The sequence below is a fragment of the Sphaerodactylus townsendi genome, linkage group LG14 (assembly GCF_021028975.2).
Source record: "Sphaerodactylus townsendi isolate TG3544 linkage group LG14, MPM_Stown_v2.3, whole genome shotgun sequence".
NCBI classification, from domain to species: Eukaryota; Metazoa; Chordata; class Lepidosauria; order Squamata; family Sphaerodactylidae; genus Sphaerodactylus; species Sphaerodactylus townsendi.
The window spans coordinates 33,565,801-33,708,072 of record NC_059438.1 but is presented as its reverse complement, the minus strand read 5'-3'; the positions used below and the strand labels follow the sequence as shown (position 1 = coordinate 33,708,072).

Here is a 142,272-nt window from a genome sequence, read left to right as displayed (position 1 = left end):
CTTGATAGAACTGAGTGCCAGCATTTACTGTTACACAGATCCACTCTGCTTTCCCATGGCAGATTTAAGCAGCCAAGTGGGGGCAAGGTTTGTACAGACCATTTGGTATGTTCCACATCTCTAGACTGAACAAGCTGAAAGGTCTCTCATACAACTGGAGAAATCAGGACCCTGGGACCATCAGATCCTGTCACTGCTAACATGGCGTCTAAGTCATAATGGTTGCAAAAAATTTTATTTGGTAAGTGCTTAGAAAAATAATCACAATGGATTGCAGAGCACTCTTCCTCCTCCGCCGGCCAGAACTCCAAAGACCTCCATGCGTTTGGAACAAGGCAAAATATTGATGTTTCAACATGTGCGAAACTCCCATGTGTTACCAAAAGACAAAATGAACTAGTTGTGCACTTTGTCAATTGAACTTGAGTGCTGTGTGTGAATATCAAAGAACACTGGCAAGGAATTTTTGGCAACTTTTTAGTGTGTCAGTGGAAAATTTTCCAGTGTCTGGAGAAAGAGTTTCACTGCTCTGCATAGTTGCTTGTCTCTCTTGTGTTTTCTGGAAGGCAACATAGCACATAATGATGACCCATCCAGGAGCCTTCTGCTTTCACTATCCTGTACTTCTCACATGTTAGGCAAAGAAAAATAACCACTGGAGTTCTCTCACCCTTGAATTTTTGAGTTTGTTCTCTGCCACGAAAACGCATTTAGTACTTAGCCACACATACAGAGGAAATAAAATGCCACTTAAGCTTCAGAGAGTCTCACGGCACCTGTTGTCAAGGGCCAGTCTTGAATGCTGGGTAATCTCACCCCACCTAGCTGATCCCTGTGAATGCTGCACAGTCCACCAAGAGAGCAAAAGTGATCAATTTGCTTCACATCACAGTAGGTATCTTGAAACACCTAGAGTGGCAAGATGTGAAGTATGTCAATTTCACCCATCTCCCAAGCTATTCCTTCATCCTCAAGCTCAGAAAATGTCAGGAAAATTACTGCGTGTACGCTCTGTTGCGGCCTGTAAATGCCTCTGGATTCACAGTGATAATCCCGGTGCTATTAATGCGCCTTCTTGAAGCCCCTCCTTCCACCCACTAATTTCCTTCCTTGCCCCCGCACGGGGGGTCTCCCTACTGCTAGGCCACTGCAAACCTAGGTAGATTTTTACAGATGTTGTGATTTCCCAGTGAATGCTCAGACTCACGAATGAATGCTCAGACTGTTAATTTTGTAGAAATGCTCATCGCTCCTCCTCCAGGGGAAAAAATTGGTTCGTGAACCTCTGCGGGAATACTAATGACGATATTATACCTGCCTACACATCTCCATCCTGGCAAGGGTGGCGGGGGGCAGTGGCGTAGCGCCAATGGGGAAATCTGCCCCAGGTGCGCCCCCGCCAGGTCATGTGGTGCCCACACAGATGGTGCTGCCGGTGGCAGCCCTGCCACTTCCTCTGGCTTCCCTCAGCCAGCCCTTGCCTGAAAGGCCTGGGGCTCCGTCGGGCGGAGGGGAATGGCGGCGGTGGCCTGCCTGGTGCTGCCGGCTCTCGCACTGCAGGAGCGACAGCGCCGAGCAGGGAAACTCCCTCTGCCCCACAGAGAAGGCAGCCTCCTGCTCCATGGGTCAGAGGGGGGATGGCGGCAGCACTGAGCAGGGAAACCCCCTCTGTTCAGCTGACCCACTTTGACCTCGGAGTGAATTGAGACTGCTGAATTTGCTGAAATTGAATCATCCCCTTAGTGACGGGTCTCCTCTGCCTGTCCAGGGCCATCTTTGCCCTTTTATAAGAAAAATAACCACTGGGGTTCTTTCACCCTCAAGTTTTTGAGTTTGTTCTCTGCCACGGAAACGCATTTAGTACTTAGCCACACAAACAAGAGAACTAAAATGTCAACTAAGCTTCAGAGAGTCTCACGGCACCTGTTGTCAAGGGCCAGTCTTGGGCACTAGGCCACTGCAAACCAACGTAGACTTTTATAGACAATTTAATTATTTCCCAATAATGATGAACCTCATGAATGAATGGTCAATCTTTTCATCTGGCTGGAATGCTCTTCAGTGCTCTTCTGGGTTCACAAACCCTTGCGGAAAGACCAAATTAGTGGTTTGGTTGCTGATGGCATCAAAGGTGCTTACGTGTCTCTACTGTCCCAGCAAAGAGGGCAGGGGGTCCTGACGAAACGTTCCACTGTGCTCTCTTTCAGTGTTGTCGGTTTCCCGATTGGGGATGTTAGGAGGATCCATGTAAGGCCGGAAGCGATCGTTGTTATTCCGATTTGCTTCCACCAGCCACTCAGTAAGCCCATTCAGAAGAGTTCTGTAGGTCTACACTGTGTGGTTGCAATGGTGGCAGAAAAGTATTCCTTCTTTGACGCCATCACCACTGTACAACTGGTTTTATTTGAGCTTGAGCCCATGCCTTCCCAATCCTCCTTCGCTATTGCTCCATCCATCTCCCTGTCTTTTCAATTGTCAGCAGCCCCTCAAAACACCAAGAGGCCATCTAGACTCTTCAATCTCAGAAAGGATGCACCACCACAGAAACGACCCTGCTCTTGCCATCTAATCAGATATTCAAGTGAACAGAATTCAGACTTAACCACACCCTTTAAGAATGCAGCCCTTAGATCAGAACCATCACACCGTCCCACCGTCTTTCCTTTTCTCTCTGAACTCCTCCAGGCGAAGCAGCCACTTCTTCCAATACTGAGAACACAGCCCAGAGTCTATGTAGTGAGCGTGGGCAGGAGAGCCATCTTTGTAGGCAACCACGAGGAGTCCACAGTCAACCTGAGATTGAGAGGAAGTCAAATCATTCAGTATCAGACATGCAATTTCTGTGGACTTCTCCTTATACAAGGGAAAAACCCACCAAGTGGACAAGATGGGCCTGGAGAAGCTGGGTAGGGTCTTGTTCAAGTTTGTACGCTCAAATTTATTCTTCGCCTTGTCCTACCAGGGTTGTAAAGCGTTGGATGTAGGAATGTCTAATGCACAAAAGAACCGAGAAGAAGACCCAGTAGGGGGCAGGCAAATGATCAGCTAGAGGGGGCTATAAAATTAGTGATCCCTCCAACCATTTGTGTCACTTCTTGTCTGTCCTTAGTCTGATACTGTCAGGTCTAATATCCTGCCTCTTCTCGGAAGTTAGTAACACAGACTCTTCCTAGCTAGCAAGATAGCAGCATGTTCTCTCTCCCTCCTTCCTATCCCAAATGGACTTCCTAATGAACCTTTGCCCTTTCAGTGTGTGGGCCATTCAAATCAGGGACTAATTCAGCATTCCATGGGACAAAAAAGAGAGACTCAGTTCCAGGGGAGGATGGAAAGTATCAGATTCAAATGCAATTTTTGCCATAAGATGAGTGAAGTTACTGACCTGGAAGTCATAATTAGCATCATGATTAATGGCTCCTACGTATGCTGCAATCTGCAATGGATTGTCAAAGGTATTCCGAAGAAGTGGCTTTGGTTTCCCTGAAGTCTTCCAGTCGATGACACATAATGTCCCCCTGTTTCAATGCAATATAAAAACATAATTCAATTTTTGGTTCGCGACATGATCAGCTACTGATTGGGCGGCGGGTCTTGTCTGAAATCTCACTGGGGCAACTGTAGGATGAGCCCATGTTCTCCTCTGCACCCGCAAATAAGTGTCCTTGCCATGCTAAGCCCCAGAGGCAGAGGTCTCACTGCTTCTCAGAGGCCTCCGAAGCTAGTTTCAAGTCCCTAGTTCTGGAGATTTCCTCCCATCACTATAAGAAGTTCTCCCATGAGTATAAGTATCACTTGAGAGGCTGTTAAAGTATCCCACTCCATCCACTCTTAATCCTGTAACTAGCAAATGTCACTTCACTTGCCATTTTGACATTGGCAGTATGTCAACCTGTCCCATCCCAGGTTGGTGTGTGGGGCGGAGAGGGTGGATGGGGGAGGGGTGGTTTGTGCCAGGCGTGCGTCATCTTGGAGAGGGCGGATAGAGGAATAGGGAGGGTGTTGCACTTTCAGTGCACGATTCCTGCCAATACACAACAGGGCAGAAGAGTATGATTTATAGTACAATCCTAAAAAGAGTTACTACAGTCTTAAGCCCACTGATTTCAACAGGCAGACTGAAATAACTCTGCACAGGATTGCACTATTAGAAACCCGCAACTATATTTTGTCCCCAGTTTCTATTTTAAATCCTCCCCCACCCCCAGGAAACAAATGACAATTATTCACTCACAGGGAGAAAAGTAAAAGGATGTATTTGCAGGCACCTTCTCATTACAGGTTAAACCCACTCTCTGCTCCTATGAATGAACTCCCAGAAACCAGGGAGGAGGAGCCCAGCCTGTTTCTACCCGTACTGTGTGGTACGTAGAGTATACTGGTAGAGTATCAAAAAAATTGGAAACAAAGATCACATTATTGTCGAAGGCTTTCATGGCCAGAATCAACTGGCTGTTGTGTGGGTTTTCCAGCTGTGTGGCTATGGTCCTAACATTTCATCTGCAAATACGGTGGGCATCTTCAAGACACATTAACATGTCTGTGAAGATGGCAGCCACAGACACGCGCAAAACGTTAGGATCAGAACTACCTGGCACAGCCCAGAAAACCTGGAACAGCCAACAAACATCACAATTAACTGAAAACACAACCTTAGACAAGCAGCTCTCAGATTCAGCTCATCAGTGAAATGGGAGCAAGGAGGAGCTCACACACAGGGGTTGGGAGGTCCTGAGTTTCTCAGTCTGCTCTGTCTGGGTTTTCAGTACAAGCCATGCTGTAAATCTAAAGACAGTTTTAAATGTTTAAGGCATGGTCCAGCCAAATAAGTGCTTTTGACTCTGGGATTTTATGGGGAAGGCCAATCCTGCCACTTAGCCTGAACTGGACTCCAAAATGTTGAACTGTGGCTGGACCATGTCCGTTGCATTGCTAAAAATGAGTTTCTCACCTGTACTCTGCCACACAGTCCACTAGACCTTGATACTGAAGGGCTTCATGTTGTATTGCGCTTTCAATGGCTCTCACTCCAGAGACATCTTGGAGCACATGCTGTACACTAGCAAGGTAGCCAGAGCTGCTGCTGTAGTCTTCCTGCTCTTTCACAGGCTGTTCCTCAGCTAATAATAATGCTTCCAGGGCTGCATGGAAGAGCTTACCTTGTTGAAAAATCTCTGCAAAATAAGAAAAAAACTTACTACCTTCAGTAGGTATTTCAATTCAAGATTTTCAACACACAGCGAGGGGCCAGGTCACACACCAATACCTTCAAGATTTGCTGCTCATGCAGAAATTCTTGTTGTATTTTAATTTGGGACATTAAAAAGTGGGGCTGTTGTAAATCAGTGTTGTAAAATACTTCGCACTAATACCCTGTTGGTTAGCAGTAAATCACTTTACAAAAGATGACACCTTTCCAATCGCTCTGCTTTTGTGCCTTTAATAAGTGTTCTGGCATACAATCAATTAATTTGGTTGCTTACGTTTAGTGTATTCTGCAAAGCCCTCTTGTCCGAGTTCCAGAATCATTTGCTGTTTCCATCTCTCTAGGAAAAAGGCCTGATCTAGTGGCATGGTCTGCTGCAGAACAGTTGTCACGCTGGCCATCTTGCCTTTTTGCAAATCAATCTGCAGAGGTGGTGTTTGAGAAGGTTTCCTGAGCAGAGAGTTCTTTGCAGGATTCATGAGAGGAACGTATGATTCAGCCTCGTTCCCTACGTGCTTATGTTTACTGATTGGTCCATAGAGCATATTGTCTTCTTCAAACAATGAGTCTGGTGTTGGAGAACTACCTTTGAGGGATGTGAGATGGCGGACCAAATTCCCATACTTTTCTTGGTCCACACATTCATATTCACTGGTTTTCTTCCTCACATAAGGACAAGAAGAGGTGGTAAGAAATCTGCATAGGAGTTGTTCTTTATTCAATAGTCCAGCTAAAAACAGGGTTAACTTGCAACATTTTTGGTTTAAAAAGAGAGGCAGTCCCATATTGCTAGGCAGCAGTTACATATGGTTTCCTTTTGTTTGGAGAAAAAAAACTTCTACAGTTCCACAATTGCCGATTGTAAAAACTACAACACAAATAAATGATTGGGTTATCTTCAATGCACTATCATCACACATTTTAGACAGAGAAAAGGAGCTTTCGAGCTGCTATTTAAAAGGAACCATAACTTGGATGGGCTGGTTCCAATGAGCATCATGTTCACTTACATAGAACGTTAAACCAGAGCCATATGGGGGTCAAATGGCGCCCGGAGACGAACCCCCCCTTACCTGAGACGGTAGCGGTCTCAGGCAGCCTGGCGGGGCGGTGCCAAGGGGTGCCCAGCAGGCCTGCGGAACCTACCCCACCTCCGGGCTGGCACCTTCTTAGAGCAGGCTGTGATGGAGGTGGGGTGGTCTGGCAGCAGCCTGCTGTGGCCCGACTGGGCACTCCTCAACCTCACTTCCATCGCTCCGAGAAGGGGTCAGCTCGGAGGTGGGGTGGGTGGCAGCCTCCCCATGCAGGTGCTCGGTCTCCAGCCAGCCAGAGGCCAAGCAGCTTGCTCGCAGGTCAGGCTCTAGGAAGCGGGTGGTGGAGCACTCCATCCGCCACCGCGCCTCTTCCTGGAGCCTTTCCCTTAATCCACCACCCCTTCGCACGAATTGAGTACAAGGGACATAGATCTGTCTCCACAGTTTTACACTCACAACAACATCGAGAGGTAGTCTAAGCCCTCAGGGAGATGAACCCCAGGGCCCCCAGGTCACGCTCTGGCGGGGTGGATCGGCCCTCCAGACTCTCAAAGCCGGCACCACGAGTCCAGGGGCGCTTACTCGAGAGGAGCCCAACCGTGACAGCAGCCCCGCCCACACAAGCGTCCCATTCGTTTGCTCCACGTGACACATTCCAGGGCAAACCGTCTCGTGGCTATCTGGACTCGGGGCAGTTTCCTGCGACCACAGGTGTCAAACTCGCGCCCCTCCAGATGTTATGGACTACAGTTCCCATCATCCCCTGCCAGCATGACCACCCCAGCCTATAAGATGATGGCAGGGGATGATGGGAACTGTAGTCCATAACATCTGGAGGGCCGCGAGTTCAACTTCGCCCCAAAGAAAGATGAAGTGCCCGACCTCTACCGCTTCCGGCACCTGAGGGGAAGGTCACTTCGTGCTCATTCTCATTCTCTCATTCTCAGCTCCCCACCTGCTTTATATTTATTTTATTTTAACGGCCACCTCTTTCCCGAGGGTTTTGTTCAGTTCGAATTCCTCTTCGACAACGCTGTCCGTCCACCCGCTTAGTCCCAATAAAAGGTTTCGCCCCCCCCGACCGTTGCGGTTCCCCTAGGCCCGGGCTGGGCGCCTGCAGCTTCTTACAGGCTCCACGCGTGCGGCGAGGCAGAAACTAAGGCGGCTGTGAAGAAATAATCTCATAAGGAAAAGAAATGCCCTTCTAGGAATCCCCGAGCCCTGCTCTATTATCCGCGGCGTCCGTTGGAGCGACGGTTGGGGCGCGAGAGGAGGCGGGACAAAGGAGAGGTGGGCGGAGCCTACGCGGGGGTCCGGCCTGATTTGAGAGGGCGGCGCGAGGAAGCGGGGCGGTTTCGCGGTGAGGGGAAGCGGCAGGTTGCGGACGAGGGCCGACCGAACGGGTCGCGAGCAAACCAGCGGGCACCGTCATGGCTCTTCCGGCAGAGGAGGCGACGACGAGAGAGGGCAAGGTAAGAGCCAGGTCGCTCCTGCGCGCATTCGCTTTCAGGCGCGTTCACACGTTACGAACCCGGGTCTGCTCCTCAGGACACGTGTCAGCCAAGGACGACATTCAGCGCTCGTGAGTCGAATCCCCCTTCGCCAGGTACTGACAGTTATGAGTCTTCAGACATGACTTCTTGGACGGACTCGACGCCTTCCCCGAGAAGAAGACTTCGCGGAGGCGGCGGAATGGCTCCCTAATGCCTTGCTGGGGCAGGAACTTGGTGTTCAGACGGTCGTGGCTATATTATGCCAAGATCGCTTGCAGAAGAGGGACTCCTCGTCCTCTGTTATAAAATAGTTATCCCCTTTGCTTTTTCTGCCCATTTTTTCCCCTACCCCTTTCTCTTATCTACTGTGAGACTTGCATATACTTCCCTTCCACCTTCCCCTTTTGGGCTCTGGGCAGTTTCCAGTCCTTTGTAAAACAATGCAATAAAAGCAAATAAAGCTCCCCATTTAAAATCCAACTTTTCCGTTGCAGTTTTGAGGTCTAATCCGGGCTGAGGGCGCTGCCCTCATAATAAATTTGGTGACCAGTTTGGAGGGGGTATTTAGGTGGGGAAGTAGTCATAGGGGAAAGTAAATTGAAACAGTGGGAAAGCTCTTTACGTTTTCTCACACAGAGGAGGAATCATTTGAAACAGCAGAAGTTGATTTCCGAAAAGTAGTAAAGCTACGAGAAGGAGCTGCTCCTAGTGACAAGCTGGTGAAGAAAGTGTTGTCGAAGGCTTTCGCAACTGGCTGTTGTGGGTTTCTGGCCTGTGGTCTGGTGGTTTTAGCAGGTGAAACGTGAGGAGCTAAAACCACCAGACTGTGGCCACGCAACCCGAAAACCCCACAATATCCAGTTGAGAGGAACAGTCATAAAATGAAGATTAAAAAACACCCTGTGTGTGATATTTTGCTTGGGCTGGGTTGTGATCCTGCAATTGTTTAACACAGACACAGCTTATCATTGTTGTTTTCAAACATCTTGAAGAGGAACCCATTTTTAAATGTACTGTAGCTTTTTGGACTTGCTCATCAAGTAATTCTACACTAATTTTTCCTTCCTATTAGTAACTGTGTGATTCCCAGTTTACACTGAATGAAGGTTGTAGTTTAACTCTCAGTGTTTAACTGTATGTCAAGTCATAGGCTATGTTTTATGGCCGAACAGTCAAATCTGCTCTGTATGCAAAAACTGCAGCTGACTGCACTTATCCTGTTTGCAAGTGCTTGGCTGTAGTCCGTGTTTACGTGTGTGTATAAATGTATGAAGTGGCTAGCACTCTCTTGGTCACAGTGCATTGTCACAGAGGGAGGCAAGGCAGGAAATTTCATATGTTTACACCTGAAGGCCTGCCCTGGAGAGAATGAAGTGTTGGGTTGGGTAGTGGCTCACTGTCCTGAGCAAGAGATAGTGGGGTTGACTGTTCCACTGATTTTTTATTTCTTCTCCTCACCCCACCTACTAAGAGATTAGAGTAGAGGTATATAAAGTTCTTTCATTTCTGTCGTGTTCTGTGCCAGCCCCATGAGAGAGTCCGGGCTGAAAGAATGATCAGCACCTCCTATGCCAGTGATGGCGAACCTATGGCATGGGAGTGCTGCAGAGAGGGTGGCATCTCTGGAAAGACCCTCTCTGTGGGCCTGCATGCATCACAGAGTTCGATTGCCATGTGAGGCGGAAAATCACCCCCACACACACACCCACACACCTAGGCTGGCCTGGGCCACTGAGCACGATGTGCATGCACTGTAGTGAGCAGGGAGGACTCAGCTGGTGAGTTTGGTGCCTGTGCTCCAGGTGGTTGCTGCCCAAGGGGGGGGGGGCACAGAGGAGGCAGAGATGCTAGAGAGGCACAGAGCGGCGCGCGCGGGACTTGCTGGAGGCTAGAGCAGGCTGGCCCCTGCTCGAGCGGGTGGGGAAGAGGAAGAGGGAGCCAACTGATTTTTTCTAAACGAAAACCTCAACATTCATGTTAAATTGTCGGGTTGGCACTTTCCGATAAATAAGTGAGGTTTGGGTTGCAATTTGGGCAATCGGTCTCAAAAAGGTTCACCATCACTGTCCTATGCTCAGGCCCAGCCATCCACAGTTCAGTAGTGAGAGATGATAGCCATAGACTGTTCTTCTGGCCTCCTAAACCAAGCCTGCCAGGAACCAGTGAAGCAGAGCAGAATTTTGCTGAGCCCTTGCCAGCCATTGTTCAGGCCCAGGAGGTGATGGGGGAAGTCCATCTTGCCGGTTTCTTCACATGCTTGTTCTCAGACCGTTGGCTGGCCAGCCTATTCTCAAGTTCCAGAAAAACAAAGGCAAAAGGACCTGGTGGAACCCTCATTTTCTGCTTCGTTGCTGTCAGGCTGAGCCTCTGAAAAAATGAGCTGGAACACAGGATAAAAGAGGCCTCGGAGGAAACATGGCAGGTCCTTTTGCCTTTGTTTTTATGGCACTTGAGAGTAGGCTGGCCCAAAGCATCCCCTCCCAGCTCACCCTGTTCTTCCTGGTTTTGTGGCCCAAAGAGGTGCGGCATGCTTTTACATTTCTTCCTGTCTCCCTACCTCTCCAGCTCAAAACTTCCTCCTTAAGATTTTGCTTTTAATGTTTTTTTTAAAAAGGATTGAGATGGGGAGGAGTCCCCTTGTCAAGCCATGGTGTAGAATGTGCCTTCAAAAAACAGGAAAGACTAATATCAAATTGGCCCAGCTGTTTTTCTTGAACTCAGAACCGATGGGTAACATTTTCCTTACTATCAATTGCTGTCAGTGACATTCGCAGTCGTATTTTAGTGAAGAATAAAGATTCTGTGGCCCAAATGCAGTCACTGAAGAGCCCTTTTGAAACTAAAGTAGTTGAGTGTTTTCTGTGTTGTTGTAAAATGTAGATGTGTGCTTGCATGATCCATGACTCATTAAGAGGTACAAAAATTACATAATAGGACCTTTTTTTCAGTAGGGTCAACTGCCCTGTTACCTGCACAGAAAAGCCCTCTTGACTAATTGCTGGTTTTTCTGCAAGAATGGCGATACATTTCCTAGGTTCTGCAAAACTTCAAAGGCTATGATTTGATAGTTTTGTCTTCTGAGCAGGGTCTTCAGACTGAGCACTGTTCAGATGATAGTTGGCATTCCTATATAGAGGCTGGGGGGTTCTCAATGGGGTTTTTCACATCTGAATGAATGAACTCTTATTGATTGGTCAGCTGTTGGATTTCTAAGGCTCATATCCAAATAAAAGTTACTGAAGCATAGCTGAAACAATTCACTAAAAGCAATAGTGAACATTTCTTCCTTTGGGAGAGGGAAGAACAGGAAGCAAGTTCTGGAAGAAAAGTCTGGGGGGACTAGAAAAGGAAGAATAAATTGTTCTGTCATCTTTCTGGGAATGAGTGAACGAAAATAATTGCAAAAACTTCTGAGGAGCTGTTGCAAAACTAGTGATGTCATATCTTCTTGGGAAAACTATCAAAGTCTTCTGACAAAATGCTGCTGGATAAGAACATCATAGAATATATGAAAGTACTGATGCTAACAGTAATTTAAAGTCCTGCTGGAAACATTCAGTTCATTGCTTCTAAGGTAACGCCCTAGCCTAGATCATGCCGAAATTAAATTCAATAATCAAATTCTATTCCAATCTTGAGGTTCTATTAAATGCTTCTTGCTCCAGAAGAGTGACAGGTCTTGATGGAATGGAATACAGAGCAGAGCCCTTCAAGATATGATGGGATTGAGCAGAAGCTCCTCTGCACCAGCTGTTGGATCTGACTGGCCATGCAAGAGCAAACTTCAAATTAGTTCACCCACCCAATCTTGTATCTTTCCCTATAGGTCCTCCGTCTTACCTTGATGACCGAATGATTGTAATATAGAAAGGCATTTACTAGAGTTCGGATGGATAATTTACAGTTGGCAGTAATGGAGGGCTGCAACAAGAAGATCCCATTTGATGATCAAGTGTGCTCTTGTGATCACAAATCCATTGAAGATTTGGCTCATTTTATGTTTCAGTGTCCAAGATTTGTAACTTTCCTGGAGAAGTATATTAGTATAATTGGGGGTTTTTTTATGTTGTTCACTATGGCTGTGCTGAAGCAATAAAGTAAAGTGAAGGGGGGTGGGGGAAGAGTGGCAGAAATTCATATTACCAGTGTGGATACACAGGAAATTTGGGGCAACATGTCTTTAGAAGGTTAGTACAGTTGACAATTACGAAGCAATCCAGTAAAATCAACAAGGGTGCATTCTGTTTCTTCTCTTCCATCAGATATTGCCAGGGTAATTAAGACCATTTGGGACCCAAACCTGCCTTAAGTTTCAAATGAAATGACACTTAGGTGATGTCTCATCATGACATTTAGGTAATCTGACATCACATGGAGTTTTGTAACCATCGCATGCTCACATAACCTTGCCTAAGAAAGAACTATTAGCCACTGGCTGACAGTTGTTCAGATTGTCTGGAATTGGATCAAGGTCCCAGTGCCTCCTACAAAAAATGATTTGCATCATGCCCCTTTAAAAATAATTTACAGACTCCTGGACCTACCTGACCAGTTGTGAGAGGAGAAGAAAGCCCCTCTTGCTTCTCAGCAATAGTTACTATGCTTGACTTTTTCTGGAAGGATTCAGTTAGGACTTGTGCCGTTTTCCAGCAGCCACACTTGATGTGAGTCCAACATTCCTGCAATACAATTATTTTCATTAGGCTTCCAACCCCACTATTATCTTTTTGGGAAACTTGTTGCAAAGAAAGCTTGGAAAATGACTTTCAGGAGAGCATTAATCCTTTACATAACCATTTGATCACAGTAGATGAAACTTAGAGTAAATTCTCAGCCAAAAAATCTAGTTTGGACACTGTTGATAGATTTAAAGGTCTAAGACTTTGCAGTGAGGTGATTGCTTTCATATGGAGAATAATCTGACCGTGCAGTGTGTTAAACTATTTCAGGTCCCAGCTGTGTTTCCTACTGTGATAGTTCTGCATTGTGGCCAGGAGCTAGGGTACGAGATAAAGATGCAGTTAGGATCTTTATGGATAAAGATGCTGTTACTGAACAAGCAGATAAGCTCACAGCAAACAGTTTTCTGTAGCAACCTTCCGCCAGCTAATGTCTCAGCAAGTATGAATCCCTCCCTGAACAGCGGGAGTAGGCGTGCTTCCTACAGACTGAGGCTGGAGTTCAAAAACAATAGATAGATGTTCCTTATGCAAGCACTTTAACATGCTTAATTTCAAACTTCCTGCAGGATTTTTCCTAGTTTGTGGAACAGACTATTATCTCAGAGGAAACAACTCCCTTTTGTTTAGCAGCCCTTTCCCCACAGACGGCAGTTCATTTTGTTTTGACAGCAGTATGCTTGGCCAGTGTAGATTGTGTAACAGTTGTGTAGTCAATGAATGTACTAATTAGTGCTGATGTGGTATGTATTCCGCTATCATGTGACTTCTGGAACTCAGCTGGGTGGGTGATGGGTCTCCAGAGTTCCCGTTTGAATGTTTAGTCAGGAAGAAGCTGGCAAAGTGCAGATGGAACTTTTTAGCATGTTTGCAAAGGAGGCAAGTCAGATTGTTGGAATTCTTGCTGCTTTGCTAGAGGTGGGTCGATGTCACAGACCTGCAGAGAGAGTTTACCTTAAATGCTGCTAAACACTCCTTTGGTGCTGATGTACCTTAAGTAAATGTACTGCATTAATGAATTGAAAATGCATGGGATAGAAAATGTTAACAGAGAGAAATTTTTCTCTCTTTCTCACAATACTAAAACCAGGGGGCATCCATTGAAAATGCTGGGGGGAAGAATTAGGACTAATAAAAGGAAACATTTCTTCATACAACGTGTGATTGGAATATGCTGCCACAGATTGTGGTGATGGCCACTAACCTGGATAGCTTTAAAAGGGGCTTGGACAGATTTATGGAGGAGAAGTCGATCTATGGCTACCTATCTTGATCCTCCTTGATCTCAGATTGCAAATGCCTTAGCAGACCAGGTGCTTGGGAGCAGCAGCAGAAGGCCATTGCTTTCACGTCCTACTTGTGAGCTCCCAAAGGCATCTGGTGGGCCACTGTGAGTAGCAGAGTGCTGGACTAGATGGACCCTGGTCTGATTCAGCAGGCTCTTTCTTATGTTCATTACTTGTGAGGTTTCTTGTTAAGCACGGCCAGCATGCTTACATCAAAGAAGCCTCTGTTTCTCAAACTGTGTAGTATTTCTTGCATGGCTTTACTTTGGGACGTTTCATACATAATCAGAGTCTAGATTCCTCTCATTTTTATGCAGCTGCAGCCTCATCTGACAAGATCCTGCTTTGCGTTGTTTAGGAGCCTCTAATTTAATAGTGAACCACTGGAAAATAATGTTCTCCATGTGCCCCCAGTGGGAGACTGACTGATCTTAACAAGATGTTATCCCTTCTCATTGTCTTTTTTCTACTGCAGTGTGTTATTGGGTTAGGATTCAGACGTAAAATTCTGTGTTATAGGAGAAGTGGTTAGTCCTGGAGAGAAAGGGCAGTGCTTATTTGGAACTTTTTTGAAGTCTTTTTGGTTGGGACATGGTGTTGCCACAACTAATTACTGTCACCAAATGATTAAAAATAGATTTATCAGGCAGATAGGTCTGCTTCAGGTATGCGTACAGTGCACTTGGTTTCTCTAAAGCTAATGGCTGGCAGCTAAATGTGGACACAATATGGACACAATCAAAACACTCATTTTGAGGTCTGCAAGGAAATGTAGAAGTTTCACATTTAACATTAGATTGGCCTGTTATGGAAGTCTTCCCTTAATGTTGCAACTGATGAAAGCGCATGTGTGAACACTACTGCAGACACACTTAACGTTATGTTTCTCACTGGTAAGGTCCTTGAAACTGGTTGGTGGATCCACCAGCTTGTATCCAAGCCAGGCAGAATATATCATTGTGGGATGGTTTAAACAGCTCTTTGCTGACTAACAGCCCAATTCAGAGTGGGGATCTGAAGCAAGTCTTCAAGGTGGTGTGGCCCTATGCCAGCAGAAATGCCTTCCCCTCTGGGGAGTGTTGTGGAGGCATGGCCAGGGATGGACCAGACGTTTAATTGGCTTCCATCCTGATTTTGTCTCTATGTGGCTGCCTAGGGCATGGACGTGCGCCACCCGTTTGGGTGGCATAAGCCCATTGAGCCCAATGGAGGGTTTTTCAGTGGCAGGGTGGGGGTTGTATTTTGCCTCCCCAGGTTGCCGCAGTGGTGGTGACTGTGGCCGCTGAGGGTTCTGGATTGAGCTGTAAGGGTTTGGGGTCAGCTTTCCCATTGGTGTGAAATTGCTTTGGTCTTCAGCTTGCATGTTGTTATCCCAGTGCAATGTCTTCTTCAAACTAAACAAAATGTGCTACTTGTCTAAGTAATCTGGTTTCAATTTCGCCATCTACTGCTGAGTTCTTGTCTTGTTCAAAATTCTTGAGGTGGGGAAAAAAATTGAGATGGAGGCTATTCCTATGACACCCACATTTGGTGGTAGGTGGGTTAACATAGTAATTAAAGCAATCTTCTACAGCAGGTGTCCGCAGTCTATGGCACTAAAGACAAATATGGTTTTTTTTAAATAACGTAAGGATCTAATTTTAAGGTACATTGGTAGAGTAGATGGGATGCTAGAATAGCCAGTGTGTGGAGAGAATGGCAGACAAAGATTTTGATTGGTCTAAATGTATAGAAAGGGAGATCATAGAGGGGAGCAGTTGCCAGTAATCCAAGAGCACAAAAACAATCACACAGGGTTCTCTTGTTTGTTGATTTTTGCCATTCACAAAAAAGTAAGTTTAACCTTCAAATAAACATCATTCCGTTTGTCTAATCAAGAAAGAATGTTTGTAGACTTTTTCAGTGTGTCCAAACAGTGTTCAAAATTTAGTCCATCTGCTGTACAAGGAAACATATTAAGCAAAAAAAGTCCTTGGAACATTACCGCTTAAATCAAGCCAGCAATACCCCAATGAATTATGTTTTTGCAATCAGCTTTTTCTTTAGCATTGAAGCTTGTAGAGAACAAAGAACTTCAAGACAAAACAAATTTGCAAACCTCTACTGCAATGTCATAACCTAATTCCCAGCCCTGCTTGCGAATAAAATTAGACAATTCAGTAGGCACAATATTTGTAATTAAGCTATACAGCTTGGAAAGAAAATATTTTTGATGCTACCTTATTAGATTTTCAAAGTCATTCAGTTGCTTCAGGTAATCATCTTACAAGAAAGGTTCTCATCTGCATGTAATCACCAATTCTTCTCACAGTATCAAATTAATTCTATCCCTTTGAGATATCAAGTTCTGATAACAGTCTAAATTAGCTTTCCCATGGAGCAAAAAACTGAAACTTTTGATATCTATCAAAGTCTCTTCCTGCTGTTGACAGGGGGAAATGTCAGATAATTTCTAATTATACTTACTCCAAATTAATAACAAATTTTTGATTACTGTACTGTCATTTTTTAAATAAACGCCCTTCCTTGTTCCTTTATCTGCTCAAAGCAAAGTTGAACGGCATTTTAACAGCTGAATTACTCATTCTAATGACTTGCTGCCCATATTTAACCACTGACAAATCCCCATTAATTCAGCAGCATTGTGATGAGCTTCAATATTAGTAACAGCCAAACCTCTTAATGACCATTTTGATTGATCTACAGCCCAAGTTACTTGGGATTTTTTTAAATTTCCAAATAAATTCATTAAACATTCCTGCCTGCCTTATTTATTTCTCTATTTATTTATCAGATTTAATATACCGCCCCATCCCCAAAGGGCTCTAGTCTTGCTACTAATGACATTATATTAATTAGTAAATACATTATTAAATAGTAATGCAACTGTTACTGAATGGTCAACATTTAGATTGTATCCCAGAGTTATTGAAAAGGTGTGGAGTATCAACTCGAGATGAGCTTGACCCTTAAACTTTGTTAAGAACATTGTAATAGCATCTGTACAAAGCATCGATTTGTAATCAGTTTTGCCAGACTTTAATCCAGTAGTCTTATCTGATTCTGTTACAGCTCTAGTCAAGAACTTTTTGATAAGGGGCATCCTTGTTTCACCTCCCCGTTAATACAAATTGCGGCTGACAAGAGGTATAACAACAACCGATCTGAAGATCCACCAGACAATAAGAGGTATAACAGAATCAGAGAATGTTAGCTCATGTTCTAAACTTATTACCAACAAGAGCTCCTAAGCATTCTAATAAGATGGAATGCTCCACTGAATCAAACATTTTTTTGGAGTCTTCCATTTTTCAGAGACCATCTTTAATTTTTCTTTAGCAGCAGTGGTATTGGTATTGGTACTGTAATTTATATACCGCCCGCAGTGGTTAAGAGCAGATGTACTCTAATCTGGAGGAACCGAGTTTGATTCCCCGCTCTGCCACCTGAGCTGTGGAGGTTTATCTGGGGAATTCAGATTAGCCTGTACGCTCCAACACATGCCAGCTGGGTGACCTTGGACTAGTCACAGTTCTTCTGAGCTCTCTCAGCCCACCTACCTCATAGGGTGTTTGTTGTGAGTGGGGAAGGGAAAGGAGTTTGTAAGCCCCTTAGAGTCTCCTATTGGAGAGAAAGTGGGGATATAAATCTAACTTCTTTATTTTCATGATGAATCAAATTAATGAGCTTCCTGATGTTTATCATAGATGGACATCCATGAATAACCTTTGTTTGATGAGGACTAATATACTTGTAATGCTGAGTTCTAATCTATTTGCCAGGAGAATTTCCTCAATGTCCATTGGTACATTACTTCTCTCGCCCTTGATTACACTGATCATTGTCTTTCCTTTCATTTTCTAATTCAGTTACTGTACTGTTTGGCTTTTTAACTATTGTGCTGGTTTTAATGCATCTTCTATAATGGCATCAAGTCTTCATAAAAAAGGTGGGTGGTAAATCAAGTAAATAAACACACCTTATGATGTTGCTTGGAAGGTCAGTATAGCCTTAAAACTGCTGCCTTATCCATTGAGTTTCAAAACCAAGGATGACTTTAAGGTCATGCTTCTTCAACTTCTCTTTTAGATGAGGTCTGTATCTGTGGACCTAAATATTGATCCTTCATTGCAAATTGACATTCCTGATGCTCTCAGTGAAAAAGAAAAAGTGAAGTTCACAGTCCATACAAAGGTAAGATTTGGGAAGGGGCACCATATTTACATTGCTGTCTTTGTAGAAGTTCTCCTGTCTAAGACCACAGAATTCTAGACTTCAGTAGTTCTGCATAGGACTGTACTCTGTGTGGCCTAGATACAAGATTGCAAGAAATTGCACCCAAACTATTTCCCTATATTGACTGAAGCTTTCTATCTCATAGCCTCTACCTGAAAGGTTCTCAAGGTGACTTATAGAAGTTACGCAGTTGTATCATTTATATTTTAAAATTTATAAAATTGGAAAACAGTTACACAGAAACCAGCTAAAAGGCAATTTAGCTACCTAGCCAAAATTAAACTGAAATAGGAGAATCTGCCATTTATTTATATCCTGTTCCTTGACCAGAAAACTGCTTTAGGGGTAACTAAGAAATATCAGCAAAATTAAAATAAAACTTAACAATGCATTTGTATAAGAACATTTCTTTGATATTTTGCTATTGGCCTTCTAAAACTACGCCAATGTTTGTTTGGGTGTATAAATACAAATGAAAAAGCTATTCATGTGTCCTTTTGCAGGTTGTAAAGGGGTAACCACGTTAGACTGTTGAACCAAATTGAAACAGTTTTCCAGTGACACCTTAAAGACAAAGCACACTTATATCAATAGAGAGCCAGCAGTGGATTCTAATCTGGTGAACTGAATTTGATTCCCTGCTCCTTCAAATGAAGCCTGCTGGATGACCTTGGGCCAATCACAGTTCTCCCCAAACTCCCTCAGTTCCACCTACCCCACAAGGTGTCTGTCGTAGGGAGGGGAAGGCAGTTGCAAGCTTTGAGACTCCTTAAAGGTACAGAAAAAGAAGGGTATAAAAACCAGCTCTTCTTAACTTTTGTCACAGCCCACTACTTCAGACATGTGACGGGAAGGCCATACTGGGAATTCCTCTTACTCAGAAGGTTACAGAAGTAAAGGGGAGGAGTTGAGGCAGAGGGGCTTAGTGTCATAAATCAGTCAGCCATGAATCAGTGGAATTAACAGCCACACATAATGACTGAGAGAGGGGTCAGAGGTTCAAAGATAAGCCAAGTGATGAAGTAGGCCAGGTAAATCACCTAATTGACGGAAAGTAATCTAAAGTTTGACTGAACATTAACTGATACCAATTGATATTAAGAATATCTAATTAAAATTTCTATGAAGCGGGTCCTGTAGGGATGCTAGTAACTGTCATGAGTAAAGAAATACAAGTTTCTGTTTCAGCCAGGATGACAGGTAGTGTTTAATTTCTCAAGTTCTGATTCAGTATTTTCATGTTGTACAAAAAAGCCGTCTGTAGGAGTATGCAGCAGTGACTTTCAGATCTGTAATAGTACATATGGTGAGACTGAAATGTTCCCCCGCTGGTTTCTGTGTGTTCTGTTTTGTTACGTCAGATTTCTCTACATTGATTCTCCCATGCAGAAACTAATAAATCTTTGTCCCATTCAGAAAGTGGAAGGCAAATAATACATATATTAAATTGGATGATGTGCAAGTGGGTGAGCCTCCAGGATTGCATAGCTGATACTGAATCCCTTAACAGTATTTCTTGAGCATGTATGGTAACAAGTTGGATCTAGGTCTTTTGCGATGTGGGTTTGTGTGTCTGCTGGGTGGTCAGTAGTTGTTAGAGAAAAGCTGTTTTAAGTTGAGGTGAAAACAAGGAAAATTCTGCTACCCAAAGACTTTGAAAACCTAGAACTCTTTAATATGCTGTTTCATTTCTCAGAGTGTGCTCACTGTTGACAACACATTTCCATGAAACCACCAAACATCCCTGAAAATGTTGTTGTTTGTTTACAGGAATTTAAAGCATCTAATCCTGTAGGTTGCCTTAGGTAAATCTTTCTGTGATAACCATTTTCGCCTTATGTGTTATTCCACTCTTGGTGCAAGAAATAGTGTTTGTCAGTGTTACCCAAATTTTCCTGTTCAATATTTTCTACCATTGTGACCCCTTTTTTCTAGTGTGAGATGTCAGATCGTAGACAGCTTTGTTGCCTTAGCTTTATTTACGTTTGCTTGCATTGATTTCCTGTTTTTCAGGCCTAGCCCTGCTGCATTATTTTGTTTAACAGATGTCTTTGCTATTTGAACTGTTGTACATATTTTGTAATCTTCCTTGAGACTCTGTAAGAAGCCCGGTCTATAAAAATGAAGTGAATAAGTTCCAAGTCCTATGTGAAAGATTCAAGAGGTGTCTGGGGGAGGGGGTCCCTTCCTCAAACCTTTCTCCTTCCCTCCCTCTAAACCAGTCCCAAGGCTTGCTTCTCACTTCCTTCCTTTGCCTGCAACCTCGAGAAAACCAAGCCTTTCTGTCCGTTGCTCCCTATTTCCTGTAGCAAGAACTGTTCATGCTTAGTTCCTGATCACGTCTGTGTCTCAGAGGATCTAAGCTTGCTTGCTTCCCCTCTATCCTGCTTTGTTTTCTGGACGTGCCTTACATCTAGTGGCTGAACTGCTGCCTGGATTTGTACATGGCTCCCTTCCCAGCAACCCTTTTTGGAACCTAACTTTTGAGTCCACTTTGGTCATCAGAAATCTGCATACTCAAAAGCCAGCCCAGATGACATCCCTTCACAGGAAATAAGTAATCTCTTCCTCTGCTCTCCTTTCTGTCATTTCATTTTTCTGTCTTTCCTCTTCTTAAACCTTCCCATTTAAGATGAATGGTGTGTAGGTTTGGATATTTGTAGATTTCTTAGTATTTTGCTGCCGTAAACATTTTTTAATTTCACATGCTTGCACATTTGGACTCTGCTAAATCCTTGTTTATCAGGATAACCTTCCTGTCTCTGTTTCAGACTACATTACCAGGTTTTCAAGGCACAGAATTCTCGGTTACAAGACTGCATGAAGATTTTGAGTGGCTACATGACATACTTTCTGAAACTGACGAGTATGCAGGACTGATTGTAAGTACCCACCCACCCACCCCCTCATTGGACCAATCTCTGTTTATATGGATCAGTTCCTTGCAGTGTAGCCTACCTCACAGGGTTGTTGTGAGGCTTAAATGGAGAAAAAGGAAAGTAAAAGCAGCACGTTAAGCTGCTCGGAAGACAGGTGGGATAAAATTGTAATAAGTGAAAATCTTAGTTTGCTAGAACTTTTAATTGTTTATAGTCCGTAGCTTTTCATATTTTCAAAGATTTTTATACATTGGTGACTAACTAGTCAAAATACATGTATAATAATGCCTGGCTGGAGTTAGGTGAGAAGATATGACTTCTTTACCTCATATGAAGCCTCTTGCGTGAGTGGAAGGTTGGGCCCCAGCATGCTCTCCCTCCTGTGTTGAGGGGATTTGGCCACGGACTGTGAAGGCAATGGCAATCTCTTGGTATTTTTAATTTCCTTGCTATTTTGTCTCATTAATATTTTAATGTAAATGTGTGGAGCTGCATATGTGTCAGTTGTTACTATTAACGTACAGTGACACATCCCTTATACTCTTACCCCACACTGCTTGCCCCAGGCCTGATGTCAAGGGAAGTTAAATAACCATCCTTCACTTCTCAGGATGCTGAAGGCCCCGCTGATTCCGCAAAGGAATAAACCTGCTGTTCCGAACTCTGCCTGAATAAACTGATCTCCTTATCTAAGTTTTGTAGAGACTGTTGCAGAGGCCTCTTTCTGGATAACATTCTAGCTCAGGGGTGGGCAACTGTGGCCCTCCAGATGTTCATGGACTACAATTCCCATCAGCCCCTGCCAGAATAGCCAATTGGCCATGCTGGCAGGGGCTGATGGGAATTGTAGTCCACGAACATCTGGAGGGCCATAGTTGCCCACCCCTGTTCTAGCTAATAACAAAAATCTCTTCGTCCCAAGATACCCCCACCTCCTGTGAAACCTGACTTTGATGGCCCTCGAGAGAAGATGCATAAACTTGGGGAAGGAGAGCTGTCCATGACGAAAGAGGAATTTGCCAAAATGAAGCAAGAGCTGGAAGCGTAAGTGTGACTTCTTAGTTACCTTCACTTTGTGCAAACATCTTGCCTTGCAGGTGTGCTCCTAGGATCAAAAACCATTACATTTCAGAGGAGCATTAAGATGCTTGTGACTTTACTCCTGTCTGACAATTTCCTTTTGCAGTTTTAAGCACTAGCAACGTTTTACAGGTGTCCATGCTGTATGTGCTTACAACCTAGTCTCCACGTCCCATATTAAAGCCTTTCAACCTCAGTCCTTTCATCTGATAGCTTTTGTTCAATGGTGTGTGAGTCTTGAACAAGATGCGTTCTGTTTCCTAATTCTGACAGTGAAGCTCTTAACAAATATTAAGTTAGCTGCTGAATGCATTCTTGCACACATTTCAATGAAAAGTAAAACCAGCAGAGGTTGATCTTGCATACCTGCACCCTCATAAATCTTACACTCTTTTAATATAAATTCAGCCAAGTGAATTCACGCTTACTCAGAAATATGAAATTTTCTGCCACTTGCTGACTTGTTTCATACTGTCCATTTGCTGGCTTAATGGCCGTAATAAAACTGACTGACTTCATGCTGTCCATCTGTAGAAGAAGAGTTTGGATTTATACCCCACCTTTCTCTCCTGTAAGGAGACTCAAGGTGGCTTACAAGTTCCTTTCCCTTTCTCCCCCCCTTTCCCTTTCTCCCCCCCCTCCCCCTTGTGAGATAGTTGGGGCTGAGAGAGTTCTGAGAGAACTGTGACTAGCCCAAGGTCACCCAGCAGGAATGTAGGAGTGCGGAAACACATCTGATTCACCAGATCAGCCTCTGCTACTCAGGTGAAGTAGTGGGGAATCAAACCCAGTTCTCCAGATTAGAATCCATCTTCTCTTAACCACTACACCATGCCAGCTCTCTGCCCATCTTGTATTCTTTATATTTCCTCTACCTCTCAGTTGTGTACCTTTCCATCTGCCCCCTTTACCACCTATACCCATGGTGGCAAACCTATGGCACTCCAGATGTTCATGGACTACAAGTCCCATCAGCCCCTGCCAGCATACACACACCTGTGTCTCACTGTTAACAGCTGCCACTGTCTTCAGTTCAGGTAAAATAGGGGTCAGTGTGCCATCATGTTCTAAGCTTCAATATTGCTGGTGGCAGAAGAGGATTTGGTCTGGCTGCCTGAAGAATGTATTTGCTATTTTATGTGGCCTAGCAGTAATGGGGAGGGGTGTCTCATGTGTGAGATAAAGGAATATTATTAATCTGACTTAGCTCTGCTCTTTATAAACTGACGACTTTCAGCTCCTGTTATTTTTTTAAAAAACCAGGAATTCACTCAATTGCCTGTGCTTTCTCAGGGAGATGACAAACTTCACTTTGGGTCTAAAATAAGTGTGTATATAATGCTCTTTTATTATATGAGAGGAAAAATGGTAGTTCATTAACAATATAACAATCCCTACATGTTTTGCACGTTGCTTCTTTAAGGGATCCAAGACTTATTAAAAATACCATGAATAAAATCATTTTAACCCCTGCATGCAGTATTAAAAACATTTAAAACTGGGAATGAGAAAGAAAACGGGACTGCGTTTCAAAAGAAAAGTGCCTGTTCGTGCCTGAGTCTTTGAAAGTATATTAATTATTTATTTAGAGTATTTCTCTGCTGCCATTCCAATCAAATAGGGTCCCCAAAGCGGGAAACATTTAAAACACCATTTAGCATTTCTGTATCAAATATTTAAACAATTAAACGAAAACATGAACATACAACACAACCAGGGAGGAGAGCCAGTAAATCACCGAGAATACACCATACAAACAAATATCTTCACCTGCTGACTGAAGACAGCAAGAGAGGGAGCAGGACATTCAGAGCCGGGCAGTTCCAAAGTTCTGGTGCCACAACCAAAAGCCGCTCTTTCTCAGATGGGTTCATGTGAGAGAAAGCAATCCTTCAGACTGGGCATGGTGAAAGGTATTCAACACAACTGGATAAATCAGTACTTTGGAACCATGCAGTCCTGTAACTGCTAATGTAGAGTCCAAATCCGAAGGAAAGAATTGCCCACAAAATACTTTGCAAAATAACTGTAGCAGGCAGTAGAGCAGTCTATCGTTTCCTTTCAGCTAGATGTCATTCAGCCCCTGATGATTTCAGCAGGTCGGCTGTGCAGATGCTGTGTTTGCAGAGGAACTGTGACCCTTGCCCCTTTTGTTTTCGTTAAAATGGACTCTAGTTCTTGAGAATATACTTGTGTGATATTTATGAGGCTTTAAAACTACAAATGCCCTGACCTGAATAACTCCTGGCCACCCTGATCTCCTCAGATCTCAGAAGCTCAACAGAGTTGGCCCTGACTAGTATTTGGATGGGAGACCACTAAGGAATACCAGAGTCAGGAGGCAGGCAAGGCCAAACCACCTCTGAACGTCTCTTGCCTGGAAAACTCTACAGGGTCGCCATGTTAGCTGTGACTGGGCAGCAACTCCCCCCCCCCCCCAACCCCTACATGTATCCTTACAATATTTTCAGTTCCCACATGTTGCTTTCCTTTTGCCTCTTTAGTTTTGACTACTTTTGTATCCTTTAGTACTCTTCACTGCCTTCAGAAAACATTGTTAGGCCTTCAAATCTCGAAGTGTTCCTGCTGAACTGGGAAACACTGGCTACAGTTAGATGGTTGGGTGCTAGTCGTTTGTTCTTAAAAGGGGAATGCCAGATCTAGTCTTATCTTGTCTTGCATTATGGATGCTGCATTATTAGCAGCACCAGCTGTTTGGCATTTGAATGCCTGACAATGCTTATACTCACCAATGTAGGTTATATGTGTGCATCTAATGGATTGAGGGTTAGGGTTTGCTTAAGCCAGGGGTCTGCAACCTGCGGCTCTCCAGATGTTCACAGACTACAATTCCCATCAGCCCCTGCCAGCATGGCCAATTGGGCCATGTTGGCAGGGACTGATGGGAATTGTAGTTCATGAACATCTGGAGAGCCGCAGGTTGCAGACCCCTGGCTTAAGCGATGGCTTACTGACTGACTGAGGTGTACGCAACGTGGAGTACACTGAATTTGACTCTGCTTTTTTCTTCTAGCGAATACCTCGCAGTCTTCAAGAAAACAGTATCATCGCATGAAATCTTCCTTCAGCGAATTGCTTCTCACCCTGTCCTCCGCCAGGATCACAATTTCCATGTCTTTCTCGAGTATGACCATGATGTAAGTCATTATTTTGGGGTGTTAGCAGCAAGAGTCTAGTAAACTAAAATCAACCAACGCATTGTTAGTTAAACTGGCACCAGCTAGACGTGGTGACCCTCCTAGAGCTTTTTTAGCCTGCCTCCTTCTGTTGCTGCTTCAAAGTGCGAGAACTGACAAACCTGCCTATTCTCGGGCTGCATTTGGCTTTGTGAGTTGCAAGTTGTGCAAGCCTGCAACAAGCTTTTCAGGAAACTGAGGTGGGTGTGGCCACAACAGGGAGTCTCGTGCTCTTCAAGTGTCTGGTCTTGTGGCGGAGTGAATAAGGGAAATGTGCATAGCCCACTTCAGCAACTTTATTTTAGTCTTTTAAAAGAATTCCTTGTGCTTTATTTGCTTGTTTAGAATCCATGGCTTTGCTTTTCTCCCCATCAGAAACCCATGGCAGCTTATAATTTTACCCTCCCTACAACAGCCACAAGAGGTAGGTTAGGCTGGGACAGTGCAACTGGCCCAAGGCCACTCAATGACCTTCTATGGTGCAAGCAGGGATTTGAATCTTGGTCTTCCCGATCCTAATCTGGGACTCTAGCCCAGGGGTGTCCAACTCTGGTGCCCCAGATGTTAATAGACTACGATTACCATCAGCCAATTGGCCACGCTGGCAGGGACTGGTGGGAATCATAGTCCATGAACATCTGGGGCACCAGAGTTGGATATCCCTGCTCTAACCCCTCTACCACAGTGACAGTCCTCATGCTAGGTTGTCAACCTAGTGACAAAAGCCTCAGTTCAGAAGGTGAAACATGAGGACAGAGGTCTAGGTTTTCTTAGCATGGCAGCTTCGTGTTTGACTATTGGAATCCTCACTACTTGAAGAATTTTGTATGTGATTGCCAATACTTGAATTGAGGAGGAGGAGGTTGCATTTATACCCCGCTTTTCTCAAATATTAGGAGTCTCAAGGCGACTCACAAACTCCTTTCTCTCTTCTTCCCTTGTGAGGCTGGTGAGGCTGAGAGAGTTCTGCGAGAACTGTGATTAGCCCATATTACCAGCAGACTTCATGTGTAGCAGCAGGGAAACAAATCCAGTTCACCAGATAAGAGTCCACCGTCCATATGGAAGAGTAGGGAATTAAACCTGGTTCTCCAGATTAGAATCTGGCACTGTTAATCACTGGACCAAGGTGATTCAATTGAACCCAGTATCAAATGAGCAGCCAGTGGAGAGTCTGCAGAAAGAGGGCAATATGCATGCTTCATCTCACTCCTGCAGATTGCAGTGCCATGGAATTTTGGTCCACTTGCATTGCAGTAGTCCAAGCTCAGTGTTACTGGGACATGGATCCCTGTGGCCAGATCAGCTGTATCAAGGTAAGGGGCTGTCTTAAAGGCTAGGCTGAGCTGGTAGAAAGTGTTTTTTGCAGCTGTATTAACTTCTGCAGTAAGGCTGATCCAGTATAATTCTTAAATGAGTTGACAAGAGTCTGCTGAATTTATCTCTGCTCAATATTTTGCTTCCTGAGGCTGAAATGAAGGGACCAGACCAAACAGATAACAATTTCTCATTTTGCTGTGTTTACTGGAGCATTCCTGGGATATAGAAAAGTGCATTAAATGTGGGCTGGATTTAAAAAGGTGATAAGGGAAGAACTATATGGCTTTAATAGCCAAAAGTGGGTCGTCGTTGCCCCGTTCCATTTGTTCTTCTAGTAGCTTCACAGCCAGGTGTCTTGCCTGGAAGTTTCAGGTCTTGGAAAAACAACAGTATTTTCTCTATGTCAGCATAGTAATTTCAGAACAGGAAGCTATAATTTTGCCAATTTTATCATTTGTCTTAGCTAAGTGTTCGGAGAAAAAATGCAAAGGAAATGTTTGGTGGCTTCTTCAAAAGTGTGGTGAAAAGTGCAGATGAAGTTTTGTTCTCCGGGGCTAAGGTAAGATCTCTTGCAAAGTCAGACTTGGTTCTCTTAAGAAAAATGTGTACATCTTGTCTTGTTTAGACTTCCAGTTGTCTTGGATTTCCAAATTCTGAGTTGGAAGCCCTTTCCTTATGCTTTGTTTGCAAGGGTAGCACTGCCATGGCATGTCTAATTTGACTTGAAATAAGTGTGTTTGTTGGCAAGCCTTTGGGGGGGGGGGGGGCTGTCTTTGAAACTGTCCACTGAAGAAAGTTGAATAAACTATAACACTCCCGACATATCTGGAAGAAAGCAATTTTCCAAAGACTAATTTTTAAAACCCTGAGTGGTTTTGTGCAAGTGAAAGGTTTAGGACAGACAATCACCAGGTTGGTTCTCCTTTGCAAGTCCCAGCACGTCCACTAGAAATCTTAACACTTTGTGAGGGTAACATTCCATTGCCTGAATCAAAACATTATCCATAGTACTGTAACCATACCTCTACATCTCTTTTCCAGGAGGTGGATGATTTCTTTGAGCAAGAAAAGACTTTCCTTGTGACCTACTACAACAGAATTAAGGATGCGTGTGCCAAGGCCGATAAAATGACAAGATCACATAAAAGTAACTTTTCTTCTCCTGGGACCCTTCATTTGGGCTTTTGCTAAATGCTTCTCTGTTCAGAGGCAAGGCTAAACTTTCTGCATCATTCATCAACAGATGTCGCAGATGACTATATCCACACTTCAGTGTGCATGAACAGCCTGGCTCTGGAAGAGCCGACCGTTGTTAAAAAGTAAGCCAGCTCTGCTCTCTTTAAACTGTGGTTCTAGTAAGCGTTGTCCTTCCCAATGAACAATCTTTCTAAGTAAAGGCTCGTCTGTTGAGTCCCTCAAAGGATTAGGTCAATTCTAGATCATGTCGTAACGCAATATGAAAGAGAGAGGATTATGAGTGGATTACACTTTGCAAACAAGCCTGGGGCTTCTGTGGAATTAGGGCATCTAGAAATTCTTCTCCTTCCCCCATGAAGTTATTCTCAAATGCTTTCAATATTCTGTCCATTCTAGAGCATTTTTAGTTCCCGCAAGCCTCATGATTTCTTCAGTCCTTCCCGGTTGGTTCATTTAGGGTCTTGTTCTTCTGCTGACCTGGGGCACACACACACACCCTTCATGACCACACTTCCATTCCACACAGTCAGGGTACAATTTGACAAAGTAACGCAGTCTTTTTGTAACTTCCTGGTGGTTTTTGTATTTTTGTCCATTATGTTGCCTGCCTTCAACTCTGATGTTTTTCTCTCCCTATTCTTTTTTGCCAGTATTTTAATTGCCCTTTCCTAGACTGTATTTTAATAATGAATTCCTAGATGCCAGTTACCTCCGTCCCCTGACTTTGGGGTGGGGGGGGGTCATCTTTACCTGTCCCTCAAATGGTAGTGGAAAACTCTGCCAAGTACCTGCTGACTTACAGTGACCCCATTAGGGTTTTCAAGGGAAAAGATGTTCAAAAGCTGTCCCACGGAAGTTAGCAACAACGGAGCCTGCATCTATGTAGCAATAATGAGTAAAGAAGAGGCTTTGTCTTTAAGATGAAGAATTGTGGGAAATGTAGTTTAGAGGCACGGGAGTAGTGCTTAGACAAGATTGGCTAGTTATAGAAGCCTGTCAGTTTAGAACCCGCCTTTTTTCAGTTGTTACAGTTACAGTATTGAGCTTGTTCTGATGAAGAACACGGACGTGGGTTCATGCTTTTTCAACATGATTAGTTAAGATTACATTAGATTAGAGCAGCAAATGTGCCTACACAGTCATTCAAAATAAGGCAAGTAAGGTTTGAAAGCAACAGACTACACAAGTCAGTGTGAAGTTGCACGTTAGTAGTTGGTCCATTTAATAAACTTGAATGAACATAAAGGAGTGTGTTGAAACGTGTCTTGCTAAACTGTGACACTTATACCAGAAAAAGAAGACGCAAGACTGGTCTTCTTTGGACGGCTGTATAGGTTTGCCAAAGCCTGCCTCTGTGTAACACACTTCCTTAGTGTCCCACACAGTTACTAACCAGGGCTGACCTTACTTAGCTGACAAGATCAGGCGAGCCTGAGCCATCCAGGTTGGGAGCCACTCAAATAGCTGTACTTTACTGCTATAAAGTGCTTGCACACACTGCATAGTGAGGACTTAATACCTCCTGTTTGTTTCATAGTCCAGTATACTGTGCCTTGATAAATGCAGATTCACCAACAGTCATTTCTGTAGTTACAGTTACTGTTTGAAAGCATAGGTGCAAATTGCCTGACTACTGGGCCCTCCTGCTCCAGATCTTTGTCTGGTTGTCTACCTCACTTGGTCTCTTAACTGGAAGAATAAGACCTTTCATTCTTGTTTCTCTACCCCTGCTTTATTCCACTGAATCTTCTCATTCCAGGGACAACATTCTGTTGGCCTCAGAACTAGCCCCTTGATCCTCCCTGGTCTTTGACTTCCTGCATAACATGCTTGAAGCCCTGGCCAAGAGTCTGCACTGAAATTTCATTCCCATCTGGCAGCCTGACTTGCCACAGAAGGAACGTACAATAATTTGGGTGCATTTGTCAGATTATCTGTGGAATGAGGTGGTTCTGTGGTCAGGGTGCAAAATGTCCACATTTGAAGCTTCTTAGCCCTTTTTCATGGCTGTTAGATTTTTTTTCAGAATATGCACATTTGTTCAACATGTTTAGTGCTATTTATCCCAAGAGCAAAATTTGCAGAGTTTGACTTTCTCACTTTCTCCCATGCAGGTACTTGCTGAAAGTTGCTGAGCTTTTTGAGAAACTCAGGGTAATCTGCTTGTTTTTGTTTATGTTGCACTTGCACTAAAACCTCCAAGGCAGGTATGATTTTAAATTGTTGTTTTCTCCATAGAAAATAGAGAATCGTGTGTCTTCTGATGAAGATTTGAAGCTCTCAGAGTTACTGAGATACTATATGCTCAATATAGAAGCAGCAAAAGTGAGTCTTCAGATTTTTCACCAACATTCTCATAAAACCAGTTTGGCTGAGCTGTGGCATAAGTAAAGAATTTAGTGCTATATAAATGTGCTCCACAAAATCTAGTCTTATAAGGTTATGTCCACTTGATTCTTATTTCTAATGGATTTCCTTCTCATTCACAGTTCCTTAGAACTTCTGTCTGTTCTCAACCACTGCTGTGCTCACTTTAAGCGCATGCTTCTCTTTTTTCTCCTTGCAAAACCTGTGGCTTTTCTGTATAAGAAATGGACAGTATAAAGTGCACCTCTCTGAAACAGTGTTAATGGTGGTGAGATACAGGTCTCTAGTCTCCATTCAGTTACAGCTGACTGTATAATGGTTGTGAGCCCTCCTGTATTTCTCCCTGTATTCAGTTACAAGGTGACTTTACTTAGCAGTGTTGTAAAAATGTTATGTACTAGTCTTATTCTGCTGCCACAACTTAACCTCAAGGGTAAAACACACTTCTTACTCTGTTGGTAGCTTGGTCTGTGCCCTGATTGGGATAGCCTCAGACAAGCTTGATCTCATCAGATCTCAGAAGCTAAGCCAGATCAGGGCTGTTTGACAGTGGGATTCCTGCCTTGGAGAGTGGTGGAGTCTCCTTCTTTGGAGGTTTTTAAACAGAGGCTGAATGAACATATGTTGGGAGTGCTTTGATTGTGTGTACCTGATGGCCCTTGTGGTCTCTTCCAACTCTATGATTCCGTGATCAGCCCTGGTTAGAATTTGGATGGGTGGCATCCAAGGACCACCAGGGTTGTGATGTGGAGGCAGGCAATGGCACACCACCTGTAAACATCTCTTGCCTTGAAAACCCTATTGGGTTGCCATAAGTCAGCTGTAATTTGATACTGAGTGCACACAGACACAGGCTTTGGTTTGTATTAAGCATAGGACAGATACTGAGAGATAATAAGACCCCCAAAAGCTGGAACACATGATAAGGATTCCTGCAACCCATGTTGTTCTTTCCATTGTCATCAACTAAGGGGCTGATTCAGCATGGGCCAAAAACAGCAGTGTGAAAATGGTGTAAAAGGACTTAAAACAGTGTAAAAGGGTTTATACTGTTTGGCCCGTGCAGAATCAGCCAGGGATCCCTGTGTACGTGCGTGAGTGTTCTCTGCCCTAATTAAATTCAAATAGCCTATTTCTTTTTGTTTAGACGCCATCTTAAGTTAGTGCTCGTTGATCCCTGCCAGCTTTACTCTGAAGTCCTTTCTTGGGTCAGGCTCTTCCTTTTTTAACATAATGTTTTTTTACAAAACATAACAACAAAAAGTAGAACATCTAGAAAAAGTGAAAGTTAAAATCTAGCAAATGGAGGGTTGAAGAAGCAGAAAGGCAACTTTTAAAAGCCAAATGTCTGATGCACACATTACTGATCCTGGGTCGTATCAGAGCAAGTGGGTCAAAAAAAGGACTCAAACCAGTTCAAATGAAAGGTCTCCAGAAGTTGTTGGAAAAGCTAGGCCCTGACCCTGTCTACCCTAATACCAGCAATTGCTCCTTTCAGTAACGTGTGGCAGAGCTCTCAAAGACTGTTCTGCTTAAAGTGCCATTTTCTCCAGAAGTGGTCGGGCTCTTCCTTCACTCTTCTGAAGGCCATGGCAGCACCCCTTCTGCAGCTAGTAATTTTTAGAATGGCCCTGGAACTGGCTGCTGTGTCATTGCTCCTGAAAGACCCATTTCTTCCTCAGTTTCAAGGCTGCTCATTCTTCAGAAAGTTCTTCTTCCAGCTGCTGCCAGCCATTGCTGACAACCAACCGCCTGTAGCCAGGGCGTCTAAGTAAACCCTGGCCATAGCCAAAGTAGGATAAGAATGAGTATATTGAAAACTAGTAAACCTGATTGATCATATGTTTAGAATCTAAACTCCTTTGTCTGTACAAGTATGGGATAAGCTTGCAGGAAACGTCAGAACCATTTCAATGGTGGGATTAACTGCAGCCATCGCTGCTTTGAACTTTTTAGAATTGTAATCAGTTAATTAAAAAATTTATTGCAAAAACACACCAAAATTTCTCATTTGCATTACTGCTGGATGGTGCAATCCTGAGGGGGAGGCAGTTGCTCTGGAGACTTCTGCAGCTGCCCAGATGTTGATGTCATGTCTGCTTTCCAGGTTCATTTCTGTGTGCCTCTCCTTCCATTCCAGGTTCAGTGCAAAACCCTAACTTTTTGAGCTATAGATCAGTCTGTACAAAGAGATGCACTTGAACTAAATAGATGGAGGGCTCGTTTTCTTGTCGCCCGGTCTTCTGTGCCTTCCAACAGCTACAGATAAGTGCAACCCTGTTTTACTGTGACTTAATCTTTTCAGGATCTCCTGTACAGACGCACACGGGCCCTTGTGGACTATGAAAATTCAAATAAAGCCCTCGACAAAGCTCGGCTGAAAGGCAAAGATGTCAGACTGGCAGAAACACACCAGCAAGAGTGCTGTCAAAGATTTGAAAAACTTTCTCACTCTGCCAAACAAGGTAAAGCCCTCTCCATTGGAACAAGACCAGTTTCACTGTAGTGTTGGGGGAAGCCCTGTCATACTGAGATAAAGGGTTGCCAGTAGCAGGATGGATCAGTGGGATCCAGCCCTCTTCAGCAAAGCTGTGCAAATATGTAATCAAATATGTGTTAAAGGTGTACTGCTAAGATACTAATGTGGAAAACTCTAACAGTGCAATCCTAAACAGAGATCAATGGGCTTAGAAATCATTGGGCTTAGATTGGCATAACTCTGCTAATTTCTCATGTTCTCTCCAATACAGAATTGAACAACTTTAAACGGAAGCGAATAGCAGCGTTTCGTAAAAATCTAATTGAAATGACTGAACTGGAGATCAAACATGCTAAGGTATCTGTTCTGTTGCCTTTTTGACTAAGGCTGGCAAGTGGGGACTAAACTAACTACAGGAGCTTGGTTAAAATGAGTTGGTCTTTAAGTGCTTCAGTTAAGAAAACTCTGACTTTCTCAGCCAGGAAGTACATAATAGCATAAAAATGTCTACGTAAGCTTTGAACTTTATCACTGTTCTAGCCTGCACACCTAATTCTTATATCAATGACATAAATCTCACTAAAATCCATGGGATTTTAGTTGGTCTTAACAGGTGCCCTTGCATTGCTTTCCTGTGTGTGCTGGAGATCCACATTTCTGAATCGGTTCTTGGTGGTTGTTTTTAGGAGACTTCAATTGAGCAGTAAAAGGGAACAGCTGTTTCACTGTAAAATAGTGAGATATTTTTAGATGTTCATCAAATGTTTTTAGAAAGTGGGTGGGGCTCCTAACGATCAGGGCTTCTGATTGGCCACTGATCAGATATTCATGTCGATTAAAACATTCTTTTGGTAGCAGCTGCCTACATAGTGTTAATTTTATTCCCATCCCTCTTTCCCGGTGTATTTTTTAAAATTACCCCTCTTCCCGCCTGTACTTTGGTTTCATGTGTATAAGGCTCCCCCTCCCATACTAGCCATTCGGCGTCAGAATTCCAAGTATGCCCATAGGATCAAAAAGGTTAGAACCCCTGGTTTAGTCACAAGACTATGGACTCATAATGCCAGTTCTTGGCCTCATGAATCTGAATGCCAGAATACCCAGATTGGTGGGAGAAGAGAAATGTTATGTTAGCCTGAAGATTTAATACAGTTTAAGAGAACTTTAGGGTCTGATTTAACACATCTTGATAGAGAAGTTGGGTTGTTGGAAACCTTCTGTGAAGAATTACTTATCCGTTTTTTGTCTTCCAGAACAACGTTTCCGCTTTGCAAAGCTGCATCGATGTATTAAAGAACTAAAAACATTGGTAGTTCTTCCTCCATGTACATGGAACATTCAACAACAATACTCGGCAACTATATCTACTTTGGCTTCCTTATTTTGAAACATTTTGATTGACTAATACAACTATCTGAATTTTGGTGATATAAACACTGTAGTGCATTAAGTAACAACTAACTTCTCAGGCAAAGGGAACTATGTATTAGTTTGATATCTGCTAAATTTCTGTCAAGATTGAAACCTGGTTTCCAGAGAAGCTTTGCTACTTCAAGAGAGGCATCTAATGAAAGTGACTCTCATAGATTCCGACATCTCAAGTTATATCTGCAAATTACTGGTACATTTTTGTATGGAAATACCTAAACATTCCATTTTGAAGATTTCTGTTTCAATAATGTTTTGGATTCAATATTTGTATGCTGTTGAACAAATACAATGTGTTTGTGAATGCTGCACCAAGAAAGCAAAAGTGATCAATTTGCTTCACATCACAGGTATCTTGAAACACCTAGAGTGGCAGGATGTGGAGTATGTCAATTTCACCCATCTCTCAAGCCAGCCCTTTGTCCTCAAGCTCAGAAAATGTACTGAAAATTACGTGTGTATGCTCTGCTGCTGCCTGTAAATGCCTCTGGATTTACAATGATAATCCTGGTGCGATTAATTTGCCTTCTTCCTTGAAGCCCCTCCTTCCACTCACTAATTCCTTTCCTCACCCCCGCCATACCCCAGCATGGCGCTCCCCCCGCCTCCTAGCCTCTAGGCCACTGCAAACCAAGGTAGACTTTTATAGATGTTGTAATTATTTCCCAATAATGAGGAACCTCACAAATGAATGGCGTAGAGGTACAGCTTACTAGCCACTTCTCAATGTGGGTCAGGATTTGGTGACCACACATGACTCAAAGGCAAAAAGTTGAGTAAAATGTTTTTTAAGATTTATTGAGTACAGCGCATTCTCTACAGTCACTTGCTTGAGAGCTAGCAGCATCGAAATAATTGAACCAATTAAAATTGGCAAATAAAACTTATCTATGGTAGCATAGCTTTTAGCTCCAAAGCAAAGAAGAAAAAATTTGCTTAATAAGCTCTAGCAGACTAGAATTGAAAGTATAGTGATGTTAACACCTGTAGGTGGGAAAGCAGGTTAACTGGTATAGTATTGAAAGACAATTTTTGAGAAGCTATAGGTCAGGTGGCTCAAGGATGTTTAGTGAGATTCATTATTGTTATCAGGTGCAAGAACTTGAAAGGGCTTGTTGAAGTTTTCAACCGTTAGGAAAACTTCCCATAGCTGCGCTGTGACCTTCAGCCAACTACTACTCACTACCAGGTCGAGAAAGCTGGGAGGAAGCCAAAAGATATGTAATTATTTTTAGAACCACTTCAGCAAGAGCCTATTTCAAAATGGCTTGAGTCAGGCTAATATAATTTCTCCACACACGCCCCCCTTAAGCTAAAATTTTGGAGTTAAATGTTCCAAAATTTATAGCATTAAAAAATGTTTATATCTGTATAAATCCAATATTTATAATGTACAATATATACACTAGCAGCAATAGGTCAACATTACAGAAATGAAAAGCTTGAAACATTTATGACATTCAACCACAATGCCTCAAAGCTTCAGCAATAACACTGTCTCTGCCCTTCTCAAACTCATAATCCTGTAGGGCTAAGGACCATCTCAAGATGTGGGCATTGTTATTTTTCATTTTATTCAGAAATGCCAAGGATTATGATCGGATCTCACAATAAACTTAGATCCTATTAAATAGGGATGTAATTTCTTTATGGCCCAGATGATGGCAAGACACTGCTTCTCAATCGTGGCATATGAACTCTCTAGGCAACTATTTTCTACTGAGGAAGACTACTGGGTGCATCTGCTGATCATCCCTCTTGAACCAATGTGGCACCAAGGCCTCTTTCTGATGCATCAGTGTATATTTCAAAGGGCGTAGAAAAATCAGGTGCTGCCAACACTGGAGCATTCACAATGGCATTCTTTACTCTATCCAAAGCCTGTTGACACTTGTCACTCTAGATGACTTTAAGAGACTCTTTTTTGCATTTTAATGAATTTTTAATTGAACTCAAATCTGTTGTTTCTCTTTAAAAGATGTGCTGTTGACTTTGTGCTGTCTGCCACCTAGAACCGTGTCGGATTTTCCTTAATTCCCCCTGCTGTCCCCTCTGCAGAAGAACCACCTTCTTTTGGATCTGGGTCATCATCTTCCCAATCGAGAGAGGCTCAATCCATCTTCCCCGCTTCCATAGCTGGAGGCGCCTGGACGCGCAGTGGGGCGGCTCCCTTCCCCGGCGGCTATGTGCACTTAAGAGGGACTTTTTTCTTACATAGATCTGTCAAAGGAGCAGCAATTTTACTTACCTTCTATAAAACCCTACCAATCTTTCTTTGGGGCTTTCTGCACTGACAGAGTTGTACTGGTTTCTATCTAGGTTCACCTCAGTGTATCCGCACTGCAACTGAGCTCAACGTTGTTTTGTCTCAGTTCCCCTCCCTCAGAACTGCGACATCACTGTCGCAGTTATGAACTGCACCTTTCTGCTGGAACAAGGTCGATACCGCTTCAAAGTGCGGACGCATCGAAATGACACCTCATCCGTTCAACCAATCAGGAGCCGCTTTTGTGGCATGCGCAGAACGGGAGAGTCGTGGCAGGCATGTAACTGTAAAACTGTAAAAAAAAAAAAGAACGCTCCCGTTTCCCATGGTAACACAAGCTCCAATCACGATCGAGGAGTGAAACAGGCTCGAAGATGATCCCACCCACTTAGCTCGGTTCCAGGGGGCCAAGTAAGTTGCTGTGCAGACAGCCTGGAATCGCCCCCCACTGAAGGGAACCGAGTCGACCTTAGCTCCCTTCTGTAGTGCGGAAAGCCCCTTTGTGGCTGGCACTGGCCAATTCTTGATGCTTTCTACCTTAGCTTCTAAAGGTTTAATCTGCCCATTGCCAGCACTGTGACCAAGGTACACTATTTCTCTACATCCAAATTGATATTTGGCACTGCCTGAGCCCAGGAACTCAAATGATTCACTACATAGTATTTCAGCAACCAACCCATAACTCTGCACAGTGATAATTCTGGATCCAGGCCAAGGGGCTTCCAGTTCGCATATTGTAACAACAATCGTGGTGGGAAGGGTTTGGTGGAAGGTCAAGACTTTGGTGGTGAAGTAGCTCGCAAATGCCTCACAGCCTAGTGCCAATTCATCCTTTTGGGGACCTGCAGCTGATGTCGTAAGTGTCCAAATTACACTGACCAATTGAGCTGGGCGTGAGCTAGCATTTTCTACAGAGGAAGTAAAATAACCCTCTTTGCTTCCTTCACAGCGCCCTTATAGGATCTCATAAACGTCCGGTACGAGTGTCTTGTCCCCTTGCCAAGTGCCCGCTGCCACACTCGCTGTTGTCATCTCAGCTTCCATTTCATCCTTCTCAGCTCCTCAGTATTCCAAGGAGCTGGGTTGGTGTGGGTGCAGAGAGGGCGCCTCAGAGCGATAGCCTCAGTGGCTTCAGAGAGCCTGGCATCCCAACTCTACCAACTCATCGAGGGTATCACCAGTGGGTGGGATCTCCCCAGAACGTTTTGGACCTGCTCTGGGTCCATTAGTCTCTGCAGATGGACTAAAACATGCCCTCCAGCTAGACTGGGGGGGCGCAGGAGAATCAATCCGAGTCTTCAGGACGTAGTTGTCAGACCATGGCACTCTATCAATAGAGGATAAGCCCACATACGCACCTGCCACAAAGATCAGGTCCAGAGTGTGTACCTGCTAGTGCGTGGGACTCCTGGTGTTTACCGAGGACAGACCCAGCATTGCCATGGTTGACACTAGTTCAACGGCTACCAACGAGGAGGCTGAATCTACGTGAATGTTGTAATCACCCAGCACCAGAAGGTTTGGGTGTAACAGCGCCCACTCCAAGACAACCTCCAGGAGCCGTGATAGGCTGTCTGCCGGCATGCTAGGCGACCGGTGCACCAACAAGGCAACCAGTTTCCCCGGGGAGTCCCAACATAAGACCAAACACTTCAGTCCTTCGATCAGCGGGACAGGGGACGTCCTAAAGGAGATGGAATCTTGGACGAGCATTGCTATGCCCCCCCCCCCCCGGCCCTGTGTCTGAGGTTGCTGGACAAACGTGAAACCATCTGGGGTGAGATAATTGAGGGCAAGTTTCCCCCTCCCTCACCCAGGTTTCCATTGTGCAGGCGAGGTCCACAGCCTGATGATCAATATAATCCTGCAGGACGGCAGATTTGTTATTTATGGGCCTTGCATTCAACAGCAGCAACCTCAGAGCAGAGTACAAAGTCCCAGCCCCACAACCTGCATCTATTGGGACAGGCCGTAGGTCAGACAGAGAGCAAGCATTTTATAGCTGCCATCGCGTCTCTGTCTTGGCAAAGGTGGCGGGGGTCATGATGACACATTTCATCATGCTCTTTTTCAGTTTGCCGATCGGGGATGCCAAATGGAACCATATTGTCATACCGGAAGCGATTGTTGTTTGCTTCTACCGGCCATTCATAATATTCATTTGGGGAATACTGGTAATATTCTAGAGGCCATTCACAAACTTCATATGTTGGGACCCTGCGGTTTGGCCAGGCAAACTGGCTGGCTCCACGTTGCTGGTGGTTTCCCCGATCACAGGCAGTGCCTTCTTTTTTTTAAAAAAAATACTTTTTATTAATTTCCTTCTTTCAAAAACACATTGAACATAAAACATACATGAAACCATTGAAACACATGAGACATCAACAAATATTAACATGTAACAAATGACCCACATTTACAGTTACCCAAACATAATCCATCCTACCCCAACTACCATAACATATAATTCAATACATCTAAATCAAATCAGTTACTTCACTATTCTTTGGTAATTTATTCTTTAGCTTTAATAAACTTAAATATCTATACTATACTACCTTATTTTTCATTCCATATTTTTAATATTTAACCTACAAATATACCTTGTATTTCATACTGCTATATGTCCTTCATATTTTAATTTAAATAAATTTCTTTTCTTATCTAGGCCCTTTCAATATCCCATAATCATGCCTTCTTGTTCAGCTTGTTGTTTGCTTCTCCCGGTCATTCATAGTATTCATTTGGGGAATACTGGTAATATTCTGGAGGCCATTCACAAACTTCATATGTTGGGACCTTGTGGTGCGGCCAGGCAAACTGGCCGTGTTGCTGGTGGTTTTCCCCGATTCTTCTTGTTCAGCTAACCCCGCTTCGACCTCGGAGTAAATTGGGATTGCGGCATTTGCTGAAATTGAACCTTTGTAGGACTAGTACAATATTTATTGAGCCGCCGATGGTATTCTTTATTTATTTATTTATTGCATTTATTGCATTTACAGATTGCCCTCCCCCGAAGGGCTCAGGGTGGTGAACAGCAGATAAAAAATCGCCCCTCGTGGCCCCTCCTCTGGGGGGAAAAATTGTTCGTGAACCCTTGGAGGAATATACTAAGGTTTGGGCCACCAAAGATGTTATAGCTCTCATGTCTTAAGGTCTCGGCAAAGGTGGTGGGGGGTCCTCATGAAACATGTCATCATGTTCTCTCTCTTCACTCTGTTGCTGGTTTCCTCGTTCATAGTATTTTATGTGGGGGATGCCAGTTACCTTCTGAATTCCCAGCCCATTCAGAAACGTCATGTCGTCTTTGGTTTGGCCAGATAAACCTTTATTGGCATAATAGCACAATAGCAGCATACAATCAACCCCTTAAAGCACTTTTGTCAATGACAAAACATAAATTTTTTGCTACCGGCTCCAGAAACTCCTTACAATCCCCATCCAAAAGGAGTATAATTTTTTTGTTCTCGGCATACTCCTCAAGACCCCATCAGTGAGGGTTCTAAATATTTGCTCCTTGGTCTGATGTAAAGGGGGCAATACAATAGAACATGAAGAACCGACTCTTCACACCCAGTTCCACAGGAACACGTTCTTTCAGGGTCAAAGCTCTGCGCCATCTGGCCTCAATTAAAATGTGGAGATAGCTAGCAACGGTTAAGTTGGCAAGGGAAATTCCCAAATAGAGGGGAGAACAAAACTTGTCAGCTTCCTTCAACAAGAAGATGAATTCTTGAATTGTAATTAAGTTGATATGGTATATACATTTATAATCAAAGCTAAGAGGAAGTCCAAACTCTTTTTTCTCTTTTCTTTTTCTTTTGCTGATCTTTCCTTTTTTCTCTTACCTCCTTCTGATCTTTGCTGGCTCACGCTTTCTTCTTTTTCTTCTTCTCTACCTACACCTGCTTAATTTCCTTCTTATATTTTCGTATATACGATAATTCTTTTTATGTCTCACAAATTTGATGGGTTATCCACTCTTTATATAACAGTTGATATTATGTAATCGATGAAACGCTCCAGATATGTACAATTAGATATTGTGAATGTAAAGCCCTGGCAATTGTCAGAACATGTGTTTAGATGGTCAAAATCTAGATGACAGGTAGACACTCCCTCCAGCAAGTGCCGTGTGCATAATTAGAGCTGTGTGCATAACTGTGTACCGGGTGCAAAGTCTGATAAGACATGGGCACCGGATTGGCACCTCAATTGTATATAGTTGGCACAGACTACAGAGTGAAGAGTGCCTTGGAAACACCTGTGGTCTGGCGGAGCACTTTGACGGTAGTTAGCAAATAAACAGAACTGCACGGTGACTGTGTGTCTTTCGGTTCTTGTTTGCATTGCATCCTGTATGGTGACCTACTCACGAGTAAGCCGCTGCTTCAACAGGTTATGGGCCCAGATTCTGCCCTTACTCGTGAGTAACTGTTTGAATTGCTGTGTGCTAAACAGTTTACTGCTGCACCATGGCTGCATCTTTTGCTGGCTTGCCTTTTGAGCGGCTCACAGAGCAGAACTATGTGACCTGGTGTTTGAAGATGAAGGCTTATCTTGTAAGAGAAACAGTGAGACAATTGTAAATCTTACCTTTACTGTACAAATATGAATCTAATCTTTAACAAAATTTTAAAAAAATTTAAAAAATGAATTCTTTTTGGTAAAGTCTTTTTTTCACGGCAAGATAAATTTCTTGTTCTGATAACGTGGCCAGTTCATCAAGAGACACCCCCAAGGAATTTAGATTTTTTTTCCAATACAATTCTACCATTTGGTGGCATGAATGCCACCTAGTGCCAGGTAGGAAAAGCTCTTGACATCTTGATTAAAACAAGATTATATACACACACACACGCGCGCGCAAAATACCACTCACTCACTGACTCATCAACAGAACTCAAAAACCACGGAAGCCACACACATGAAATCTGGCACATCTGTTCCTTACATATTCCAGTTGCTCACTAAGAAAGGATTTCCCAAAATATTCACTTCCACTCAATCTCTCTATATAAAGAGCTAACAGTGACTTTGTTACTCATGCCCTAACGCGGAAACGGCTGGACGGATCGCCCCCAAATTTTCACATGACGTCCCTCCCTGCTGTGGGCAGGTAATCAGACCTTCAAATCTCTGAAAGTGCATACCTGAGCCAGGTAAAGCGTCTTTTTCCTGGTGCATCAGGCCATGAAGCTGTTTGTGTTTAACTGTCACCCTTAGAATGTTCGTGCAGCATGTCTGACTGTGGCCTGAGGGCTTAGAATGTTCACGCAGACGGGCAGAGATGAGCAGTGAAAACAGTAAATAGGTAACACTGTTAGGTAATATGACTGGAAGTGACACACTTTGCCGTGTGAGACGTCAGGTGGGGTTTCCTCCCCCACCCCACCCCACGAGGACGACGACCCAGCAGAGGGGGCCCCCTCCTCCTTCTCCCGGCGGCAAGCAGCAGGAGGAGGAGGAGGAAGAGGAAGGGCGGCGGCCCAATCGGCGCGCTCTCTCGGGACTCGTCACCCCGCAGGCCACGAGGAGGGAGGGAGGGCTCCCGTCATGGGCTTCAAACGCGCCCCCCCCCTTGGCCTAGCTCCCCCGGGACCCCCCTCCCCACGTCCTGATCGGGTGCCGCAGCTGAGGAGAATCTGCCCCACAGTGCTCCCCCCCCCGTCCCTCCCCAGGACCAGCCACACTGACAGCCGCCTTCGCACGAGACCGCACGTGGATGTTACTGGGTGATTCCGCTATCTTCCCACTCCTCTTTGGGCAGGGGAGCCGCTGGGGATGCTGCTGCCCTCCAGTGGCCAAAGGTGTAAATTACAAGCGCAAACCCACCCACCCCCAAGCGGCATTTCTCAAGTTATAGTTGCTATAATATAGCGAATCGGGGCCTCTTTGAGCAGGGGAGCCGCTGGGAGGGCTCCCGAGAGCGTTGTAACGCTTGCCGAGATCGCCTAGAACCCGCTAACTCTCTACGAGAGCGTTGTAACGCTTTTTGCAGAACGCTAACCCCCCCAGAGCATGGCAACGCTTGCCGAGCGCACGCTAACGCTCCCGGGAGCGCTGTAACGTTTTATCGAGCGCGCTATCGCTTTCCCGAGAGCGTTGTAGCACTTGCCGAGAGCGCGCTATCGATCTCTGAAAGAGTTGTGACGCTTGCCGAGCGCCGTTACAACGCTCTCGGGGCGTTAGCGTGCGCTCGACAAAACGTTACAGCGCTCTCGGGGAGCCCTCCCAGCGGCTCCTCTGCTCAAAGAGGCCCCGATTCGCCATATTATAGCAACTATAACCTGAGAAATGCCGCTTGGGGGGTGGGTGGGTTTGCGCTTGTAATTCACACCTTTGGCCACTGGAGGGCAGCAGCAGCATCCCCAGCGGCTCCCCTGCCCAAAGAGGCTCGGACACGCCGCAACCTCGACGTGGGGCCTCGTGCGAAGGGCTCTCGGCTGCATTGTCCAAACGGGCTGCCAAGCTCAAAGAGGCCTGGGAAGATAGCGGAATCCCCCCCCCCCCCTCCCTAACATCCACGTGCGGTCTCGTGGGAAGGCGGCGATCAGTGTGGCTGGTCCAGGGGAGGGACGTGGGGAGCACTGTGGGGCAGATTCTCCTCAGCTGCGGCACCCAATGGGGGGGAGAGGGTCCGGGGGAGCCAGGCCAAGGTGGGGGGGTTTGAAGCCAATGAAGGGAGCCCTCCCTCCCTCCCCGTCGCCTGCGGGGTGACGAGTCCCGAGAGAGCGCGCCGATTGGCCCGCCGCCCTTCCTCCTCCTGCTCCTCCTCCTCCTCCTGAGGCTTGATTAACCGGCGGGGTGCCGTTATGTCATTTTGGTGCAGATATGTCTAAAACTGCCCCCCCTGCAGGCACCAATGACCTGGGGCAAAAAAAAATTTGTGGGGTCGTGGGGTGGCCGCCCATGCTGGGTGGGGGGGGGCATCCAACTCAGGTTTTGCCCAGGGCTCCAGTTTGCCTCCTTACACCCCTACATCAGTCCACAGACAGGCTGTGAGAAAATATACTGCATGTCACCCCAAAGTTCACAAACAGGCTGTAAAGAAGTATGCTGAATGTCACCCCGAAATTCATAGAGAGCCTGTGATGAAGTATGAGTGAGAGAGAGAGAGAGAGGGAGAGTATAAAGATGCTGATTCAAACTGCTGCTCTATGGCCTAGGAATTACATTCTGAATTAGGAATTCAATTTGCTTTTTAAGCATTTTCTTCTTTAAATCTGTGTTTTATCTTCCATTGATTATTTTCCATTTCAAAATATTGTAAAGGGTTGATGTTTCAGGCAGGCAATCCATTGAAAAAGGGGAGACATAATAGTGTATATAAATGTAAGCTCCATAAGAGTGCGTACAGATGCACACATTTTAAATATTGGAGGAAACAGTTATCCAGTGATTCAAATTCTTCGCGACATCAGAGTTTGATGTTGAATCTGGTCCAAGAGAAATCTTGTTCAGAATATCTTACTTCAATTCAAATAGCCCAGAGCCCTTCAGGGATAGGGCGGTATATAAAACTAAACAATCAATCGATAGATAGATAGATAGATAGATAGATAGATAGATAGATAGATAGATAGATAGATAGATAGATAGATAGATAGATAGATAGATAGATAGATAGATAGATAGATAGATAGATAGATAGATAGATAGATAGATAGATAGATAGATAGATAGATAGATAGATAGATAGATAGATAAAATGCGCTCTTCCATACCAGATGATGTTTTCAACAGTGGTTGCCAGGGAACAGATTTGAGGGACTGGATCTTTCAGATAAATGTTGTGAAGAAAGGCCAAACTTAGCCTAACAGCAGACATGTTAGAAAAGTTTGGTTCTCATATTAAAATGTTGTTTTTGGTTTTCTTTCGCCTTCCCAGGCAGTAGCTAAATAAATTCGTTAGCTGAAGGCCAACACGACTCAGCCGCGACCACTGATCTAAGAGTTACATTCCAACAATCCGTTGAAGTCAGTTGCACCTGATAATTGAATGCTGGGAGAAATTTTGAAAGAGTGAACTTTCTATCTGCGGCAGTTACGCAGTTAAGCTAAGCCCTCGCACTGAGGGGGTTGAAAAAAGCTCTCTCCATATAGGTGCATGTAGTTATGACAGTAGGGATGGTTTACTGTTCTGCTTGAACTTGAAATCTGAAACCAATCAACTATAACTACATACAAAAAGATTTACTTAGTTTAGTTTGTAAGGCATAGGTGACAAACTCAGGTCCTTCAGGTGTTCATGGACTACGATTCCCATCAGCCCATGCCAGCAGGGCCAATTGGCCATGCTAGCAGGGGCTGCTGGGAATCGTAGTCCATGAACATCTGGAGTTTGACACCTATGTTGTAAGGTAACAAACTCAAGCTGCAGATACATGAGTTTGCTTTTGCTTGTTTCTTAAGGAATAAAGCCAGCGCTACCGTAGCTAACCATTTTTAGGCTATTCATTTAGAGTCAACCTTCGATAGTATTGATTTTATATCAGCTGGCTATATGTTCTATTGACAAATGCTGTTTTAATCATTTAGGAATGTTTACCTCTCAATAAATTAAATACTTTTAATTTTCAAAATATTGGCTCTGAGCGCTTTGTGTCAATCAAATCAGAATCCATGCAGTGGCAGAGAGTTCCTCTAGCTCCACTGATGCACTAATAGATAGAGACCAAATTAATCAGTCCAAAGTTGCCCTGTTGTTTAAACTTTTTAAGAAGGACCATATTAGGTCACCATATTTAAAGAATTTGTCAACTTATATGTTTAGAATGGAATTTACTAGCCTGAGATTCCAGGCTATACCAACGGCAGTTGGTAGCGCACGATATAGTAATGTGCCGGAATCTAACTATAGATGCATTTGAGGCAGTGAGGCCGATGAGGACATTCTGCATTATGTTTTGGACTGTCCTCTTTATGATGACATAAGGACCAAATATATTAAAGAACTTTTCCCAATTGCAGAGGATACTGATCACACTGAGAAATTGATTTGTCTATTATCTGACAGCGATCCATACATTTCCAACTGAGTAGCACTTTTTGCTCATGCTGCATACTATGTTTTTGTATGAGGAGATTGTGAAGGCCTATGGCCAAGACAATAAACTTATTACTACTAATAATAAATGCAAGGTGACCTAAGAGAATCAGGCTACTTATGGTGTAATGATGATGTGTTTTATTATCTGACAGGGATATTTATATTAGTACTAATTAAATTTATTTTAGATATATTGGTATTGGTGGGAGGGTTTTAAATTGCCATCTGAGGTTTTTCTGGTTTTATTCAAAGTACTGTATTGTATAGATTTTAAATATTGTTATATTATAGTTTTGTTATGTTGTGCGCCGCGGGCTAATATCATCATCAACCTTTTTATTGGCATAAATTTAAAATACAACAGGGAGGTTGAGGAGAATCAAGTTAAAATAAGTAAGTTCGAACATTTCCAGCAGTTAAAACAATAAATAAATAAATAAGCTAAAATCTGTGGCGAATCTGCTGTCCCAGCGCCAGGAATTTGGCAACATCTAGGGATCTCTGAGGAGACTGATCACAAAGCAGAAAGAAGGATTTAACCTTGTCTGGTGAGTTGGCATAGTTCTCAGTGTATGGGTCTATATATTGTCTTCTAGATGATGTATATAGTTCGCAATCTAGGAGGATATGCTCGATTGTTTCGATGGCTTTTTGTGAGCAGGGACACGTTCTTTGTTGGTATGGGATCTGGAGAAATCTGCCACTCAGGACTGCTGAAGGTAGGGCGTTCAGTCGGGCTAGCATTAAGGTACGTCGGAGATATGGTGAAGATATATTGTAAAAGTACCTTGGTAGCCCTTTACTGAAGGGAAGAGGGTGGGAGCCCTCTGGTAAAATGCCCTTCATGTATTGAGTAGAAAGCAATTGATTTTCAATGTCAAGTAGCCTTAGCGACAGAAGTTTGACTATTTGCGCTTCATCCATGTTTATGAAGAAGTCTAAAGCGAAGCCAAATTAATTTTTTTCTTGATCAGAAGACTCCAAGTGGAGAGGTAGGAATCCGAAAGCATTCGCTTTGTTAGGCTGTCCTGTTCCGATCGGAAATGGAGGTGCAGCCAGTATCGAAGCGAGGAGAGCCATATACGTGTTTCGAGAAGATTTAGACCTAATTCCGAACATAAAGAGAGATATGAAACGCTGTTCGAAATTCCAAGTAGTTTGCGAAAGAAGCTAGATTGTGTAGACTCAAGGGGCTTTAGATTATGATTTAGCCAGATTGGAGCGCCGTACAAGGTTTTTGGGATCAGTTTGCCTTCAAAGGGTCTCACTGCTGCTGGGACACATTGACCCCCTTGGGAGCCGCGGGCTAATAAATCCAATGAATGAATGAATGAATGAATGAATGAATGAATGAATGAATGAATGAATGAATGAATGAATAAATAAAATATGTGGGGTGTTTTTTGTGTTGGTTTTAATTTTACTATGTTTTTGTATGAGGAGATTGTGAAGGCCTATGGCCAAGACAATAAACTTATTACTACTAATAATAAATGCAAGGTGACCTGAGAAGCCAGTGTCACCCTGTTAAAATATCATTTCTGTTTTCATTTGTGGCCCAAGGGAGCCAGTGAGCACATGGCATGAAAAGAGAACAAATGCAGCGGCATTTGCTGGTCTTTGCATTCAGAAAACAGAAATTCCAGATCAGCTATGGGCTGTTCAATGTTCAAGGTTGCTTCAGATTGATCAGTCAAATATTTGTTAGCAGCAATGACCCCGAGATATCAGTGGCAGGCCCGGCAGCCTATCAGGCACACAGTTTGCTACTAGCGGCTATAAACAGACTGACCCTTTTAGATGTTGACTTTCTTTAGGGTCACAGCAGCCCACCAGAGGGGAAGGCTTGCCAGTGAGAATCAGCAAGACTAGAGGCTTTGCCAAGTCTGCGTGTATGTATTTCCTAAAATCACTGATGCACACAGTCCTCATTTAGACAATAGCTCATTCCACACTCTTTTCTTTTCACATCAGTTAAAGGTATGATGTGGTGGTTCGACTCCCTCTCCCGTAGGTCAGATCTTCTAACTGGCCTTTGTACGGTGTCTGCCCTTGGAAATTACTGTGGGTTTCCAGACTGGTCTGTGTAGTTTTGAGAGCTTAAAATATTCATTGGGGGATTTTTCTGGGCTGTGGGGCTGGGGTCTGGTAGTTTTTGATCCTAACATCCATGACTGGCATATTCATTCATTCATTCATTCATTCATTCATTCATTCATTCATTCATTCATTCATTCATTGGATGTGTTTCTCTCCATGACACAGTGTGGAGTGATTTGTGTGGTGGAATATATATTTTGTCCACTTCAACGGGAGTGAGGCACATTTGCTTGTGTTCGGGTGGAGTTCATTTACAGTTGCATCCCTGTTGCATTTTGCAATTATATCTGCAATTGCATTGCAGTCACATTTATAAGAGATTTTTAATCACATTTATAAAGACTTTATAAGAGATTTTTCCAAAACGGCATGACTGATGGGCTTTGACACAGAGCAGCGAGGGGCGAAAACCGAGACCACAAAAGGCAGTAGAATGTTTATGGCAACAAATGGCAAGACACCTTACTGCTAGAGGGACAACAGATGATAATACTGTTCTATGCCCAAATCACAGTTTAATATCCCAAACAGGGATAAGTCTCGAAAGAATGCCAAGTGCATAATTCAAACAATAGGTATTGTCGAAGGCTTTCACGGCCGGAATCACTTGGGTGCTGTGTGGTTTCCGGGCTGTATGGCCGTGTTCTAGCAGCATTCTCTCCTGACGTTTCGCCTGCATCTGTGGCTGAATGCATCTTCAGAGGATCTCAGATGCCAGCCACAGATGCAGGTGAAACGTCAGGAGAAAATGCTTCTAGAACACGGCCACACAGCCCGGGAACCACACAACACCCCACTCAAACAGAATAATCTGGAGTTAGTTATTCAAAATAGAAAGTAACACACTTTGGTCACGGGCCCATTCTTCATAATGAGAGTATCAACCAGCAACTGATTGAGTCAGTTAAGTCTGGGGCTTGTTTCTTGCACCTCTGGCAAGTGGAGGAGGGAGGGAGGGGTGGCATGCAAGGGAGGGGAGGGAGGGGCCCCAGCATCTGGACATGGCCCACCCTAGTGGAGGGAGGGGAGGGGAGGGAGGGGTGGCATGCAAAGGAGGGGAGGGAGGGGTGGCATGCAAGGGAAGGGAGGGGGCCCGGCATCTGGACCTGGCCCACTCACCCTAGCAGAGGGAGGGGTGGCATGCAAGGGAGGGGAGGGAGGGAGGGAGGGGTGACATGCAAGGGAGGAAAGGGGAGGGGCTTGTTTCTTGTTCAATTAAACTGAAGGTGACCAAGACATCTCAAGGACTATGGAAGTTTTGGCATGGACTTGGGGGGTGGGGGTGGGGTCATCCAATCTACCCTGTCTTGAAACTCTGGAAGACAAAGGCATATCCAGCTTTTATATGGTTCTGAAGTGCAGGGCATGATACATACCAGGCTTTGGGGACAGCTATATAACAATGTTTGAAGAGCAATATTGGGGACAGCTGAAAGAATGCCATCTGTGGAGTTGAAACTAGCGACTGGTTATCTTCCAGTTTATTCCCAGCAGTGGCTGGGTTTATTTAATTACTGGTTAAAGATTAAACAAAGGTTGGATGATGCATCTCCAAAGGTTTGTGTTGAAGCAGTTTGACAATTCAGGGTCCTTTAAGCATTCTAACTTGGTTAGTTTTAGAGACAGGCTAAGATCAGAATTCAAGGCAAGAGTGCAAGGCAGATTTAGACAGAAGGATTTTGCTAGGACATCTAAATGTTTTATAATGATTTGGTAGCCTAAGCTGAAGTATGTTCACAGCCATGAACTATATCTAGCCCTATTAGTGAATTTCCTCATAAAGAGATATATGCCAACAGTTAATTACAGACGGCAGATAGAGGAACGTTCCTTTTGCTAATATTAAGTGTATTTGTGGGAGTGTGGAAATCAAGGGTTTATCAAATGTTTATTATTAGCTCACAGAATAGGTTGGTGAAAAACATCCAGTTCTTCTTTTAAGAGGAAACACACTAGGTAGCCCACCAGAAACTCATTTGTCTTCTTAAAAAATCCAAAATATCTAAAAGACAGCACATTTTGTATATGCACTTTATACGTAAGAAATTTTTTAAAGGTCCATACCATGAATTGTTAAAGTGATGTAAATTCTTACTAATTGTAGTTATTAATTTTCAATGACAAATTCAAAGAATAGTATTGTCCAATTCACTTATTGATTTATTTTAAAGATTATTAATTGTATAGTGCTATAGGCAAAGATAATTCTACCTCATTTTTAGTTCTTCAGATTCTTGAAAAGTTGTTTAGCATAACTTTTTAACTGGGTTTGTGTATCAATGATTGTATAATAAAAAGTTGTTATTTCTATTATAAAATTAGGCTAGGATTTCTATATATTCAAGATTCTCCCCAGATTGGAAGAAAAATGACTTTGTAAATTAATTAGAATTGAACTAGGGTAGATGGGGAAACCAGCCTGCAAGTCCTGCAGAGCTTGTTACGATATTAAGGGTTCGATTATATGAGGTTATATACAAAGCAAAAATAAGCATTATAGCTTATTGCATACGCAGAATGATGCACTTTCAATCCACATTAAATGCAATTTGCAGCTGGATTTTACTGTAATAGCAAAATCCACTTGCAAACAATTGTGAAAATGGATTGAAAGTGTTACCACGCTGCCTGGTAACTTTTAATTGCTCCAGACCAACCAGCTCTCGGCAGCGTAGGGGAACAGAAACGGGACCCAACACAGCGAGTATAATGAAATAAAAGAGGGTTTTATTGAGATGCCGACCTACGTGTCGGCACCTCCGCACCACAGCAACTGTGCTGCCTAGCAGGTTTACAACGTCTTAAATATACTTTCTCCCGCCGGGAGTCCCGGGGGAATACAGGACAGCCTACAACCATTCATACACAGAATACATGAAAACCAATCATACATCTACAGGTACATGAGAACCAATCAAAGTCCAGTGGGCAGTCCCTTCTTGAATTTTGCGGCAAAGGCAGGGCGAGGCGATGACGTAGGCACTGGCGGGAAGAACACAAAAGAGTCCTTTGGGTGCTTGGAGTCAGGAAACGAAACTTGATGACAATGACCCCCTTATCTGCCTGCTGGTGGGATTAGGCAGATTGAGGCTCTTCTTCCGGGGTCCCCTTTGTCAGTGTCCATTAAGGGTTTTACAAATGAACGAGACATGCCCAGGTAGAGCAGGGGTGGATTCCTGCCTTGAGCCAAGGAGGTTCCATGCAGACGCAAATACAAAGGATACAAAAGATAACTATAAATCCTATTGTCTATCTAATACAGTTTGTTCCTACCTACCCAAACTACAGGCCTGGACGATTCATCAGAACATCATTGGCCCAGAGCAAATAGGCTTCACGAGGGGGAAATCCACGTTAGACCATGCTATGCTTCTTACGCATTTGGTTAATAAATACTCCAAAAGTCCAAGAAGCAAACTTTATGCTGCCTTCATTGATTTGAAGGCAGCTTTTGACACAGTCTCTAGAGAACGTCTTTGGAATAAATTGGCTATACAAGGAATAGACAATAAACTTCTTTTTCTTAATCAGGCAACTTTATACCTCAACACAAACTGCAGAGTTAAGTGCTCACGTGAAGGTCTCATGACTGATTCTATTTCTACCTTTAAAGGTGTGAGAGGCAAGGCTGTGTGTTAGCACCAACCCTTTTCAATTTATTTTTGAGTGACCTTCCATCAGCCTTATTGGAAATTAATAACCATGCCCCTAAATTAGGCTCAAGGCATATTCCAATACTTCTATATGCTGATGTTACCATCCTTTCTATCTCGGCTTCAAAAGTTGGACTTAGCTCGAAGCTGCTGAATAGATGTGGGCAGTACTGTACAGAATAACGGACTAGTCATCAATTATCAAAAAGGACCAAGATTTTTGATCTTTGCCAAACAATACAAAAGAAGCATAACTGGGCGATTAATAAAGTGCCAGTGGAGCAGGTTAACCAATACAAATATCTTGGAATTACATTTTCTTATAACCACTCCTGGTTACTCCCACAAAAAAAGCTGCTATTGCAGGTGCTACCATCAGTTATTATTCTGCCATATTTGCACGCTTCTTTTATGGAAAGCGGCCACTCCCTTGTCCCAGCAGCACTAAAAATCTTTAACTCTAAGATAGAAGCGCAGTTACTTTTCTATGGAGTACCTATCTGGCTCCAAGCAGTTGATCGATTCCTTGAATACTGTCCAATCCAAATTTTTTCCTCGTAAAATTATGGGCCTGCCAAATTGTTGGTAATCGCATGAGTGCCCTCATGTTTAGAACTGGGCCAAAAATTCATTAGTTTATAGGGCTTGGTTGGAGAGCTTTTTTAAATTTTGGCTTCGCCCTGCATTTCTCTGCGATGATGAGCACTCCCCGCTGATTCACCTACTTTTGTCTGATACTCAGGCTAATCCATGGTTCTCTGGATCGAGAAAAGAAAAGATTGATTGAATCACTTGAGTATATCTCTCTCGACTCAAGCTTTTCCCGCTTATCTAGTTCAGGAATCCTACAACTTGTTAAAACAAAAAAATTGTTGGAAAGCCCGAATGGATTAATTTATTTTAGGGCTGCTATGAAAACTTGTTCACCCTTTACATCTTTCAATACCCCTATATCAAAACAGGATGGCTCCCTCATTTGTATTTTTTGACTAATCCAATGCAGAGAAAGAGCCCCTCACACTTGCTCGGCTTCAATCGTTTTCCCCTCCGCTTTATTAAGTGGTAGATTTAACAACTTGGAAATGAGCGAAAGGGTATGCTCTTGTGGTGAACAACAGATTGAAACATTGGCACATCAACTGCTTTGCTGCCCTAAATCTGCTAATATCAGATCAAAATATCTCCCAACATTCTTTTCTAGGATACCTAGTGAAATGGAAGAATCAAGTAGACTTCCTTTTCTTCTGGACAATTCTGACAATGAAACTTGTGAATTGGTTGCACAATTTTTACTGGAGGTGATGCACAATCAATAATTTATATTTTATCTTAAACCTTTGTATTTGTATACCTTTTATCTTAAACCTTTGTATTTGTATACCTTTTATCTCAGGTTTTTTATTGTGTTATGATTATTGTTATGCCAAATAAAGGCTTATTATTATTATTATTAGTTTGTTCCTACCTATCTAATACAGAAATAAAACATCGTTCCATCTTTACTCAAAACAAGTCCAGAAGTGGAATAGAATCACTTCTGGCACCGCTATCAAAAGTGCATTATTCTGCGTGTGCAGAAGAGGCCACAGTTTCTTCCTACTTTCCCTGAATGGTCTCTAACTGTCGCTGCAGCAAAAAGAAAAACACATTATCCCTGATAGAGAATGCTATGGGTTCAATTATATGAGGGACATACATATAATAGTTTATTGCCAGAACACCACAGTATTATTTTAGCTAAAGTCTTAAATATAAAATACAATTAAAATATTACTCAGGAATTCTCTGTAAACTCCCCTTCTCTTCGTTCCTTACAAAGATGTGTCTACAACACAACCCCTTTGCTTACATTTGAGTGGGTGGGGGGAATTTGCCAGTCCCCCACCCGCACCCCTCTACTTATTCCCTTTAATTATGCACGCATAATGTATGCATCCTGGGCCAGGCAGTGCAAAATCAAAAAAAATGGGAGTCCCCATTGATGGGGTTCATATAATTTAACACCCGGATCCAGTGGTGGGATTCAAATAATTTAACAACTGGTTGTTTACAAGCACCATTTTAACAACCAGTTCTGCCAAAGTGGTGCAAACCGGCTGAATCCCACCACTGGGAGTCCCCTAATCATGCCAATCCACCAGGCGATGCTGAAAAATATGGAGAAAGACTCCCTCTGTTTAGAGGCTTAAGAGTGCTTAACGTCTTTGAGCCAAGAAGGCAGTGAGATCAGGGAGCTGAAGTTAAGCACCAAAAGAAGAGGAAATCCCTCAAATGGAGGGGGAACAGGACCACTCCCGTGGCTTGCCAAAGAATCCTGGTAGCAAGAGGGTAAGGGAAGGCACAAGTCCTGTCTGTTCTGTGGCTTCTCTTGATCCCAAAGCTTAGTGGGTTAGCAGAGATCGGAGTGGGGGGGGGGGATTGTCCAGTGGTAGAAAAAGAAGAGTTTGGATTTATATTCCACCTTTCTGTCCTGTAAGGAGACTCAAGGTGGCTTACAAGCTCCTTTCCCTTCCTCTCCCCACAACAGACACCTTGTGAGGTAGGTGGGGCTGAGAGAGTTCTGGGAGAACGGTGACTAGCCCAAGGTCACCCAGCAGGAATGTAGGAGTGCAGAAACACATCTGGTTCACCAGATAAGCCTCCGCCACTCAGGTGGAGGAGTGGGGAATCAAACCCAGTTCTCCAGATCAGAATCCACCTGCTAATAACCACTACACCACACTGTCTCTCAATCACACATGCATTTTCTGATCACATTTTCAACAAAGGGCTTGATTAGGAATGGCCAAAATGCTGTTCTGGATGAACCCATGGAGTGGAGAAAGACTCGCTCCATGTAGAGGCAAAGCTCCTGACATCTTCAGGCCAAGAAAGCATTGAGATCAGGTCTGAAGACGGTGACTGATTAATCCGAAACATATAAACATGGACTCACTTAGAGCATAAGTTCAGACTTAATTAAGATTATAAGACGCAGTTTGCGTCAAGGACCAGATTGCATTGTTTAGAAACTGTAGAGTAATCTTTTGTATGTTCGATTAAGATTGAGTCTTTAAGGCACAGTTCATGTCAAGAATAAGTTTTATTTAGTTCATCACCTTAAAAATGACGTTGAGATTCAAAAGACTTGTAATGGAGGGAATACAATAGGCTTTTTCAATTTCCTTCGTTCGGAAAAAGGTGTTTCCAGTATACACTTGCCATCACTAAGGCCGATGGTAATAGAGTCCATCTTATGTTTGCAGAATTGCCAGATGTAGAACAGACAGATCCAGATCTCATTATTTGGCGTGATCTCTTCAGTCTGAGGTGGTTGAAGAGGAGTGGTTTTTACACCTTGCTGAAGACCGGTTCATGAGAACAGGTGGAAGAGAAGCTTGGTTAAGTGATGGCCTGAATTCTTCCTGAATTATAACACTTTTCTTTTCTTTTTCTCTCTCCACTTGTAGCAGTTGTGAGGTTTGAGCAGAGCGCTTTTTGCGGTCTTGATTCCCTGGCCAATTCAGCAGATTTGTGAGCACAGATCATCTGACCATTCCAAGCCATCTTATCGTCCACCTCTCCCGCCCAGAGCAGCTTCAGCGTATTGGTTTGCAAAAGGTTGCAAGACCTCTTGCATTTGGGACAGCAACCAGTTCCGCTGAGAAAAGAGTGGAAAACCTGAAGTCTGTTACAATCGTCTTGTTGGGGGCAGTTTCCTTCAACTTTGTCGCACAACTTGCAAACATCAGGCAACAAAAAGGGTCATTCTGGATCAGCAGAAAAGCTGTTCGTCCTAATTGAGGCCAGGGAGGTCATGGTTCATTGCGTTTAAAAGCTTTTCGTTGCACCTCGAAACACTTTTGACAACAAAAATGTTACAGAGATTCCTAATATAGATAAGTACATTTATCATAGGGACTTCCAACTTCATCTGCATCCAGCGTTCATTGTAAATAAGTCTACCTCTTGGTCATTAATAACAGAGTTATATCTTTATGAACATTGCTCATAAATTGATAAACTTTACTCTTTTTTTCTGTTAGTTTTTTTTAACGTCCATTAGCCCTTCAAAACCTGTAGTCACCAGTTCCTTTTTTTTTAATCTATATATTCTATACATTTCCAATTGTCCAAAAATTGACTCAAATTCCTTTCTTTGAGCAACATTGTAAGCTTGGTCATTTCTGCCAATTCTAACACCTTCACCGACCGTTCTTCAATTGCTGAAGTAGCTGGAGTTTTCCTTTTTTACACGTATAGCATTCTGACAGAGAGGTCATGGTTCCTCAGGACGATGGCCGGAGGTGGGATCCAGCAGCTTCTCACCAGTTCCCGAGAGTGGGTTACTAATTATTTGTGTGTGCCGAGAGGGGGTTACTAATTGGGTCCGCTTTTCCATTAGAAATTCCATTAGGTCCAAAAATCATAAAGTCCTGTTGTTTCCTATGTGGCTGGTTAGCGAAGGTAGAAAACAGGATAATTCTCCCTGTTGGGCTGTTTCAAAAACATGTTTTAGTAATATGGTAAAGTTCCTTGTTTAAGGAAAGTATCCTTTTGATTTTTAGAAACAAAATTAAGTATTTGAAAGGATTAAGTATTTGACAGGCAGTCAATTAGAGGAAAAGTAGTTGTTTCTGTTGGCAGCAGACGATAAGACTTGCTATAATGAGTTTAAATTATGGACAGAAAGATACCAGCTGGAAATTAGGAACTTTTTTACAGTAAGAGTTTTTTACAGTAACAGAGAAATTATTAATGCCCCGCCTCTGGAATGCCCGGCCACGCCCCCGTCGTGCCCCGCCCAGCCCCATTGGCGCTACGTCACTGTTTGAATCCCACCACCATGGGAACCTGTTACTAAAATTTTTGGATCCCGCCACTGGATGTTGCATTTTTTCTTCAAGAAGACATCATGAGAATACTTACAGGCCTTAACCCAGCACCTTCCTAGGATCTTGTAGAAGTGGAGACGATGGCAACCTTGCCACTCTTTCCGTGGGCACAGGCACACAGCTGAGAGACTGCCAAGACTTTGATGAGGGGTCGTCTGTGCCCCCGGGTCCCTGGCCAACAGGAAACGCTCAGGGGGCCTCTCTGGGATCTGGCACAGCTGCTGCTCAGAGAAGCCAGCCGCATGGCAGGGCAACAGTGCATACTCCAGGTAACCGTGGTGGCAGCACAGCATCTTGGTAAGGAAGTGGGCACATGGCCAGGTCTGGCATTGCTATTTCGAGAGGGTGGCTCGTGAGAAATGAAACTGAAGACAGGCAGGCTGCTGAAAGTCTATTTCACATGCCCAAAGGGAATGCCTGTTCCAGTACCGGGTACTTTGTAATAAAAACTCTGCCCGAAACGAACAGGGAAGTTAAGGTCCCCAAAGCAACCTCTCCCTTGGCCAATCAGCATTGCTGTTTGTCATCACCATTGTTACCTCTGCATCCTTCAGGAGATAAGCTCCCTCCCACTCTCCTCCCTCTGTGAGCAGGTCTGAAAGGAGACAGTTTACCATCATTCCCATCAACTCAAGAACCAGAGGTAGGTTGGCGAGACAGAAAGAACTCCTTATCAATCATTGTTGTTGTGATATCTTTGAAGAAGAGTTGATTTCATATCCCGCTTTTCTCTACTGTACGGAGCTTAAAGTGGCTTACAAATTCCTTCCCTTTCCAACCCTGCAACAGACACCTTGTGAAACAGGTGGAGCTGAGAAAGTTCGGAGAGAACTATAACTAGCCCAGGGGTCTGCAACCTGCGGCTCTCCAGATGTTCATGGACTACAAATTCCATCAGCCCCTGCCAGCATGGCCAATTGGCCATGCTTTCAGGGGCTGATGGGAATTGTAGTCCATGAACATCTGGAGAACTGCAGGTTGCAGACCCCTGAAATAGCCCAAGGTCACCCAGCTTCATGTGGAGGCACGGATTGGGAGGACTGGGAATCTAATATCTCATCCATGATGCCCACACAGCAGCCCAGAGCTAGTCATGTTCGTTCCACCTCCCTTCAGGTTTCTGTGAACATCAAAAAGCAGAGCTTCTTGTTAGATTTGCAAGATTTCTCTGTTGCTATCGGTTTTGCTGCAGGGCTTCTCCCATTGAATTGACGCACAAACTGAGCAGGGCAATTTTCCCCACACAGCGATCTTCACTCAAGCAGAGTGGATCATCCTTAAATTATATGTTCTCTTCTTGGCTGTTTTTTTAAAATGTACATCCTGCTTTCCTACCTAATTGAAACCCGCAGCAGCTGATCACATTGTTTTCTTGCCTTCCGCTGTAGCCTCACAACAACGATGGTCCATTGATGACCAAATATTGGAGCAAGTCGGGAACTTTCAGCATTCAGGTCTAAATTTTCATCAGACACGCTCCTGGTCTATACTTAGGCAATTAGCCCTTTCCATCCTTCGCTTTCACTCCACCATAGGAGGTTATTATGATCCCCAACTCCCACCCCACCCTAAAAGTGTTTAATATAAAGACGCAGTTGTTATATGCCACAGCAGTTTGGATTAGTGGAGAATCTCGGGAGATTCCCGAGACTCCCAAGATTCCCAAGACTCCGGGACAGATTTTTAGGGGAAATTCTGAAACTTCCCAATTGCGTCTCTAATGCAATTCTTCTACTGGACATGAGAGAATGTCCCCTGACCAATAAGGCGTGGCTCACAGCTGTAGGCATCTGGCTCAAGGTCTAGGCTTATTCAGATTCTTAACCCCAGATGATTATTCTAGTGGATGGATGAAAATGGCTACACGAAAAGCCACCTCAATTGGCCTCTCTGTCCATTTTCTAACTCTTTTGGGGTATGATTTAGGTGTTCAATCACTAGAGCAGAGACTGGGGGATATTACATTGGCAGATCTTTGGTCCCGTTCCCAGGCAGTTTGCTCCCTGGCTTTCTTTCATATAAACTATACTGTATTATATTGTTCTGCCAATTATTTAAAGACCCTGTCTGTTCCTCATTATTGTGGGTTTTTTACAAAAGCGAGGTCAAATGTATTACCTTCTGAATACCTGAGAGGTAGGTTCAGAAGTATTCTTTTCTCACTTCAAGTGTGTCCTAGTAACTCTCAGGACACTGAAAGTCTCCCACACATTCTTTTAGACTGTACGTTGTACCCCTGTGAGTGCCAATTAAGGATTTTCCCCCTTTTGTCAAACCTGAGAGGAAGCTCATCTCAGTCCTGTGTGCACTTTCTATTAGAAGATTAAAGCGGAAGAATTTCATTAGAAGTAGCAAGATTTTTGGCAGAGGGATTAAGACTGAAAAACCGGAGAACCTCGGATGCTGATTCTTAATGTAAATTGTTTTGTATTAATAGTTTGTCTCTTGTGTAAGTTTATAATATTTTATTTGCTGTTTGGCCATTCAACCAGTATTGTATTATCCAATCTGAACTTGGTTATTTTTACTGGTTTGAGTCAGCAGACTGTAATAAATAGTAAATATACAACTTTGTGAGACATGTTAAACTGAGAGGTTCGGATGAGCTCAACGTCACCTGGTGATCTTCCGTGGCAGATTGGGGATTCCAACTTGGGATCCCCAACCTTTTTGAGCCTGGGGGCACGCTTGGAATTCTGACCCGGAATAGTGGGTGTCACAACCAAACAGTTGCCACAAAGTGGAGCCAGACACAAAACGATTGCCACAGCTTAACTTCAATAACACAATGCTGATTCTTGCGTTGTGATAGGAGCTGCTGCCAAAGCAACATTTTTTTAAAAAGCTGCACAGCCAATCAAAAGCTTACTAGCCCCACTCAATTAGTAAAAACACTTGGTGGGCACCAGAAAAGGTGTCAGCAGGTGTGGTCTGAACCCTTTGCCATGTTGGCTCTTTTATCCTTAAAATGTTGTGTCGTGGTTATAAAGGGTCACATGAGGACCGGGGTGATCCAGATTCCAAACCCGTCTTTCATGGAAACATTAGTTAATTACCCACTGCCAGTGGTCCCCGGCCTCACCCCGCTGCAGCGTGAAAAGTCACACCAGAAATGCTCTCAGTTTCCCCAGGGAAAGCAAGAAACACATGCGGAGCAAGAGGAAGTGCATCGGGACAAGAAATCGTGCCCCGACGAGTGCACTGCAAACAGGAAGTGCATCAGGACAAGATTTCTTGCCCCAACACACTTCCTGTCAAACTGCGCGCCAATGAGTAATCAGCCATTCTGGGTGGCCTCGGACCAGTCACACATACGTGTGTTTTAAGCTATGGGGCGTTTTCCCACTTACCTTCTTTTGCTGCACGCAAGTAACGCGGAGTCCCCCGCGCCTCCCCACTACAGGGGCGGCGACAATGCAGCCGCCTTGACGCTGCTGCTGTCGTGCCCCCTCAGCGCACGTCATTGCAGGCGCTCTTTGCAATGGCGCCTTTTGACTGGGGTCGTGGGGAAGCCGGGACGCGCGCCACAAATGACGCGCGCTGAGAGAAGCGCGCAGCAAGGCAGAGGCGAGGTAAGTGGGAAAATGCCCTCAGTCACAGGGTTGTTGCGAGGATAAGATGCAGGAGGGGCAAACAGCGTTGTAAGCAGAGTATAAATAAAATAAAAGCACAAGAGCACAAACAGTAAAGAAAACAGTGGCCATCCTTATATCCATGGAAGGATGACAGAATTCCACAGTGATAAAGCCACTAACTCTTCTGTGAGAAATACCTGGCTAACATTGCACAACGTTTCTTTTCTATGACTAGCAACCGCAGCAGTTGCTGCTTGCGATATTCAAGGCACTGATTGTTCTCTGCCTAATGTCGCTTTCCTAGAGCATTTCCCAATCACTGCTGATTCTCAATATCATATGACACCTATGAGGAAAACTTTTTCTGTTAGACACAATTCCCTTCCTTTTTCCATAAAATGAGATAGCTTCTCAAGGTGGACTCAAGCCTTCCATCCTTTCGAGGCTGGTAAAATTAGTATCCAGCTTGCCAGGGGTAAAGGGCTGCAGACAACTGGGGAATACAATAACAAACCACCCCGTAAACATAACCTGCCTAGTAAACATCGGGATGTGTCGTCATCCCATGTGTTTGCCTTTAAAGTGAAAAATGTTTCTCATTTTTAAAACACATGTTAACATGCACACTTTTTAGAATTTTTAAAACGTGTTATTTTCTTTGCGTTTAACAAAATACACTGTATATCTTCACGTGTTCAGGAAACAGACTTTGGAACACAATGATCTGTACTTTTAACACATGCTAATAATATTAAAATAACACATGTTGAAGCATGGCAACAGCTGTCCTTGTTAATTGATCCCATCACTGGGCCTCTTAGATTGACCACGCAGCTGCCTTTGTGCAGGTTGCTTTGTTTGATATAATATGAAAGAAGTTGGATAGGAAAATATAAAAGAATAAGCAGCATACTTTTCACCAGAGAACATAGATTGGTTACCGAAGTTAAGGAACTTTATATACAACTAAGACACAGCCTTTCAAAAATGTTGAGATGTACAATGGAAAAAATTATGCCATAACAAATCAAGTTAAGGGAGGGAAGGCTGTATGTCAAACAGTTTTGGAACTGGGGTGCTGTGTGGTTTCCGGACTGTATGGCCGTGTTCTGGTAGCATTTTCTCCTGATGTTTCGCCTGCATCTGTGGCTGGCATCTTCAGAGGATCCTCTGAAGATGCAGGCGAAACGTCAGGAGAAAATGCTACCAGAACACGGCCATACAGCCTGGAAACCACACAACACCCCAGTGATTCCGGCCATGAAAACCTTCACATGTTGACAGTTTTTATAAAAATGCGTAAATGTTTCCTGTAAACGCAAGAAGTGAAAGTAAGATTCAGATTCAGAGAACTTTATTAGGCATATACAACATAGGGACAGAGGGGAAGAGCAAATTCAGTAAAGAACAGTGAAAGTAATGTGAACAGAAGCCAAGGGAACCTAGTTCAAAATACGCAGCAAAAATTTGGCTACGGTTTCAGTTATTTCAACCTTGGGATTGTTGAGCAAAAAAGTCATCTTTGTCTTGATAGGAAGATCTGAGAACCCAACCATGGTTAAGGCAGAGAAATCAGGCCTAGAGCTGTTGCTCAAGGGAGTCAATATAAGAAGGGCAGAAAGAACAGTGTCGATCATGCCGAGGGATGTTTGAGAACCGGCCTTGAAGTAGCGACGATGGAAAAGAATTGCATCTTGCTCTTGAAAACGCACATCTGAGTTTATGATTCCAAAGTTGGTTCAGATAATGGGCAACACAGAGCTTTCGGGGAATAATAATCCCAACATTTTTAGCAGCATTAAATGTTTGCAAGTAGTGATTTGTGCAGATTGGTTAATTTAAAATGTTAAACTATGTGCATACTTTTTACAAGTTAAAGTTGCTCGTGCTTACTTAAAAGGTTTTGCATATTGCTAAGCTTTAATCTTGAAGCTGTTGCTGCAAACTGCACACAATTCCACTATGTTATTTGACAAGCAGGTATGTGAGCCCCAACATCATGCAGGCAATAATCAGGACCTTGAACCTGGTATCTGATGGATAACCAGATTGTGTAGCTGCAGAATGTATTCTGTTCCCCAAGCAAAACTGTTTCTGGTGCCCTGTGCCCAGCCAGAACAGAGTGGGAGAGTCACAAGCAAGGTTTAACAGTTCAAACAAAAGGTTTAATATTTAGAAGAATGGAGACCCTAACTCCTCCCACGGTCTGCCTAAAATAAAGTACTTGCTTGACTGGACAGTAGAAGCTGTAGACTTTTGTTTTCTCATTGACTGCTTCCAGGAACGTCCACTTCTTTAAGTTCCTTGAGTCTTTATCTGGCTACTATTCTCTGTAAACCTCAAATGCTGTCTTTACACCTTTGACATGACAAAATACTGCTGCCTCCCGACACCTTAGGCACCTTGTACTGAACTGAACTGACTGAACAGATTACTGGGATATAAAAAAACTGCCCCTTGGGAAACTTCTTAAAGGGACAGGGGCTAACTAAAATTCCCTCCCTTTGGAGACTATACAGAGGACTAAACCCATGCTAGCTGTGGGGGTAACTGATACAAAATAATGAAAATAATAAAGGCTTCTGTGGGGGCATGACAATAGGCATGCTCCAAATAATTCCTGCTAATCACCAAGCTGATGACATTCTGTACCATCAAGGAGTTTCCAAGCTGACTTTGAAAGGAGACCAATGTACAGAGCATTATAGTAGTTTGAGGTTACAGAGGCATGGATCTATATGGCCATATAGGCCAAGCCAAGATAAGGAGCCATCTTCCAAGCTAAATGAAGAATCATGTCTCCTCTCAGTCTGCTCTTTTCCAGGGTAAAGATACCCAGTTCCTTCAGTCTTTCCATAGCCTTACTAGACCCCAGATTATCCTGTCTGTTGTCCTTTGAACATATTCTTCTTTGTCTACATCTCTCTTGAGGCACAATGCCCTAACGGAGCAGATATTCCCAATAAGGTTTAGCTACCATGGAATGCACTGTTATTTTCTGCAACTTGGATATTCTACTTCTATTAACACAGACTACAATTGTGTTGGCTTTCATAGCAGCTGGCTCACATTAGTCTGGTGATCAGCTGCAATCCCAAGATTCTTTTGACGTGTCATCCTGCCAAGCCCTATACCTCTGCTGAATTTCGTCTTGTTAGTTTCAGCACAGTTTTTCAGCTTCTTGTTTTGCATTTTGTTTCTGTCTTCTAAGGCACTGGTCTTCAGCCTGCAGGAAGGTCATGAGGTTGGGAAATTACTCCTTTGGTTTGCTGCCCTGGGGGCTGGCCTTAACACAGTAACTCTCGTTTCCCTATTTCTTGTAATTTAACTGATCTCTTGTGATTTCTTGGCCTGCTGTCAGCTCAGGTGTGGAAAGGATGAAGGCTGCTGTTCTAGAGATGAGTCATTCATTCCAGGTCAGTGTCATCTGCAAGCTTTTCAAGGATTCCCTCCATCCTTTCATCCAAGGCATTGATTTTAAAAAAATGTCGAAGAGTACCTGGTCTTTTGGGAGGTTGGTCTATTAGTGTGACTAGGGTACTGGCCACAGCCTGCTCCTTTCCGACTCCTTACTGTCCTTAGCAAAAAGCCCAGGAGAATGTAAGCCATGTCCCCTCTACTTTGTCATAAGAACATAAGAACTAGCCTGCTAGATCAGACCAGAGTTTTAAAACTTTATTTCAACAGGTTAATCACAGGTTAGGTTTATTTATTGCTGTTTTCCAAAGACTGTAACAATCGTAACATAAGAAATACCAGAAACTAAAAGGAAAACAAAAAATACAAAAACTATGCAGAATTTAAAAATACAAGAACCAAGATTCCAAAATATAAAAATATATAATAAAAAGCCAATAAAATTTATAAGCTACAAGAGGTTTGGACAATTTATTACCTGGTCAGTCACAGCTTTGGCCCAGATTTTCTAAGGCATAAATAATTCCATAGAGATCTGTCACAATAATAAGTACTGTTTTCTGTACAAGCTTTTTATCTAGACCATATATCTCAGGACAGAGTAATTAATAAAGCTAGTCTGCGATAGAACTTCTGTCCTTTCGTCAATCACATAGTCTTTGTGGAACCAGATGTGATCAGTTTTTCAGACAGAATTTTCCTTTGCCCTGCACAAAAACCCACAGGTTATACTGAACAAATATAATAAATCTGTCACAAGTGAAGTCAGTCTATTGACATAAAGTCTAGCAACGCAGTGATGTGAATACAATAAAATCTCTCTATAGTTACATCTACATTACAATAATAGAAACCAGATTGGTACCCAGGGATAAGCGGTTACAAGATAGGCCCAAATTAAACAGAACACCACTGGTGGTCACATACAGCTCACCTCAAACAGGTACAACACATCATTAATAATCTACAACCTGTGCTGGATAATTATATTCCTTTCACACATACACTGTGAGGCAGACCTTTTCTTACCCAGAGCCAACTTCCAACCTTAACTTCTCTCTAATAATCCAAGACAAGGGACTGGAAGAATCCAATGTGCCAAGTTTGTTCTCATATGCACTCTAACAAACTCCAGTCATAACAACATACACCAGCAGCATCACAAAGGACTTGTTCACTTGCTTCTCATGCAGGTGTCACCAATGCCCTTTGATTCTCTACAGTGGACAAATGGGCTAGTCCATATGCAAAAGAATTTCATGGAAATAATTATTAATGGAAATAAATCTGACATCAAAAATAGACATAAACCTCTTTGTTTGCCCGAAATTTATGGTATTTAGACCCAACTTTTTTCTTCTGGCCCCCACTTTGGTTTAAACTGAACTACTTCTTGAATAGCCAGGATCCTGTGATATTGGAAATGGTGGCCAGGTTGGGGGGTGGGTTCCTGTTTAATTTACCTCTATGATTGCTGGATATGTATATGTTTTTTTCACCTACTTCATTTTGGTTCTGGTGGGTTTTCCGGGCTGTGTGGCCGTGGTCTGGTGGATTTTGTTCCTAACGTTTCACCTGCATCTGTGGCTGGCATCTTCCGAGGTGTACCACAGAGAAATGTCTGTTTCACACTGTGTCTAGGTGAGAAGGGAAAGTTTAGTGGGTATAGTGTCATTTGTTCTCCTACATTCCTGCTGGGTGACCCCTCCCTCTCCTCCCTTGCATGCTACCCCTCAATCTCTCCACTCACTCACTCCCCTTCCATTGCATGTCCAGATGCCGGGCCCCTCCCTCACCTCCCTTGCATGCCACCCCTCCCCCTTCCTCCGTTAGTCACAGTTCTCTCTGAACTCTCTCAGCCCCACCTACCTGAAGGTGTCTGTTGTAGGAGAGGAAGGGAAAGGAGCTTGTAGGCCACCTTGAGTCTTCTTACAGGAGAGAAAAGTGGGGTGTAAATCCAAACTCTTCTTCTCTTCATTATATGTATATTGTTCTTCAAACGTTTGGTCTCCAAGGCACTGTGTTTTAGTGCATTGATCTCTAATGTTGTTGGTTTGTATGTACTGTTTTAGCAGCATTGTTTTTTAGTCATAATGCACTGTGAATTGTGGCAAGAAAGATGGACTATAATGAATCTAGCAAATAACTGAATCAAATAAATACTGTCTCAGTTGCAATTCACTGCTTAAGCCTTCTTGCCCTTCTATGAAGCAAGGTGTCATACCCCTGTGGCTCTTTCTTCCGCTTTGTTTTTTCTCCCTTTAACTCTCTGCCCTGGACATTGCAGACAATGGCCATCCGAACCAGGAAGTTTCAGGACTTTGTGTGTGAACCTATTGGTGAGAAACCTGTTACAGCAATCGAAGGCATTAATGAGGAACTTGGAGCAAAACTTGCTGCCAAAGGCTTTGATAAGGTAAGAACTGGCTCGAATGGAAGCCATACAATCTGCTTTGGCATAATAACAAACACACCAGTTGTTTGCCCCATTTCGGATGCTAGTAGGGTAGGGGCTTTTTCCTACCTACCCACAGCATGATGGTTGCAAGAGGGGACAATGGCAGCGGGGGGGGGGGGGTCCGAGACATCAAAAATGATGCCAATATGCATAGGGCCTGCACACCTTCCAACACATGACAGGCAGACACACTTCCTGCAAACACACTTTGACAGTGATCTTTCCAAAAAAAAGGCTGTATCAAACCAGGCTTGAGAAATATAGGAAGTCAATGATTAACAGACAATGTTGTGTGGATGTTCTAAAACTCCTCGAGTCAAGCATCTATGGCCCCTTCCGCACAGGCAGAACAATGCACTTTCAATCCACTTCCACGATTGTTTGCAAGTGGATTTTGCTATTCCACACAGTCAAACCCAGCTGCAAAGGACACTGAAAGCGGATCAAAAGTGCAATATTCTGCATGTGCGGAAGGGGCCAAAGTGGAAGTAACCTGTTTTGTTTATAATGGCTGTAATTTAAACATGACGATTAGATTGTTGAAGGCTTTCATGGCCAGAATCATGCCTGTTGTGGGTTTTCTGGACTGTGTGGCCATTGTCTGGTAGTTTTTGCTCCTAATGTTTTGTCCGCATCTATGGCTTGCATCTTCAGAGGCATATCACAGTAAGATATGTTTTTCTCCATAGCAGTGTGGTGGGGTATATGTTTTGTCTACCTCACAGTGAGGATAAGGCTCATTGTATGTGTCATAGTGGACTACATTTACAGTTATACTTACTATTGCATTTGCAACCACGTTTTCAATTGCTTTTGCAATTGCATTAGCATGTGTCTGGATGGTGTTCATTTGCAGCTGCATGTAAATGTCTCTGGTATTTGGTGTTTTTTTTTTAGTACCGGTAACCAGGCTTTGTTGATTTTTCAGACACTTCTTTCTTTTAGATAACTGCTGGTGTTTGTGGTCATCAGCGGCTTCCCTATGTAGTCTCATCAGATCGCATAAGCTAAGCAGGGTTGGCTTTGAGTGGTACTTGAGTGGGAGACCACCAAGGAAGTCCAGGACCATGACACAGAGGCAGGCAACTGCAAACCATCTCAGTCTCTTGCCTTGAAAACCAGGAATGGTCAGTCTCGTCTATACTGCCAGGAGCCCCTGCAGACCAAGAAAGGTCCCTCAGAACCGGCCATGTGAGCCACCTCCTCATCTGAGGCTCTTTTGGAAATTCTGTTGTGTCTGCCGGAGCAGAGCTGGCAAGTTGCTATTTTCAAGGCTGTGGTAAATACCCTACCCCGGGGGCAGCCAACCTGTGTCACACCAGATGTTCATGGACTGCAATTCCCATCAGCCCCTGCCAGCATGGCCAATTGGGAATTGCAGTCCATGGACATCTGGGGTGCCATAGGTTGGCCACCCCTGCCCTACCCTATGAGGGCAGAAATATGGGGTATACATTAGGCTACAGAATGGGAAAGTCACCATCTATGCTTATTATGTCTATCTCTGTTGATTATATATGCTGCTATGATTATTGTTGCCTTATAGCTTATGACGTTATGATTATTGATGTTCTTGTTTATAATTCTATGTTTATAATGTTGGGTTTATTGATCCTGTGTTTATTGAATGTTTTGTTGCTTAATGTTGAGGTTACTGATGTTTGCTGTTGTTGTTCACCGCCCTGAGCCCTTCGGGGGAGGGCGGTATACAAATCAAATAATACAATACAATACAATTGACTTATAAAAAGTCAATTGCGACCTAACGGTATTTTCCATTACCATCACCCACATACTAGTGTGAATTTGGCCTCTGATCACTTTGGACCAATCAGCATTACATGATAAAAACCACCACACTGACCTCAAACATGGGATAGAGGCAGCAGTGATTGCTTCATCTCTAGGGAAAATGGCACTAATTCTGTTTTCCTCTCTTCCAGGCATATATCCTCCTGGGCCAGTTCCTGCTCTTAAAGAAGGAATGTGCTCCATTTCAAAAATGGCTGAAGTCCTGTTATGGAGCCAACAGCTTTCAGGCAGAGCAGTGCGCTTTGTGTCTCTTGGAGTGGTGTTACATATTCATTTAAGCAACACTTGGATAGAGGATCAGCCACTTAAAACTTATCACCATGGCTTGAAATAAACAGTTTCATGCAATCGCCTCAGTATTCCTGAAAGAAACAAGTTTCACAAATAGCAAAGTATTCCTTTGTTCTGGTTATGGTGGGTTTTCCGGGCTGTGTGGCCATGGTCTGGTAGATCTTGTTCCTAACGTTTCACCTGCATCTGTGGCCGGCATCTTCAGAGGTTTATCACAGACAGAAGTGTGCTATCTCTCTGTGATATACCTTTGAAGATGCTTTTTTTTAGAGGGTTGCAAAACTGTTCTGACATTGATCATTTCTGTTTGGAAATATGGATGGCTAGTTTAGCAGCCAACTTAGAATGCACAGTCTGCAATACTCAAAAGAACAAATACCACTTTGTTGGTTGTTGTGGGTTCCCCGGGCTGCGTTACACACTGTGTGCACGCTGGACACAGTGTGTAACAGACTTCCCTCTGTGATACACCTCCAAAGATGCCAGCCACAGATGCAGACGAAACGTTGGGAACAAGATCTACCTGACCATGGCCACACAGCCCGGAAAACCCACCACAACCAGTTGAATCCGACCGTGAAAGCCTTTGACAATACAAATACCATTTTAACTGTCACTGTCACTTTTTAATTTTTACTTCAGTAGCCCAGGTTAACCTGATCTCATCAGACCTCAGAAGCTAAGCAGGGTTGACCTTGGCAAGTATTTGGATGGGAGACCTCCAAAGAATATCAGTGTTGTATTGCAGAGGCAGCCAATGGCAAACCAACTTTGAATGTCTCTTGCCTCGAAAACCCTACGGGGTCACCATAAATCATCTTGACAACACCCTTCTCCCCCCCAGATCAGTAAGACAAATTTTGAAAGATATTGGGCCAAATTATCAGGTATGGATATGCCATATGTGGCCCCTCCTCTCAACGTTTGATCTTTCCAACAGTGCTGCGAAGTAGAGGAGGCAAGAAAGTGACTTTCCTGAGGTGTATTTCACAAGTCTGTTTGTTTGCCTTCAGTAACAGCTGATTTACAGTGACCCCACAGGGGTCATCTTGTGAGAAGATGACAAAAAAGACCCCGTCTACTGTGGGTGTAAAAAAAGACTCAAAAGTCCCATATTTAGGCTAAAAGAATAATTGTAACTCAGTTACAAAGTTTGGAAATACATGACTCTGCTGTAGTATATGGCAAAAGGATTTCAGGCCTGCGTGTGAATTTGAGTCAGCCCAACAGTGCCTGCAAAAACAAAACAAAAAAAGACTGATAGAAGCACTTCATTCAGAACATGGGAAGTAATTTCCATTCTATTATGTTCACGTCGGATCTCATTTGGACTATTGAGTGTAGGTCTAGGACACCAGGAGAGATGTCAACAAATTGGAATGTGTCCAGTGCAAAGTGATGCCTTGCTATATTAGTTCGAGAACAAAAGCCATCTGATATCTTTTATTAAGACTACCAAAATGAGGGAAACAGCATTGTGCTCAACAATTTGTCTGCCTCCCAGAGGGTCATTTCCACAGACACTTTATATATTGCAAGCTCACTACCAAAGAAACCAATCCCCCCCAAATAATGCTGGAATACTCATGTGATTGTTATCCATTGTCCATGCAATAAATTATATGTGAGTAAAGTAACCAGATCTTTGGGGGAAAATGAATGGAAAAACATTACGGTAACAGGCAGTTCAGTATCTGTCTGACAGCTCTTCAAAATTTGAAGCCTTCCTCCAACTTAAGTTTGAAGGAACTTTCCCTTTTAGGCAGTGGAAATTTGTAACCTACCCAAGCAGGTGGTTTACAACAAAAATACAACAAATCTTCAATAACAACAAAGGACAAAATATAAAACACAAGCAAGTTACAACTCTGAAATAATGGTGTTTCAAGGTACAGAAATGTCCAGGTTGTATTTCAGGCAGCATGGGAAAATATTGGCAAGCTCAGCCTGAAAAAAAAACACAGAAAAGAAGATACCAGAGACTGGTAAAAGAGGGATGAAGGAAGGTAGACTAAAGGTGAGTTAATAAGATTCCATAGATGTGAACCCACTGCTTTCTTCAACTGTAATCCTGGTAGAGCATCTCTGTAAATAATGGTAACCTAATGGCCCAAATCATGGGGCTGCTCATATAACACAGGCAAGAACATCCTAGTGAAACTGGAATTCTACTCATTCTTATATCCTGTGGCTTGTTTTTTTAGAGATTTCTTTTCTAGCATTACTGTTGGTGATTACATTCCCCACTAGTATATTTTAGTAGGATCTTTTTGTGTCTTCTAAGGTTTAGGAAGATGGAGTGCTATGTGGGTAGAGTCCTTTTAAAAAGACAGGGAGTTTGTATTTGCTTAGTTAATATCATTCAGGTGATAACCACAAGAGAGTATAGGTATATTGACAGCTATTCTATATGTAAGCTTTCAAGGAAGCAATTTGCTAAATGTTAATTCATTACACACAAGTGGCTTGTGTGTAAAGGTGGAGCAAGGGGAAACTCCGCCCGAGGCACGCACACACCCTGCGCCTCTGCCACGGCAGCGCCCCCTGCCCCGGAACAGCCCCCCCCCTCTGCAGTCTGGCTATGCCTCCGTCACAGCTTCACCCGGGACATCATGCCCCCCCCCCTATCCCGTTGGTGCTACGCCACTGGTAGTATCCTACTTGCGGTGAGAGAATACTTCATGTAATTTTAAACTGCAAAGTTAACAGTTTAGAATTCACATCTTTAAAAGCAATTTGCTGGAAAAAATGTTTGCGGCTTTTGTTTTTTTACAGTCTTTATGTTAGTTTTACCATTTTATTGTTATGAGATGTTTTGAATAACGCAGATGCATAACACTGTCCACATTTATTTACTTCATTTATAACCTGCCTTCTTTACTAAAATTCATGTCAGATTACAAAATATTTTTAAAATGCAGCTAGGGAGAATGAGACATCAGTAAGTTGTACAAAGGGGTGATGACTTGAAAACAAATGCGAAAGCAAACAAATGGAAGATTATCTAAAGCTTGAAATATAAGCAGTTATTAAAGTGGATAACAAAGGCAGAAGACAGGACAGAATAAATGGCATAACTACATAAACACTGCAATAGCCCATAATCCCATTCCCTTTATAAAGGTACCTTCCTGGACTGTTCCCTTATATTGTGCCATCTACTCATTCTCTCTTGTTAAAAAAAAATGAGTTGAACTGTGGAGTCAAGATCCTTTTTGCATTGAAAATCTATGTTAGCCACTGGAAAGCTCTGTTCAGGTATGTTTTATTATTTTACTGCCTGTGAAAACCCCTTTGAAAAGAAATCGGGTGAGCTACAATAAATTTGTTCTGGGGCACCTTCTCCAGCCTTTTGTCTGAGTGTTTCTGCATCCAGCTCTCCAGCCTTTGTGAGAATGTTGTTCCTCGCTTCAGCTGCGGTCGATAGAATTGGATTGCCTTCTTACTGCATATGAGCCTCCCTTTAGTTTTGCCCAATATATTGCTGGATGGGTTTCAAGGATTCACCAAAAGAATGTTGGCTTGTTAGCCAAGAATCCCCCTCCGATCTTGGAACGGGATGCTCTTCAGTCAGGAAAGGTGGAACCGCAATTTAGCCAGAGTGGTAAAGCGATCAGCGTCTCGCTAGGATCTGAAGGAAAAAAGAATAAGCCAGAGTAACACTTTGGAGTAATAAATTGTACCAGCCTCCAAGGTGACACTGAACTCCTGTTTTATTTTGCTACCACAAACTAACACGGCTGATCATCCGGAGTAGCAAGATCCATGGTACTATCATAAGGGACAGATTTTAGCACCTCTCACCCACACTCTTAACTGTTTTGAAAAACCCTTCCCATTTTACCTGTGATAGGCTGAAACGGGAATAAATATCCCCCTTCTCTATTTTATCCCCACAGCACGGTCAGCCAGCAGTGCAATCCTGGGAAACAGCTGTGTGCTTCTAAATCCAGGTTTTAGAAGTGCGTAACTTCATTTCCTTTCGCTTTCTGCATTCTTCTTCCACCCTTGCTCTATTCTGCTTTTGGAGCAGTCTCATTCCAGGGGTGAGGGGTGGGGCTCTCCTTATCCCTCCCCCCTATTTTCTCTAAGCTGAGAGCCCACCGCCTTTTATCATGTTGACAGGCCGGATTGGGGGCTAGGAAGGGCAATAAAGGAAGGGCGCCGAAGGCACCCATGCCTTTGAGCCAAAGGGAACGGGATGTGCCAGTGGGGTGCCCTTAAAACTTCTTGTGGGGTGGAAGCGCCGCCTTTGAAAACTTCTTTGGGCACCTAAAGAGCAAAGTGACAGCGCAATCCTAGGGCGAGTTGCTCCAGTCAACGCCGCCGCTTCAACGGGTTTGGGCCGGAGTAACTCTGCACAGGACTGCAGGCTATATATATTTTTTTTTTTTGCAACGGTGAACAGTTGCATCGAAGCGGCTGCATTAAAGCCGTTGAATTAAACAGCTGCATTAAAAATAGGTCTCTCTTTGCCCCCTCCCCCAACTCCTTCTGCAGGTTCACCACATCATCTCCTCCCCCCCGCAGCCCCGCGCCGGTCCCGCAGGCCGCCCAGCCGGCGCACGAAGCGCACGTGGCGCGCCCCGCCTGCCCGCCCCGTGGCGCTCCCCACGCCCGCCCGCCTGCCCTTGGAGCCGGCCAGCCGGCCGGCAGCCCCCTCGGCGCGGCGCTCTGGGCCCGGCTCCAAGGCCCATCCCGGGCGAGGGGCGGGGAAGGCGAGCCGCCTGCCTCCGCGAGGGAGGGAGAGAAGTGCCACGACTCCACGCAGCCCGCGGCGCCTCTGCAACCACCGCCGCCGCCGCGTGCCCCCGGGCGCCCCCGCCGCAGGCCAGCAGGCACAGGCACGCACGCCCCGCGCGCAGGCAAGCAAAGAGGGCCCGGGGCGCGCAAGGGGGGCGGGGGGCTGCGCCTTGCCCCGCGGAGGCTGCAGCAGCCCGGCCGGCCTGGGTGGGGAGGGGTCTCGGGGGCGGGTGGGTGGGAGGCAGAGCCGGCAGCAGCCCCGAGGAGGCTGGCCTGGGAAGCGGCTGCGGAGCTCTGGCTGGCCCCGCGGGGCGCCTGTGCCGGGCGGCCGCGGCAGCCTGGCTGCAGTGGCGACGTGTCCACTTCTCCCGGCGGGCGGGACCGGCGGAGGGGCGGGCGCTGCGCGGAGCTCCGCGGGCGGGGGCGGGGGGAAGGTGGCGGCCGCTGCCTCTCGCCGCCTCTTTCGTGCCCTGGCCGCCCCGTGCGTTTGCTCCGGAGCGGCTGGCCCCGATCCGCAGCTTCCGCGCAAGTTGGATGGACGGCGCGCACGGGAGCTCCGCCGAGGAAGGGGCGGCGTTTGGTGCCTTCCTCCCGGACAGGCTTTGCAGCGCCGCCTCCAGCCCTTGCGGGGGATCCCTCTGGGCCACTTGCGGGAGGGAGGCGGCTTCGTCGGCTGGAGTTCCGTCCGGCGCAAAGTTTAGGATCGCGAAGGCTTTTTCTTGGGTGGGGCGCGGGGATCGGCGAAAGGAAAGAGGCTCTGGGATTCTTCTCGAGTGGCATTGAGGCATGGGTGGGGGTCTGGCCATAACAGCCTTTCGAGACTTGTCAAACTTGAAGGAAAGGGAAGACCAGCCATTTCCAGCCCTCATTGAATGCCGGCTACTCACTGATGCTTGAGGGGTCAGTCTTGAATTTGCAGGGGTGGATTGTAGCTGCTCAGTGGTGACAGAGTATTGCTTTAGAGCTGCCTCCTCTGGAAGCCAGAGCGGCTTTTGCCGCGTTTGACCGTCCTGTGGCATGCAAGTCCTCTTACAAAGCCGAAAAGATTTGGCCTGTCCCTTAGTGGGAGAGGTAAAAGCCTGATTTTCACCAGTTGATTCCGAGAAGTTCGCGCTTCTCATGCGTGTGTACCCATCCCGAAGCATCCTTGCGATCTGTCAGTGCAGACCGTGTTACAGATCCACGGCTAATGCGTGCGCCTTGCCCTTAAACCCATGTATAGGTTCCAGAGAGGCAGCCATATTGCATTAAAAAGTATCAGGGGTCTTTTGAAGACCATCTTTGGCACCAGTCTGAGAGCTAGCATGGTGTAGTGATTAAGAATGGTGAACTGTAGCCTGGAAAACTGGGTTTGATTCCTTGTTCCTCCACATAAGCAGCAGACGTGGAGAATCAGATTTGATTCCCCACTTCTTCACACGAACCCTGCTGGTTGACCTTGGGCTAGTCCAGGGGTCTGCAACCTGCAGCTCTCCAGATGGTCATGGACTACAAATCCCATCAGCCTCTGCCAGCATTGTAGTCCATGAACATCTGGAGAGCCGCAGGTTGCAGACCCCTGGGCTAGTCTCAGTTCTCTCCCAGCTCTCTCAGCCCCACCTACCCCCACAAGGTGCCTGTTGGCAGCGAGGAGGAAGGAAAGGTTGTTGTAATCCCCTTTGAGATTCTTTAAAGGTAGGAAAAAAGTGGACTATAAAAACCAGTTCTTCTTCCTGCTGGCAGGGGCTGATGGGAATTGTAGTCCATAACATCTGGAGTGCCAAAGGTTCGCCACCACTGGTTCTAGAACATAGGTGTCAAACTCGTGGCCCTCCAGATGTTACAGCATCATGCTGGCAGGGGATGATGGGAACTGTAGCCCATAACATCTGGAGGGCCGCGAGTTTGACACCTGTGTCCTAGAAGATCTAATGCTAGCAGAAACTTTTGTGGTGACCTCCAAAGAAGGCACGAGTCCGTAAAGGCTTCTGCCAGAATAAAACGTTCAGCTTGAAAGCTCCGCACAACTCCTGCTTCTGTCCTCCTGACGTCTCAAGGTTCCTGTTTTCACCTATTATTTAACTAGCGGCGAACTGTGAGTGTATATTTGGCCAAGGCACATTTCCCAGGTGGAGCTTCTCAGAAAAGAAAAGGGAGTCTTGCTTTGGTGAGCAGGTAAACCGGAACTTGGGCATCGGGACGTCTGTGTCAGAGAGGGGGAACGTGCATGCATGCACTTATTCGCACACCCACACAGATGGCAGATGTTGCTGCTGCTCTGTGTGTGTGTGTGTGTGTGTGTGTGTGTGTGTGTGTGAGAGAGAGAGAGAGAGAGAGAAGGAATTCACTCAGACTGTTGTATCTCCCTGCTCTGTGTGCAAAATGCACAAAAGTTTTCTGCATTGTGGTTTCACTGTATAGCCCATATTGATGAGTAGCACTTTCCCCCTCGTTTTTTAATTGCATCTGACTTAACGGAAGTCCCATAGGGTTTTCCAGGCAAGAGACATTCAAAGGAGGTTTGCTCTTGGCTGCCTTGGAGTAAGTAAAGGGAAAGTTAGTTCCCTGTGCAAGCAGATTGGGTTGCTGCCCAGTATAGGGAGCTACCTTAATTTCACTCTCTGATAAGGAGCTTCCACGTAGTGGTGGGGAGTAATTAGAGGGACTATTGGTGGTCTCCCATCCAGATACTATACCCTGTTCAGAATAAAGATGGCTGGAGATCTGTGAATTCATTTGCCATTTCCTGGACCATCTTTGTCCTAGCATGCTCCGTTTGAGTCCTGGTTCCTTGGGGACAGAACAAGGTAGGCACCAGGGCCCAAGCAGAGCATTCTAGAACAAAGATTGTCGAGGAAATGGTGGCAAATTCACAAATCTCTTGTCATCTTTATCCTGAACAGGGTATAACCCAGGCAAACTCTGCTCAGTTTCTAAGTTCTGACAAGTCTGGGCTTTCCAGGTGAGGGCAGCAACTCCCCGGAGACCAAGAAGATTTCCAGGAGATGATCTTTCAAGAGTCGGATCTCCTTTTGTGAGATGCCGTCACCAGATTTGACTCTTGAAAGGTCACACCCCCAGGTTGGTTTCTAGGGTGCTCCTGAACTCGAATCTAGCTGTTCTGCTGCAGTCCGACATGTTGATGACCTCGGTCGTCAAGAGATGACTGGATCGATCCTGTGTTTGTTCAGAGATCTCTGCCATGGCTTGGCTTAAGCAGAGACAACAATGACCTCTTGTTGGATAGTCCTAAGCCCTCTGTCTCAGCTTTATAGCTCCTCTCCGGGCCATGTGGGGATCACAACCGTCTCCTTCGAATGCCTGGTACAGTTCTGGAAACAATGGACAGACCGTGAAGATAATGCATGCATATAAGTAATTTGAAACAGAGCCAACCTGTTACCAAAGTTGATGTGATGCATGTTGAGTCATAAATGTAGCGTTTCCCCTGTGCTCCCCCGTTCTCTCGCGGCCGTGCCTGCAGGCCGTGCCTGTCGGACTCTCTCTCTCTCTCTCTTCAGTGTATGAGTCTTTGTCTTTCCTGCACCCTGTGAACATATCTTGACTCTGTGGCATTCCATTCTCTTGAACCCAAAAGAAAACATCTGTGAGAAAGTACAGGATCCATGTGTGATTCTGTGCCCGCTGACTCCATTGGAGCCTCGGTTTCAGTCCTGCCTCCGTATGCAGGATGTTTGGGACTGAAAGAGCAAGGAAATGTCGAGATACACTGAGGCTCAGTTGTACAAAACCCCATACCTGAGACACTGCAGAATCTGTTTACTGCTTCTGTGTTGTAGAGATTACAGAATCAGGGCCAGAGTAATATAGTATTCTATGTTGGACTGGAGACAGTGTGTTCAAATCACAGTTTGGGACTCTTTAGTTTGGAGAGGAGACGTCTGAGGGGGGATATGATTGAAGTCTATAAAATTATGCATGGGGTAGAAAATGTTGACAGAGAGAAATTTTTCTCTCTTCCTCACAATACTAGAACCAGGGGGCATTCATTGAAAATGCTGGGGGGAAGAATTAAGACTAATAAAAGGAAACACTTCTTCACACAACGTGTGATTGGTGTTTGGAATATGCTGCCACAGGAGGTGGTGATGGCTAGTAACCTGGATAGCTTTAAAAAGGGCTTGGACAGATTTATGGAGGAGAAGTCGATCTATGGCTACCAATCTTGATCCTCCTCGATCTGAGATTGCAAATGCCTTAGCAGACCAGGTGCTCAGGAGCAGCAGCAACAGTAGGACATTGCTTTCACCTCCTGCACGTGAGCTCCTAAAGGCACCTGGTGGGCCACTGCGAGTAGCAGAGAGCTGGACTAGATGGACTCTGGTCTGATCCAGCTGACTTGTTCGTATGTTCTCACAGCTTACCAGGACATTTTCTGGGGGAATTCTGCCCAATCCTTTTCTCCCAAGCCAAGTACCTCACGGGGTTGCCGTGAGTATACATTTATTTATTTATTTCCTTCATTTATCATGCGCCTTTCACTTTGAAACTCAAGGTGGATTGTGTTCGTGTGTGTATGTCTGTGTATAGTGCTGTCACGTCACAGCTGATTTATGGCAACGGGAAGGGGTTTTCAAGTGAGAAGCAGAGGTGGTTTGCCATTGCCTTCCTCCGCAGAGCCTTCCTTGGTGGCCTTCCATGTATTGACCCTGCTTAGCTTCTGAAATCTGTCGAGATCGGGCTATACCGCACTGCCTTTTTTCCCCTATGGTGGATTTACAGAATTATAAAACAATATAACAAAGACCAGTGTAGTATCTAAAGAAGCAGTGCAGTAAAACTGGAGACCTTGAGCTACTTGGCAAAAAGGCAGGAAAAATGTGTTAAATAAATAAAGGAAATGGGGGGTGTTGATTTACAGTTTTCATATTGTTTGGTGTTTTGAGTAACTGTGTGTAGCCTCATTCTTATGCCTTTTTTCCTTCTATATATCAATCTTTCACCAAGAACTTCAGAGTGAGCTCTTGAGGTTTCTTAGCCATATATAGACAATGACCACAATTCGAAGTCCTGCATAATTGCACCCCGAGGGTCTTTGTATTGGGGTTTCTCAACAAACAGGTCCCCCCAAAGACATGTGGCCATTTACTGGAGGACTTTGACCCCTTCTGTGTCAGAAGTCAAGAGCAAATCTCACATTCATGGCAGTATTTCTCTTATCAACACAAAGATATAGTTCCCTAATACACAAGCCTCAATATAAAGTGCACACTGCGTTTATTGTGCTAATGTGATTCCTAAAGATCCGCTTATCACTATACTTAATGGATACCACTATATACTATTGCCTAATTCTAACACATAACAAATACCTATTGTCAAACATACATCTCTTACTCATAATATACAATCAAATATCCAAGAACCATTAAGGAGGTGGAGGTTGGGGGTGTTAGCTCTTCCAGTTTTTATAGTCCAATTATTTTAGTTTCCTCTTCTTCTTGGACCATGAAAACGACTCAATTGTCCACAACAGAATAGTAGTTAGGCACAAGCCTTGGAGGTCATCCCCCGCAAAATAGCCTTCTCTTTTCTCTCTATCCGAGCATCAAAATGGGCTGCGCATTTTTCCACATTTTCCAAAAGAATCTCCTTCAGTAGAAGCTCAGGATAAAGTAGGCAGTCAGTCATTTGATAAAGATATCATAAGCAGTCAAAGTACCTTTCCCTCTTGACTTGAATCCGAGTTACTGGTAAACTTAAATGAGATGTGGGGCTGGCGGTTCAGGTGTGGGCTGTCCAGCGTGGTATAGTGGTTAAAGAGCAGTGGTCTCTAACCTGGAGAACCAGGTTTGAGTCCCCATTCTTCCACAGGAGTGGTGGAGTCTAATCTGGAGAACTGGGTTTGATTTCCCCGCTCCTCCACATGAGACCTGCTGGGTGACCTTGGGCCAGTCACAGTTCTCTCAGATCTCTCTCAGCCCTACCTACCTCACAAGGTGTCTGTTGTGGGCCGAGAAAGGGAATGTGATTGTAAGCCGCTTTGAAACTCCATAAGATAGAGAAAAGTGAGATATAAAAACCAACTCCTCCTTCAAGGGAAAGTCCTGAAAGTCTGATCATGGACAAGCCAACTTGAAGATTAGGGGAAGCTTCCTAGCCTGTGGGTTGAAGAAGACTTTGTAGATAATCCTTGGCTTACATTGTGTGAAGTGTATGTGGAAGTAGAAAGATATCTGCTACTAGTTTTAAACTCCAGAGTGACTCAAAGAGCAGCAGTGGCGTAGGAGGTTAAGAGCTCGTGTATCTAATCTGGAGGAACCGGGTTTGATTCCCAGCTCTGCCGCCTGAGCTGTGGAGGCTTATCTGGGGAATTCAGATTAGCCTGTGCACTCCCACACACGCCAGCTGGGTGACCTTGGGCTAGTCACAGCTTCTCGGAGCTCTCTCAGCCCCACCTACCGCACAGGGTGTTTGTTGTGAGGGGGGAAGGGCAAGGAGATTGTAAGCCCCTTTGAGTCTCCTGCAGGAGAGAAAGGGGGGATATAAATCCAAACTTTTCTTCTTCTTCTTCTTTCATTATATCAGCCACCTTTCAGGAACATCTTGCCAAAGGCAATGCTTGGGTACCAGAGAAGGCCCAGGGAACAAGCAGTTCACAGGTGACCATAGAGGGTGGATCAAGAATTTCTGAAGGGACTTCCAGGCCAATTTCTGAAGGGACTTCCAGGCCAAATGGTACATGCGGGCAACGTGGAGGTTGAGGTCCTTAGAGGAGGAATTGCCTAACCCAGTGGTGGCGAACCTTTGGCACTCCAGATGTTATAGACTACATTTCCCATCAGTCCCTGCCAGCATGGCCTGATGGGAAAAAGACCATCTGGAGTGCCAAAGGTTCGCCACCACGGGCCTAACCACAAGTAGTTCTAGTTGAGTGCTTTCAAGTGTGAGCTTGGAGGATCAGTAAAACACAGTTGTTCATAGACAAATGATGTTCAGATGCTGTTTCTAACTGTGCTGCAGATCTTAGAATCCAGTTTTAGCCCAAAAAGAGGCCCAGGTCATCTCTGGTCCTCTGGTACCTCTGGTGGGCAGTGAAAGTGGAGGATTGCTTCAACCCACCCCCCAATCCATTCAGTCTTATTGTCCAGCAGACTGTTTGAAGCCAGGCTAAAAGTTTAGTTCTGGGTTCGAGTGCTCCCTAAGACTGACCGAGAATCTCAACGAGGAAAAAAATTAGAATTGATGAGCTGTATCCGATACCTTATCAGACTGGGATCTCTTGTTCTTCCAAATTTTAAGCCATTAAACCAGTGGTTCTCAACCTGGGGGTCGGGACCCCTTTGGGGGCCGAACAACCCTTTCACAGGGGTCGCCTAAGGCTCTCTGCATCAGTGTTCTCCATCTGTAAAATGGATAAATGTTAGGGTTGGGGGTCACCACAACATGAGGAACTGTATTAAAGGGTCACGGCATTAGGAAAGTTGAGAACCACTGCATTAAACCGTTACCATCTGTACTCAACCAACAATACTATTTTTAGTTCAGGTAGAAGAGAAAAAAGAGGTAGGTATTTAAAAGCTAAAATGTTGACCAAGTTACTCCTCACAATATATATGCCCCGGTCTCAGCAATCTTCGTTTTTGAAGATCTCTTTGGAAATTATCATACGCTGCTGAAAACGTCGTTATCCTGTGAGGTGATTTCATTGGTGTGATTGACTCTTGTTTTGTAGACCGGGCTTCGCAGAAGCTAACATCTGTAGAAGCCAACGCTTGTCTGTTGTTCTTTTATCATGAACTTGCTCTGGTGTTTTGCAGGTTAAAACAGAAGAGGAAGAATGGATTTTTATGACCCTCAGATGCTGGGAGTGGTGGTCTTCGGAGGATTCATGCTGGTCTCGGCTATTGGAATATTCCTGGTGTCCACCTTTTCCATGAAAGAGACATCTTACGAAGAGGCCTTGGCGAAACAGCGCAAGGAGCTGGAGAAAGCCAGCCAGCAGAAGGTGGAGAAGAAGAAGAAAGAAAAACCCATTGAGAAAAAAGGAAAGGCCAAAAAGAAGGACGAGAAGCCGAATGGAAGATTACCTGAGCTGGATCAAGATGCATCTGCTTCTGTTGGTTCGAAGGATGTGAATACTGAACTCACTCCCGATGCTGAGCCGACAGTCTTTGAGTCTCCTGTTGTAGTGCTTTCAGCTCCTCCTGTGGAGAAAGAGAAGCCTGCCTTGTCCCCTGGAGACAAGAAAAAGAAAGAAAAGAAAGGAGCAAAAGTAGAGCAGGCTTCCAGCCTAGCAGTTTCTTCTCTGCCAGCTACTGTCTCTCAAGCTCCGGCTTCTAAAGTGATTCCCAAGGAGGAACCGGTTGTGGCTGTTCCACCAGTTGGGGTTCAACAGACCTCCCCGTTAACAAATTCAGAGTCCATCAAAAAGCCGGAAGTGCCTCAAAACCAAGAGGAACTGAAACAAGATGTAGCTTCAAAGAAGAAGTCTGTTGCCAAAAAGAAGAAAGAATCAAGTAAGTGTTTCTGCAAGCGCTACGTTGAAGGCTAGATTGCACATGTGTGCCTTTTATGGTTTGCTCATTCTCAAAGTTGGCATGCATGATTATGTTGTTCAAGATATCCCGAGGTCAAGTGATTCAATTCTCATCTCACCTTCTTGCTCCCTTTCCCTGGCGTTCAAAAGCCAACCTGAATACAGTCATCTTACGCTGTTCTCAGAATTCACCCAGACTGAAGCTCTGGTGAGCCTTTTATACCCAGAAGAGTGAAAAGTACAGTATAAGCAATAGGTATCAAACTCGTGGACCCCCAGATGTTATGGATTACAGTTCCCATCATCCCCTGCCAGCATGATGCTGGCAGGGGATGATGGGAACTGTAGTCCATAATAGCTGGAGGGCCGCGAGTTTGACACCTATGAGGCCCATTGCAGCTTCTATTTGAACATGTCAGCTATTGAACACAATCCATTCAAAGTTAAGCACGTTACTGGAGCAACTCTCCTGAGGATTTCACTGTTAAAGTGAGATCATAGTAGTGGGAGAAATTCAGCACTTGTGTAATTTCCTTGTTGCTATCGGTATCTTTAAAAATGCTAACCTTTAGTTGGTTCTTGTCCACGATTCACATTGCCTTTTCTTACATGGAAGTAATACCTGTTTAGGAAAATTGTTGTGAAGTGGTCTAAGTGCTGAAGTATTCAGAAATAATTCAGACAAGGACTGAGCCCCTTTTGAGATACAGCTGGGAGAATCGTGCCTGACATTGAATGCTTTGGAATGTAAAACTGACATGTGGCTAACATCCCCACTGAAAAAAAGATTAAAACAGTATAAATCTCACTCCTGATCTCTGCAGGATGCTATCTGTGCTGATGTTAAGGAGGAGAGAAAAGATGGTATAAATCTTTTGCCTTTTACTGAAGAAAGGGTCAAGGCAACATTATGGAAGGGGGAATTGAGTGTAGTCCAAAAGGAGTTCAGTGACTCAGGACAAGAAGCTGCCTCCGAGAATTCTTGCAGTGATCCCTTCTCAAAAGCTGAGGAACTACTGAGGTGTAAATCTCCTTGCATATTTTTCCCCTTGGGACTGAGCTTTGTAAAGCAGGTAGTGATTTTTTTAAAAGAGAAAGCTAAAAATTCAGCAAGGTGGTTTAGTGTTTCTGCAAGTTTAAGGTCTCTTCCGGTGGCTTGTCAGAAATGCTTGTACACCTAGATGAATAGTCTTGAAACCACATTTTTAAAAACATGGTGACAGATTGTTTATTTCTCTTTGGCTTATGCATTGTCCGCTTCTCCTTTCCCCTCTTCTCTGTAGTGACTGCCGATATTGACTGCGAGCTTTACCTTCCATTCAAGACTTTGGTCTCCACAATTAAAAACATGGTGTTTGGTGAAGGTGAGGCCCAGCAACTGATAGAGATTCTGTCGGAGAAGGCTGGAGGTCCTCAGGACATATGGCACATGGTATGTACATCTTTTGATATGAAAAGCCCTGATTTGGGTGTAGACCAGGGGTCTGCAACCTGCGGCTCTCCAGATGTTCATGGACTACAATTCCCAATTAGCCATGCTGGCAGGGGCTGATGGGGTTTGTAGTCCATGAACATCTGGAGAGCCGCAGGTTGCAGACCCCTGGTCTACACCCATTCTTCACTATCCCAAGTAAACATTTTACAGTTCTGTACAGCTTTTAGATGGTGGCATGAAGGAGAATGGCGTTATGATCAAGTCAGAGGTAGTCCTGAAACTCAACCACAGATTTTGGATTCTGTTAGGAAAGGCAGAGTGGCATCTTGTTCTCCAGAAGGTGTGCAAACTGTGTTTGAATTGTATGATTACAAACTGCAGCTGCTATGGTGGAAAGTTTCAGATGTGTAGCCGTGTTCATTTGTAGTGTTTGAGTCCTGTAGCACTTTGAGTCTCAACAGCATTTTCCAAGGTATAAGTATTTGTGAATCAAAGCTCTCTGCATCAGCTGGACAGTGGAATATGGCTCCATTCAAAGAATGTATTCTGCATGTTTGAATAGGCTAGGACACTTCTCCCCCAGATACGGTTTTCTATGTAAAAGGCATATTTTTAAAATGTTTGAATTTTCCGTTCTGTGACTCCTTCCACATGAAAGCTGAAGTGGTATAGCCCAGACTTAGGTGTATCAGTTCAGTGAGAACCACACCTGGTAGGCAGACAGTTCTGACCCTAGAGCAGGGGTCTGCAACCTGTGGCTCTCCGGATGTTCATGGACTACAATTCCCATCAGCATGCCAGCCACAGATTCAGGTTAAATGTCAGGAGAAAATACTACTGGAACACAGCCATACAACCCGGAAAACCCACAACATCCCAGTGTAATTGTTAGTTGCCTACAAGATGTTGGTGGAACACAGAGCAGGTCGCGTGCAGTAGGTTGATTCAAAATAGTCAGTTCTCAATAAAATAGTCAGTTCTCAAGCCTTTACTACACAGGAAGGATTCCAACTATCAAAGAGCATTTCCCACGAGCTCCAATCCAACAAGATGGACTCGGGTCTCCAGATGTTCATGGACTACAAATCCCAACAGCCCCTGCCAGCATTGGCCATGGTGGCAGGGGCTGATGGGAATTGTAGTCCATGAACATCTGGAGAGCCGCAGGTTGCAGATCCCTGGTCCAGAAGAATGCCATATCTGAAAAGTACAGTATAAGCAATAGGTGTCAAACTCGCTCCAGAATGAAATCTGGAGAATCTTGTAGAATTGATAGGAAATCATTCTCCTAATGAAGAATGGCAGCCTAAAGTCGCTTGAGTTCCAGAGCGAGGTGTGAAACCAGATTGAAAAGATGCAGCTAATCCACATTATCCACGAATGTCCTGAATTAGCTTGTACCATAAGCCCAAGACCATTGCCCAACATGGGTGTGTTTGAGAGTAGATAATTATTAGGGCCATGGTGATCCAGGGTCAGCTTCTTCAATAATGGTCTTGCTGCTTTCCCCTTTCAGATTTCTTGGTATTGTGCCCTCTCTTAGGCCCCTTCCGCACATGCAGAATAATGCCCTTTCAGTCCACTTTGCAGCTGTGCAGAATAGCAAAATCCAGTGGCAAATAATTTTGAAAGTGGATTGAAAGTGCGTTATTCTGCATGTGCGGAAGGGGCTTTAGCAAGGCAGTTTTCACCATCTCTACCCATCTGGATGTTCTTATGGCTGCTTTCATTAACCAGCTATGAATTGGACCCTCTGTTAACATGGACGATCACTTAGATGATCCTTTCACAAGAGAAGCTCTCAAGCACTGAACTTGTTCTTTTTCTGCCGCCGTTGGTTCTCATTACAGGCAACTCAGAAGAGCGACCCTGTTGCCGTTCTCAAGCGGCAGCTAGAAGAAAAAGAGAAGCAGCTTGTAATGGAGCAGGAAAACGCCACTGCTGCCAAAACGAAGTTGAGGGAACTTTCAAAGGTAAGTTTGAGATGTCTTTTTGAGTCCTGCCTCGAGAAAGCTTTGGGATATTTGGAGAGGGAAACGCCTGCTCAGTCCCAGTCCTTTCTTTTGCTGAATTGTGGTCTTGCAGTTGCATAAAATTTGGAGGATTTTAACTCTGCCCATGTGAGGCTGGGTCATTTTCTCAGCTGGGGAGCCAGGGAGATGGACAGTCGAATCCAGAGGGGAGGGACAGATCTGCAGAAGAAACAGTGGAAGGGCTGTGCTGATGCTTTTCCCCCTCCGCTGCGGAAGGGGCAGCCCTGCTAGTGCAGGGGGCAAATGCACCAGTGGCCGGCTGGCCCTCTGCTCCATGGCACTTAAACCCAGAAGTCCAGGACTCTGTAGAGCTGTGCTGGTGCCCTGAGCAGATGCCAGCATAGGGGGACACGACATGGCAGTCCTGGCGGTGGAGCCAACATTAGTCAGCTTCCGCCGGCATTCCAGTGCTGGAATGCCAGCCCCCGGGCTCTTTGAAGTGCATCGTAAGCTATTGTGGCCAATGGGGCGATTCGGACAGAGGGAGGGATTTCAAGTTTCCTTCCCTGCTGTGCCTCCCAAAAGCCCCTTTGGAGACGGCGTGCTGCTGCCTTTACCACACTGCCTCTGGCTACTGCAGCACAGTTCCATACACTGGATTGTGCTGTTGGGTTCAAATCCTTGCTCAGCGGTGAAGCTCAGTAGGTAACCTTGAGCCAATCCCACTCTCAGCCTAAACATTCCTGCTTGTCAATTCAATAAAGCAAACACCTTGAGCACCAGTGGATGACATGACAAGAGATGTCAGTTTCTTCACTTATAAAAAATGAGAGGAACACCAAAATTGTTGATTGTGAGCTGTGGTTATGTGGGAGGATGCAGCCAATGTCAGATTGGTCAAGGAAATTCTGCAAACTCAGTGGAAGGGAAGGTATCTGCCTCTACCCTGCCAAGAGCAGACTGGAGACCTCTGAAGAACCAATCATTCACCTTCCTTTTCCCATTATTGCAGCCTTTCATTCGGCCTACATGCCAGTAAGCTGCAACACTTTGGGAGGGCTGTGATGGGCAGTTGCCTTGTGCTAATCTGAGATCCCTGATTGACAGGGGATTCGAAAAAGAATTTGCTGTTGACCAGGGAGAGTGGCAGTTGGGTTTGACAGTTAGAGGTTGGCAGCTATAGTTTGTCTCAGAAAAAGGTGTTGGTAGGGTTGTTTATTCCTCCACCACAGAATGCAACATGCCTTAACATACGGGAACTTCTTTATTGTAGAATGCGCCACCTGGGTCCTACTACCTACCTAGCCCTCGTCCCTTGGTGATAGTAATTCAGTGAACTATAAGTGTACTTATGTCAAACTGCCATGTTCAGTAATGCACAAAATAATGGTTTTGACAAAGACAGTGTAAAAATGAGTGATAATTCTCATATTTGTTTGGGACTATGTTCTAATGTGGAAGTGTACAATTTTCTTGGACGATGCACCTCAACTGACCGTACTAACATCTTTTTCTGAGACAAAGTATAGAGTGGGAGAAGGAAAGTAGTGAAGGATTGAGAAGGATCCTGAGAGAGGGTAGGGGAACCCATAGTCCTTTCCTGAGAGAAATAGCTTCAAGGAAACAGGGGTGATCCCAGCAAGAGTTAAAGTAGGAAAACTAGAACACGTGTGTATATCTGTCTTTAACTGAAGGACGTTGCTGCCGAGAAGGCAAAGAACCTACTTGTTGAGAACAAGATGAAGGAACAGCTCTTGACCCATGAGCAGGAGATAACTGCTGTGCAGGCCCGCATGCAGGCGAGTTACCAGGATCATGTGACCGAGACCCAGCAGTTACAAGGAAAGGTAGGAGATGTTGCATAATAATTTATCCTCCTGCCTTAAATTGTGTTGAAGTCAAGGTATGGCGTCAGAGAGCTGCTTCATAAATGCATCTGTTGAGTCAAGTAAAATTGAGTTTTGTGTACTAAAAGCGAAGCAGTTTTGTATACAGTTCGACTGACTGGGTATAGCATAAAAAGAAAATATAACCGTTTTGTGATAAAATTATCTCTGGCAGAATATACCACATTTTGCAAGACATCTGATCTGTTCGATAACATATGCAAACATATAAACGTATGCTAAATATTTACCTTCTGAGACATAAAATGCATGATTCTTCTTGTGTGGATTTGTTGGCCTAGTGCACAGCGGAAGGACTAGGTGCCAACTCACCCTTGCTAGAACAGGAGGTAACTGCTTGCAGTATAAGAAAAAGAAACACTCAGACAGTAGATTTAGTTCCAACAGGAATACTTTATCTCTTGTTTCTCAAAGGAACAAAAATAACAATAACTATCCACTCTCTACTCTGACAACAATCTGAGCCCGAACCTGAAGGTGAAGGAGAGGTACTGAATTGGGTATGCAGTCTTCTTATATAGTTTTGTCCAGCAAATCATTAGCTAGATGAACTAATCATCCTGGCCTGTGACCTTTTCACTTCTGCTGACTGTTACATGCCAATCACTGCAGACCCAGACAGAGAGGCTCCGACCTTTACAATTCTGCTGACTGTTACATTCCAGTCATTCTAGACCAGCATATGACCACCTTGCAATTTTCAATATCCTGACAGATTCAGTGTTAGAGGGACCTCAACTCCAGCAGCTAGAAAGCAGGACAGAGTCAGTTATTGGGCACTGGGAAAGAAGAGCAGGCAGTTTCCCCCAAATGTGCTAGAAACAGTGCCTTTCCTATCCACCAACTCAAATGAGATTCCGTCAGATATGAGAGTCCGTGTTAAGAGAACATTGCAATGCTTGGGAGTCTCACACAGTGGCATGCTTCTTCCATAGCTCCAGGAGCAGTCTTTGTGTGCGCTAACAAGGTGTTAGCTACACTAGAGATAGCCCAGCTTTTCTAGCTCATATCCTAGCATCCCTAGCTTGTATCTTGTCAGATGCCATGCAGATAGGCTTTTAGACATGCAGATAGGCTTTTAGATTTATGGAGAAGTCGATTTATGGCTACCAATCTTGATTCTCTTTGATCTGAGATTGCAAATGCCTTAACAGTCCAGGTGCTCGGGAGCAAAAGCCGCAGAAGGCCATTGCTTTCACATCCTGCACGTGAGCTCCCAAAGGCACCTGGTGGGCCACTGCGAGTAGCAGAGAGCTGGACTAGATGGACTCTGATCTGATCCAGCTGGCTTGTTCTTATGTTCTTAGATGCTTATTTAAAAAATATATTCCTTTCCAAAAATATACCCACAGGGGACTCAGATTTCTTGGCTTCCAGTGTAGTGGTAAGACACATGATTGTGCCACTGGAGGGGTAGCGAGACAGCCCTTTGGGGCATCCCCTATAGAGAATTCAGAGGAAAGAAGAAGAGTTTGGATTTTTACCCCACCGTTCTCTCCTGTAAGGAGACTCAGTGTGGCTTACAAGCTCCTTTCCCTTCCTCTCCCCACAACAGACACCTTGTGAGGTAGGTGGGGCTGAGAGAGTTCCGAAAAACTGTGACTAGCCCAAGGTCACCCAGCAGGAATGTAGGAGTGCGGAAACACATCTGGTTCACCAGATAAGCCTCTGCCACTCAGGTGGAGGAGTGGGGAATCAAACCCGGTTCTCCAGATTAGAATCCACCTGCTCTTAACCACTATGCCACACTGGCTCTTCAGAGATATCTGTTGCCTTCAAGTGACATTCATGTAGCGTATTTAAAGTTGTCTGTTTTCTCTGTTGAACCCATAGTAACATAGTCAGTGGGTTTTTTTGTAACTGATTTTCAGATCCGGACACTTCAGGAACAACTGGAAAATGGCCCAAATACCCAGCTGGCTCGTTTGCAGCAAGAAAATTCCATCCTCAGAGATGCTTTGAACCAAGCCACAAGCCAGACAGAGAGCAAGTAAGATGGACAGAGGGAGACGGTTTAGATGTATCGGTACACCAAGATTGTGAAAACGACCATCATTTTCAGTCTAGGCTATATGTTGCTCTGGCGAGAAAATTGTTTGTCAGATGTTTGTAGAAACTTGCCACCAGCTCACCATCAGTTTCATGAGTATGGTCTTAGACCAGCAGGATAAATACAATACATAAAAATGGAAAGCACCTAGCCACGACATACAGTTGAAACAGTCATTAAATTAATTACAAAGTTTACAGTTCGCAGAAACAGCCACAATAAAATAAATATCAGCCTTTGTGATAAGATACCTGGACCAGACCACTTACTAGGGTTGCTACCTTTCAGGTGGGACCAGGAGATCTTCTGGAATTACAACTGATGTCCAGATGGACAGAGATCATTTCTCCCGGAGAAAGTGGCTGCTTCGGAGAGTGGACTTTACGGCACTATATACCCATGGTGGCGAACCTATGGCACTCCAGATGTTCATGGACTACAATTCTCATCAGCCCCTGCCAGCATGGCCAATTGGGGCTGATGGGAATTGTAGTCCATGAACATCTGGAGTGCCATAGGTTCACCACCACTGCTATATACCCTTGATCCCCCCGGGCTTTGCTCCCAAATCTCCAGGATTTTTTCAACCAGGAGCTAGACATCCTACCAGTGATGGTACAGAACTGGGAGGTGTCCAGTGGGCTCATTGTCTGGGACTGGGAAGCAGCCGAGCCCCGGCAGCATTTCCAGTGCCTCTGGGTTTGGCTTGGAACAGGCCGGCAGCTAATGGGTCTGGGACATGAGAAATGAAGTCTGAGGAAGACAGGAAGGTGATGGCAGTGTTTGTGTGGGCCTAGGCTAGAGATGGACTGGATCAGAGTGGGAAGGAGAGGTGAGAAGTGAGCCAGAGAGCACGGCCTGACGGGTGTAGAGAAAGCAGGAAGCAGAATTTGGTCATTTCCTGTAGGATTTTTTAAAAGATGACTTCTAGTATAGATATCATGGTGTACATAGTCCTCAAGTGACATGGTTCTTTTCGTTTGCTTATGATTATACCAAGCTCAGTGGTATGCCGTGAACTCGAGTGAATTGGATAAGGGGGTCTCTGAAAACCAAAGGCTGAGCAGCCCTATTGAACACCACTTTGCTGGGGGATTCTCTTGCCCAGAAAACCAACTCAGTTAAGGTCCAAGGAAACCAGGCACCGAAATATTTCCTCTGTTTCAACTATTGCATGGAGGCTGATTGTTTCAGGTAGATTTATCAGAATGGTGTTGATGCACGCCCTCTTTCCCGTGTTTCAGGCAAAACGCTGAACTGGCCAAACTGCGCCAAGAATGCAGCAAACTAAGTAAAGAGCTGACTGAAAATGGGGAGCTGCTACAGCAGGCGGAGGAACAGAAAAAGGCTCTGGAGATGAGAATCACTTCCTACGAAGGCCAAATCTTTCAGCTCCAGGTCAGTGATGCCGTCTCCGCCACCGACTCTGCTGTCGTTACTATTCCAGTCCACGTGAGGGCCTGAGACTGCACTTGGCAGTGGTCCAAAGGGTTGAAAGCGAGACTTCTGCTTCTAGTCTTGGCTCAAGATTGCGTTTGCTGCTTGAAACAGGTTGCCTGGGTCTGGTTCACATGTGTTTGTTCCCCCACTGACCTACTCTGTTGCTGTGGAATGCTTGGATGGGCAGGATCCCAATTTGCTTGTGACTGTAAACTTTTTTGTAAGAGCTGTTCTTTCTTGTATCGATTAGCATTTAGTTTTGCACAATTTACGTAAAGTGCGTACTGGTGCAAAAGTGTTAGTAAAGGGGCCCTTCTTACCAGTGCATTTCTGTCAGTGAGAGAACAGGTTGGCTGCCACCCAGAGGTGTATGGGGCGGGAAATGGCACCCAGGGGCAAAACCTCCTCCAGGCACACATGCCCACTGGTCATGGAGCCACGCCCCCTGCGAATCGTGGAGCCATGCCCCGCAGGTTGGTGAACTGCACGATAATGACATGGGTGGAGCCGAGGGAGCCCGAAGACAACAAGGCAGCAGGACTTCCTGCTGCCTCGTCCTCTTAGCGGCGGAAGGCATCTGGTCACGTGGGGGGCTGATTTTGCACCCTCCATGTGACCAGATTAGTTACCCCATGTCCCCAGACAGATACACCCCTGCTGCTACCACAGACATCTGAGAGATATGCTAAAAACCGACATTGTCCCAGAACAGCACCCTATAAATTCTTTTGAGTTGAATATTTTCAGACTATGGCCTGAAATATGTCCTTAGAATGTGTTTAAATGTTGCTTTTGCCTCAGATGCTTGCACATTGCAAAAATCCTAAAGTTGAAAATGCATCTCTGACTTGCTCCTCCTATTTAACTAAATACATCTGTTGGCAAACTGCACAGCTTAAGTAAATGACGCTCGATTTGCCACCATTCCATGGGTGCTCTGCTGCCGTAACGAGTTTTTCTCCAGTGTCCAATCCAGAGGACCGGCACTAAACACTTTTAATGGCTTTGTCTGTGCAAAACTGTTTAGCAGCAGAGTTCTCCAGGATTTGTTAAAGGGTGATTAACAACCTTCAATCTTGATTATACAAAAGTAAGGGGATGAATTTGGTTCTTTGAATTATTAACTAGCAAACCAGACAGAACACCTCTAGACACTTTTATCTTTTTTTGAGATAAAATATTATTTTGCTGAGCAAGCCAAAAAAAAATACAGGCATGAAAAAGTTAACTCAGCCGTTACTGTTAAGATAAATGTTAAAATTATCAAAGTTCTGAGCATTGCTTAATCATAGTATAGCAAATAATAGTTTTAAATGTGGTTTCCACTGGTTGTTTCACCAGTTGCTTTTAGGAATTTCCAAGTATATCAGGAGAGGTGGTCATACAGTTTTACAGATATACAGAATTTTATAGATTTACAGATGTTAGTCTTGGAATGGGTTGAGCTCCCTGTCCATAGATTAATCTGACTGAGTAGGCTTGTGCTAGACATTCACCTTAACTTACCTCAGATTTCCTGAGAATAAATGTGTGACTCCTCTGTATGTACTCTTGGATCCTTGGAAAAAGGATAAGAAACAAATGTGAGGGATATCAGTTGTTATCTGTCCTGCTAAATGTACAGCTGTTGGGAAACTGGCAAGTCATTGCTTCCCATAATGCACCTGTCTGGCAACTGGTGAGAGATCCGGCATGGTGTAGTGGTTAGAATGTCAAACTGGGATCTGGGAGCCTTGATTCGAATCCCCACTCTGCCATAGAATCTCACTGGGTGAACTTGGGTCAATCACAAGCTCGCAGCCTAACCTGATTCATAAGGTTGATGAGAGGATAAAACAGAGGAGAGAACGATGTCACCGGGCCCCTGTTGGGGAGAAGGGGGTTGGGGTATGAATTAAGTAAATAAACTAGATGTATGTCCAGCAAATCCTTTGGCAAGAGCAGCAAAGAACAGTGTGAGAGGATTGTTCAAGGCACTTGTGCCCTCTGGTGTAGCTACTTGGAACTAGTCTACAGTGATCCATCTGGCCTCCTGAGTTAATTCCCTCCCCCCCCCCCTTCATGTAGCTATCCCAGAAAGAACAGGAGTCTCCCCTTCAAAAGAGGTTGGAGGAGATCAGCGAGGAGCTCTGCAAGTCCCAGGTCAGCTGCAGAAGCTTGCAAGGAGAGCTGGACCAGATGAAAGAGCAGCAGTCAAATCTTTCAGGTAAGTCCTGACTGGGCACGCCTACCTTCAATCCACTTTCAATCCACTTGGCAGCTGTGCGGGATAGCAAAATCCACTTGCAAACAATTGTGAAAGTGGATTGAAAGTGCATTATTCTGCATGTGCGGAAGGGGCCTTAGGCTTTACCAGCATAGCCAATCTGTTCCATGCCGCGGTCACCTCCAGATTGGGCTGCAGTAAAACCAGGCAAAACTTCCGGAAGAAATGTTCTTCTGCTGCATTTTCACTACTTTAAACCAGACAGGCTGTATACTGTTGGAAGAACTTTACCTGCAAACACATACCCAGTTTTGCCTAGTTTAAGCGGCTGTTTCCTTACAATATGTCATGTATCTTCTTCAATCTGAATATGTTGCCCATTTCTCACTGTTTGCCAGAACTTCAGTCTCAATTGCTTAGCTCCAAAACGGAGCTGGAGAATAAACTGGAGGAGGTGAACTCTTTGGGGGCAAAATTGTCAGAAGCCGCCACCAAGAACTTGCAGTCTACGGAGAAGATTCAGGTGTTGGAAGCTCTTCTGGAGACAAGCAAAGCGAGAGAAGTGGAGAAAGACCAGGAGGTAAAGAACTTGCCACGGCCACATGGCCAAAACACTGTACCAATCAGGGTTCAGTGCAGTGTAACAGTCTGAAGTATTGTGTTGCTTGCTGTACTTTGGACACAAAGGATTGCTTTGAAGTCAAATAATGAAACTCCTTTCCCTCCCCTCCCCCTTTAATTTGCAGGTAGCAAGCCAAACAGAAAACAGCCTGCTGCAGTTGAGGTAAGATTGGTGAGTTTAAATATATCGGGTTGGGGACAGCGATAAACTGCTTCTACTCCTGATGCAAGGACATTGCCCTCGTTGTCATACCCTTTCCCACCAAAAGGTCTGAGGAGATTTGTGAATTAATCCGGCGTTTCTTCCTTGACCTTAATTTTAGTTCAGTGCTTAGTGGTGTAGTGGTTAAGAGCAGGTGGATTCTAAGCTGGAGAACCGGGTTTTATTCCCCACCCCTCCACCTGAGTGGCAGAGTCTTATCTGGTGAACTAAATGTGTTTCCGCACTCCTGCATTCCTGCTGGGTGACCTTGGGCTAGTCACAGTTCTTCGGAACTCTCTCAGCCCCACCTATCTCACAAGAAGAAGAAGAGTTTGGATTTATATCCCCCCTTTCTCTCCTGCAGGAGACTCAAAGGGGCTTACAATCTCCTTGCCCTTCCCCCCTCACAACAAACACTCTGTGAGGTAGGTGGGGCTGAGAGAGCTCCGAGAAGCTGTGACTAGCCCAAGGTCACCCAGCTGGCGTGTGTGGGAGTGTACAGGCTAATTTGAATTCCCCAGATAAGCCTCCACAGCTCAGGCAGCAGAGCTGGGAATCAAACCCTGTTCCTCTAGATTAGATACACGAGCTCTTAACCTCCTACGCCACTGCTGTTTTAGGGAGAGGAAGGGAAAGGAGCTTGTAAGCCACCTTGAGTCTCCTTACAGGAGAGAAAGGTGGGGTATAAATCCAAACTTGTCTCTTCTTCTTATAACCAAAGTCCCTGGGCAGTATACAGATAAAGTAAACAAACCAATAAATACTCTAAACTACATTACTGGATGTAGTTTAGATGGTCAAGATGAATACGTATCCATGTAAATGTGACCCAGTTTCCAACTTGGCCTCAAATCCACATTGGGGTACCCTGAGCAGAAAGGAACCTGCTGTCCTTCTACCTCCGCTCATTCCTAGACTAAAAAAGGAGGTTTGTGCGAGAAGCTGGTTTCATTGTTAGAAAATTGCCAGGTGTGTTTTGAGCACAGAAATGAAGACAAAAGGACTGCTGTGATGTCACAGAAGAGCCCTCATGCTTACTAGTATAAAGGGGCAATGCAAAATGGGTGCAGTAGAGGTAAAAGGCTGAAATGCTGAGCAAGCAGCAGATAGAGGATAGAACCTCAGAGTTTCCCTCTCTTTCAGGCTCCAGGAATCAATGGCACAGATTTCCACACTAGAGAAAGAAACTGCAGAACTGAACAATACAGTCGAACAGTTGAAAATAAAAAACAACGTGAGTAACTGTCAAAGTTGCGGTTCGAGGCAAATATAAGCTTGACTGATAGTACAGTGGAACCTCGGTTTTCATTGCCTTCAGTTTTCATCGGTTTTGGTTTTCATTGATTTTTTTCAGTGAAAAAATTTGCTCAGTTTTCATCGATTTGCCTTGGTTTTCGTCCATTTGGAGTAAGGTGCAGCGGTTTGTGGAGAAAAATCACCCGGACAAAGCTGTTGCAGGCCGTGTCTGCAACTTGTTTAATGACAATGTCTTGCCCCATTTCAGACAAATCCTAAAGAGGCGTCAGAAACACAGACCTCTTTGGACAGCTTTCTGGTGCGACATTGGTCCACTGGCTCTGAAGCTGGTCCTAGTGTATTGTTTGTTACTGTTTTCAGCATTAAACACTATGTTTATTCACCCCAAAATGTGTTTTTGGCATGTTTTTGGGAGTTCCTAGAACAGATTAATTGGATTTACATTGATTCCTATGGTAAAGTTTGCCTCGGTTTTCATCAATTCTTTTCGGATATATTACCAACGAAAACCGAGGTTCCGCTGTATTGACATCGATGCTCTTTTTAAAAAACTGTCCTCAAATGCCTGTTTAACTTCCACTCCATCCACCTTGCTGAGTTCTGATCTTCCAAGGTAATGAAATGATGGGCATTATTAAGCTGAAATGATAGAAATTAGGGATTGACCTCTATCCCTACCTGGGTTGGCTTTAAATGCAGCTGATATAATTTAAATGGGAGAATCTTGACAGTCGGTAAAGAAGATTTTGCTCTTCCCTTATCTTTTGCTGATTTTGTACTCCTTTGAGCCTCAGACTCTGGATGGTTTGTGCCCTTCTCTTGTGTAGCAACAGGATGGGAATTGGCTAGATCCAGGTGGTTGGGGGTCACAGTTTTAATGGTAGAATGGTCTTCTGTTTGGGACAGCATCTCCTTTCTTTCTTATCAGAAGGAACCCTCTGGTGGTTTAACCTGCTGTTTCCCAGAAGTATCCTTGGATAGATGTACAATTTTTCCTGTTTGCAGTTTTGGCAAAAGCCAAGCAGTTGTTTAACTTTTCAAATTGTCTTGCTGTGTTTTTTCTGCACTTTTTCTCAGTATTTCATTTGTTTCAGTCATGATCATTCAGTCTTCTGCTGCCTGCGTGATGATCCGCGATGAAGTTTTGAAACTGGTGACTTCTTTTCTCTTCCAGAGCAACGTGGATACTTTTTCCACTGCTTCCCAGTCACTTGTAGTATAGTAAATTTTTGTAAATTTTTGACTGTACCCTGGTTATTTTTTTTATTTATTATTAGTTTTATATACCGCCCTCCCCCTGAGGGCTCAGGGCGGTTCACAACAGGTTAAAACAAACATTAAAACATAATTTAAATATCAATTACATAAAAACAGAACCCATTTAAAAATGTGGATGGCATCTGGCTACCCCTACCCCATTTGGTTGCCCACTTTGAGGAAGGCCGAAGATGACATGAAAGTAAGATGTATTTTTTAGCCAGGCTGGCCAATACGCCTGGCAGAACAGGTCTGTCTTACAGGCCCTGTGGAAATTCTGTAAGTCCCGCAGGGCCCTGATCTCCCTAGGGAGCCTGTTCCACCAGGTAGGGGCCAGGGATGAAAAGGCCCTGCCCCTCGTCGAGGCCAGCCTGATCATTTTTGGGCCAGGGATCACGAGTAGGTCCTCCTCCGAGGAGCGGAGGGGCCTACATATTTTTTTGTAATGCTGTTCCCAGTGTCTCATCTCTATGAATAAACCTCTGCTCTTTGGGTAAAAAAAGAAAGAAAAAAGGTCACAGTGAACTGGCTGTGGAGACTTGGTGGATCCAGCGGCATCTTAGTATATCTTGGCCAGAAGTTACTTAGTACAATAGCCAAGAAACCATGGTGTTTACATTTGTTCTGACAGGACCTTCGGGAGAAGAACTGGGAAGCCATGGAAGCCGTGACTTCAATGGAGAAAGCATACCAAGAGAAACTGCTCTTGTCAACTGGAGCAAAGGTCAGCTATGGTGGAAACTCTGCTGTATTTTATGCTATAGTTGTAGAAATGCAGGGGGGGGGGGGGTCATAATTATTATATGTTTGTAATCCAACCAATTTTGGATAGTTTTAAAAAATTGTAGGTCAGTTGGCAGGTGCAGTGAGGAGGGGACTCATAAATTGTACATCGTCCAATCCAGGTGTATCACTAAATTGGCGCTGGCAGCTGATCTTGGCTCTCTGTTAATTGGCACATGTTTGTAGTAGTTACACTTTACAGTTGAGCTGTGTCTGTCTCCTGTTAATAGTAGATATGTAGTTACTGCAGCTACCTGTCTTGACCAATTGGAGTTACATAGTCTTAGGAAAGTCTTTATTCTGGCGAGAAGTAACACCTTCCATTGCTGTTTTGGATGGATGGGAGCAGGTGGATTCTAATCTGGAGAACCAGGTTTGATTCCCCACTCCTCCTGAGTGGCAGAGGCTTATCTGGTGAACCAGATGTGTTTCCGCACTCCTACGTTCCTGCTGGGTGATCTTGGGCTAGTCACAGTTCTTCGGAACTCTCTCAGCCCCACCTGTCTCACAAGGGGTCTGTTGTGGGGAGAGGAAGGGAAAGGGGCTTGTAAGCAGTAGTGGGATCCAAAAATTTTAGTAACAGGTTCCCATGGTGGTGGGATTCAAACAGTGGCGTAGCGCCAATGGGGCTGGGCAGGGCATGATGGGGGCGTGGCCAGGCATTCCGGGGGCAGGGCATTAATAATTTATCTGTTACTGTAAAAAACTCTTACTGTAAAAAAAAGTTCCTAATTTCCAGCTGGTATCTTTCTGTCCATAATTTAGACTCATTATAGCAAGTCCTATCGTCTACTGCCAACAGAAACAACTACTTCTACCTCTAATTGACTGCCTGTCAAATACTTAATACTTTCAAATACTTAATTTTGTTTATAGAAATCCAAAGAAGGATCCTTTCCTTAAACAAGGAACTTTACCATATTTCTAAAACATGTTTTTAAAACAGCCCAACAGGGAGAATTATCCCGTTTTCTACCTTCGCTAACCAGCCACATAGGAAACAACAGGACTTTATGATTTTTGGACCTAATGGAATTTCTAACGGAAAAGCAGACCCAATTAGTAACCCCCTCTCGGCACACACAAATAATTAGTAACCCACTCTCGGGAACTGGTGAGAACCTGCTGGATCCCACCTCTGCTTGTAAGTCTCCTTACAGGAGAGAAAGGTGGAATATAAATCCAAATTCTTCTTCTTCTTAAAAAGTTCCTGTATTAGAAAGGGTTTGTTTGTGTGATATGGGAAAGGTTGAAAATGTTGATCATGTTGTGCTTCATTATCCTTTTTATCATGATGCTCGCGTTAAGTTAATTACTCCATTGTTAAATAACAACCAGGGTCGATCAGGTCTGGCTTATGTAAGATTGTTATTGGAGGCTAGGGGACTCAAGATTACAGGGTCAGTAACAAAGCTTTGGGGGAAAAAATGTTAAATTTGCCACATGACATCAAGTTTAGTGTATACTGAAATTAGGATTAAAAAATTAAATACATAAATTTTAACCTATTAAATTGTTTCAATATATGTGTTTTTCTTTTTTAACTGCTAGTGCTTGCTTATATTAATAATATGATTTGGTGATTTGTGAGACAATGATATTAAATTGTTGGACATGCTGTAAATAAACTGGACTTGAACCAGTTGAAGTGTGCACATTATTTCTAGTATGTGGCGTAGGAGCGTTAAGAGCTTGTGTATCTAATCTAGAGGAACAGGGTTTGATTCCCAGCTCTGCCGCCTGAGCTGTGGAGGCTTATCTGGGGAATTCAGATTAGCCTGTGCACTCCCACCCACGCCAGCTGGGTGACCTTGGGCTAGTCACAGCTTCTCGGAGCTCTCTCAGCCCCACCTACCTCACAGGGTGTTTGTTGTGAGGGGGGAAGGGCAAGGAGATTGTAAGCCCTTTTGAGTCTCCTGCAGGAGAGAAAGGGGGGGGGGTTATAAATCCAAACTCTTCTTCTTCTATGTTAAGAATCTTGAAACCATCTTCCTTCTCTTTTTGTTCTTTCAGGAAGCTCTGGAACAGCAGCTTGGAGCGATTCAGGCGCAAATCCGACAGGTCCTCTCCTCTCTCTTCCCCCAGGTCGTGTCAGATGGAGAACAGGTAGGCATCACCTTTGAACTTGGTTATTTGAGGAACAACATTGTGAAGTGTCTGAGGAGCTTCTGTTCTCAAGCTAAAGGGAGAATAGTAAAGGGTCTCTGAAGATGCCAGCCACAGATGCAGACGAAATGTCAGGATAAGATGCTACTAGAACATGGCCATACATCCCGGAAACCACACAACACCCCAGTGATTCCGGCTGTGAAAGCCTTCAATAATACCACCTCCATTGTCTCTGTCTTGTAGCTTGAAACCAGACTGAAAGGGATTAAGGCAGATAAGTGATCCAGGGAGACCCGGAGTTGATTTGCTAACAACATTTTTGGTTACAATGTATTGTCGAAGGCTTTCATGGCTGAGCTCAACTGGTTTTGTGGGCTTTCCAGGCTGTGTGGCCGTGGTGTGGTAGGTCTTGTTCCTAACGTTTCGCCTGCATCTGTGGCTGGCATCTTCAGAGGTATATCACAGAGAGAAGTGTTTTACACACTGAGTCCAGTCTCTTCTGTTACCTTCTGTTACTACACTTTCTGTTAACTTGACCAGAAAAGACAAATTAGAGACCAGGCTATAACTGGCCGCATTGCTTTCTCTAAGAATGTTTCTTTTTAAGTAGCAGGCAGGTGACAGCCCATTTTAGAGCCCAAAGAAAGGTGTCCTGAGTTAGTGATGGGTTTATAATGACTATTACAGACTCACTGATCTAATCTTTACATGGTTTCAGTAGCCAGGATAGATGAGGATCCAAAATGCAAGTAGCGGCCTTCACAGATGCCAGGATCCTGTCTTGATAACCAAATCAAACTGATTCATAAACAGAATGGAGAGTGTACTTCAGAACCTAAGAGAAAGTAGAACATTTGCCAGGCATGTGTTCATTTCCTGTTTCATTTCCAGGCATATGATGAATGGCTGCCACAATTTAAGGAAAAGGCTTTAGAAGCACTGCAGCAGCGGAGTACAGCAACAGAACCTGTAAGTATTCCTAAGTAATCTCACATAAAGAGTGTTCTACATGGAAAATAAAATTGCATGCCCCTGCACTCTGTAAGGGTGGATAATATTAGAAATCCCTCCCTCAGAATGCTCTATCTAGGGTTAGTTCCCCCTACTGAGGGAGAATGTTTCCAGGTTGGACTGGCCAGGAGTGGGGGCAGACACACTGGGCCAGTAGGCCATGCAGCAGCCGTTTTTAGTGGTCCCACAAAACTTTGGGGTACCATGTGGATTGCCCAGACTTTGTAATCTGATAAAGGCCCTTTCCCCACTTCCCTTAAGCCCCGCGCTACTCGAGGAGAGTAGCGCGGGGTCCCTCGGCGCTCCCCACTGAGAGGGGCGGCGACAGCGCAGCTTCCCCGAAGCTGCTGCTGTCGCGCCCCTCAGCGCGCGGCATCCCAGACGCTCTTCTGAACAGCGCCTTTTGACGACCCCGCACAGAGCGCGGGGTCGTGGGGATGCCTGGGCGCGCGCCTGGGATGCCGCGCGCTGAGAGCAGCGTGCGGCATAGGGGGGATGGAAGCGAGTGGGGAAAGGCCCAAAGAAACGCATTCTGATACTAGTGGGTTGTATAACCAAACAGTCTGCTTGCTTTGCTTTAATTGTAGCTGAAGCAGAACAATAAAAATTAGGCAGATATTCTCCTTCATCTTACCTTATTCTGTCTAATATTGTTGAGTGGATTAGGAGATGGGGCTGATATTAAAGGTAAACATTGACATTGACTGGAACCAGTGGTGGGATCCAAAAATTTTAGTAACAGGTTCCCATGGTGGTGGGATTCAAACTGTGGCATAGCGCCAATGGGGCTGGGTGGGGCATGATGGGGGCGTGGCCGAGCATTCCTGGGTGGGGCTGTGGCAAGGATGCAGCCGCTGCACCGGTCCTTGGGCAGGAAACGAATGCACACAGGCGCAGGCTGCCACGCATGCCGGTGCACCTCCTGCTAGACTGCTTCAAGTTCTGCGTGCTACTGCTGAGAGGAGGGGCGTAACTAAGGCAAAAATCACGTGGCAAAATCACCAATTAGTAACCCCCTCTCGGCACACACAAATAATTAGTAACCTACACTTGGGAACCTGTGAGAACCTGCTGGATCCCATTTCTGACTGGAACCATTTTGACACTGACATATTTTGAGTGGGAAAGGGAAAACAAAATGGCTGTCCTGTCTTGATGCTTGTTCTTTGACACTTAAATACTGTTTTTCTTTTCTCAAGAAAAACCGTAAGCAATTAAAAAAAACAGTGAAAAAATTACAGTTCAGAGTTCAGCATAACAGTCCAAATTTGGGCAGGGTGTGTCAGACCCACCTCTGTAGCTGATGCAGCCCCAGACACTGTGGGGGTGGGCCAGGGGGTGGAGCTGATCTTAGTTGGCTTCCACTTCCTGTCCAACCCATGTGCACTGGCAGAGCCGGCCTCAGAGATACATCACATTTTTACGGTGTATTTCTGTTTTCTCCTTTAGGGGATTCTGGCTGGGGTTTTTTGTTTTTGTTTTTTGGGCTTCCTTCAGGCTTTGGAGAGGGTGGGACGGCGCTGTAATACGAACAATCAATGCAGTTCAGCTTGAAGGTGAAATTAAGAACTAGTGTAATGTGTGGACTAGAGCACTGTAACTTAGACCTGAAGAGGTCTGTGCTCAAGTTCCTGCTCAGCCATAAATGTTGCTGGGTGACTCTGCCGTGGTTCCTGTCTTTCAAGGGTTGTTGTAGAGGTAGTGGGGAATGGACGAACGTTCCATGTAGTTGCTTCCAAGATGTTCCAGTTGAGTGGTGGTGTGTACATTTTTTAAACAAACAACTACCTCAGCCTGAATATTCATGCTAGTCATGCAGAAACGCTCAGGTTCAGTTCCTGTATCTCCACTAAAAAGATCAGTGATGTGGTAGACCTGGAGAACTGCTGTCAGTCAGACCTTGTATTTATAATGAAATGCCACCCCTCACCCCTTTAATGGATTAGATCAGGGGTGTCCAACTCTGGCACTGCAGATGTTCATGCACTACAATTCTCATCAGCCCCTGCTGGCATGGCCAATTTCAACAGGGGCTGATGGGAATTGTAGTCTATGAACATCTGAAGCGCCAGAGTTGGACACCCCTGGATTAGGGTGATAGGGCAGAAGTTAATAGGCACACTTATTGAACGGAGCCATTTTGACTCTGGTATGACCTGGATGGCCCAGGCTAGCCCAATCTCATCAGATCTCAGAAGCTAAGCAGGGCTAGCCCTGGCTAGTGTTTGGATGGCAGACCGCCAAGGAATACCAGGGATGTGACCAGGAAGAAGTCAGTGGCAAACCACCTCTGAACATCCCTTGCCTTGAAAACCCCAGCAGGGGTCGCCATAACCAGATGTGTCTTGATTGGCACTTTCCACCCTTATGTTTTTGAGAAAAACATGGCCTGGCTCCCCTATGGGTTTTTTTTTTTTCGGAGTCATTTGTGCCGTAGGTATAATTCTGTCCTGGGTCTGCTCTTTAGTTTGGCAAGCTGAGCTTTGAATTTTGTACAGGTGGCACGAGGGGGTAAATAGTCCAATTTTAGTCTCAGCTAAATCCTGAGGGGCCCTCTGGGCACCTTTCAACTCTGGGAAATGATCCTATGAGTTTTATAAAGCCACAGAGTTATAAAAGCTACATTGGAGATTCTGTTGAAAGTTTATGTAATTTCCTTTCAGGATCTGGAGCTTTCATTACGTGAATCAGATGAGGCCCGGCACACCCTGCAAGCAGAATGTGATCAGTATAGGACCATTCTTGCAGAGACGGTGAGTCAAATCACGTGCACCCCTCTGAATGCACAGGGCAGGATCCAGAGACGCTGAAGCAGAGTTCTGTTTGTGCCACAGGATTTTTCTTCGTGCTTCTTCCTTCTGCTATTTACATCTTTGAAAGGCCAAATCCTAGGGGTTGGAAAACCGCCAAACAGTGTAAGCTTGGTGCAAGGAGGCAACATTTGGATGGGGGAATCTGTAGAAATTGGACCTTCGAATTGTGCAAGAATTCTCTTGATCCCATTAACTGGCAGTAATTCCATGTGTCATGTGTGACTAAAGATGCCGGATCTGGGAATCCCCTGGAATTACTGTTCATCTCCAGAGATCAGTTCTCTTGGAGAAAATGGATCCTGGGGGGGGGGGGGGGGGGGGGGGACATTATGGCATTGAACCTCACTGAGATTCCTGTCATCGCCAAGCTCCGCCCCCAAATCTCCAGGTGTTCCCAAACCTGGAGCTGGCAACCCACCCACCCACCTCCGGCCCCATCAGTGGCCAGGAGGACCCGGCAACCCTGTATGTGACCCACACAAGATAGTTTCCCAATCACTTCTCGGTTAGGGTCAGAATTACATACAGAACTTCCTTTCTCTATGGGAGTGAATGGGAAATACCCCTGCTTGCACAGACAAGATGGGTCACGAAGTGCTGTGGTTCCTTCACGTTCAGGAAGAGCTCTGGATCAAGGTGGGAATCTTCAGTTCATTGTGCAGCTGTCCAAACAGCCTATCGCCCCAGGGGTAGGGGATTGCTGTCTAGAAGAGGGAAACACTATTATTGTGACCATTACTACTACTATTGCTGCTATTAAAAATATTAGTAAATAAAATAGCCTTTACATAACAGTGCTCAAAGCATTTCAAGTTGGTTCTCTCTCTGTAACCCTTACCATGATTCTGTGTGGCAAGGTGGGGGGGGGGGAAGATTTATACTTTCTGAGCTTCAGAAACTGAACAATTGGTACATTTAAAAGTAGATATGCATCCAGATCCAGCAGTTCCTTGTGATCAGGGGTTTTTTTTGTACCGGTGCAAACATCCTGTGCCAGTACAAAAAATGATCCTAAATTAGGTAAGCGGGAGATCGTGCTACCTCTGATATTTGCAGAACGTTTCAAACTTTGCTCAATTCATAATTTGTGCTTATGGTGGGCAGTGGCGTATCTGCGTAGGGACAAGGGGTACCCCTTGTCCCCGGGCGCCACTCTTCTGGTCACGTGGGGGGGCGCAAAATCGGCCCCCCACGTGACCAGGAAGTCCTGCTGTCTCGTCGTTTTCGTGCGCCTCGACCCCGTCCGAGGCACGCAAAGATGACAAAACAGCAGGACTTCCTGCTATCAACCCCCCCTCAGCCCAGCCCTGGACTCCTCCACCTTCCTCTCCCCCCCTGCCAGCTGGGTGGGGGGGGGGGGCAGTGTGTTGAGCTGAGATTGGTAGGGGCAGGGGCAGAACAGAGCGTCCAGGGGGGGACCAATTTGTCTCCAGGCGCCATTTACCCCTGGTACGCCTCTGATGGTGGGGAGGAACCAAGGGTTATGCAGACTGCTAAAGCTTGACTCCTGACTTTTGACAATCTTGAGATCGCATGGGGAATTGCAGTTAGAATGTGGACGCCCATGCCAATAATGGGGTTTGAATATTAATTCCTGTGATCTATGATGCACAAGAACTGATACATGGGTTGCTTGGAGTTATTTCACTCTCCGTTCCCTCAAGCCAGCTGGCTAAACCTGGCTAACCCACATACCTGCATTCATATGCTAATCTGTTATCAGTGTGAAACCACAGTTCACAGTAAGAGAAGAAAAAGTACAAGTCCTGGGAAGAGCCAAGTTCATGCCCTTTTTTCCGTAGCCAAAGTTATGCGTGGTATTGGAATGCAGCCCTTGGAGTGACTGCTTGTTTTTTTGTGGCTTCATCAGGCAATATGTTCTGGCCGTATGTTCTCAAGTGTATAATTGTGATTAAGAGTGAGAAACTTTTTTAAGAATGAAATTTGAGATTCTCGGGAAGCTGCGTGTGGCACTCCAAGTCGCACAATGCTTCCTTTGCTGCAGCTCTTTCCATTTGTTGAATATTTGGCTTCTCCAAATATTCCTTTTCATTCTGTCCTCCACTGATAGGAAAGGATGCTCAAAGACTTACAAAAGAGTGTGGAGGAGGAAGAACAGGTGTGGAAAGCCAAGCTTACTGCATCTGAAGAGGCACTTCAGAAGGTAATTGCCGAATGTGTGTGTGCAATTAAGTAGTTTTGCAATTAAGTGGTGTGTGCAATTAAGTAGTTTTGTCAGGCTGGTTGTCATTTGAATTAAGAAGAAAACAACCTTCCTCCAGCTATTGATCTAAGGGAAAAGCAACATACATTCCAAATACTAGGTTAACCACCCAGTTTGACTTTAGTTTGCTCTGTGTTTCCTTCTTTTAAAATTATTCTCCAGTTTTAATAACATAAGGATTCGTGTGTTTGTCTTTAGTTCTATTTTCTGTGAGACTTTTGTGTTTTGGTTGGTGTGGGAGACAGAGCCAAATTACTGCTGACTTCTATTTTCTGAGAGAAACTTTAGGAAAGAACGGGAATGTTCGATTGAATATATTAATTTGGGATTTAATAATAGAAAAGAGATAGTTGGGGTTTTTTTTAGGAACCAAAGCAACATAGAATTCAAAAAGGAAAAAATTACAAGAGGAACATAAGTTCTATAAAGGCAGGGCAACCACCTGTCCGTCACAATGTTCCATCTGTTTTGGCTGTTTGATGGCCTCCTCCTAGCCCGCCAACAACTTTATTAAGATGATTTTTAGGGTTTTTTTGTGCATTGGAATTAGTGACTTTTTTGGTTCAGGGGGGCCAAAGTTATGGACCCTCAAAACTGTAGCCCCCATCTCCTATTAGCTCCCATTGGAAACAATGGGGGATGGAGCACCCCCTTTGGGAGTCCATAACTTTGGACTCCCTGAACCAAACCTCACCAAACTTGGGGGTAGCATAAGGACAGTCTCCTGATGATACACTGAAAATTTGGTAGTGCTAGCCTAAAAACTGCACCCCCTGCAAGCCAAAAATAGAAAACCACTAAAAATACCCAAAAATGAACCCTGCATTTTGATGCCCCCCACAAGGTGGTGCCCTGGGCAGCTGCCAACCTTGCCCAATGGGCATTACGCCCCTGTTAGGAACAAAATCCATCAGACCACGGCCACACAGCCTGGAAAACCCACCAGAACCAGCCTACATCATAGCTTTCTGGAGTGCAGTGAATATAGTAGGAAATGTAGATTGTGTGTGTGTGTGTGTGTTGAGAAGAATTCTGTAGGACTTGAGATCCTGTATGCCATTCTCTAACTTCTGCTTGTTGGTGGTGGGGTATTTTGTTCAGTCCCAGAATCAAATGAAGAGCCTTGAGGAGGAGGTGGAGAAGTTCAAGGTGGAACTCCAGAACACAAGCAAGGTATGGGGGCATTTCACAATTCTAAAGGGAGTGCCTTTAGGCAGCTTGAGGCAGCTAGATTCTTGAGGCAGCTAGATTCTTGAGGCAGCTAGATTCTTCTGCCAGGTTGTGAATAGAACTTTGTTCATATCCTTAAAATGTTTACAGAGTAGTTTAAGAATCTGTGAGCAGTTAAAAGCTCAAAACCTGGTAATTCTGGAATCGTTAATAAGTTCTTTGATTCTGACTTGGAAGTGATTCAAAGGAAATCGTTGTTTTCAGGTGCAGTGATCTAAGTTCAGATCTTCCCACAGATCACAACATTACAGATGTCTAGAAAAAATTGAAAAGTGACATTTCACCTCTGCCCCATGGATTGTGGGAAATAGAGTATGCCTTAAGCTGGTATTTAGCACACTTGCACAGAGCAAGGATAAGCACAGATTGGAGGGTATACAGAACTGGGGGAGTTCGAAACCACTTGGGGGAAGGGGGAGGTGCCTGACAGCCAAGAACACGTCGATGCTCACAGAATGCAAGCTATATCTTTCTTGTGTTCAGATACGTGAACATTGTCATTGTATTTCTGGTTAAACAGTTAAAAGAGTACGTATCCCTTTTGGAAGCACAGCTGGAAAATCATTTGGTGACGGCCAACTCAGAAAGTCAAAATTATACCAAAAAAGTGGACGAGGTAAATGATTGTCTCTTCTGGGAGCTACAGAGGAGGGTGGGAAAGAATGGGTTTGGGGCACAATGGACAGAATTAGGTGCCCAAAATAAGGCCGAAAATCAGAGCTGTGGAGGATTAGCTACCATATTCTGAGGGAATCCTTTGATGAAGCAGTGTGGTTCTTGATTATGATTATTCATAAGAACATAAGAACTAGCCTGCTGGATCAGACTAGAGTCCACCTAGTCCAGCACTCTGCTACTCGCAGTGGCCCAACAGGTGCCTTTGGGAGCTCACATGCAGGATGTGAAAGCAATGGCCTTCTGCTGCTGCTGCTCCCGAGCACCTGGTCTGCTAAGGCATTTGCAAACTCAGATCAAGGAGGATCAAGATTGGTAGCCATAGATCAACTTCTCCTCCATAAATCTGTCCAAGCCCTTTTTAAAGCTATCCAGGTTAGTGGCCATCACCACCTCTTGTGGCAGCATATTCCAAACACCAATCACACGTTGTGGGAAGAAGTGTTTCCTTTTATTAATCCCAATTCTTCCCCCCAGCATTTTCAATGAATGCCCCCTGGTTCTATTCGCCTTGGTCTGAGGGAAATATCACATTGTACACTTTGTGAAAGTGAATCGAACGCCACAAAGACCAATTTGGTTTGGCTGCCGTGCTGTGGGAGCCTCTTTCCATGTCACAGTTTTTGAAGGAACCCTGTGGGCAGGACAGTAATACATCTTCTCACATAAATGTCTATAGGGTACTAGGACTGATCTGTCTGCCCTATTTTCATCCTGCTCTCCCTCCAGTGAGCTCAGAGGGTTTCTTCCATCCTCCGTTCTCTCTTTGCAACAATGCTGTAATGCTTGGGTCAGACTGTGAGAGAGACTGACTGACTGACCTAGTCATCTGGTTAGCTTTGAGGCAGATGAAGGACACATGAAGCTGCCTTAGGCTGACTCAGCCAAGTGGCCCATCAAGTGTCATCTCTCCAGATGGGTAGCGATTCTCCAGGGTCACAGATATAAGTCTTTCACATCACTGCTTCCTGACCGTTTTAACTGGAGGTGCCGGGGATGGAACCTCCGACCCGCTACATGCCAAGCAGAGGCTGTACCACTCTGCCACAGCTCCTTCCTGAATGAAGAGGACCACCTTTACCGGCTTTCAAGAGGAAATTAGGGAGTTGCTTACCTATATTTCCTAGGGATGACATTTCCTGAAGACAGTGAATTGAAAGTACTTCTTCACTTCACAGTTCAAGCCAAAATCAGATATGGGAGTGCAGCCATCTGGGCGTGCTCCCACAGTGAAGGGAAGCTGGTTTACTCAGCACCCCTGCTCGTACTTCTCTGGGGAGGGGACATCAGGATTCCCTGTAAATCTTCCATTCGATTTCTCACTGAGAGGAAATGGTGGAATCTGCCATCGGCTTCCCTCTGCTGGATCTGTTATTCTCATTCTGCAGGGGTCTGCAACCTGCAGCTGTCCAGATGTTCATGGACTACAAATCCCATCAACCCCTTGCCAGCATGGCCAATTGGCCATGCTGTCAGGGGCTGATGGGAATTGTAGTCTATGAACATCTGGAGAGCCTCAGATTGCAAACACCTGTCATTCTGTCACAGTTGACTATAAAGGTTGAGTGCCAAGCAGAGTTGTTTTCAGTCAGACCATAGTCCAGGGTTGTGACCATCCCATCTTCCTGTTCGTGGTTGGCTTATATCTGATTTTCATTTTCTTTTAAGTTAGAACAGCTCTTATCTGAATCGCAAGGACAGCTGGACGCAGCGAAAGCAGAAACACTCAAACTAAGCCAGGAGTTTGCACAGGTAACTAAATAGGTTTGTCGTTGCATTTTTCCTTCACAATAACAGCCTAATTTTTACAGCTGTTGATAAAACTACACTGATGTTTACACATTCAGAGGGATGCAACAGAGATTAAAATGAACTGAGAATCAGCAAGATGTATGTTGAGAATTGGTCTTCTGGTGCCTTCACACCATCTCCCTGATATTCCTCCATGTCACCATCCTGGTATTCCTTAGAGGTCTCCCACAAACCCATGGTCAAACATTCACAGGGATCCTTTTATTGTTATAGTTTTGGAAATATACTTCCTAAAACAACTCTGTTTACCTGCACTAATTCCCCTTCTCTGTTCCCTTCTCTAAGATGAAAACAAGACAAAGCAAAAGGTGCCTCCAGAATCTTCAATATGCAAACAGGATTTATTCAGTGAAGATTCTCTGTGAAGGATCGTTGAATAAATACTGCTTAAATATTGAGGATTATCTGTGGGGATCATCAAATAAAGGCTGTTTACCTGCTGAAGATTCTCAGTAGGGAACATTAAATAAATACTCTGTATGCATCACTGCATAAATACTGTTTACACCTTGAAGATTCTCTGTGCACTTTTTCTTCTGCCCTGTTTTTACCTTTACTGGTGCAGCCTATCTGTGCAGCCCTTTGCGATCAACAGGGCAGGCTCTGCTAGACGCCCCCGCTTTTTCAGACGTGAGGTTTGTGGGTCCTTTTTACCAGTTGTGCTGCCCAGGAAACTCCTCCTTCAATTTTGTTATCTTAGCAAAAACCTCACTGTTTGACCAAGCTGCTTGGCTGCTTGCTTTTCATTTTGTATCGCCGCTGCTGCTGAGCCGTAATCTTTCTTTCTCTTTTTGCTTTGTGCTTTCACCTTTGCATTAATTTTTAGTTGTACAGCCCTATAAAAATAAATTTTAATACCCAGAGGATTCCTTCAGCTTCTGGTCCTAGCAGACCTGGTGCCCATTTGCACTTACAGTCCCATCCAAAACACGGGGTCACAGCACCAGTGTGCCCCCCACAGTGGGTCACAGCACCAGTGTCCCCCTCCGCACTGCCCCCCAAAAGGCTTTCTGGCAGCGCAGGGACTAAGAAAAGTCCTGAAAAGCCCCCACTGTGGGAAGCCCCATGGGCTTACAGGACTTACGCCACCAAAAGGGTGTCATAAGTCCAAGGGCTGAGGTGCCACACTCCCAACTCTAAACCCCAGGAGGAAGCCAACTAATGTTGGCTCTGCTCCTAGGAACGCCCCCCGCGCCCCCCAGACTTCCAGGTTTTGCAGTGGGGGGGGGGCTGATGGATGGACAGCTGCCAGCACATCTGCTTCCTCCTCTGGTATGAGCACCTCAGGAAGGGCGTGTGTGCTGGCGTTGGGCTGCACCACTTCCTCCAGCCCTCTCACCCCCCTCCCCAGATGGGGCTGTTAGTCATTCTAGAATTCTGTTCAGGTATCTGGGGGGGGGGGGAAAGAATTTAATACCTTGTATCGAAACCAACTCCAATGATTGTGCATGCTTTGAGTTCTTCAGGACCCTTCATCTTACTCTATACCTCTAGGACTTTTCGGGATAGGACTAACAAAAATTCTGAGGGATGGGATGATTGAATCAGTTTCAATCTTTAGATGATCTTGTTGGAAGTCTGGGTTTTTAGTAAGTCCCCATAGGCACTTTTAGTAAGACTGCATAGGTCTGTGAATTTTAAATCCTTAATTCCTGTTCCAATCAATGTATCTTATCTACCGTTTCACTACTAAGGTGAGATGGGATTTTAAGTACTAGTCATTGACTGTAAACAAATAATAACACTAATATTCAGTTCACGCGAATATCCCCTTCGTATATACCTTAGATTACGTATTATCCTTGATCAGTGCTTTTAGTGTATTTTTTGTACACATATAGTTTATGCTAATGGCACTGTGAAATGGATGCATATTTGTTTTGTTGTACTGGTCGTTGACTGTAAATAAATGATTGATTGATGGTATTGAAAAAGTGTGGAAACATAAAATCGGGGAGAGTGTCCTTAGTGGCGTGTCTTTGGAGTTAGATCTCTAGCAAGAAGGAAATCACTGCCTGTGCTCGTTCTTGAGGGATTTGTCTCCGGTTACCCCAAGGTAAAAACCTTACAGGGAAACATTGGCTAATATCCCCATTGCAATGACTCATCCATTTCCCCCCTATACAGTTAAAACCCCAGCTGGACCAAACAGAAGCAAATTTACACAGTGAACGTGTTCTGAAAGAGTCCTTGGTGACACAGCTTGAGGAAGTAAGTTAAATTATGGGTGCGCTTCTGTTACGTGGCCGTAGAATGCAGTGGACATAAAATATCTCGGTCCAGGACCCCCTTCCTGTGTCAGGTTCTGTCTGGCCAGGGAACTGGGTGCTGCTGGCAGCTGTTCCTCTTTGCCTGATACTATAAGCAAGTGGTTTTCAAAGGTTGCTGCTTCGAGGAACCCATTTCCACATCGCTCCTTCCGCTAAGGAGCCCTGTCTGTTGATATCTGAGGGAAAGAGCTTTAACTCTAGAAAGTTGATACCCAGCAAATCTTGTCAGTCCCTAAGGTACTGCTGCAGTTGTATCTAGACCTTTTGCAGAGGTTGCTGGGAGATGTTTTTAGGTACAGACTCCATTCATTCACAGGACCCGCAAGCCTTTTTGGATCTCACTCTTTCTTCATGTGAACCCTTAGTGCACACACCCTACTTCTCTGTGGCTGCACGTTTGGGGGTTGATCAGTAATGAAGCTTGTCTGCAGTTACTGATCTCCTTGCAGACACCCCGACAAGTTTCCAAGGAATCAAAGGGCTCACCGGAATAGACAAGCACTGCAGTGGGGAGGGGCCCCACCATGTGGTCAGGGGGCCCCCACCCTGGGGGGAGGGAATGGGCCCATCATCTGGTCATAGCCCACCACACCTGGCGGGAGCCGATGGGAGAAGGGGAAGGGGGGGGAAGGGTATGAAAGGAGAGGCACAGCACAATGATATAGAATGCCTTTCATTATAAGATTGTGATGTTATCTAATTTCTTTTGCTTTGAGGTTTGGGTTGCCTTTCTATTATTGTAAATGGAAAATTTGGAAACACTTTAAAGCAAAATCCTTGTTCCATAAATGTATAGAATTCCCAAGGACTGTAGCTGCTGCTAGGGATTTTGTTAAAACATAGCATTTTGTTAAAACTTCCTTCTTTGACTAACTGGGTGATCCTCCGCAGAGTAACTCTCCTTAGGACTGCACTGTGATTGTTCTTTCTTTTAGCAGCAGTGGCGTAGTGGTGAAGAGCAGGTGTACTCTGATCTGGAGGAACCGGGTTTGATTCCCCGCTCTGCTGCTTGAGCTGTGGAGGCTTATCTGGGGAATTCAGATTAGCCTGTGCACTCCCACACACGCCAGCTGGGTGACCTTGGGCTAGGCACAGCTTTTCGGAGCTCTCTCAGCCCCACCTACCTCACAGGGTGTTTGTTGTGAGAGGGGAAGGACAAGGAGATTGTAAGCCCCTTTGAGTCTCCTTCAGGAGAGAAAGGAGAGATATAAATCCAAACTCCTCCTCCTCCTCTTTAAACAGAATAACCTCATATTTATGCCCTTGGGAGTATGTGCTGATTGGGATTATTTCTCCAATCTTTTGACGCTGCTCCAGGCTCAGACTTCATTGCGCAGTCTGCAGACGGAACTTGAGAAGCTGAGACTCGAAGGGAACGTGACTGCCTCTGCAACGGAGGATGTTCTGCAACTGCAGGTAGTAAAACCTCACTTTCCTGTCCTCAAAGTACAAAGTTTCCTGTACTCAAAGTTCCTGTACTCAAAAGTAGCATGGCAGAGAAGCTGCGACTTGCCAGCGTCGGTTTTTCTTCTTATAGACGCTCGGCGACGTCTAACGTTTGTGGCCGTGAGAGTGAAACTTGCTTTTTGTCACCAATTGCAGGAAAGACTGGAGAAGGAGAAGAAGCTATCGAAGGACTTGGGATGTGCAGCTACCAAATTAAAAGAGCTCTTGCAAGTCACGCAAGAGCAGCTGGCCAAGGAAAGGGAAACCGTAGCGAAATTGCAGGAGCAGCTCCAAGGAAGGGTACTTCAATTATTTTTTCCTCCCGTTTAATCAGACTTTCCTTGCTATGCTGCCATTGTTTCTTCCTAAAGAAGGAAGGCTTCTGCCTTTGGTGTGCCCTGTGCTGCTTATGTTTTAGGCTATTTATTTATGCTATTTATTTATGCATATCTCACAGGGGCTCAAAGCGGATGACACATAGCGAGTCAGTATAATCAACACCAGGGGTCGCCCAGTAACCCATGCATTAGGAACTTAGAAGTCTGGAACCACCGGAAAGAACTGAAGCGTCGCAAAATTATTAATATGGCACCGGAGTGGTACAAAAGTTGCACAATAGGATACTATTTAGAAAAAGCTACCCACAGCAGTATAGAACACAGTCCCTAATCATTTATCCGAGTAGGTGTGTGAACCTTTTTGTACAATGTGATGCTGTTACCTATTCAGAATAGTCCTCTTGAATAGTTCAGTATTGCATAGTTTGCAGAAAGCTGGGGGGAGGTTTTTTCCTGATGCCCTCGGGCAGGCCATCCTGTAAGGCAAGAGCCACGGTGGAGAAAGCAGATGCGCAGGCCATTGTTCATTTTCCCCATTTGCAGGCCAGCGCTTGCAGAAGCCCCTGTTGACATGAGCAAAGTTGTGGTGGATTATGGGGGAGGGGCGGTCACACAACGAAGAGGGGGCACTGTTTGGTTCCACTCTGAATCTCTTACAGTGAAAATGATAGACCCAGGCTGACTTCATAGAAGGAAATCAGGAGAATAGTAGCACTTTTACTGGCCAAGAGGACATGGGGCTGAGTTGTACTGCCCATTGCAGAGAAGGGGGAATTTGACACAAGACTGGTAGCCCCGCGTCATGTTTCTTGCAATGTTTAGTTTTTCAAACAAATGTTGTGGGTTTTCTCAGTTGTCTGGTTGTGGTCTGGTAGTTTTTGTTCCGAATGTTTCGCCTGCCTCTATGACTGCCGTCTCCAGATCGCAGTCACACAGCCTGGAAAGCCTACAACACCCAGTTGATTGTGGCTTTTAACAATACACTTATGTTTTTCCCTTAATAAGACTAGCTCAACCTAAAGACTTCCCTATCTAAAGAGAGGAGTGATAACAAAAGCAAATTTTAATTTCCTCCAATTGGTTATTTGAATGTGAAAGTTACGTTGATCAGAGCTCGCATCCTGCTCAGGTTGTGGATCCTAGAACGTTTTATTTAAAGGCTCTTAAATATCCTCCTTCGAAACTGCTGGTTCCTGCAGAATCCATGTTGTGATATTCACATGTACGATAATCTACTTTCCCTTCTTTCTCAGGGAGAAACGGAGGAAAGCGCAAAAGAGGGAACGTCTGTTTGATGAATCCGAAACCCGGGATATGCTATTCACCATACAAAATGCCTTACACATTCCTAGACTATACACAATTTGCTGTAGACAAAGAAAAAAAGACATTAGTGACTCAAATTGTATTTTCATATCTTTAAAGGAATAAAGGTACATTCTGCTTCAGCCAGTCTTTAGTGGACCTCTTCAACCATTTTATTATTACGATGCTGCAAACGTTGGTTGTTACCCTGGCCTGGGCGTTTGGGGCCTCAGGGGATCACAGAAAATAGCCTCGATTCGGAGGTGCCCGAGTTCTTATGGGAATTAGGCAAGTCCCTCTCGCATTAACATTTCATTGCACGTAGCAACATCATCATTTTCTGAATGGTTTCTCTCTGTACCCGTGGCAGAGAGGGGAGCTCGACTACACAGCTGCCAGCCAGTCAAGGTGATCTTGTGGTAAGAGATGCACAGCAAAATGGCCACAGAAAACATTCACAGAAATGAGCCTAAATACAGGAGAAAAATTTGTCACCCTCTGTCCTGGAGTCTCTACCAAGCTCCAAAGTTGATTTTTCTATTGTCGGATTATGACATGAAATTTTCAATACTATTTATCTCCAAAGGAGAAAAATGTGCAAATGTGTCCCCCCTATATAACAAATTAGCTTCGCATCAAAATGTCCCTTTCATTGTATTGTCGAAGGCTTTCACGGCCGGAATCACTTGGGTGCTGTGTGGTTTCCGGGCTGTATGGCCGTGTTCTAGCAGCATTCTTTCCTGACGTTTCGCCTGCATCTGTGGCTGGCATCTTCAGAGGAGATCCTCTGAAGATGCCAGCCTAGGCCAGAACCTGGCCATCGAAATGCTACTTCATTCTGGCTTCCTCCAATCCTACAACACTAATCTCATTAGCACCTAAATTACCCTGTTTCCCCTAATATAAGACATCCCCGAAAAATAAGACATAGTAGAGGTTTTGCTGAAATCCGAAATATAAGGCATCCCCCGAAAGTAAGACGTAGCAAAGTTTTTGTTTGGAAGCATGCCCGACGAACAGAACACAGGAAAAATAAGACATCCCCTGAAAATAAGACATAACGCATCTTTGGGAGCAAAAATTAATATAAGACACTGTCTTATATTCGGGGAAACACGGTAGTATGAAAAGGATGATGGGAGAGAGCTTCATAATGCTCACTTCTGCCCTGCTCTTTCTCTCAACGGGGCTCTCGCCTCTCTGACCTCATCTACATGTGCCCTGGAAATGTTCCCATCCTCTTGCAAGGACTAACCCCTTCACAAGAGGTCAACAGAAAGGACTGCCAATCACTTAGCTTAGCCATGGCTCTTTCTGGCAGATCCTGTGACAACCGCAGCCAAAAGGAACCCTGGTCTGCTTCAATGCAGCCAGCTGGAAGCTAAGCGCCCAACCTCAGACACTCTATATCGGACAGCTTCTCCACAGGATTTTAGTTGTTCGCTCTATCCAACCAACTCAAGATTTCGCCGGAAAGAACTGTCTAGTAACTTTGTGATTAAACTCTTGAAGAAAATATGGAGATAGTCATCCCGACGCACATATGAATACACAAAATATTCTTAAGGTTTTTTTTATTAATTTGAAAAGGCTATTTATATGCTAACCATCTTTTCAAAATCTATTTTAATCTGAGACAACATCCTGACAGTTAGCAATACGCTGGTCCTTTGCACCGCATGTAACCCCTTGGAAGTGTGGCACTACACAGGGCAGCCTTCGAAGGCCACTATAAGGGAGCCACCCAGTTTCTCCGCAATGCAGGCTCTGTTGAGGTCCTCTGGCCCGTTTGCTTGACATTCATGCTTTATGCCTAGAAAAGAAAAGAAACAAGTTAAAGGCAGCCGTGGAAACTGCTGGGTTAAACTGTCCCTGATTCCCCCTTACAGGATGGTTTGTTCCTCTGCTGCCTGGTCAAGGGTTTCTTCAGCCACTGTCCTTCTCTTGTGGAATGGCCCACCAGAGAAGGACAGGGGAGCGCCCAGCCATCGGCTTCCTAGAGCTTTTGGCTTCTATTAGGGGAACTGTGGACAGTCTTTTCGTAGGTTAGTTTTGACTCTGCCCTCTTGTTCTTAAAAATCTGCTGTTCTGCACTTTTTTTTTTTTTTTGGCCTGCATATATCATAAACCTCCGGACTCCATTTCTCAAAGGGGAAAAGCATAATATAAGTATTTCTCAATAGAGAAGCTGTGTGTTACAGTGGTCAGTGTCAGACTAGAATCTGGAAGACTCAGGTTCAAATCCTATCACGGACGCTTACTGGGCGATCTTGGGCCAGTCGCATACTCGCAGCCTAGCCTACCTTACAGGGTTGTTGTGAGGATAAAATGGAACAGCAGAGAATGATGTAGGCCGCTTTTAGGCTCCACTGGGGAGAGAGGCAGGGCATGGATGAAATTAAACAAAACAAACCACTAGTAGGTCTCAAACATGGCTTGTGTTTGATTTCACCATTTCCCTTCCCCATTTCTTCTTTCCCCCGGGCAGCCTACATAGCCTCCCCCCCCCCCCCCCCAGCTTTCCTGCTTCCTTCTCTCCCACTACCAGCTCCAGCTTTCCCAGCTCCCCTCTGCCAGCCTTTCCCCAGGAAAAGTCAAGCCAAGCAGCAAATCCCATGCAGCAGTGAGCCACTCAGGTGAGCTGTTTGGAAGAAACTGCCAGGCTAGTCAAGTCATGCAAGGTTGCGAGTCACCCGAGCTTCATTAGCTAGAGTGGGACAGCGCTGAGTGTATGAACAAGCATATGTTTTATTAATAATGACAATAGATAATAGTGCAGCACTGTTGTTTGGGTTAGCTTTTGGTCGCTGGGATAAAGCCAGTAAAGAGGTCTAATTGTAATTTTTATACATCTGAGGTTTTGCAGTTGTTCAGGGCACTTGGTTAATCCCGTTCCTAGTTGGTGGTTAATCGTAACTACTGGACATCAGTTTTCAAGACAGTAATGTTTATACCAAATGAATGTATGCTTTACCACACAAAGCAAGAATTTACATTCTTATTACTCGTCCTATTCCCCAAGCAAATGCTTAGCAAGGAAAGAGGATGATTATGCATTTATACTCCCATGCAAATTTTGGAACCCCAAATAGAAGAATCTTGATTGTGTGGAGTTTCTTTAAAATAAAATATTCTGTTTGGAGTCACCCAAGCCAAAGTTGTCTGTTGACTGACACGAGGGCCAGGCCAAGGCATGTGACAGTGAGCCCCCAGGGCAAGTTGAATGGAGGCCACTGCTAGGCCTGGCCCCGGCAGGTACTTCCTCCATCAGGTGAGATGACAGGGCATGGACATGGCCCCTCCTTTGGCTGTTTTGGCTTCCTTGTTCACCCCTGTTCCATGTCGCCTTTGATTTAAAGAAACCAGGGCTTGGAAGACTCAGTAATGTTGTTGTGGTGGCCTAGTGGACCCCCAAACAGTGAGATATCAAAATATAGTCACATAACAGCTCATTCATTTCTTAGAGCTACAGAAGTTTTATTTTCTTTTAGGAGATTTATCTTTGGTGGGTTTTTTTAAGACTACTTTTTAGATTTCAGACTGCAAACCAGGATTTCTTCCTAGGTTTGTAGAGAAATCATCTCTGCTTGTCCCTGGCTCCACTGTATAGATTTTTTGATCCACACTCCAGGGCCAAGTTCAGGATCAAATATACGATAGTGTTCTCCTATTTGCTGAAGGGCCTTTGGAGGAATGAATGACATTATTCTGAAACTGCGTCATATAGCCTGGGGAAGCCAAGGCCGCAACACCTGACTCCCAAATGAGGAGAGTTCCATGCGAGAAGTCAGTCAGTTTTATTACGGCCATTAGGCGAGAAGGATGTAGGGGAGGGCTAATGTAAAAATCAAACCAACCAAAAAAGGGTAGGCTTACAACTGCAAAATAGCTACTCCTGGACAAACTGTACTTCTGCAAGCCCCAAGGGCTGGCACAACACAGTGGTTAGCGTGTAGGGCTATGACCTGGGAGAACTGAGTTTGAATCTTATGGAAGCTCCCTGGGTGATCTTGGGCTAATCTCTCAGCCTCACCCACCTCACAAGTTGTTGTCGTAAAGACAGAGTGCGGGTAGGGAGAACAGTGCAAAAAAACTGCTTTGGGTCCTAATTAGGGAGAAAATGAAAAATAAAATTAAAGTAACACGATTAAGGTAGGAGCTGCAAGCAAAATGCCTCACTCATTCCACACTGAGGCTGTTTCCGCACAGGCAGAATACAGCGCACCAGGGACAGCAAAAATGTCATCCCTGGGGAGCCGTTCGAAGCAGCGCCGTGCTCACACCGCCCAAGCAGCGCGGAAACGCCACTTTGGTTTATCAAAAGTGGTGCCTTCCACCGGCTGCCGTGCGAATGGCGGCGGATGGAAGGCGGCTTTTCCCTCCCACCATCCCCAACCGGCTTCCTGCTCCTGCTGGGTTCCATCGCGTTGTGGAGGCCAGAGGACACGCCCCCCTGGCCTTCGCCTCCAGAGCTATTGCTCTGGCCGGGGGGGGGGGGGGGGCGGCGGGGCGTGTCCCCTGGCCTCCATAATGCGACGGAACCCAGCAGGAGTGGGTAAGCCGGTTGGGGACGGCGCAGCCTGTGCGAAGGCTGTGCCTTCCTCTGCACCCCTACCAGGACCGTCTGTGTGAACGGTCCTGGGGTGTGTGTGTGTATCGGCATCATTTTGCCGATGCACCCCCGCTCAGCGCCCGTGCGGAAAGGGCCTCAGTCTTGGGGACAGGACCCAAGGTGGAGTTCCTAAAGAGGCATCCATGAGTGCTACCACAGCAAAAGTGACAAGCAAAAAGAGAGAGGCGCCAAAGAACCTTTAGAAGACAGCCATGAATCTGGCTTTACCGCACGTGGCCAGGGAGCCGGATGTGAACTAGGCATGCGGACATTAATGTGGTCCACTTCCCAGTCAGGCTCAGACTTACACAAATATAGCTGGAGGGCAAGCAAAAAAACCTTTCTTCTGCTGACTCACTCCTGTGCTAAAAGGGCTGCTGATTTAGATTCCACACCCAGTTTTACAGAATGTTCCCAACCTGGGCAGTGACCATGCAAACGACTGTAACAGATCTGCTGACTGAGTTGCTTGCTCATTTAAACGTCTACAACAGGTGTCTGCTGCCTGCAGCTCTCCGGATGTTCATGGACTACAATTCCCATCAGCCCCTGCCAGCATGGCCAATTGGCTGGGATTTGCAGTCCATGCCAATTGGCAGGGGCTGATGGGATTTGCAGTCCATGAACATCTGGAGAGCCGCAGGTAGCAGACCCCTGGTCTACAAGGAACAGCAATCCAAGTTGGTTGTCATCAGACACAAAAATATATTGAGGGAACAAAAGACAAGCTGGGCTGACAAATTAGTAAATTCAAGCTGTCAAAAAACACCAAGTTTTCAGTACAGTGCTTAATGCATAGGCAGCCCATCTTAAGAGCCGCAGGTTCCAAGCTTCCATGCACACTGTGGAGGAGGAGGCAAGAGACCAAACAGGCAAATAAATAAAGCAGACGCTCGAGCTACCTATCTGTGAAGTTCTGGGAAAAGGTCAGATTCCCTGGGCAGGGATCCAAGAATTCCGGCAGCAAGAATTCAAAAGTAATCTGAGATGAGAACAGCAGACACAGGTGATGTGCAACAGTCCAGGTGCTCTCGCAGCTCAGAAGACCCAGGTGTTACTGGGCAGGCACAGATTTGATTGGGGGACAGATTCTGGCTTAGAACAAGGATGGAGGAGGGGCAAAGGGGACACTGAGGTGGGCTATTGGCCGACTGAAAGGGAGAGTGATTCAGGCTCCCAAAAATATTTCCACAAAAGGAGCGAGAACGGGTGGAGAGAAAGGGTGGAGAACGGGTCTGATCTTATTGAATTGGGGGCTTGGTGGATAGTATAAACAGACAAAATTACATTGTTGGGATTGTCTGACCTGTTCTGTGTGTCTTTTTCTTCGATGCTAACGACGCAGGAACCTTTTGTGGTAGGTAAGCAGCATACTGACCAATCCCTTGGAAAGACCTTCATTAATTGCCCAGTGCCCAACACTAGGCGAATTGGCACTGCCTGGAAAGGCCGTGCGATGGCCTTTGGTGCGACTCTGCTCCTTCCACTTTTTTGTCTTTTGGCATGACTCTAAGCTAGAAAGGAGCTAGTACTGTGTCAAAATGGGTGAGTCAAAATGGAGGAGTGATGGCAGCGCTGGTTAAAAAATGTAGAAAAGGAAAGGAAAAGGAGGCAAGGCAGCCTTGACTTCTAACCACCCACCAGCTAATCATCTGAATGAGGTACCTGCCGGCTGCATTCCTGCTTTTCTCACAATCATTAGATAAGAAGGCAAGCAAGAGTTTGATTCCCTTTCAAACCTTCATTGGCGCAAGTTAAACAATGTGCGTAAGAAGCAGAATGTGAACTATTGCGTTAGATACGTTGCATTGGAAAAATAATATGAATCATTTTGGAAGTTCATAAAGCAACGTCCACATTGGGACGTGTGATCGTCCTTCATTTTATAACCGAAGCTAAACATTTAGCTACAGCTAAAGTAACATCTGGATCCCATTAGACATCAACAACTGGAAAAGTATGATTCTGCTTAAGTTTTTCTTAGATGCAGTTATAGATTTTATTAGTCTATCCTTCAGTTTGTCATAACGCTGACAGTCCAAAAGAGTAAGGAGTTTTGTCTCCACAAGTAAAATGTCTTTCTGAGTTCGATCTTTGGATCTCTCACCTGCAGTGAGAGAAATACACTAAAGCATCTGTGATTAGAAGTTTACAGTTTGGAAAGTTTAGGAGTTTACAGTTTTGAGGTTTTTTTACTACTGGTTTCAAGTTTCAACTTTAGCCACAACGCTTTGTTACTCTTTGGCTATTGTCATTCCATCCTTGAAAAGCAACCAATTGCTCTGCACGGTCAGACTGAGGAATTCCATTTGCTCTGAACAAATACATGGTGCTACAAAAGGTTTGTTCTTACCTGACTGAGATGAATCAAGACTGGCTGTGGGGCCGTGGTTTGGTAGTTTTTAAACCCACAACAGCCAGCAGATTCCCACCCTGAAAGCCTTCAACAATGCACTGCATCAAGATAATCCATTTAAACTGGTATTTGTGGTGCACAGAAATATATGCTTTGTACTACACCAGGGGTCTGCAACCTGCGGCTCTCCAGATGTTCATGGACAACAAATCCCATCAGCCAATTGGCCATGCTGGCAGGGGCTGATGGGAATTGGTAGTCCATGAACATCTGGAGAGCCACAGGTTGCAGACCTCTATACTACACAATAGAAGAACAGTTCTGTACCAAACAAAACCAGGCGGATTCTGCCACACTCCCATGTTGCGTAATCCAACAGAAAGCTCTCCCATACAGAATTCATGAATATGAAATAGGTACTGATTTTGTATGGTGTTCTTCCACAGCTCATGTTCATTTGGGTGGGTCCGCACATAGATTTTGCTCTTGGACACAAGAGCAACTTTTATTTACCTGGAGCATCACATAACCTAAGGTCAGTCAGACTAACTTCCTCAACAGCCCAGGAAAACAGCAATTCTTTTTTTCAAAACCCTCAAAACACAGAAAAATGTCTGGTAAATAAGTGAACGGCGATCTGGGATGACGTACCTTGAAATTTCTTTTTGATCGAATCTTTAGAGCTTGCGTAGATCATTTTACTTTTAAGCGGAGCCATTTCTGGGGCCCTGATTAGCAGATACAAACAAACCAAGGTTAGCACACTTATCACCAAACCACAGGTCAACAGTTTTATGGTAACGCAGACAGAGGTGGGATCCAACCAGTTCTCACCACTTCTCTAGAAGTGGTTACTAATTTTTTCTGAGTGCCAAGAAGGGGTTACTAAAGCAACCTCCCTGCCCAATTGGGACTGGAGGTGCGTGTGTGCGGCGGCACCACTGTTTGAACCCCACCACCATCCGAACCTGTTATTAAAATTTTTGGATCCCACCACTGAACGCAGACCACTGCATCCACAAGAGCCTCGCCCTCTTCCATTCCCTCCTGTGCAGCCCAAAAATGGAAATTAGGATATAGCCATAAAAGGAAAAAGGGTGAAAGGTAGCAGGCTCCGTTCTGGGACAAATCTGACGGAAGACAAAACCCGCCTCTTTCCCTGGGCAATCAGGTCACCTAAGGCAGATTTCACCTGAAATTTCCCTCAAGAGCTCCAGGTTCACATTACCACTGGGGACACGCTGCCATGAGTGCGAAATGTACCTTCCTTCTGCAGAAATCTTGAAGGGGTTTAAAGGTGCCAGAACATGGAGGCACAGTGACCCCAAACAGGGCTCCCTTCCCCAACCACGACAGATATTTCACTTCTGACCGTTCCAATCGGGACACTCACTGTACCTCTAACACACAGGTGTCAAACTCGCGGCCCTCCAGATGTTATGGACTACAGTTCCCACCATCCCCTGCCAGCATCATGCTGGCAGGGGATGTTGGGAACTGTAGTCCATAATATCTGGAGGGACGCGAGTTTGACACCTGTGCCACATCTGCAATGTCTGATAACTTCATTAGCACAGACTTGAATATGGCACAGCGTCCACAGGCTATCATTCCCGCCTTACCACAAGAAGAACATCAGCTCCTCCTTTTTGGCTTCCTTCGTTTCAAAGCTTGCGTCATACAAGGCATAGCGGCAATCTTTTTCTGGCAACATCTGCACAAAGTGCTTGAAGGGATCTGTGACCGTCACGCCGATGTCACCCACGAGGATCTCTTTGCCTTCCTCCACGATGATGCACTTCTTGTCTGGGCTGAGGCAAAAGATGACCGCCTTTTTCCTCTTCTTGATCTCCTCGGGTGTAGAACACTTCCGGACTTTCATGTCGTAAAAGATACGGCAGACCTCATCAGCGACTTGCACACCGGATGCCTGTTAAGGGACAGGATGGGTTTTAAGAGCTCGCTCTTGGGCTCTACAGCGATTGCTTATAACAGTGGTTCTCAACCTTCCTAATGCCGTGACCCTTTAGTACAGTTCTCATGTTGTGGTGACCCCCAACCAGAGGTGGGATCCAGCAGGTTCTCACAGGTTCCCGAGAGTAGGTTACTAATTATTTGTGTGTGCCAAGAGGGGGTTACTAATTGGTGATTTTTGCCTTAGTTATGCCCCTCCTCTCAGCAGTAGCGCACAGAACTTGAAGCAGTCTAGCAGGAGGCATGCGTGGCAGCCTGCACCTGCGTGCATTCGTTTCCCGCCCAAGGACCGGCACAGCGGCTGCATCCTTGCCACAGCCCCGCCCCGGAATGCCCCGCCCCCGGAATGCCTGGCCCCGGCGTGCCCTGCCCAGCCCCATTGGCGCTACGCCACAGTTTGAATCCCACCGCCATGGGAACCTGTTACTAAAATTTTTGGATCCCACCACTGCCCCCAACCCTAACATTTATCCATTTTACAGATGGAGAACACTGATGCCAAGAGTCTTAGGCAACCCCTGTGAAAGGGTTGTTCGACCCCCAAAGGGGTCGTGACCCACAGGTTGAGAACCGCTGGCTTATAAACTATGAGACATTTCTATGTACTCAATAGTAATTTCTAACATAGTTATTTTGGGGCTGGACCCAGGACAAGATGAAACTTGAACGAGAGCTCTTGTGCAAGCGGAAATGCAAGAAAACAGACTGCGACACCCACGCTCCCTCTTGCGTCTCCACTTTGCAAGATCTTGTGCAACCATTTCTGGGCCCTGTAACGGAGGGGAAAGTGCCAAGCGTTGCACAAAACCTTGTGCAAAAGTCTGTTTACATTTCCGCATGGATGGATCCGAGCCTTTGTCAGGCAATGCGAGCAGAGCAACATTCAGGATGAAGTTATCAACCACAAAATTGCCATACCTTTTATTCTAAAACCGCTTCTGCTTTTGCTTCCTTGCTACAGCTACACAGTTTATTAATTGTCATAATTAAAAAGGAAATAGCAGATCTACGGAAGTGCAGAGAAGCAAACTAAAGAGATCAGAAGGTTGAAGCACCTGACATACGAAAGTTGAAGCATTTAACTTAAAGGGAAATGCACTAAGGCCCCTTCCACACAGGCCAATAAACATGGCTATAGGATGCTAAATAACCCTGTTTTTTGGGAGGAAGGGGACTTTACACAGATCCTGCGCCCCAAATTAGTCTGCCCTGTGTTATTTCCCCCAGCTTGGTTTTTTTGAAAATCGCTAAACAAGCAATCCTTTCCAAAAATCCCGTGTTGGTGCTGCTCCCGAGCAAATGGCCAGGCCGGGTGTGTGTGTGTGTGTGTGTGTGCTTTATTTGCCTCCCGTCTACCCCATCCTCCACAATCAGGGGGAAGCCCCCCGCCATTGCATGCCAGTTGTGTGGAGGCCCCTTTGCCCTTTTTAAATAATTTTTACAGCTTGCATCTGTTGAGCTACACAGGTGCAGCTGGTCATATCATGGGATATCGGCATGGCTGTGGGGGTTCCTTTGTGCATGCCTGCGTAGGTACGCATGTGTGGGAAGTAATTAAAAAAAGAGATGCGTCTCCGTGCGAAGGCACAACAGCAACCCGGATTGTTTCTGTGGGCTCCGATTGCTGCCTGCATGGATGCACGCATGTGTACGCGAAAACAGGAAAACGGGTTCCTTTATCACGTCATACAGTTGCCGTGCGGAAGGGGCCTCTGACAATAAGCAGAGAGGAAATAGTACAAATAGCTTTGTCGTTATACTTTCCAATTAATAATTTGAGGCCCTGTGTGTTTGGAGACTTGAAAGCACATTAACTTACTGAAAACAAACCCCAGAAAAATTCTAAATATATAAAAGAACCGGCTGGGTTAGACCAAAAGATCAAATGCTGCAAATGATATCAAATTAGGGGGACTAGATAATACCCTGGAGGACAGGGGCAGGATTCAAAACGATCTGGACAGATTAGAGAGCTGGGCCAAAACTAACAAAACAAATTTCATCAGAGGTAAATATAAGATTCTACACTTAGGCAGAGAAAAGGAAATGCACAGATATAGGATGGGTGACATCTGGCTTGACAACAGTACATGTGAAAGGGCTCTGGGAGTCTTAGTAGACCACAAACTGAACATGAGTCAGCAGTGTGATATGGCAGCCAAGAAAGCCAATGCAATTCTGGGATGCATCAATAAGAGCATTGTGTCTAGATGAAGGGAAGTAATTGTACCACTCTACTCTGCATTGGTAAGACCTTACCTAGGGTAGTGTGTTCAGTTCTGGGCACCAGAATTTAAGAAGGATATTGACAAGCTAGAACATGTCCAGAGGAGGGCAACCAAAATGGTAAAAGGTATGGAATCCATTCCGTATGTAGAGAAACTTAGGGAACTGGGAATGTCTAGTCTGGAGAAGCGAAGGTTAAGGGGTGACATGATAGCTATATTTAAATATCTGAAGGGATGCCATGTTGAAGAGGGAGCAAGCTTGTTTTTTGCTGCAACAAAGACTAGGACATGGAGTCATGGATTCAAGGTGCAGGAAAAGAGAATCTACCTAAACATCAGGAAGATCTTTCTGAGTGTCAGGGCTACTCGACAGTGGAATTCACTGCCTCGGAGAGTGGATGAGTCTCCTTCTTTGGAGGTTTTTAAACAGAGGCTGGATGATCATACGTCTGGAGTGCTTTGATTGTGTGTTGGGGGTTGGACTTGATGGCCCTTGTGGTCTCTTCCAACTCTATGATTCTATTCTATTTCCTTCATCTACGCCAGTGGTTCTCAACCTTCCTAATGCCGCGACTCTTTAATACAGTTCCTCATGTTGTGGTGACCTCCAGCCCTAACACTTATCCATTTTACAGATGGAGAATGCTGATGCAGAGAGTCTTAGGCGACCCCTGTGAAGGGGTCGTTCGACCCCCAAAGGGGTCGCGACCCACAGGTTGAGAACCACTGATCTACGCCACATTTTCCTCCTCAGTGGGGGTTGAAGTGGCTTACACTGTTTTCCTCTCTCCTCTATTTAATGCTCACAGCAGCCCTGTGAGGCAGTCTGGCTGACAGTGTGTGCCTGGCCAACTCTGCTTCCAGGGCAAAGTGCAGGTTGGAGCCTGCAACTCCCAGATCCTAGTCTGACCACTACTGTAAATCAAGTGTATGAAGCCAGACGCTCCAAGACAAGTCACAGCCAGCATCGGTGAGTCAAAGGCAGAGATTTGAAGGCTCTGGGTGGGTGAACTGGACAAGTGGGGGGAAACAGGATTTTGGACAATTAAAAAAAAGTATTAAGTATTTTCTTATAGAATGAAAAGGGAAAGGTTTTATAAGGAAAGGTTTTTAAACTTTCTCTTTACTGCCTTCTGTTCCCTTAAATGACTTCTGAAAGGAACCTGCAGTATTAGGCAATTCCCATTCCACATACCACGGACATGTTCAAACCTAACATTTCTGCCTTTGCCTCCATCTTCTGCATCATTTAAAAGGAACGGGGCCAAGCTTGGAAACACACGCGCCATATGACGAAAATAACATAAGCAAGAAGGAAAGTGAGAAGTTAGAAGGAGCAGAAGCTTTTAAAAAGTAAGAATTAGCAAATGTAATCTTAGAATTAGCAAATTTAAACTTTGTCACGATGAAAGCTGACATGATATTTGGGTGTGGCAGTGTTCAAAAAGTGAGAAGCCGCTTGAAAGGAAGATCACTGCTTCTAGTACAGGGGTCTGCAACCTGCAGCTCTCCAGATGTTCATGGACTACAATGCCCATCAGCCCCTGCCAGCATGGTCGATGGGATTTGTAGTCCATGACCATCTGAAGAGCCACAGGTTGCAGACCTATGTTCTTGTACAGTGGTGGCGAACCTTTGGCACTCCAGATGTTATGGACTACAATTCCCATCAGTCCCTACAATTGGCCATGCTGGCAGGGGATGATGGGAATTGTAGTCCATAACTTCTGGAGTGCCAAAGGTTCGCCACCACAGTTCTAGTATGTCCACTAACTTTACTGATATCTCTGCTAAACAAACATTACAGGGTTTTGGACCTTTTCTGGATAATGCCGGCTGTACCCCAATAATCAAAGCATCATTACTGAAAGATTGAAATTAAAACGTCAGTACTTGGTTTCTGTCAATTGGGAAAATGGGGAAGGGGAGACTGAGTGTCTGCTGCTCGGCACTTAAGATAGTACATTTGTCATTATTATTTAAGCATACCTTAAGAATTTTTGGCTTTTGAATGTATATTGATTGACTGATTGATTTGATTGCTATGCCTCCTGTCCCCTTCTGGGCTGAGGGTGGCTTCCAACAAAGCCATTCACAACAAGTTCTGAGGATCCTCAGAAGATGCCAGCCACAGATGCAGGCGAAACGCAAGGAGAAAATGCTACTGGAACACAGCCATACAACCCAGAAAACTCACAACACCCTAGTGATTCCGGCCATGAAAGCCTTCGACGATCTTATATTTTTATTCCAACACATTTTAGAAAATGTCCAGTGTTCATAGAACTTATTTGCACATTGCAGTCTTGGGTAATTTGTTAATGTGGTTAGTGAAGCTACACTCCGGATGTGATGAAAGCAGTCTTTTACAGAAGGGGATTCTGCTTCCATCCATATGTCGCAATAACTGTTTTAGCAGTTTTAAGCAGAGTTGAGAATAACCTAACATCTGAAGCAGATATGAATCCTTTTAAATATTCTACCCTGTTTCCCCGAATATAAGACATCCCCTGAAAGTAAGACGTAGTAGAGGTTTTGCTGAAGTGCAAAATATAAGGCATCCCCTGAAAGTAAGACATAGCAAAGTTTTTGTTTGGAAGCATGCCCGACGAACAGAACACAGAAAATAAGACATCCCCTGAAAATAAGACATAGCGCATCTTTGGGAGCAAAAATTAATATAAGACACTGTCTTATTTTCGGGGAAACACGGTAGTAGAATTACTTTGGGGTCTGGTGTTATATTATGACATATTTATATTACCCACATATTGATAAACTGAATCACTTTTTGCCAAAACAAAATATGTCCATGACTACCTCTCCAACATACATCCAATACATTTGTCTATACAGTTGCCACTCTGTAAGGGTATCACTGAGCGCTGTGGAGCGGAGTGGTAAGTTGCAGTTATGCTGTCAAAGCCCTGCTCACGCCCTGAGTTCGATTCCAACAGAAGTCAGTTTCAGATTGACTCAGCCTCCAATCCTTTTGACTCAGCCTCCCATCCTTTCGAGGTCAGTGTACCCAGTTTGTTGGGGATAAATTATAGACAACTGGGGAAGGCAACGGCAACTATCCTGTGAACAGTCAGCCTCGAAAACATTGTGATGTGACACCACCCCGTGAGTCAGTAATTACCCAGTGCTTACCTTACCCTACCCGCAAAGTATTTTTATACATTTTCTCTATTTTTATTCCACTAGAGATATGACTGTCACAGATTATATATTCAAAAGTGGCTCTTGGGTAACATAATATTATGGTTTCTCAATAGGACTGCCGCTGCTAAGAAAGCATCATTTAAAAAAAAAATTCTGTACAGCTAATCAAATCTCCAGTAGTCAAACAGATGTTTTGCTGGGCAAAAGTCCTACCTGACCATGCTCATTTCCTGAAACTATTTGGCAGGCACCAGAAAGGGTGTTAGTTGGTGCCATTGGGTACCCCTGTTGTAGCAGGTTTCCAAATAAGAGACACAGCTCACATGCGACTGATCTTTAAAAGTTATGTTCCCCTTTTTATTTAATTGGGGACAATAGGTGCATAAAGAATCTATTTGAGAGACCAGAGTGAGGGATTGGATAATCTTAATCCAGAAGGGAGCTCTCTCAAAGCCTTTCGCTCATTCACCCTGTAGCGACCACAACAGTCTTGCCTGAGAATCAAAAGGGGGAATGATATCTCCAGTCACAAGGGCTTGGATGGGGGTCACTGGTTCTGAGAATGACCCTGCCAGGAATCAGAACACGATCTAGATCTTTGGGTTCCAGAACAATAATTCAGAAGATGTATTATCGAAGGTGTTCATGGCCAAAATCAACTGGCTGTTGTGAGTTTTCCAAGCTGCATGGTCAGCGTCTGTTGGTTTGTGCTCCTAACATTTTGCCTGCATGGCTGGCATCTTCAGAGGAATGTCACAACATGATGTGCCATGAAGAGAAAGACATCTTGCCATGACATACCTCTGAAGATGCCAGCCACAGCTGAGGGCAAAATGTTATGAGTAAAAATTATCAGACCACAGCTACCAACCCCAGAAAACTCGAAACAGCCAATCCAGAAGATGAACGACACCATCTGGAACTAGGCTGATGATTCCTCACACGCCTCCTCTCAAACACGTCAGTGTTGATGGTCAACAGTGAAGCACCACAGAGTCTTCTCTCTGACACTCAGACATGGTGACATCTACCACTGGGAACATAGCTGGCAGTGGTAGCAGAAAAAATTGAACCAGGATAAGTCCTTGGGCCAGTTTTGATGGCTGCAATAGGATGGGCAAAATTACCCTTGATGGTACAACTATTACTGGCAAAGACTCTGTTGGTTAGTTTCAAAATAGACAACTGTGGTCCAAGGTCTTTTTTTTCCTGAGGGCCTTTGCTAGAGATTGGGTTGATACCATTTTTTTTGCCTTCTTAAATGAAGTCCTTCTAGAGAAGACTTTCAGAGTCTACTGGGTAAGAGAACTGCCATTCACAACTCATTGGGACAGTGACTAAGAGGCGTTAGGGATTCAGAGGCAGAAGGGTTAGCTCTCTTTTCCAACGTCTTTTCCAAAAGTGTGACTCACAATTGAGAAGCCTAGTTACAGGAGGCTTTATTTGCGAACTTCTGGCAGCGCCTGCAAGACTCTACCTCATGCTGTGCACCAAAACACAAGAGAGAGCAGTTGTGGATGTTGTTTGAAGGAAACTTGCCTCCGCACCAAAAAAAGCATTTTACATAACATAGGTGCCTCTGCACTGCTGAGAAAAAAAACTGTTTGATGTAACTCTAACCACATACACTATATAAACTGACTAAAAAGAGAAGCAATATAAAATAATTAAAACATTATACAACAAATACCTCTGAGGCATTTTTTCCCTGAACAGGTTCCTGATTGTTGTTTTCATTGTAGTGGATAAAGTTAATTGACCAGTAAATGCATGAATCCTCCCCTTGGCCATGCACGGTTCAAAGCTACACTTCTGAGGGAAGATTCTAGTTTAAGGGGGAAAGGCAAGGAAACACAAAGATGACAAGAGGTTCGTGAAAGTGTGCATGCTGGGGAAAAAAGAGAAAGAAGTTTTTCTGCCTTTCACAAAGCATTAGAACTTAGGGACACTCCATGAAGCTGACGGGCAGAGCATTCAGAACAGGCAAGCGAACAGACCTATTTATGGCTTCTTAAATGTTAGAAAAGATGTCTAGACAGAACTTCCAGGAATGCCACTGAATACCAACTGCTGGGGAGCACCTCCAGGGAAAAGGAAATGGAACAGCTTACGGTCTCATTGAACAGGAATAACATTTGTCCCAGACGCGCCCATGAATGAATCAGCAGGTGGCTGAAAATAGCCAAGGCCCTTCTACTTCAGACCAAGCTGTAGCATCAGACACTTGCATGCCACTGATAGCCAACAAAACTGGTAACCTCTTGAGCACTTCTAGTCCAGAATCTGAACGTCATGAGATCAGACTATTTTCTTCTACGATCACAAGTGGGCTGGTTACTCAGCAGAAACAAGCACTCAACATATGGCCACAGTTACTATGTTCATTCACACCCTTCAGAGCCCTAGCACATGGATGTGGAGAGAAACTCCAGTGCCTATGGTGAGAGCGGCATAATAAGTTTAGTAATAATAATAATAAATAATAATAATTGCCATGAAGCAGAATGACAGGGCTCAATGTTCTGGCTAGCAAGCAAAAGGTGGAGCACAGGTGTGGCAGCTGAATCTTTTGGCACTTTGTACCACCAGACATCTGTCTGTCTTTCTGACTCTCATCTGCCCATGTTCGAGTCCCAAACCTCACAAGGGCATCACGGGCTGTTAGGCAAGCCACTGCTGTGCACTTTCAGCTCCTGCTTGAAGATGAGAAGGAAAGGATGTTTACTGCTCACCCATTTCCTGCCCCCAGACTCAAGATGGCTAACAATCTCTTTGGAAATAAAACCAGCACCCTTAAGTGGGGTGAGAGAGTCAGCATAGTGGAATGGCCATAACATCAGACTAGGATCCGAGAGTCCTGGGTTCAAATAACAGGTCTACCATGGAAGCCTGCTGGGTCAATTGCACACGCTCAACCAAAACTACACTTGCAGATTTGCTATGAATATTTTTTTTTAAAGAAGAGAATAATCTAAGCCTCTTTGTGTCTCTACGGGAGTGAAACGAAAGATATAAAAGAAATGAAATATTTTAAATGAAAATATTATGTGTCATGTGTGAAACCAGGAAACTGCATGTACAAAATGATATCCAAACAAGCAGGTTAAAACCAGCAGGTATCAAGAGGGGCTGCTGTTGGGGTCGAGCATCTACCAGGAAGCTGCAACTGTGGGGACGGAGGACGTGGAAGGCTGAAGAGGGACCCCTAAAGACCTTCTGGGAGGGCCCATGACGAATGAGCCCTGTAGGACTTAGTAGGGTCAGATTCTCAGCTGCCACCAAAAATCAAACCACCCACCCTCATTATTGCATCCGCATGTTTCAAAATGAAACCCGACCCATGATCAAGGGGGATGCGGTTCCAGTGCACCTGAGCAGGCTACTTCTTGCTGCAAACGTCCAACCCCCTTCCAGGGCTCCCGCACCACCAACGGTTAAGAAACGCCTGTCCTGGTCTGAGTCATCGACAAGGCAGCAATCCCGGAACGTGTTAGGGCAGGAAGGCTGTGCAGAGGCCGAAAAGAAAAGCCACGCTTCTCAGGGCAATTTCCCCCCCCCCCAATTCCCTGAGCCCCCCAAAGGTGGGGGGGGGAGCATTCGGGGCTGGCCCTATAAATTCGCTCACCAGCCGTCTGCAGAGCCCCACCCAGGCAAGGCGGAACTAACCCGGGAGGCAACGAGGCAACGGCGAAGAGAGCCCGGACGCGACCCCCCTCCCCCTCCTGGTCGACCCCCGCCCCCGAAACCGGACCCCAGCTGCCGCCCCCCCCCTCGCCAGCCGCGCGCCCTCTCACCATGACGGAGTCTCTGCAGCACGCGAGGCGTTCCTGAGCCTGCACCGGAAGGAGCTGCGGGCAGGGCGGAAGTGGTGGCACCCTGCCCAGGGAGACTGCGTGCCAGAGCGGCAGGCCCTGCCCCTTCCTTTCGGCTGGGAGGACTAGCAGACTCCTCTTAACTCCGCCTCCCTTGGGATTTGAAGGAGGGGCTCTGTTGCCCCCCTGGAGGGGGATGGCCACGCCTGGAGAGCAGGGGATGTGGCTGGTGATTGGGCAAAGAGCCGGCAAAAGGATCTGTACTATTGCTATGAATTTCATTGATTCATATTGTGATCAATTTAATTCATACCCTCACCTCACGGGGTGGCTTTTAACATTTGGGCAATGCAAGGAATAGTTAAATCAATACTTATACCGCTGTTTAATAGGATTAATTTTATAGATATGGAGCTTGGATATTAACTATAGGCTATTTATTAACTAATTATTTATTAGGTCCTCCAGTGATATTTGTGTTTTTATGATGATTTTATGTATGATGTTTTTATGTTGTGCACCGCCCAGAGCCCTTCGGGGATAGGGCGGTAGAATGAATGAATGAATGAATGAATGAATGAATGAATGAATGAATGAATAATATGGTAACGAAAACATCTCACCATGTCATGCTGCTAAAGATGCGAGGGGTTTTTTTCGATTAAATTTTTAATTTGTGTATACAGAAAGCAAACATATATATTGAGTCAATCTCTGACATCAATCGTCATTATAATTTTACACTATTGTACATACACAGTCTTTGAAAAAATGAGAAAATATATAAAAAAGCTAAGTAGACTTCCTTGTTGTAGCTCAGGAGTTAATTTGCCTTTAGAACAGAAGATGCCAGTTGTAGGTGTGGGTGAAACATTAGGAGCGAAAATGACTAGGCCGTGCCCACGTGGCCCAAAAAATCCACAACGGCCAATGAAAACATTTGACAACACAGTGGCCAACCTACTGGCGCACAGTGGGACCAGAAGCACATCAGGGCAAGAAATCTTGTCCCCACGCGCCTCCTGTTTGCAGCACGACGAGGGAGGAGGCACATTGGGGCAAGATGTTTTGTGCCGATGCCTTCCTCTTGCCCCATGTGTGCTTTTCGCTTTCTGTGGGGAAAATTAGACCACTTCTGGTGTGACTTTTCATGCTGGCGTGAGGCCGGGGAGCAGACCGCAGTGGGTAATCAGATACTGAATATTTAAATGAAGAAATGTACTAAAACAAATGACAAGAATGCTCATTGGAAACAACAGGGGATGCCCAAAGGCTGGTTAGATGAAATGGGAGCCAGGAATGCTAGTTGACTTGCATAAGCTGCATTGAAATATTTTCTTTTTCCTGTAATATAGATTGGCAACCCTTCTCCACATGGATGGTCTTCATTCCAGAGCGGAAACTGAAGGGAGAGATTTTTTCCGTTTGGTTAAGCAGGAAAAACTCACATTTGTGCGGTGCCACATCTGTGGTCCTAATGATGGTGGCCCCTCTGTTTTGTGCTCTTGTTATGATTGCTCTCAAAGACTATAGGAAGGGACCAGAGGTGGGATCCAGCAGGTTCTCACCAGTTCCCGAGAGTGGGTTACTAATTATTTGTGTGTGCTGAGAGGGGGTTACTAATTGGGTCTGCTTTTCCGTTAGAAATTCCATTAGGTCCAAAAATCATAAAGTCCTGTTGTTTCCTATGTGGCTGGTTAGTGAAGGTAGAAAAAGGGATAATTCTCCCTGTTGGGCTGTTTTAAAAACATGTTTTAGAAATATGGTAAAGTTCCTGGTTTAAGGAAAGTATCCTTCTTTTGATTTCTGGAAACAAAATTAAGTATTTGAAAGTTTATTTGACAGGCAGTCAATTAGAGGAGAAGTAGTTGTTTCTGTTGGCAGTAGACGATAGGACTTGCTATAATGAATTTAAATTATGGACAGAAAGATACCAGCTGGAAATTAGGAACTTTTTTTTTACAGTAAGAGTTTTTTACAGTAACAGAGAAATTATTAATGCCCCGCCCCCAGAATGCCCGGCCACGCCCCTGTCGTGCCCTGCCCAGCCCCATTGGCGCTATACCACTGTTTGAATCCCACCACCATGGGAACCTGTTACTAAAATTTTTGGATCCCACCACTGGAAGAGACTGTAATGTAGTAATGGATCTTCTTTTAGAAAAAAGTTGTAAGAGTTTCCTCACCTCAAAATTGATCCAGTTGAGTTTTGCAAGATTGCATGATGTTAGCCAGAGAATATATGTACATTTCTCAGACTCACCATGTCAGCTCTTGACTGGACTATTTTCTTGCCAGTGGCTTACTGCTACCTAAAAGTGCTTTCTTGCTGTGTTGGTGCCTGTGTTATTTCTGAGCATCTATTTGTCATGGGAACTCAAAACCATTACCGGGTGCTTGATGGAGGTGAGACTATATTGTATATGAATCTGATTGGTAAAATTAGCTACTGGCATCAGTGATAGGGATTTAGATTTTCCCTTGTCCTCAGTTTTATGTTTTCAGTGGAAACTGGGATCACAGGAAGTTGAATAGGGGTGAAGGACTCCTTTGACCTCTTGCTATGTAGGTATGAATTTAAAAAGATCCTTAATTAGCAGAGATACGGAAGCAGCATCCAGTAGGAAGGCAGAGAGCCAGAGATACTTTGAGTTGCTTTTTATAAAAGTTTACTGACTTAGAAGGGAAGGGTTACATGGAATAAAACAAATAAATGCTGTACTGCTCTGTTACATATTTACAGTATTATTGCTCTATTTTCATTCTACTTCCTGTTGGGATTTTGCAAGTGTCTGTCACAACCTCAGTTATAAAAGGGTTAACTGTTTGTATGTTAACAAGTTGATGAAGTCATTGTTTATGACCTGGTCTATTGATTAGCTATTGGTCAGTGAGATAGCCATTGCTTACATGGTAGTGAGCACGTACATCTGAAGTTAGAAAGTTAACTCTGTTTCTTTGATGGAGCGGACACGACACCAGCACCACGACGGCCATGAGCATGAGACAGATGTAACCAAATGTACAGTAATGTAGATGTGTAACAGGAAACGATTTCTTATTTTATCTCCATGTAACCCTCCCTTTATAGTTAGTAAACTTATATATAAAAAGCAACTGAGAATCTGTCTCTTCTGTTCTGCTCTGCTAATATACATACCCAAGATTTCTGTCCATAACTTCTGATGTATGTGCTCACTACCACGCAAACAATGGTTATCTGACTGACCAATAGCTATCAATAGGTTAGGTCATAAACATTGACTCCAGCAACTTTACATACAAACAGTTAACCCTTTGTATTGTCGAAGGTTATCAAAGCTGGAATCAAGGGCTGGAGCATAGATTAAGAAAGGCTATATAGCCGTGTTCTAGCAGCATTCTCTCCTGACGTTTCGCCTGCATTAGTGGCTGGCATCTTCAGAAGGACCTGAAGATGCCAGCCACAGATGCAGGCGAAACGTCAGGAGAGAATGCTGCTAGAACACGGCCATACAGCCCGGAAACCACACAGCACCCCAGCGATTCCGGATCTGAAGAGGATCTGAAGATGCCAGCCACAGATGCAGGCGAAACGTCAGGAGAGAATGCTGCTAGAACACCGCCATACAGCCCAGAAACCACACAGCACCCCAGTTAACCCTTTTATGACTGGTTGCAAGAGACTCTTGCAAATAGCAACATGTTACCAAAAGGAACTCTGCACAGGCTCTGAGGAACCTAGCTGCAGCATAGGTTACGTGCTTAGCTGAGTCAGTGCAACAGCATTGCTTTCCATTTGAATATCTTTCTGCTGTCCTTGCTGGCCGTTTTTATGCGTATAGTTTGTTTTGCCTTTTTCTTCCCACTTTGAATCCATCTTCACCCTCTTTTTATAATAAACCCTTTTATAAAAACTTTTTTTTGCACTTAGTCCAATCTATTTCTCTGGGATATTTCTCCTGGCTCAAAATTATTACAAATGTTTAATGCTGCCTCTACAGGGTGTAGAGAAATGAAGGATTCACTTTGATCACTTCCTCCACGGCTCTGAAAACTGTGCCAAGCTGTACTTCTCTAATTTTTTTTCACTGATCTGCAGTATTGCCTGATAACAGCAGGTCTGCTGGTGGTTATAACATGTCTATATTTGCTGAAGTTCCTGCTTCTCAGCCGCGCTTACTCACACAGGCTTTCTCTGGGCGTGGCTCATAGTTCCTTTGTCCTCTGATTCTAGCCAGGAAACAGCTTTCAGTTTAATCTAGTGCACGCTCCATTCTCCACTTCTGCCACCATTACTATTTCCGGGCCCAATGATAACAGCAAAGAGAGTAAGAAAAGGCTTAAAACAACTTTAGAACAAAGATCTCCAACAGCAATCTCTTAAGCCTTGTTTTGTAATTCAGGCAGGAGACCTTAGGGCAGTGATGGCGAACCTATGGCACGGGTGCCAGAGGTGGCACTCGGAGCCCTCTCTGTGGGCACGCACACACAGAGTTCATCATGTGGGGAGGCGGAAAATCACCCACCCACCCACATCCTAGGTTGGCCTGGGCCACTTCTAGGCATGATGTGTGTGCTGCACGCGACCGCTGGGTGATCAAGGAAGGACTCGGGCTGCAAGCGGGCCTGGTGCCTCGTGCTGCTGCCCGAGGGCGCAGAGGGAGGCAGAGATGCTAGAGGGGCACAGGAGTGGTAGCTGCCCAGGACTTGCTGGAGGCTGCAGAGCAGGCTGGCCTCTGCTCAGAAAGGGTGCAGGAGTTATAAGGGAGGAAGAGGGAGCCAAACTGCTTTTTTTCTAAACTGAAACCTTAGCATTCAGGTTAAATTGCCAGGTTGGCACTTTGCAATAAATAAATGGGGTTTGGGTTAGAATTTGGGGACTCAGTCTCAAAAAGGTTTGCCATCACTGCCTTAGGGCAAGTCCCAGCACTGTAAAATATAAGAAAACATCTTTAAATTGTAAATCTATTTTGTCCCAATTTTTCCAGCTGTAGTAAAGAGTAATAATACTGGCTTAATGAGGCTTTTGTAAGGCTCATAAAGATACTTGAAGAATGTGAAACTCTGAAGTGCTGTATAAGTACTAAATTATAGTCCAAGGTTAACAACAAAAGAGATATATTTCAGAGCTATGTTTTAAATAATACTCATTATGAACAACAGAAATATTTTATTGCAGATAATATACATAAATATTCTTCAATCCAGAGAGAGAATACAGCAGAGTAAGGATAACATATGTATACAGATACAATATATATGCAATATACAAAATATAATACACATTATGTATACATATATACACACACACTATAAGTGATATAGTACACAATATTTTATATATATTTACATATATAGAGACAGAATACATAATTTACATAAAACTAGAGAGATCATTCCCTTCCTATTCCAGATATTCATCTCTGCCCACTTTCTGGTCCTTCAGTCCTGAAAATTAAAACTCATGAACTGAACTGAAGATTATTCCTCATGTGAGGCTGGTAAGCATTTCTTCAGCCTCCTTGCTATGCCAGGTTATAGGTCTTTTGGGGGCAGCAATTTTGGTACTCTTATCTATGTCTTTCAAAAGAAACTAGTGGGTCTTTCCCATTACAATTTCTGCCACAGAAGGATTAATGGCTTTAAAATATCTGGAAATCCAAAGGACCTAGTAGATATAATGTTATAGCACTAGAGTGGTCTAGCAACTACTTGGTGACATTCCCAGATAAAAGCCACTTATCCTTCGGTGGCAGAAAGAAAGTTCTGCAAGCTTTGGAGCATATGGGGCTAAAGCAAGGGAGAGGGCCCATTTCCCACATGGCAGCTACCCTGTCTTTGCTGTGATTCCTCCAGCAAGGTCATAGTAAAGCAGGTTTGGGAGAGAATTCAGCAAAGCCAAGGAAAAGGTGGAAGGTACACAGATGAATCATGATGCTGTATGGAAGTCACACACACCCTTCCTGATACCGTGTTTCCCCAAAAATAAGACAATGTCTTATATTAATTTTTGCTCTAAAGATCGCGGCAATAAAGTCTTCCATTTTGCAAGAGGATCGTGTCTTATTTTTTAAACGCTCACTGACGTAACTGCATTGCTCTGGGTGTTCCGTTAAGCGGCGGCATTCTTTCAAACAAAAACTTTGCTACGTCTTGTTTTCGGGGGATGCTTTATATTTAGCACTTCAGCAAAACCTCTACTACGCCTTATTCTCAGGGGAGTCTTATTTTCCGGGAAACAGGGTAGGTCTGAATCCATACCAAACAGTAAGTGTAGACACAACATAACTCTGCATATGTTGATTTTCCAAAAGAAGCATGCGTGAAGAAGGGAACACAGAGGAGCCACCCCACCAGCCCAACCCGAGATTTACTCATGCAGCCTCGGTACTTCATCCCTCAGTACTAGACTGGACACAAACAGAAAAGCAGAAATCTAGCAGCTGGAAATAGGGCTAATTTTTAAAATCCCCCATGTAGAACTATGATTCAGATGCCCTCAACTCTGTCACAGAAACTTTGAGGAAGAAGAAGAAGAGTTTGGATTTATATCCCCCCTTTCTCTCCTGCAGGAGACTCAAAGGGGCTTACAATCTCCTTTCCCTTCCCCCCTCACAACAAACACCCTGTGAGGTAGGTGGGGCTGAGAGAGCTCCAAGAAGCTGTGATTCTGGCCCAAGGTCACCCAGTTTGGTGTGGTATCTGCTTAGGGGAGTGTACAGCCTGAGCTTTCAATCTGAATTCCCCAGGATAAAGCCACCACGAAGCTCCAGAGCAGCAGGCGGCGGGGAATCAAACCCGGTTCTTCCAGATTAGATACACGAGCTCTTAACCTCCTACGCCACTGCTGTTAAGTTAACCACAACATCCCAAGAAAACTCCTCCCCCTCCTTCCTTTTTTGGCCCAGAGAGAAATGGGGGGGGGGGCAGGGTCAAGGGAGGATATTGGGAAGAGGAATAGCTGCTTGTGGAAGGCACAATTTTGCTGGTGTTATTTCACACTTTTAAGCGCTGTTTGACCAGGGGCAACTGTGGGATGAAAGAAAGAGGAAGTGAATATCTGTATGTGGCAACCAATGCACTTCCATGATGCATCCCTGTTGCTTGGCATACAGACAGCTGTTCACATCTACAAGGGGAAAGAGCTTGCCCCTCACCCCAGAACTATTTTATCGCTTACAAGCAGACAAGGAGTCGGGATTCTTAATATCAGGTTTTAGTCTTCTGTCCTTTTTTATAGTATAGTGCAGGGGTAGGGAACCTGCGGCTCTCCAGATGTTCAGGAACTACAATTCCCATCAGCCTCTGTCAGCATGGCCAATTGGCCATGCTAGTAGAAGCTGATGGGAATTGTAGTTCTGAAGGCCCATCTGGAGAGCCGCAGGTTCCCTACCCCTGAAAATATAGTGTAAATCCAACAACTCATCCTTGGCTCCAAGCACTTCCCATCATCCTACCTAGGAAAAATTTAGAAATTGGGAGAATAGGAAAATGACAGCACCCTGTGGCTTGTCAAACAAATATGAAATTGCTTCCACAGACTGACAAACTTTTAAGTTAAACACAACAATTTTATATCAAGTAGAGATAAATAATAGATAGAATTTAAAAAAACCTGCATTATTGTTTGGACTTTCTCACTTTATTTACTGGCCACTGTAGTAATTGTAACTGTTCTTAGTGCTTTTCTTGGAAGGCTGGATAAGAGGTAACGGCTGGTGCTTAAAAGGCCTACTTGGCAAATAGAGGAGTGACGTTCTAAAAACACAGTGGAACTGGGCTCTGATGGCATATACGTCATTGGGCTGCATGGCTAAAAGATTTAATGCGCTTAGTCGGAACCAATTTGAATGCAGTTTTTATAATTTAGATGGAAGTATATGGCTTTGCCAAATTTGGTTGTCTCTTCAAAAGATCATTTGCAGTCCTATCGAAATGTGGCCAGTATTTCTTTTTCATTTTATACATGCACAAGGAGCTCTTACCAGCCCACCAGAACTGGCATTGTACCAAGTCATAGTGCATGATAAAAATGGCTGGGCCCATGAGAGAAGGCCTCAGGTAAAGGGGACAGCCAGGCAAAGAAGCGTTTTTCTTTTTGAGTAAGATGTCTGGACAATGAAGACAGAAACTGCCGGATGAGAGTTTCTTAGCTAGCTTAACATGCATACTTATTTTGTGAGCATGCACAAAAATATTGTCAAACAATATGTTGATTTCTTAAAAGCATCTTATTAAACAGACATGCTTCAGATCTTGAAGAACTACTCTGAGAGTTATGCATAACCTAACTCTGACTTACTGTGGTTGGCTCCTCCTCCTTAAGCCACCATTTTGTGATGGGCTCCACCTCCTGCATCACCCATTTTGTGGTTCAGCCTATCACCCTCTGTGAGAATCTCAAAGATGTCTGTTGGGCGACCCCTGTTCTAACTGCATTCATTCAGAAAGCCATCTTGAGAAAGACTTTTAAATCCGATCCATTCAGCAACCGAGGAAAATCAGAAAAAAACAAATTATCTCCTGCAAACTTATTTCCTCCTTCAACAGTAAATCTGATTCAGATCTCTGGAGGTGTTGTTATTTCATTTGGAAGTGTCAGACTCCATTGCAGTATCTGCTACGGCTTCAACCTGGTTTAGAGAAGCGGAAGCTGTCTTTCTTTGGAGAGCTGAAGGCTCTAGAAGACATTGTATGTGCAAAAACCATTTCTCTTGCATGGATTTTTATTTTATTTATTTGTTTCCAAAGAACAGCTTCTTCTGCTCTCTTGACTAGCTGGGCTTGCAGTGCTCACTTGTCAGTTTCCTTTCAATTTTTACTTCCTCCCCTTTTCTCTACTGTGGGCTTGTGTTGCAAAGGAAGAGGTTTTTCAAGCTGATTTGAGGAACTGAAAAGCCCTTCACCCCACCCACCCCCCGCTCTTTTCTCTATCTGTGAAGCAAATATTCCATATAAGCACTCTTTTTAGCTTTTTATTGCCTCACCAAGAGAGGAGCTCCGACTTCCACATCTGCCACTGCTGCATTTTTGCCGGGCATTGGGGGCCACTCGTTTGCTCCCCTCAGGGGAGGTGCCCATTCAGCAGAGGATTGGAAGACCTCGTGCCACGCCTGTGGTTGCCAGGGGGGTCTACACTGCCCCACGGTCACTGGGGGTGGTGGTGGCATTGTCCGAGGTATCCCCGGAAAGTGTTCACGGTACCCCAGGGTACCGCGGAACCCCGGTTGGGAATCGCTGGCTTAGGTGATCGGTGGCAGGTTGAGGTACCCCACTGATAATTCTAGGTGCCAAGGACATCTCTGGCTCACTGAAATGCACTTGAGGCTGTCTGCTTCTAAGGATCTGTACCTCAGCTAGAGAGGCACATGCCACCTTCTGGAAAGGAGCATTTACCAGCTCATCCATCAACTTCTTAACACCCAGATCCGAGATGTCAGCCTGGTGGTTGGACTGAATGTGCCCTGAGGCAGCTGACTGTGAGGGAAAGGCTGCTCCAATCGAGTCGCAGAGATCTCCTTGAACGTTTCTTGTTAGAGATTCTGCAGCAGTTCCATTAGGTCAGAATGCTTCTCCCCTGAAAACGATCTGCTGTCTTTGTCAAGCCCTTCCCCAAAGTAGCATTTTGTTCCCTTTTCTTCAGAAAAGCCGCTAGATGTTCTGTAGTTCTGGCTCTGCTCTCTTGGTATCCACTGTCCAGATTTTCAAATATTCTTGATCATTGAGCCTCCTCTCTGATCATGCCTGGCTGCTCCTTGGAAGAGCAATAGAACAAAAAAAAAATTAAAATTGCCAAGTCAGGGAAACCAAAATTATACCCAGACCAAAGCTATACATAAAAGCCTTGCCAACATATAAATAGAAAGACAATATATTAATATTGTGAAAATACAGACCTAGTTATAAAAGTGTAACGCCGAAATCATACAATACTAACTTATATTCCATCAACTTAGTTGATCAAATATTTCCTTAAAATATGCTATAGAAGTTATCAAAGTGCTTTGGTTAAAATCTCTGCACCCTAGTCTTGAGTTGTTACTTAACTATGAATTATATAACACATGTATTGTTATATCGATTATCTGAATGTTGGGTGAATTGGACCAAGTGAAGAGCATATTAACTTCTGGGAGTTAGGGCTTAGAGAGGTAAATTACTAAGCTGCGTTTTGTGACTTTTGCTGTTCCCTGAACTGTGTACCTGTTTTATACGTTGGAGATGGTTCCACACTCACCTCTTCGCACCTCCTCCGAGTATATAGCCATTCCTGAAAGTTGGGGTTAATGGAAGCTTAACCAATTCCCTCATCTTTTTTCTTCCAGGGGTGTGGTTGTCGCGGTAGCTTTTGTCTGTCTGACCCAGGGAAGTCCCTCTTTGTAGTTCGCTCAGTCCACTTTGGATGGAGGGGAAAGAGATCCTTTGAGTGTTAATATCCGTTTTTAAGGCTGGATAAAAGATTTCCTTAACGATGGAGGCTTGGAAGCAGCCTGCAAGCGTTCTGTGTTTGGGAGGGAGTCCTTTCTGCTCTATCTCCATTTGGGCCCAGGAAACCCTGTCCCTCTTGATACCCACCATGGCCATCGCTTCTGGAGACCTTTGGGTCGCCTAGCCTTCAGTTGACAGAGGACAGAACACCAATGAGATTGCAAAGATTCTCATTTGCGAGCTGCAGACGCATTCTGAAAGAGTTTCCTACTTCAAGCCAAACATACCTGCCCCACCTGGAACTGGGTGCCAGAATGTAAGCACCTGGGGGGCCTCTTAGACAGGTTGATGTGGCCATTTCGTCCCCTACGACACAGTACACAACAATCAACACCACTGTCTCTTCTGAGTACATAGGAAGTATAATCAGGAACATCCTGAACTGGGCCAAAAAATGTATAATATATTTTAATGGTGTTAATCGAAGAGTAACAGTCTTTGGCTGTATGTAATAAACTCTCTTTCTCTCTGTAGTATAATCATTATTGCGTTGTAGTAGTATACTCTGTAGTATAATCATTATTGCATTTTTCTAGTTCTCCTGTTTATTATCTGTATTATTGGCAAGTGTTAATGAGCACCTGGTGGGGTTGTCAGAAAACAAATGGCCAACCACCACTGATGCAGCCACAACTTCCTGATGCCACAGATCTCCTGCCCACACGTGGAACATGAGAATGCAGACAAGAAACA

At 44.7% G+C, this 142,272-nt stretch overlaps 5 protein-coding genes and 1 long non-coding RNA gene across 12 annotated transcripts; 3 read left to right on the top strand and 3 right to left on the bottom strand.

Annotated features, from left to right (window-relative positions):
- Window positions 1–216: 216 nt before the first annotated feature.
- Window positions 217–7,500, bottom strand: MGME1 (mitochondrial genome maintenance exonuclease 1). Of its 4 annotated transcripts, none has more exons than XM_048515397.1 (5): window positions 7,191–7,500; window positions 5,481–6,057; window positions 4,949–5,171; window positions 3,383–3,515; window positions 217–2,793 (listed from the first exon to the last, which is right to left on the bottom strand). In XM_048515397.1, exons 2-5 carry the CDS (start codon window positions 5,986–5,988, stop codon window positions 2,641–2,643), a joined length of 1,017 nt encoding a protein of 338 aa, XP_048371354.1. In that variant the 5' UTR covers window positions 5,989–6,057; window positions 7,191–7,500; the 3' UTR covers window positions 217–2,640. The 4 variants fall into 4 exon arrangements, with proteins under 4 accessions (XP_048371354.1, XP_048371355.1, XP_048371356.1 ...); XM_048515398.1 differs by having other exon boundaries at window positions 7,223–7,500; XM_048515399.1 differs by having other exon boundaries at window positions 5,481–6,071; window positions 7,225–7,500.
- A 44-nt stretch (window positions 7,501–7,544) lies between these two features.
- On the top strand, window positions 7,545–34,203 carry SNX5 (sorting nexin 5). Of its 2 annotated transcripts, XM_048515394.1 has the most exons (13): window positions 7,545–7,709; window positions 17,785–17,889; window positions 20,703–20,813; window positions 21,733–21,854; window positions 24,925–25,048; window positions 26,871–26,966; window positions 27,449–27,554; window positions 27,651–27,726; window positions 29,719–29,758; window positions 29,843–29,929; window positions 32,277–32,436; window positions 32,722–32,807; window positions 33,704–34,203. In XM_048515394.1, exons 1-13 carry the CDS (start codon window positions 7,668–7,670, stop codon window positions 33,749–33,751), a joined length of 1,203 nt encoding a protein of 400 aa, XP_048371351.1. In that variant the 5' UTR covers window positions 7,545–7,667; the 3' UTR covers window positions 33,752–34,203. The 2 variants fall into 2 exon arrangements, with proteins under 2 accessions (XP_048371351.1, XP_048371353.1); XM_048515396.1 differs by lacking the exons at window positions 7,545–7,709; window positions 17,785–17,889 and adding an exon at window positions 20,349–20,488.
- A 28,579-nt stretch (window positions 34,204–62,782) lies between these two features.
- BANF2 (BANF family member 2) lies at window positions 62,783–67,363 on the top strand. Its single transcript, XM_048516163.1, has 3 exons — window positions 62,783–62,814; window positions 65,103–65,231; window positions 67,217–67,363. Exons 1-3 carry the CDS (start codon window positions 62,797–62,799, stop codon window positions 67,361–67,363), a joined length of 294 nt encoding a protein of 97 aa, XP_048372120.1. The 5' UTR covers window positions 62,783–62,796.
- Window positions 67,364–70,159: 2,796 nt separating this feature from the next.
- On the bottom strand, window positions 70,160–72,039 carry LOC125443404. The gene is made up of 2 exons (XR_007246117.1): window positions 71,221–72,039; window positions 70,160–71,007 (listed from the first exon to the last, which is right to left on the bottom strand). It is a non-coding gene; the product is annotated as an uncharacterized LOC125443404 (long non-coding RNA).
- RRBP1 (ribosome binding protein 1) lies at window positions 71,988–113,105 on the top strand. 3 transcript variants are annotated; one of them, XM_048515483.1, is made up of 23 exons: window positions 71,988–72,220; window positions 79,880–80,578; window positions 81,882–82,030; window positions 83,884–84,006; window positions 85,701–85,853; window positions 87,785–87,903; window positions 89,208–89,361; window positions 91,471–91,609; window positions 92,008–92,189; window positions 92,356–92,393; window positions 93,576–93,666; window positions 95,578–95,670; window positions 97,743–97,835; window positions 98,730–98,807; window positions 101,513–101,602; window positions 103,734–103,826; window positions 104,988–105,059; window positions 105,637–105,732; window positions 107,460–107,543; window positions 109,731–109,814; window positions 111,191–111,289; window positions 111,476–111,619; window positions 112,911–113,105. In XM_048515483.1, exons 2-23 carry the CDS (start codon window positions 79,900–79,902, stop codon window positions 112,950–112,952), a joined length of 2,895 nt encoding a protein of 964 aa, XP_048371440.1. In that variant the 5' UTR covers window positions 71,988–72,220; window positions 79,880–79,899; the 3' UTR covers window positions 112,953–113,105. The 3 variants fall into 3 exon arrangements, with proteins under 3 accessions (XP_048371440.1, XP_048371439.1, XP_048371441.1); XM_048515482.1 differs by having other exon boundaries at window positions 71,988–72,241; XM_048515484.1 differs by lacking the exon at window positions 71,988–72,220 and adding an exon at window positions 76,468–76,550.
- A 1,414-nt stretch (window positions 113,106–114,519) lies between these two features.
- On the bottom strand, window positions 114,520–131,229 carry DSTN (destrin, actin depolymerizing factor). Its single transcript, XM_048515485.1, has 4 exons — window positions 131,092–131,229; window positions 121,553–121,860; window positions 120,582–120,658; window positions 114,520–114,775 (listed from the first exon to the last, which is right to left on the bottom strand). Exons 1-4 carry the CDS (start codon window positions 131,092–131,094, stop codon window positions 114,666–114,668), a joined length of 498 nt encoding a protein of 165 aa, XP_048371442.1. The 5' UTR covers window positions 131,095–131,229; the 3' UTR covers window positions 114,520–114,665.
- Window positions 131,230–142,272: the final 11,043 nt, after the last annotated feature.

Coding starts and splice junctions, on each gene's coding strand:
- DSTN (XM_048515485.1), bottom strand. Junction 120,659..121,552: donor GAGCTGATGTTCTTCTTGTG/GTAAGGCGGGAA, acceptor TCTGCTAATCAG/GGCCCCAGAAATGGCTCCGC. Junction 114,776..120,581: donor GATCAAAAAGAAATTTCAAG/GTACGTCATCCC, acceptor TTTCTTTTCTAG/GCATAAAGCATGAATGTCAA.
- MGME1 (XM_048515397.1), bottom strand. CDS start 5,988: ATGGGACTGCCTCTCTTTTTAAACCAAAAATGTTGCAAGTTAACCCTG. Junction 3,516..4,948: donor GACTGTGTGGCAGAGTACAG/GTGAGAAACTCA, acceptor GCATTGAAACAG/GGGGACATTATGTGTCATCG. Junction 2,794..3,382: donor ATGCTAATTATGACTTCCAG/GTCAGTAACTTC, acceptor TCTCAATCTCAG/GTTGACTGTGGACTCCTCGT.
- RRBP1 (XM_048515483.1), top strand. CDS start 79,900: ATGGATTTTTATGACCCTCAGATGCTGGGAGTGGTGGTCTTCGGAGGA. Junction 82,031..83,883: donor CTCAGGACATATGGCACATG/GTATGTACATCT, acceptor TTCTCATTACAG/GCAACTCAGAAGAGCGACCC. Junction 92,394..93,575: donor AACAGCCTGCTGCAGTTGAG/GTAAGATTGGTG, acceptor CCTCTCTTTCAG/GCTCCAGGAATCAATGGCAC.
- SNX5 (XM_048515394.1), top strand. CDS start 7,668: ATGGCTCTTCCGGCAGAGGAGGCGACGACGAGAGAGGGCAAG. Junction 27,727..29,718: donor GAGCCGACCGTTGTTAAAAA/GTAAGCCAGCTC, acceptor TCTCCCATGCAG/GTACTTGCTGAAAGTTGCTG. Junction 29,759..29,842: donor AGCTTTTTGAGAAACTCAGG/GTAATCTGCTTG, acceptor TTTTCTCCATAG/AAAATAGAGAATCGTGTGTC.
- BANF2 (XM_048516163.1), top strand. Junction 65,232..67,216: donor CTGCCAAAGGCTTTGATAAG/GTAAGAACTGGC, acceptor CCTCTCTTCCAG/GCATATATCCTCCTGGGCCA.